This window comes from Mirounga angustirostris, unplaced genomic scaffold (assembly GCF_029215605.1).
Source record: "Mirounga angustirostris isolate CCGP_5_RB_7025 unplaced genomic scaffold, mMirAng1.0.hap1 SCAF_3, whole genome shotgun sequence".
NCBI classification, from domain to species: domain Eukaryota; kingdom Metazoa; phylum Chordata; class Mammalia; order Carnivora; family Phocidae; genus Mirounga; species Mirounga angustirostris.
The window spans coordinates 143,858,700-143,977,212 of NW_026991711.1; the positions used below are offsets into that span (position 1 = coordinate 143,858,700).

At 36.9% G+C, this 118,513-nt stretch overlaps 1 protein-coding gene across 4 annotated transcripts; it reads left to right on the forward strand.

The window, feature by feature from the left end:
• Positions 1 to 22,914: 22,914 nt before the first annotated feature.
• UBE2E3 (ubiquitin conjugating enzyme E2 E3) lies at positions 22,915 to 106,073 on the forward strand. 4 transcript variants are annotated; one of them, XM_045868419.3, is made up of 6 exons: positions 22,915 to 23,105; positions 24,564 to 24,782; positions 26,583 to 26,633; positions 100,257 to 100,389; positions 104,107 to 104,254; positions 105,434 to 106,073. In XM_045868419.3, exons 2-6 carry the CDS (start codon positions 24,589 to 24,591, stop codon positions 105,529 to 105,531), a joined length of 624 nt encoding a protein of 207 aa, XP_045724375.1. In that variant the 5' UTR covers positions 22,915 to 23,105; positions 24,564 to 24,588; the 3' UTR covers positions 105,532 to 106,073. The 4 variants fall into 4 exon arrangements, with proteins under 4 accessions (XP_045724375.1, XP_045724373.1, XP_045724372.1 ...); XM_045868417.3 differs by lacking the exon at positions 22,915 to 23,105 and adding an exon at positions 23,129 to 23,530; XM_045868416.3 differs by lacking the exon at positions 22,915 to 23,105 and adding an exon at positions 23,692 to 23,929.
• The last annotated feature ends 12,440 nt before the right edge of the window (positions 106,074 to 118,513 follow it).

The window sequence follows — 118,513 nt, forward strand, 5'->3', positions numbered from 1 at the left end:
GACCTTTCTCGATGTTTTTGAATCCCCCAAAATAGTTCACCAAACCCTACTTTATTGCCTAAAATAAGCATCCCTGACTGACCTCTTATAAAGGGTGGCTAACTAGTTAGCCACCATGATGCTAACTGACTCTGAGTCAGGGGTTCCAATCCTCACTCTCAGTATCCACCTTCAACATCCTCTGGGACCATCACAGCACCTCTTTTCCAAGGGTCTTAGGGCTTTGGAGAACTAAAATACCTATCAAAACGGATAAGAAAATTTAGGCCTGAGATGTACATATATTAAAGTGTATTCAATTTAGAAACCATAATATAAGAAAGAATACAACAAACAATGGATATGTGCTTTTCCTATTCTAAGGCTAGTTCTATTAAATATGAATGAAGAGCATGGAGCCAATAACATAAAATTGCTTTTAATCATGACTGGAAATTTTTGCTGTGATTCAGACATGGGTTTAGTTTACTTTTTGCTGCTTTTTCAAGGCATATGAAGTTCAAAATCTTGTGTTCCTATTTATTTGTTAAAGCACATCAGAAATAGGAGGTGGTTAATACTTCATGGTAATATTACCTTAACTGCTAGCTTATTTTAAGGAATTACACTGAACCACCTAGAGACATATGTTAGTGTGTAAGAAGAATATGGTTAACCTGATAATTAAAAGAACATTATTTCCCCTTCAGTTAAGAGAAAAAGTCAAATGATGCTAATGGTAATAGTTAAATACAATATCCATAGCAAATGATTGTTTTCATTTGCTCTATTTTGGTGGTAAGGAACCTTTTGGAGTATGTTTGTAACTAAAGCACTAACCTGACTCTAATTCCAAAATAGGCAAAATTGTAACAATTTTAATGACTATTAGGTAGGTTGTGCCCACAATATATTGTCTCACAAGCCACCTCTATATAACATACATCCATTTTAAACATTGAGTTTAGAAAGACAAATACTATCTTCCTTCTATGTGGAATCTAAAAAAACAAAACAAAACAAAACAAAACAAAACATAAAAAACAGAGATCAGATTTGTGGTTGCCAGAGATGGGGGTGGCAGGTGGGGGAATTAGGTGAAGGTGGTCAAAAGGTACAAGTTTCCAGTTATAAGGTAAATGAGTTCTGGGGATGTAATGTACATCGTGATGACTATAGTGAAAATATTGTATTGTATATTTGAAAATTGCAAAAAGAGTCGATCTCATCACAAGGGAAAAGAAACGTAACTATATGAGGCGATGGTTGTTAACTAATCTTATTGTGGTGATCATTTTGCATGTATACATATATCAAATCATTATGTTGTACACTTTAAACTTACACAATGTTATTTGTCACTTATATCACAATAAAACTGGAAGAAACAGTTTAAACATTATTTTAAGGACTTTCCTCTTTGCTATTTATTTTCACCACTTAAATTTTTGCACGTTTTAACCTGTGATGCTGCTATTTTGTTCTGCTTAAAATATATCTGAAATATAGAGAATATGTATTGGTTGGCAGCCTGTAAGATGGCCGCCAGTGATCCCCACCTCCTGATATTCATACCCTGTATATCACCTCCCTTTGAATGTGCACTGGACTTGGTGACTCACTTCTAACAAACACAGTATAACAAAAGTTATACCCCTTTTGATATTAGATTATAAAAAGACTGTGGCTCCTGTCTTGGGTATTCTTGCTCACTCTCTCATTCTCTCTTGAGTCTTGTTCTCTCTTGAATCACCTTGGGGATGCCAACTGCCATAATGTGAGACTGTCCTGTGAAAAGGTACATGGGAGTGACCTTGGAACTGGATCTTCAGAGGCCTACCAAGAGCCACATGAATGAGCTTCGAAGTGGATACTCCTTCAGATGAGACTACTGCCCTGGCTGACAACTGGATTGCAACCTTAGGAGTGAACTTGAGCCAGAACCATTCAGCTAAGCTACTTCCCGATTCCTGATCCACAGAAACTGCTTGAAGTGGTAAATGTTTGCTATTTCCAGCCACTGGGTTTGGGGTTATTTGTTACATAGCAATAATAACTAATACAGCATAACATTGTACACTATGTAGTAATCAGTTTTCTTTCTGTCTTGAAATTTGCCCAGTCAAGTTTTGGGTATTGGGAATGGGGCTGCTGACTATATTAAATTTGGTCTTCTGTGGATAAATACATCATTATGTAGTCTAATTTTCAGTGATTTCCATAATTAACCTTAGTAGATTACAATGCCCTGTTGTGTTATGTGGATAAATTTATTTCAAAGATCTTGGTGAAATCTTAAAATGTCAAAAACCTCCGTATGTTTGGAATATATGACTTGTTCACTCCTGCATTCATTCCATTTATCATTAATTTAGTTAGAAAGCATCTGTTGAATCCCTGTTATAATACTAGGCATTATACTAGGCATTATACTAGGCATACCAAGTGAAATATTATTAATCTTGCCCTCTAGAAACTTAAGGTTTAATAGGATAGCAAACCAATGGCAATCATAATGCAGAGTGATGATCGACAGAAATAGCAGTTGGTCCTGGATGCTATTAGCACCGAGGGAGGGGCATTAGGGGGATGAGAGAAAGCTTCCTTTAAGAAGTCATGACTGGGGCACCTAGGTGGCTCAGTTGGTTTATCGTCCAACTCTTGGTTTGGCTCAGGTCATGCTCTCATGGGTCATGATCTCATATGTCGTGAGATCGAGCCCTGCATTGGGCTCCACACTCAGCAGGGAGATTGCTTGAAAATTCTCTCCCACTGCCCTTCCCCTAACATGTGCATGCACATGCTCGATCTCTCTCTCTAAAAAAAATAAATCTTAAAAAAAAGTCGTAATTGATTTTGAATGATAAATAGGATTTAGTCAATTAAAAGAAAGCATGAAGGAAGTATTTCAAGCAGAAGAAAGATGTGTGTCACAGCACAGAGTAGAAACAGAGTTTACAACCTTAAGGGCACTTCAGGTTGTTTACTGTAGCTATAAGGAAAAAGGTGTGTGGTGATGGTGAGACAAGAAGCTAGAGGGGTTGGCAGGAGCAGATATTAAAAGGATTTGTGAAACAATCTAAGAATTAAGGTAAACCAATTTGTTCCCAGCAGACTAGCTACATTAGAATCACCTGGAACACTCATGAAAGTTATAGATTCTCACATTCCCCCTGAGACCCATTTAATCAGATTCTGGAAACTGAGAATTAAACATTCTAGTAAGCTCTCCTGGTCAATGTTTCTAAAATTAATGTAACATAGGGGCAGTTTTTATAGGAAAAACAAACTGGAACTGACCACCAGTATTTCCAAATGAAATATAAACAAAAAACTGTGAGACCAATAAAATTTAAATCTAATAACCCATTTCCATTGTGGGATGGAGTTGTTTGTTGAGCTAAATTGGTGCTTCATCAGTGACTATGACTCTTCCTCCTGTTGCAGCACTAGATCCTTCAAGTTTAGCACGTCAATATGATTATGCATCATGTAATGATGCTGTTCCTCCCACACTTTTTCCTATTTGAACTACTATGAATTCTAATTTATACAGCCCACTTTGACGTCATTTGACCTTTGCTTAAGAATGTTTTGAGTATTGAATCTATGTACTCATGAGGATAAGTTCACTTACGAGTGACCAAAACCCAAACACTTAATTTAAACAGGATAGGTGTTTATTATGGTCTTGTTATTTATTACTCTCTTATATATGTCTGGGAAGGCACCACATGTTGGTATAGTCTCCACGGTGTCAGAGACCTGGGCTTCTTTTGCACTATCATGTTACTTGGCCCTATATGGCCCCAAATAACTCATCAACTAAGAAAGGTACTCCAGCTTCAGGCATGGGCATATATTCTACACAGAAGAATATAGAAAAGTGAAGGAAAAGGACATGCTTTCTCTCTTTAAGGACACTCCCCAGAGGTTGTACATACCACCTTCGATTATAGCCTGTGGTCACACCTAGCTGCAAGAGATGCTAGAAAACATAGACTTTCTTAGAGGCTGCTTTGTGATTCTGTCACTGAGGAAATGGGAACAACTGATTATTGACAGTTTGGTAGACAATTTGTAATCTCTGATACACATCTTTATTTTTTTCATCATTAGCCCACAACACAATTAGTTACACTATTTTTCATACATTTTATCGTAAACATAAAAATAGACAAGGACATTGCACAAGGGAGTCATTGAGATCCTCCAGAGTACACTTGTTTAAATTGTCTTAGATCTGGGGCGCCTGGGTGGCTCAGATGGTTAAGCGTCTGCCTTCAGCTCAGGTCGTGATCCCAGGGTCCTGGGATCGAGTCCCGCATCAGGTTCCCTGCCCTTTGGGGAGCCTGCTTCTCCCTCTGCCTCCCTCTCTTTCTCTCTCTCTCTCTCTCTCTCTTGTCTGTCTGTCTCTCATGAATAAATAAATAAAATCTTTAAAAAAAATTGTCTTAGATCATCATGAAAGTGAAAATACAAATGTAAAAATAGTCATGAAATCCATGACAAAATGGGTCCCAGCTTAAGTAAAACTACCAATGTTACGAAAATCATGAATTTAAAAATCAATGCTAGATGATGTAGAACCATTAAAGAATTTCAAGTAAGTTTATGTTAACAATATTAGTTCTCAAAATGTGAGGGGCTATGGAGAGCCAAGCCCAAATCTTGGGGGATTTGGGAGAGAGAGAGAAAGAGAGAGAGAGAGTGCACACACACACACACACACATGTGCTCGAGTGGGGAAGGGAGGGGCAGAGGGAGAGGGAGACAGAATCTTAGAATCTTAAGCAGGCTCCATGCCCAGCACTGGGCTTGATCTCAGGACCCTGAGATCATGATCCGAACCTAAATCAAGAGTCAGTCGCTTAACTGACTGAACTACTTAGGTGCCCCAGGGGATTTGCTTTTTAAAAGCATATGAATATGTATCTCCTGTTTTTGTGATATGAACAGCAGAAAGTAAAGTTTGATAATATCTCTGTGGGACTGCACTGAAGGTAAAGGGAGAAACATTTTAGAAGGCATAGGTTGGAGAAGTTGACAAATATTGCTTTAGAAAGACCACTCTGATACGAGTGTGAAAAACCATTTGAAAATAAAAGCAGTAGAAAGGAGTCCAATAAAGAGGCAATCACAGTTATTCGAAGAAAAAAAATAAAAGACATGAACTGTCGCTGGAGTGGAAATGAAGAAGAGCAAGTCTGTGTTAACTTTACATTTTCTGGCTTGGACCGTGTGAATGTGGATGGTCTTGTTATTTACCAAGTCACTGAACACAGGAGATACAGGTATCATTTACTCGTACCAAATGATTTTTGTTTGTTTCAACTATAAATCACACACTGTTCTACATACTGGGAATATGGTGTGAACAAAATGAACTTCCTGCCTCTTGGAACTAGCACTTTAGTGATGGAGAAAAATGTATGAGCAAACAAATTATTGAATTACAAATTGTGGTAAAAGGAATAGAAGGGAAAACTAGTGTGCTAAGAGACAGGGAGGTGATTTATATAGAAGAGTGTTACTGGGGAAAATAGTTTTTAGACATTTATTTTTTAGATGATTATGGAATATCTTCTTAGAAAAGTCCCAATACAATGTATACAGAGAATGGAACTAGGAAGAGAAGCTGGTCTTAGGGTTAAAGACTTGGGTTTCACCAGTAGATTGACATTAGTTAAAACCGTGGATCTCAATTATGACTCAAGAGAAAATGTGTAGGGTTATCAAACTGTCAAATATTTAAGGAAAGTGCTTTTTGAGGTAGATTTTCAAAGTATCTGATTAATTTTAATCTGAGAATGTTACTTTTTTACATCAGATCAGTACAGGGTTTAAAAACAATTTCAAAGACTTTTCAGTAAGTTATAGTATTAGCAACCACAAAAATGGTTACCAATGCAATGTGCATTCAGAAGTTCCATTTGGTAAGTTCGTAAGACTAAGAGGCAGTTAAGTTTAATGCTTAAAAAGTGCGGAATGTTGTGAGGGCTGCCTGGTTTCAAGTGTAGGCTTGGGCACTTACTGTGTGACTGCAGGTTAGTTACTTAAAATCTTTTCATCTCGGTTTGTCTCTCTGTGAAATGGTGATAAGCCTTGTACATTTATATTGAGAAAAAAATGAGAAAATACAGGTCAAGTCTCTAGCACACTGTATGTGCTCAATTTAAAAATAGTAGCAACTCCAAATATTATTTTTTTAAAGATTTATTTATTTTAGAGAGAGAGAGAACACAGGTGGGAGGGGCAGGGAGAGGGAGAGAGAATCCCAAGCAGACTCTGCGCTGAGTACGGAGACCGATGCAGGGCTAGATCTCACTACCCTGAGATCACGACTGAAGCCGAAACCAAGGATCTCGATGCTTAACCAACGGCACCACCTAGGCACCCCCAAATATTATTCTTAATGCTATGAGTATTATTACTTGTGTCTCAATGCTTATTCTTAATGCTATGAGTATTATTACTTGTGTCAGTAGTAGTAGTAACAGTAGTAGTAAAAATTGTTCTGTGACAACTTTCTGAAAATTTGTGGGATATTTTGGGCTATAGAATTATCAATATTCTGATATTTTCTCATGGTTATTGCTTTAGTTTTTCATATGACCACAAAGGAGAGATGTGGGTTTTTATCTGTTTGAGATAGGGACAGGGGAAAAAGAAAGAGGATTGTGAAAACACTAAAAAAACAAGGTCAAGGAACCAAACACATGCCTTCTGCCATGGGATCTAAAAATCTTAGGATTTCTCAAGATCCCCATTTGCTCCTGGGACCTCAGATGCTTGGTATTGCTAAGAAATGTGCAGATTTCTCACTCTGAATAAATGTGGAGATTATTTCTTTATTGCATATTGCATTATTTTAAATATGAAAGTGTTATTAGATTTTCTCAATTGTTGACACTGTGAGAGAGCTGAAGATGTGGTAGACACCTTTAATTTACGTTTATCTTTACCCCTTTATTCTCTTTGAGATCCAGATTTCATTTCTTTTGGATATATACCGTGAAGTGGGTTTGCTGGAACGTATGGTACATAGTTCTGTTTTTAATTTTTTGAGGAACCTCCATATTGTTTTCCACAATGGCCGTACTAATTTATATTCCCACCAACATATACAAAGTTTCTCTTGTCTTCACAACCTCACACACTTATCCTTTGTCTTTTGGTAATTGCCATTCTAACAGGTGTGAGGTGATATCTCATTGTGGTTTTGACTGGCATTTCCCTGATGAGGAGGAATGTTGGGCATCTTTTCATGTACCTGTTGGCCATTTGCATGTCTTCTTTTAAGACATGTCTATTCACATCCTTTCTCCATTTTTTAATTGGGTTATTTTCATACATATTTTATAATTCATATATTGAAATCCTGATCCCTAGTATGATGTTACCAGGAGGTAGGATCTTTGAGAGGTGATTAGGTCATGAGGGTGGAGCCCTCATGAATAGGATTTTGTTGTTTGTTGTGATGCCAATCTCCCCCTTTTTAGAGGACTCTAAAATCCTCACACTAAAATCAACAAAATGCAGCTAATACAGTTTCCCAAATGTTTGATCATAGAGTAGCACTGATATAGGAATATTTTTATTGGTTCTTGGATGAAGTGAGGAAAATAATGTTTTTTCTAAATTAAATTTATTTAAATATTTGCTCCTATATGTTTTATTTATCTTATTATTTCTTTTTAAAGCTGTGTTATAATATGCTGATGTTATGATATAATTCTAAACAGTAAGTTTAGAATAAGGCAGGAAAATTAAAAACTGGCAATTGGCCCTAACATTTTTTGGAGCTTTTACTGGCCTATTAAATTTACAAGTCTAGGAACTATTTACCTAATGCAGATAATCAATCATAAAAATTTTTCTACCTTATCAATGTTATTAGTTACTTACTGCTGATGTAATAAATTGCCACAAACTTAGTGGCTCTCACCAACAAACATTTATTATCTTGCTGTTCTGTAGGTTAGAAGTCTGATCTGGCTCTCGCTGGGCATCAACATCAAGGTGTTGTGAGGGGAGCATCCTCCTCTAGAGGCTCTAGGAGAGAAAGCATCCCCTCGCCTTTGCTTTTGCCTGACTTCCAGAGGTCTCCTGCATTCCTTGGTTTGTAGCTCTTTCCTCCATCCTCAAAGTCACTAACAGTGGATCGAGTCTCATACCACGTCATGTCACTACAAGCTCCTCCTTCTTTACATTTCCTTGTCAGAGCCTTTTCTTCTGCCTTGCTCTTTCACTTCTAATGATCCTTGTAATTACATTGGGCCCACCTAGATAATCCAGGATAATTTCCCTACTTTAAGATCCACTGATTAGCTACCTTAATTCACCTGCAACCTTAATTTTCCTTTGCCATGTGACCTTACATATTCATAGGTTCCAAAGATTAGGGTATGGACTTCTATTTTTTTTTTTTTTTTGTGGGGGTTGGGGACATTATTTTGTCTATCACATTAACAAACTTAGTCTAAACAGCAATGGAGAGAGAAGTATTAATGTGATTTAATTTTGATTATTTCCTTAGAATGAATTATAAGCTTTGGCATTGCTGGATATATGCATATTGTAAAGGTTTTGAAGCATATTTGGCAAATTGTTTTGCAAAAACCATTGCAAAGTATTACACAAAATATATCAAATTAAAGTTTAGATTCTAAGAAGCATTATTATTTTATGTGCCATTAAGGAAGAAAAAGCACTGCCAGTTAAACTGTGACACTATTTTTTATCACTTAGAATTTTTATTTTATAATTATTTAAAGAATTTTCTTAAACTTACTTGGCCTTGGGTATTTATTACGCATTGCAACAACATAAAGAGCTATGGCCCAGCTCACGCAGTCACGGGCAATGCCAACCCCGTCAGAAGTGCTTCCTGGCTGAGAGTGATTTAAGACATCATTGATTGGACGGTACATTTTGATTTCAGAGATGTTCAAATGTGCACGTTGGAATCAATGAAATGCAATATTTATAGAATCAGGAGGTCCTTATAACATGATGATTTAACATTCTTGATTCCCACTCTTCAGTAGTCCCTGAGATAGTCGGTGATGGGAGGTGATTTCACCTTCACTGAGACATATGTTGCACGTTTCCTGTTTGGTCACAGACCCAGGACCTCAGTTTGTGAATGAGCGTGGTGAGTTATGCACTCGATTCACATAGCCCTGAATGCACCCATGCAGCAACTCACATTTTCCCTGCCACTCTGCACCTAAATTTAAGAATATGCAAAGATTTCCTGTAACCTTCAGAATGTCAAGTGTGTGGTGGGCAGTTACAAAAAATAGTATATATATTACTCAGGGGAAAAATAGGCCTTCAAAAACCCTGCTTGAGTAATTAAAAAATAACTACTATTTCTTTAGGGCTTATTATGTGCCAGGTACTATGCTAAGGGCTCTGTCAATATTTCCCCATTTAATCTCTCACAACTAACAACCTTGCACAGAAGATACAAATATACCCCTTTTATAGCTGAAAAACAGTGAGTCTTGGACTAGGTAAATGATATGTTCCAGGAAACATGGCCAGGACGGCAGAGCTGGGTTTTGAACCCTGGCTTATTTGAATCCAATCACTGTACTATTCTGTCTTTGATATTAATTATATTGATTGTTTCTAAACAAATAAATCACTGCTTCCAACTTACTGAAATTACATTAAAGTTGGGAGAATTTTTCTGTCTCTACAGTAATTCATCTTTCTTACAGGATAATGCTTTTAAGATAACTCAGGAAAACATACTTTAGGAAAATGAGCAAGATTCAAGGAGTAACATAACAAAATACAGATTTATTGTTTTTTCCCTAAACCGAAAATGGCTAAAATCCACTTCCCAGGGACATCCCTGCTACCTCCAAGTACCGTTTGGAAAATATTCATTCTATTTTATGACTTACACAATAGTATGTATATTGTAAAGGTTTTTTAATTGATAGAATATTTTTGCTAAGCACCTATTCAAAACCACTTCTTTGAAAAAGAACTCCACAAATTAGAAATAATTACTAGATATTGAAATATAGGGAAAACTGATATCAGTGCTGTACTTCAATCTTAATAAATAGGTGAATACTTCTAATCTCTAGAAATTTACCCTTTCATGTAATAAACAGAACTGAAGTTATGATTTTCAAAGAAATCTGAAAAAAAAAATAGCCTGATAATCTCTTTCTACATATCATTGGCGTACAGCTATTTGAACAATCACTGACATTTACTCTCTAATTTAGCAGGTAGACCTTTTCTTATTGTTTCTCCACCTCACCAATTCTCAGCATCCTTACCACGAAGGAGTTCTCCACCTTGACCGTATATTGGAATCACCTGGGGGAACTTTAAAAAACTACTAATGTCTGGGTCTCACCCCTGGAGCTTATGATTTCAGTAATTGGGAGTGTGACCTGTGCATCAGGATTTTTAACAGCTTCCCAACCACCAAAGATGATTCTAATGTGCAGCCTAAGTTAAGAACCACTAATAAAAGGGTTAGATAATAGAAGACACATCTGTGAGTGTACGAAAAAAGGCTGATTCTAATGGCTTAATAGTGATGCTTTTGAATTAGTTACAGATTTTGACATATATATTACATCTGTTCCTAACACCATAGACAATTGAGATTTAGTTATGTTGCTAAATACTGTAGGCAGGTCATGGACCAAGAAATATAACCAGATCATTATCTCATTGTAACTCTGCTCCTAAAATTATCTTATTTGCTCCTGGAATTTTGTAACAAATTTGTGTTTGGATTATAGCACCAAGAAATTCAATGGTACTACTGTCTTGGGGGAGAGGAGCGGGAGTGTATAGTAATAAGATTTAAAATTATAACGTACCATCTTGGGCAGAAATCACAGCCAATTTCCTTAAAAGGCAATTTGACACACTAATAAAACTTCTGCCAAAATAATCTTTTGCAGGGCCAAAGTAACTTTAGGTATGATAAATTGGCCCCAATGCATGAATTTATGAAACAAACAATTGTAATAGGCTATCTGTCCTTCTGATATTGCTGTTTTCTCTAAAAACACACATAGGGGAAGGCAAGATTTTGTATAGCAAGTGGTAGTGATTTGGGGTAGGCCCCAAATAATAATAATTCCCACTGATACAGAATTTTATAATTTTTTTAAAGCTTCTTCACAATAAAGTTCTTTATTTGGTTTCTATGGTGATTTAAAGTCACCTCACTTCATGGTAATGTTCTTTCTTAAATAAATGTTTTTAGAACTCAAGCAGTGTACTAATGAGGTAATTTAAAAGAAAATTCATGATTGGTTGATTAGAAGCTATCATGATGTTGTCGAGAAGGATAAGGTAAGTCACTATGATGTTTATATCTGGTGTTATCGCTGTTTCTAATTAGCATATTTACCTTTGGTTCAGACTCTACATCATTATACATCAATACGCCACTTTACATAGCTCCTTAGTGTTATGTCTTCTAAATAGACAATTGGCAACCGCAATGGCAAACACTCCGTAAGAGGAAAATATGACCTCTTAAGAGGAAAGTGTCATCTACTGGGATTTGATGTCAGCGAATGAATATTCATTCAAATAAACATCTGTTACTTCCACAAGCCACTGCAGTAAATCAGTTTTAAGAAGCTGTACAGAGATAAATATCACATCACCTTCCCTCACCCCAAATCAATCTCTTTAAAATGGGATCTCTTTTGTTTGGATATTATATCGCACATACCACACTAAAACACATTGTAGCTACTTAGCTTAGGCAATATAGAGCCTGGGCATATACTCCTGATGTCGGTCCCTGATATCGGTGTTTACTTATTCCATATCTGCAGCACCTAAGTTATGTGGTTATCAAGTTATGTGGTTGTGAATGCTGCAATGTTGATCCTTATGTTTAGTCTTTAACAAACAAGTGCTTGCTCTTGTGGCAAATTGACTATCTGTGTGCACATGCACAATACATATGTGTATGTATATTTGCACTGTTTTGCTAATTAGACTAAGTATGTTCAGGTTAAATCATTAATCCAGACACTGTTTGTACCAAATTGCCTGGTAATGGTGAGAATTTTCTCTAGACAACTCCTGTTAATGACTCACTATTATTTTTATACATGCACATGATTAAATGCACAAATGTAATTTATCAGTTTTAGTGTTTTTTTTTCAGAAACTGAAAAACTTCAGTGTTCTAAAAGCAATCCCTTTGCTGACATTAGGCACAAGTGAACTCTCTTATTTTAAATGAAGAGTCTAATTAATGTTAAAATGTTCTTAAATCTAAATTTGGAAATATTTTTTAATTTAAAAGAAAATGTTAAATTTCAACATGAAATGCTTTGTATTTAAGATTTGGCAATCTCTTCTAAAATTGAATTGATGGAGTGCCCAAGATTTATTTTCATAATCTCTTACTTTTTAAGAATTAGTCCATTTTGGGAGACTTTTCTTCTATTAAGAGTCATTGATCTGCATTTACCACACTAAAAAAGAACAATCTTGAAATAACTTCAGTTGTTTTCCTTTCATGGAAGTGCAGAGAGAGAGTGGGATGATATATACATTTGATTTAATAGATACAATAATTTATTTTTTTAAAGATTTTTATTTATTTGAGAAAGAGCGAGAGAGAATGCGAGCGGGGTGAGGGGCAGAGGGAGAAGCAGACTCCCCACTGAGCAGGGAGTCCAATGCAGGGCTTGATCCTAGGACCCTGGGATCATGACCTGAGCCACCCAGGCACTCCTAAATACAATAATTTAAAATTTAGGTCAGCATTAAAACAGGCTAAAAGGGATAGTAGAAAAAAGGACAAAGGAAGAGAATGGCATGAAGAAGGAGGATGAACTAAGGAGAGATTGGCTGAAGAAAAATTGCCCAGAAGGACACAAATAATTTCTGATTGTTATAGGAGCTTCGTAAGTGTCTCTTTCTCACTGGGCAGTCTCTGTCAACCCCACTATCCAAAGATTGTCCAAAAGCCACCCCCTTGGGATGCCAAAAATCACAGCACTTCCCCATTCTTCACTGACTATCAACATCTCCAGCCTGTCCTGGGGGTCCCAATTCTTACCCTTCTGACTGTGGGGACAGTGATGTTTATTGGTTCCTTCTCTCCTCCCTCCCATCTGATCACTGGGAAGGACAGTTATTTAGAAGTCGCATAGGGGCGCCTGGGTGGCTCAGTCAGTTGGGCGTCTGCCTTCGGCTCAGGTCATGATCTCAGGGTCCTGGGATCGAGTCCCACATTGGGCTTTCTGCTCTGCGGAGAGCCTGTTTCTCCCTCTCCCCCTGCCCTTCTCTCTCTCTCTGTCAAATAAATAAAATCTTAAAAAAAAAAAAAGAAGTAGCATAGCATAGTGGTCAGAAGCATGGGTTTCCTAGCCAGGGTCCATCGTTTACTAGTCAGATGACCTTGGGCAAGTTACTTTAATCTCTCTGTGCCTCAGTTTCCTCATCTGTAACATTAATATATAATCATAGTGCCTGCCTCATTGAGGCTATTGAGAATATTAAATGAGTCAATGTATATAAAATACAGCATAAAAAAGATTAAGTATTACAGAGTGCTTATTATTCACCAGATATTTATTGAGCTTCAAAACAGTGCTAGGCACTGAGGATACAGTTGTAATGTCAGGAAGTAAGTGAAAGAAACCAATATCTTAGCTGGAAGGTTGAACTCTGAACTCTGTTCACCTAAAATAAATAAGTAAATAAATAGATAAATAAATAAGAATAACTTGCTGCAATGCAAAAAATAATTCAACTGCTGTTTTTTAACCATGTAATTTAACTCATTTTCCATCTATTCAAGTAATGCCTACTTCTTCAGCACCTGCTTCGTGTGTGTGTATGTATGTGTGTTGAAGGACATCCTATCCACATTCAAAAATACAGTTTTCTTATTTGTTGAATAGGTACTTAGTGTTTGTTTGTTGAGTAAGCCTATAAATCCCTCTCTTACGTCCTCTAGCTTCTCCTCGAACGTATTTGAAGGCAATTCTAAGGCATTGCTTATTACATGAAGAATAGGTGAATGAAATTCTGCCATTGTTTTGTTTTGTTTTGTTTTTAAGATTTTATTTATTTGAGAGAGAGAATGAGAGAGAGCACATGAGAGGGGGGAGGGTCAGAGGGAGAAGCAGACTCCCTGCCGAGCAGGGAGCCCGATGCGGGACTCGATCCCTGGACTCCAGGATCATGACCTGAGCCGAAGGCAGTCACTTAACCAACTGAGCCACCCAGGCGCCCCCCTGCCATTGTTTTTTAGACGGGAAACTCCTGTTCTTGTACTGTGAAAGCCTCCCTCTTAAACCATCCTGCTAGATTATAAACCTGACAGCAGAGATGGTATCATATCTTGTTTGGCACATAATCTTCTAACACTGTGCTTTGTCCTTTAAAAGGCCTTTGTTACATTTGTTAAATGAGGAAATAAAGTCTCAGCTATGCAAATAATTGTATTTCCGAAGTTCCATTTTGTGAGGGTTTTTGTGTGTGTGTGGCACAAATAGGGGCAAGGAAAAATTAAGTTTAGAATTAATCTGACCAGGAAGTGGGCATCTCACCTGGTGTAAACAACCTTATTAAAAATAACATTGATTATTTTCTTTACAAAACTTCAAACAACTAGAATTTCTAGCATATATTTTCCCACTTAACTTAGTAGCTGGTTTGAATGCATAGATATTCTTTTAGCCAAAATAACGGGGTGGGGGGGTGGGTATGGAGCAGAGTGGCTGGTTATGGTAGCCTTTATTTAAGAAAGACGTTCAAATTTTTAAAAGCCAGATTGCATTTTAGCAGTTAATCAACTTGTGTGGATACATATGGCCTTAAATCATTGTTGGCATAAGTCTTGACATGAAGCACTGTTAGTGTTTTAAAAAGCACTACCAGCCTTGTTAGTTTATTCAGTTTGTTCAACAGCACTTACTTACACAATAGCATAAACCATACAGATTCCAGAATTGGAAAGAATCTCTGGACTCTCTCATTTTGCTGATGAGGAAACTGGCATCCAGAAGGCTGAAGCAATGTAATCAGAACTAAAACCCCAGGATGCCAGATTTCTGGGTCACAGACCACGATGTTCTCATTAAGAGCTAGAGAAAGTTGAACCAAATATTTAACAGTTTTATTTTTCCATCAGTCCTTTTAAATATCTCTGCCAGTGGGTCTGAAATTGACTGAGGTTGATTGATTTTACTCTTCATTGCTACCATTTAGCTTTATGGAGCACATAACTTGATCTCCTCTATGTAGACATTGTATAAACAGGGAAAACAATTTTTGCTGCCCTACTGTATTTTTAGAAAAAAATATAAGCCAATATTCATTCTCTGACCATGGTTCTATTAGAAGTTTGGTGAGAAAATGTGGTCATTTTTCTCCTGACATCTATTTCAGAGGTTAGGGTCATATGCCAAACACCCTTGATTCATTTGAATGTATGGTCATATTGTTCTTTGATTTATCTAAATACTTTTGGACTCCTGTATTGTCGGCCTATACTATTTTTTATAAAAATCAGGTTAGGCAGTGTAAAAAGATTGTTTCTTGTTGTTGTTGTTGTTGTTTTTCTATAATATTTCCTTCAATTGACTTTAAAAGTGTGAAGGGAACTTGGCCATTCATTCATTCAGGAATTATTTACTGAATATTTTATGCTAGGCACTATTTTGGACATAAAAACCAGATATAGTCCCTGCTCTCATTCTAGTAGGGAGAGAAAAATATTAAAGAAATAATCACACAAATAAGTATTTATTTAGAAACTGTGGTATTTTAGAATATATATAGGGTACTAGGAGTGATTCTAATAGGATTACCAAATTTATGTCAATGTATCAGAGAAGATCATTCTCATGCTCTCAAGGGTGAGCAAACATTGTTAGAACTTTCTGATGACTTCCTTTTAACATCTCTACAAGAGCTGGTGATTTGGGAAACTGGACTATATGCCTTGGTGGATATGACAGTATTGTAGAATGGGGACAAAATTCCAATGTTCTGTATACAGTTCTGTCAAGAGCTACCTTTAAGACTTTAGGGAAATTATTTAGTATCTCTGAGTCCAAATTGGTCATGCTATTTACCTCCACCACACACTGAGTATATATTCTTACTGAAAATTATTTGTCACTTTTTCAAATCCACTTATATCACTCTGTGATATTTACTTTACCTGAGTTATTCTGGGACATTATAATACAGAGAAGTTAAAATGTGCACTCTGACATTTTACTACGCATACCTTCGAGATCTTTTATAAACTATGACAAACTTCTAGAATTTGGACCTGAAAAAACGGAAGTATAACTCTCAACACATTTAGATAATATCCCCATTTTAAATATATTGTTTTACTTCTTTAGTTATAAAGACATTCAACTAAAATGTAAACTTGTTTATTCTGTCAAATTAAACCACTTTCTTTGCAGCCCCACATTAAAGCATATTGTTTCCTATTAGATCTCTTTCAAGTAGATAACCACTTGTATAATATAAAAAGGTAGCCAGAATCACAAGTAAACAGGCCCTTAACCCGAAATGATTGTTTGCATATTTTTTCCAAATCTCTTTTATACATTTTCAAGATAATCATATTGTGCATTTTGTTTTCTGAAGCATAAAGCATAAACTTAACCTGATTTTACACTTGAGATACTGTAAAGCATCTCAGAAAAGTTTAAGTGACACAATGTTAAGTAAAAACATCAGTCAAAAAGATGATGCCCAACATCTTTTGTTAGTCTTATTAACTAAGCAGGACATGAGTTGATCTCATAGAAAAGGATTACCGTGAGAAGGAAATGATGTCCAAAATGATAGTTATAATACTCACTATTTTATATTCATGTATATTCCATTGAGTGAATGGACCATAATTTACTAAAGCATAGCCTTATGTTGGACAGTTTGAGTGGTTTCCATTTTTATATAGTATAAATTACACTGGGATAAACATTGTCAGGCATATGGCATTTTTTAATATTTTCGATTATTTCCTTAGGATAGATTCCCAGAAGTAGAATTACTAGGTTAAAGGGTATGAACATTTTTACGACTCTTGAAATACATTGCCAAATTGCTTTCCCAAAAAAGGTTGTATCAATTTACAATGCCACCAGCAATATAGGAAAGTGCTCTTCTCATAATATTCTCACAGGTATTTGGCATCATAGAATTTCTAGATTTGCAAATTTTGTGGACAAGAATGTAGTACCTCACTTTAATACATTTCTTAGTGGGGTTTTTTGTTGTTTGCTTTTTGTTTTTTTTAAGGCAACATACTGTTGAATAACTTCGAATTTCTGACATGTTCTTTAACTGTCTATGCTGATTTGATAATTTTATAAGCTTATACAGAATTATATGTGATTATATTAAACCTTATTCATAGTACAAACTTCTGTTTTGTTGTTTCTTTTTTTTTTTTAAGATTTTATTTATTTATTTGACAGAGAGAGAGACAGCGAGAGAGCAAACACAAGCAGGGGGAGTGGGGGAGGGAGAAGCAGGCCTCCTGCCTACCAGGGAGCCCGATGAGGGTCTCCATCCCAGGACTCTGGGATCACGACCAGAGTGAAGCCGAAGGCCTAATGACTGAGCCACCGAGGTGCCCCTATTTTGTTGTTTCGGTTTGGTGCATGTAGGTGTATGTATGTCAGGAAGCATATTGAGGATTTAGTTTTTGTACCTGGTCAAATACTTGTTTTCTTCTGTGATTTTTTTTTTTCCTGTTGGTTTTTAGCATAACATAACTCCTCTTTATCTACATTAAGTATGTAAGTTATCTAATTTTTCTAAGGAGTGACTTTTAAAAAACATAACTCTTGAATTCATCTGTAATTTATATTGATGTATGGTATAAAGCATGGATTCCAACTGATCTTTTCTCCATATCAGTTACTAGTTATGGCAATATCATTAGTTGAGTAAGTCTTCATTTTTCTGTGTTTTAGGTGAAGTTTCACTTGTTACATATTAATTCATCTAATTCTTTTTTTTTTTTTTTAGATTTATTTATTTGACAGAGACACAGTGAGAGAGGGAACACAAGCAGGGGGAGTGGGAGAGGGAGAAGCAGGCTTCCTGCAGGGCTCGATGCGGGGCTCGATCCCAGGACCCTGGGATCATGACCTGAGCCGAAGACAGACGCTTAACGACTGAGCCACCCAGGCGCTCCTTAATTCATCTAATTCTTATTTACTTCTTCTGTTCCAGTGATCTATACTTGAACCAGTGCTTATTTTTTTATTTAATGTAGAGTTCCCCCAAATGGCTTTCTAAGGATTTAAAAAATGGTCTTGCCTTTTTTAAAAATATCAACCTGAAAATCTTGACAAATTCTAAAGCAGTCTGCTTGAATTTTCATTTAATTTATAAATAACAATTTAAAAAAATCTGTTCATAAAAATTTTTTAAAATTAAAAAAAACTGTTCTCTCAGAATTTTCACCAAATGTATGCCTTTGCAATTATTCACATCTTTTTGTTCATTATAAAAGTAGTGCCTATTTAAAAATGATTAGAAAAATACTGACTATAGAATGAAAAAGGTTATTCATAGTTGCTTTAAAATATAAGCATAGTCAACCTTTTGTAATATGTTCCTTTCAGATAGTTTTGTTTGTAAAGATGTGCGTATTAGGCAGATATTTACTGAGCACTTACTTTGTCCCAGATACCTTACCAGGCATTGAGTCAGGCTCTGACCTCATAAAATAGACAACCCCTGCCCTCATTAATATTTTATCATAATCCATTCTTATATTTTGCATACTCCTCATATATCTTCTTTTAATAACTGCAAATTTCATTGTGTCATATGAATCACTTTGAGTAATAATTTTCCTAGAATTGGACATTTCCAATTTTTCAATGTTATTTTTTCTATATTTAGAATGTTTCCTTAAGATACATTTCTTGGAATGGAGAAAGCTGGTTAAGGGCATGAACACATTTAAGGTTCTTGACACAAACTTCCAAATTGCTTTTTTAAAGGTACTAACTTTCACTGCCACTGGAAATGGACAAAGGGAAATTTTTTTACCAATTTGCACTCAGTGACTATAATCACTAAAAATTGTTTTTGTTGTTTTGACTAGTTTTAATTTTCCTTTTTTGATACCTAGCAAGGTTTGAGGTTTTTTTAATAAGGTTAAACAAACGTAGTTCTTTGAAAATTTTTCTGATCATGCTTTTGCTCTATTTAAGATGCTTATGTTTTATTTTCATGCATATGAGCTCCTTATGGAATAAAGACATGAGCCTTTTTGGTATTTACCCTCCTTCAGAGTTATCGCAAAGGGGAAGAGCAAAATGATCACTGAGTTTGGGGCCCTGAAGTACCTGAAGTCAAACGGAGGTTTATACACCTTTCCATTTCCAGGGCCCAACTTAGGGTTGGGCCGGAAAACAGCAGGCCCAGTGGAGGAGCACACAGATGTCAAGCAGTGCATTGGATTCTGGGGGTCCAGAGACACCGAGACTGACAATGGCAAACATGGCTTCTTAAACTAAGCCTGGGCCAAGAAATGACTTCCTAGTAAACCAATCCATTTTTATTGCTAGAAAGAAAAAATTTTATAGCCAGAGGGCAAAAGGATACAAGTAACTGGGTAGCATCTAAAACAGCCTGAAAAAAAGAAAGGGGTGGGGCGCCTGCTGGGTGGCTCAGTTGGTTAGGCGACTGCCTTCGGCTCAGGTCATGATCCTGGGGTCCCAGGATCTAGTCCCGCATCGGGCTCCCTGCTCAGCGGGGGGTCTGCTTCTCCCTCTGACCCTCCCCCATCTCATGCTCTCTCTCTCTCTCTCATTCTCTCTAAAAAAAAAAAAAAAAGGGGTAAAATGAAGGGATAGTGAGTGGAAAGAAACAAACAAAAGCATTTGGAAATCAACAAAACAAATTAAGTGTTGATTCTATATCCATTATGTTGTGGGGTATGTTGCTGTGGTGGGTTATTAAAAAAGAGCCTCACCAAAGTTTATATAATTTGTCAATTCAGAAACTTCGTAGGCAACTCAAATGATATAGTCCTGTAAAATTCCTGGTTAAACACACAAAAACTTAGGTACACATATAACACTAAGACTCACTGGAAGGTTCAGGAGAAAGCATCTCCCAAACTAAAGAATTCTGGGGCCTGCCTTCTTTGCCCTTATAGTGACAGGTCCCTTTTAGTCACAAAATCTGAGGGAAAAGGGGAGAGAAGGTAATTATGGCACTATCTGTTGCCATTGGATTTAGAATCTTTCTTCTTACCCCTGCCTCTCTCAGGGTTGTGAGTGAGAAGCTGACAGGACACCATACCAACAAGAAAAAAACAGGAGACTGAGAGGGGACAACCTTCTTGGGGTAGCTGGTGTCTGCTTTGTGGTACTATTTTGATGGGTCATATGGGAAAATTTTTATTACATACTTTATGGAATAATTTACATTAGGTCAAATTTATATGCCCTCAGGAGTGCCTATAAAACATGATCCCTAATTTCAAGAGTAGACCTGGCAAAAACAAGAAAGAGATAAAATAATTACAAAAAAGGGTGTCTTGTGAGGAAGAACTTCATGTTAGAAACAATTCATAATTTACAAGTTGCTTCCGATCAAGATGGTGATGTGATCTTACCTTGGAGATATGTGGGCTAGAAAGAATCACTTGAATGATACCTTTAGTCAGGTGAATAAAGGCAGCTGGGTACCTAATATTTTGGGGGCAGGCCACTACTCTCCCTAACCTTAAGGAGCCACTCATTCTCTTTATGGTGACTTTAACAATACGGTAAGTACTATTTATTGAACATCTATTATGTCAGGTACTTTGCCAAGAGCATCATCTGTATTATCACCTATTCATTCCTCCAGGCCCAGTTCACTGTTCTTTTAACGCACCCGTGACTTATACCCCAAGCTGAATTAATAATGCCATTACTGATTAATTGATGATTAATAATGTTCTTCTCATCCTGTTCACTCCTTTAATGCAGCACTTCTTTTCATAGCCTACATTTCTAACTGTTCCACTACCTGAGCTTGATAAGACCAGCATCCGTGTTTTATTCCAACTGCCCAGCATCTGGCAGTTCCTAAGTACCATATTCTGTTGAGTGAATGTTGAGTGGGACTTCATGACTTCAAACTCATTGAAGAATCATGGAATTGTTGAGCAGGAGAGCCTCTGGGACCTTTGCTAGCTACAAGCTTCTTTTACATATGAGAAAAATTAAGTTAGAACAAGTAACTTGCCTGAGGTCACATAAACCTGGTGGAATGAGATTAGAATCCAGTTCCCTTGCTCTTCAGCCGAGTATAGATGCTACCGAAACACAACTAAGTATCTTTATTTCCCAATCTCCTGGCCCCACCCAAATCCTATCATCAGTTGGCCTTTGGACCTTCAGGCTATTTCTGTGATGTATATTTTCTAAAGGAACCCACTTCTATATACAGGTTTTCTTTCATAGCTCCCCATTCCAAACAAAGCCCAAACTCCAAATTAGCTGGCTTGCACTGTAGCATCACTGTAGAAGTTGGGGGGGGGGGGACTGTCTGTCTATATTTTTACTAACAAGCTCTTTCCACAAGCGCCCTTTGATCCACGCAAATCAAAATGCTTGTCAACACGCACACCACACCATGCTCTTTCTTCACCATCCCTTGAGACATGATGGTCATTCTGACTAGAGTATCCTTCCTCCTTATCAAGCTGGTGAACTTTAATGATCTGTTCCCCCTCTGGACTGGGAGCTTCTGGCACAGAACAGAGAGAACTGGCTTTAGTCTCAAACAGCATTTGAATGAGTGGATTTTGTGTCCCGCACCTAGCAGCATGGCCCTCAGTAAGGTTCACTACATGACTCTGTTTGGAAAATTACAGAAATGTAACTTACTCTTCAGGGTTGTAAGCAGCCCTCAACCAAAACTTTTCTGTTTGGAGGAAAAATAAGTAAATATGTTGGCTCATTCAGTCTTTTTCTCCTTCTTTTTCCTTTTCGTCTGCTTCATCTGTTATGGCTGCCATTCTCACTCCCTCTGTGAACTGTACATTCTCCCAGCACCCCTGCCCCTGGACACTTGTGGGAGAGGAATCTACAAATTCCTCTGGGGCTCCATCAGTGGAGCAAGTTCTCAGTAGCTGGAGGAGATCTGGGCTGCAAACAGGAAGTTTTTGAACTTCTGGCTACTTTGTGCCTGGGGCAAAAACTGCAGAGTCCACCTGGACACCGTAAAAGAGAATGATAGAACAAAACTAACCTTCATTATCCCCATCTGAAGTTTTTTCTGTGTGGACATTCTGACCCAGTATCACTCAGGGCTTCTTTTACCAGAACTGTTGTCTAGCATGCACATCAAAATAGCCCCGCAGGAAAGTCAGGTTTGAGCCCCCCTAACTCCCTTCCTTCACTTTAAAAAATCTTGAGCAGGACATTTAAAATAATGTTTCGGATTTTTAAGTTTTTAAAGCATCTGAAGGACTGTTCCCTTTGGAAGCCTGAGGGCCAAAGAAAAGCAGAGATTGGTCCCCCGGTCTCTAAATCCCCTTTTCCTCCTTCTATGCCCTACACCTCATCTTGCCCCTTTGACTCCAAGGGGGCAAGAGGCAGCTTTCCTCCGCGGGCGTGCCTGGCCTCGTCCACGACACCCATTAGTTTCCAGCCTTCCAGGGCAGAAGGGGACTCCCGACCACGCGTCCAGGGCCCTTCCCAAGCTTAGGGGCCTCGGGGTCCACGCCGGCCCCAGCGCAGACAGAAATGAATGTGCCCAACCCTAGGGATGACCTCGGCGCGCCCGCCCCGAAAGCACCCCGGCCCCAGCCTGCGGGGCGGGTAGCCCAATGGGCAGCCTCGCTCCGGAGGCGGGCTCAGGCCGGAAGCCACCCCGCGGCACAGCGGCCCCACGAGACGGCGCCCGCGCCCCCGCCCTCTCCGGCACGGGCTCTACGGCCAAGGGCGGCAGGGGCCAGCCCGCTGGGTCCCCGCCGCGCTCTTTGTCCTGGCCGCGCGCGGGCGGACGCGTGCGCCCCCCGGGTGAAAGGAGGCGCGGAGAGCGCGCGCGGGAACGCGCAGGAAGAGCTCGCGCCCGCCGGGCGCCGGGGGCGCGCGCCCCTCCGCCAGGCAAGCAGCGAGCACGCGCGCTGCCGCCGCGCCCGCCCCTCCCCCCGCGCTCGCCTCGGAACTTGCTGACTGCGCGGCCGGGAGGAGCCGAGCCGGGCGGCGGCGGCGGGAGGCCACAGCGCGCGGGGGTCTCCCGCGTCCCCTCCGCCTCGCCGGGAGCTCGCGCCCTCGCCCAGCCGAGCTCCTACCCCCCCTTTTTTCCGAAGGCGCTGGGCGGCGCCACCCTCCGGCCGGAGCCCGGCACTGCACAACCCCCTCCGACTTTCAATGTTCCACACTCCCCGGCCAGAGCCTCCTCGGCTTCTTTTTTTCCCTCCCCCCCCTTTCCCCCCCCCAGCTGCCTCCATTTCCTTAAGGAAGGGTTTTTTTCTCTCTCCCTCCCCCACACCGTAGCGGCGCGCGAGCGGGCCGGGCGGGCGGCCGAGGTAAGGCGGAGGGGCCGGGGGGCCGCGTGGGGGGCGGCCGGGGCGGCGGCGGTGGGGGAGGGGGCGGGGGCGGGCAGCTTTGTTCGCGCCGGGCGCCCGCGCCGCCGGTGTCCGCGAGCCGCGGCGGGGCCGGCCGGGCTGCTCGCATCACTTGGCGCCCGGCGCGGCGAGCGCTGCCCGCGGCCCCCGCGCGGCCCTCCCCACAAAGGGCCGCGGAGCTGCGTGGCCGCCGCCGCCGGCCGCGGCTCGCCTCCGCGGGCGCGGAAATTTGTTGCACTTCTTGGGGCTTTGTTTGTTTGTTTTGCCTGATTTTTTTTTTTCGTTATTTTGGACAAAATGTCGGTCCGTGATGTAAAAATTGAGCGAGGAACCTTGATGGCATTGGGAGCTTTGCAGAAGGTGCAGTTTGGATTCTGCTTTTCCCAGGGTGGCAGCTCGGTCTTGGCCGGATGAATCTTCGCTGCTGGCCGTGGAAACGGCTAGAGCAGCTTGTTAGTTGATTTTTAAATTCCCAAGTGTTGTATTTAAAGGCTTACGTGCACAGAGGAGGAATCGCCACCTTAAATAAGCATATGGGCGATTAACAGGGTATGTTTTCCTCTCGGAAAGGGAATTTGGTAGCTTTGACCAATGTCAGTGTGTAAATATTTAGACGTTATTAGTGACTTTTTAACATTTTTCAGCGAGATCTGTTATTTACAGTGTGTCATATGTTATTAATGCTCGTTGCCTAAGTTCCCTGGCAAATCTGTTTCATGCCTTCTGAGAAAGTAGACAATTGATAGATTGTCCAAGGGATGGAAAAAAATGTGAGTGGGTTTTCTAACTTGAGTTCGGTAAATCCTTGAACGCTGGTGTTTTGAGACACATCACCTCCCCTGTAACCTTGCTATGTGATGAGATAAGTGTGAACACTTTGAAGTGTTTTGCATTAAAATACGATTTTAGGTGAATATTGAGAGAAGAAAATGCCATTGGTTTATTTCTTAGACTTAACATTTCCTTTCTCCCCCCACCCTTTTCTCTTTAAAAGTTTTCCAAGAAATAACTTCACCAAGATGTCCAGTGATAGGCAAAGGTCCGATGATGAGAGCCCCAGCACCAGCAGTGGTAGTTCAGATGCGGACCAGCGAGACCCAGCCGCTCCAGAGCCTGAAGAACAGGAAGAAAGAAAACCTTCTGCCACCCAGCAGAAGAAAAACACCAAACTCTCTAGCAAAACCACTGCTAAGTTATCCACTAGTGCTAAAAGGTAATGTGTAAAAGGATTAAGACATTATCAGGTTGTCTTCCAAATGGTTGGACACTTTTGTTGGTTTTACATCAGTGGCATTGGTTCAAAAATATTTACTTCGTGATCACTTTTATTTGCACTTGAATGGGTTGTCATTCTTTAGGTGGTATATAAGCCACCTCCCTGGAATTGTACTTTTAAGCGAACTTACTCTGTACTTTGGTAACTTCAGTAAGAGTGTCCTTGAGTAGAGAGCTTGGACTAACATTCTGACAGATTGTTTTAGGAGTTGGCAAGGAAAATTTGGTGAGCCCAAATTAGCTGGTACATTGAGGATGTTCCTTTTTATGAGTCATACTCTTCTTCTTTGAAATTGACACTTCTAGAGATCAGCAGCGCTTCTCCATGAAACTTAATGATTAGAAATGATTGTTTGCTAGAAAATTTGTAAATTCAAGGCCTTGGCTATATTTGAAAGCAGATTTAAAATTTTGCTCCAAATTTGCTTTCAATTTTACAAACATGACTTTAAGCCATGCATCTCAGGTACTACTTTTTTGTAGCTAACTTATGGTTATGCCTTATATTCTTGTGAATGCAAATAAAACCAAAAAGTAGCCATTTACAATTTTGGGTGGCACGTGGCTATTGAAAACTTTCATTGTGCTTGTGACTCTTCACTCTGAAACTTGTGGATATGCTTGACATGTTAGTACTCAACAGCAGAAGAAACATATTTTGTTGGGTATATATGAAAGGTCATTTGTTTCCTGTTGATTTATATTATCTTTGATGGCAAAAAAAAAAAAAAAGATTCTGTCAAGGGGACTCCATTGGTAGTAGTAGGGGAATATCCATGAATTCTATTAATTATACATCAGATATGTCTATAGCATTAGCCAATATTGACATTTTGTTCATTTTTATTGATCACAACTAAAGGAAAAAGAAAATATAAAAACTGTTCAAATATTGTGTTCTGTCGTGATTTAGAAGTAATCTTATTTTTCTATGGACTTTCACTTCTATCAATAACCAAGTATTAATAATTTGAGAATATTTTATTAAATAACAGCAGTCTTTTAAATAATTTAGAGTCCTCCTCAATTTGCTGTAATCCTGTTGAGGAGCATGTTAAACACATCTTAAGTTTTGAAAGCATTTTAAATTTGAATAAAATCAGAGAACTGCTTTTTTCCCTCTTAACTAGGCTATATATCTTATTATTTCTTTCCTTCCAAATTTATTCAATTTTAGTGCTGTACTTAAGGTTAAGGAAAACAATTGGTTAAATAAGAATGTCAGAGTCCTTTAGAAGTTTTTCCCTGGTAAAGATGTTTGTAAATTTTAAACTTTTTTTCACATAAAATATTGTCAGAAGCGTTAATGTACTCATGTAATAGCTTGTTAATACTTACCTCTGTAAAAGTGACTTGAAGTCATTGTCAAATATTCTAGTGCTTTCCCTCCTCCCTTCTTGTCTCATTTGCATATAAGCTTGAAAAGAGAATTTCTTTGGTAAAAAGTGTTTTAAAATAGATTTTACAGCCATTATTGAGTACTAGTAGAGGACTATTTCTCAAATCAGGTGTGAATGTCATACTTATTTACAGTAGCAAGTGAGAAAAAGAGCTGCAAAGTTTCTGTTAAGGGATTTGGGTTATGCCTCTGAGAACAAAGAGGAAGCAGCCATGTTAGCATTACTGAAGGCAAAGCCAGCCTTGCATTTAACTGCATGGTGGTAGAGGGCAGTGTAATTCCCCGGTTATTCTGTAGACTATCTCAAATCCTTTTTGTCTGTTCTCATTTCACTAACAGAATTCAGAAGGAGCTAGCTGAAATAACTCTTGATCCTCCTCCTAACTGCAGGTAAGAAAGAAATTTTGTTGTTTTGATTACAAAATGTGGAAAAATATCAAGAGATTAATGCATCGGCTTTGGATATGTGTGCTGCGGAAGAAGCTACATTTGCTTCTCTTCAGCTTTGCAAGTGGATTAAATAAAAATTGTCTAAGGTGAATTAAACAAGTTTGGGGGAAAAAATACTCTTTAGCATGTATCATACATTTTAGATTTCTGAATATACTGATTTTATGCTCCTTATTGAGATTAGTGTGAATGGTGCTGATTTTTGTTCTGTTGTAACATTTCTGTAGAGTGTTTATTCAGAAGTACATTGCAGAAACTTCTAAAATTTTGCTAAGCTTTAAAGTTACTGTTTGTGTGCAATCTGAACTGACCTTCCAGATTTAGAAATTGCTGAATGTGGTGTTACAAAATGTAAATGCAGTAAGCAAGAGTATAGTTTCTGTTTGATTTATTCGGTAATGTGCCTTAAGGACAAATTTTATGTGCTAAGCTAATGCTTTTAGTTGTTTTCTAGAGAATGTATTGTTGGAATTATTTACATTTTAATCAAATGTCTTAATTACTTTGGAAAATTCTTAGTAATTTTGGTCCTTGAAATATGTGTATGAAAAGGAGTAAATGAACTGGAATTTGTAGGAGGAATTCATTTCAGTGAAACTCATGTAGAATAATTTAAAATTGTTGGTTGATGTAAGGTGCATTAAAAGTAACTGGTTGACAATTTAGTTTGTAAAACGTTTTTTCAGTTTGTCTTACTTAGTGCTCTGTTTTCAACAGTGACTATGTGGCTTCCAAAATTCGTCAAACTTAGGAAAAGCAGTTTTGCAGATAATTTGCATACAGATATGTGCTCAACAGCGAGAGTGGTGGCTAGGAATAAGGCAGAGTTATGGCTTGATATGAAAATGTATTCTCGTCTTACCTGTATTTTTGGTATAAGTTGTGTTCACTTGTGATGATCAGACCTATCTCTGAAGTCTACTTGAGATATAATTGGGTTTAATTCAGTTGCTTCTTGTGTGTATTAACCAGATCCTTAGATAAGGTGATCTGATCCTGATTTGTGTAGTGAATTAACAGTTTGGCTCATATTTATAATCAGCTATTTTCAGTTCAAAAGGCAAACATGAATGTAAACTAATTTTAAGCAGGTAGTGGTATGTCAGATCTCAAAGGATTAAGAGCTGTGCTGCCCAGTAATGCAGCCATGAGCCACCTGTGGCTGTTGACCACTTTAGTTGTCCAAAATGAGATGTGCTCTAAGTATAAGATACACATTGAATTTTGGAAACTTAGTATGAGAGAAAGAATGTAAAATACCTTATTGATTTTTAAAAGTATCTATTACATGTTTGATAATATGTTGGATATGTTGAGTTACATAGAATGTTTTATTTATTTTTTACCATTTTAATGTGGTTATTAGAAAATTTAAAATTATGTATGTGGCTTGTATTACATTTCTGTTGAACAGTGCTGCTTTAGAGAATAAATAAAAGTATTGCTTCCAGCCTTCTCATTGGTATGTCAAATCTGTAGCCATTTAGTGAGGTCAAGTTAAATTTGCTCCCTGGAAGAATCACTTACCTTGCAGAGTGTATTCTGATATTTCCCTTTATAAAAGATATAAAGATCTATCAGTTCAAAACTCTTAAATGTTTTAAAATTGCATGTAAGGTCAAATATTTTTAAAGGTTTCTGTTGATTTCTTACAAGTGGCGCAAACTGGTGTACGTGCGTAAATCTATAGAGCCCAGTAGACGATGTGTTGAATGCCCTTGGAGCAGGAGTTTAGGGTTGCTGTTGCTGAAGATGTATGCTTTGTATGTTTAACCCAGGAATGGTTCTACAAGGGCACTGAGGATTATTGTAGAGGAAGTAGAATGTTTCTAGGAGGCAGAAAGTTTAACTTGTTTATTTTTCTGTTTATATACGATATTTCATTTCAGTTCAGGAAGTAATGCCTCACATTTAGTGATCAGTGAAATAGCGAACCTGTGGGCTTGGGAACAATAACATGGACTACATCATCTGTGCTTTTCCTGGTCACAACTTGTGATGATTGTGAACTATTGCAAGTTACATATTTCAGGTCTTCAGTTCTTTTAATATTTGAATTTCTTTGTGGCTATGTGACTGAAGAAAAAACAAACAAAATATCAGTCTTAACAGGGAACTGGGAGAAGTTGTTGTTTTACTAGTTTGGGGACGGTCTTCTTTATATGCCTGACATGTAAAATAGCCAGATACTTCTGTGTCTTTTATTATAAGTGTTAGAAATTTTTTTGGGTGGAAGATGAACTAGTTCTTGTCCTTGAGCAGGGATTTGGAATATTGACTGTTCAGTGGAGACATTTTAGAATTTTGACAGCTAAGGCTGAATATGTGTTGTATTTTTACCTTCATATCATATACAATTATGGTGTTCTTGTAATTTGGTGCATGGGTGAGGATTTTAGCTTTACAGTGATTGTACAGTTTAAATTTATTAATTTATGTTATACTTTAAAATGGGATTCTATATTAATTCTAAAATGTGTGAATTCATATTGTTTGAAATCTATGAAATCTAATACTTTTTTGACTTTGATGTTTGACTTTCATGCGGAGCTAATTAATCAGAATTCCATTATGGTTTTAAAAATAATTTTTACAAGCTTGTCAAAGTATGTGACAGATATAATTCTTCCTCAGGGAAGAAATGTAAAGTATATCTGTGTACATTCAGGAAAAAGTTGATTGAAATACAAGAAAACGCAGCAAAACCAAAATTACTCAGATGAGACTAAGAATTCTCTTAGATCCCTTCCTCCCTTCCTGTGTTTTATTAATAAAACATCCTTTTTTTATGTTATATATTTCTTTACTGTTATATAGCTGTGTCTAATATGTGTACACTGAGAGTGATCTTAGGATAGACCTAACTGTTGAATTAAGTGTGTGGCTTTAAACAGGTTTGAATATATTTTGATAATAATGATACTTCTTTTCCTCATAGTATGAAAGTTTGATAAAATGTTATTTCCAATGATTTGACAGCATTTCAGTTTTTAGGTATTGGGAGTTCCTTAGGCCAGAGCATTCTAAACATTAGGGATTTAATATTTATGTAGTGATTTTAATTTTTATTGTTTACATACTGTATTCTAAATTATGGAATAAATAGTTCATACATCAATGAGAATGAAGGGAACTTGTGTTATGGGCATTTCCCTATCTGTTTTTGGAGAAAGTGATTGACTAGAATTGTTGAGTAATGTGCAATTAAGACATTTATGTTCCCTCTGTTTCGCAAAGGGTGCCTTTGGCCTCACAGTAACCACTTCTAGAAGTGGCAAACATTTAGGAAGTTGCTGGATTTTTAACTCAACCTCTAATTCTTTCCATATATGAGAAGGCACAAATACACACTCAAACTATTTTTCAGTATGTTGAGATTGAATCTGTGTTAAAGTTAAATTCAGGGGCATTTGTAAATAGTTTTTGGCTGTGGGAAAGGCCTTATTGGAGGGAGATGTAATAGTATTAGGTTACTACAGTATTGATGTGTGTGCTTGCAGAACTTGAAAGGTATTATATTGTAAATTTTGCTAACCTCCTTCTTTTAAAAACAAAATTAATACAAGAAGCAATTAAGTTCTAAACCAGAAGCTGGCAACTCTTGATTTCCTCATAAGGCTTTCATTGTCTAACTGTGCATGAACTTTACCTCCTGCTGGTTACTACCACGTGCCACTATTTTCTAGGGTAGACTAGCTTTGCTGCTCATAGGGTGATCTTCAGATCAGCAGTGTCTGCATCACAGGTAAGATTGTTACATTCCCATACTGCAGAAGTACTGAATCAGAAACTGAATTTCACCAAGATTCCCAGGTGAATTGTATGTATATTAAGTTTCAGAAACATTGGTCTGGGTTCAAATCCCTGGTCTGCCTCTTACTAGTTTTATGTTATTTTAGATCAGTTAGGTTATTATTTCTTTGTTTCACTTTTCTTAAATGTAAAATGGAGATTAAAATAATGCCCCCCAATAGGTTTATTGTGAGGATTAAATGAGTTAGTATGTTTTAAAGTTTTATAATGGTGTAAATTGGGTCAGTAAAGTGACCACAGCATAATTAAAGGGAGAGAGGCAGTTTAGACACATGCCCTCACTCTTGCTGGCATTTTCTCTAGTGGGTCAGCATCGTACTATAGGAGTAATTTTATTTTAAGCAGTTTAGCGCCTATTTATTTGAGAATACATCAAGCAAAATTTTGTGTTTGTATATATATATGTGTTTGTAGACATATATGTGTCTGTTTACATATATATATATGTAAAAGGAGTTCCTTGGAACTTGAGTAAAAAAAATTAATCGAGGGCATTGGGCAAAGATGAAGAAATAGTATACCCCTTTTAAAGGAATATGCATGAGGTTAATGATAACTTAATTCAATAGAGAATGCTCTGACTCTCTGCAGTAAATTATAATGAAAAATTTTAAAATAAGGGTGATAGTTATGTTTTCCCTTTTAAATACCCTGTTATAAAAATTTGCAGTTTTACTGAGAATGAGATTATATCAGTATTTGGAAAACTTAGATTCTGAATTGATATAGTTTGCCAGTTATCTACACATAGCAGTTTTTTTCCTTGTCTGTGATTTTGGAAGCTTTTTGTAATAAACAAAAGGTAATAATCAAAATAACATGTGATATCTGCATAACTTGGTTGCTTATACAGCCCTTTATTTAATTTAATTTTAATTTAATTTGAGGGGACAGAGGGAGAGGGAGAGAGAGAGAATGTTAATAAGCAGGCTCCACGACCAGGACAGAGCCAACTTGGGGCTCAAACTCACAACCTTGAGATCATGACCTGAGACAAAATAAGAAATCGGGATGCTTAACCTACTGAGCCACCCCAGTGCCCCTGCAGTGCTTGATTTTAAAGCCTGCCACATACATACATAGATTGCTTTTTTCTTTTTTACGTACACATGTGATTGCTGTTATTGTTGATATTAGGCAGTGTGTGCTATGTGAAGGAAGATACCCTCTTCTGTAAAATGAAATTATATCTCTTTAATCATCTAGTCCTTTTATTTTCAACTCTTCAAAAAAAATTTTAGCACTCCTTTTTTTTACAAAAATTAAATCTTAATTGGAAGCTCTCTTTCTAAAAGATTAAATATAGAACTACTCTCGTTGAAGGTGTTTTCCATACCACCCCATTGTGGTCATCTACTGATGGATAGTTCTTATTATTTTATTAATTAAATTTTGGCATCTGCACAGACTCTCAAAAATCCTGAGGATTTTTTTGGAGACTTGGCCATTACTGATAATTTTAAATGATGTTTTATGTTTCATTAAGCTAATACGAGCTTCAACACAGCTGAAACACGTAATACAGTATGATGATGCTGTATACTATAAGTATTGTTGTCTACCTTCTCTAGTAGTGTTCCTTTGAAAGGAGGATGGTCTTAATACATTTTTGTAACTCTTGCTTTACGCCGTGTTTTGCTTGTGAAGATTTGTTAAATTAATAGATAAATTGAAGTCTGTCAAATTGACAGGAATAGAAATTCCAGGCAAAGCTGACTTTGGATTGGAGAAGATCTATTAAAAATCCCATATAGGGGCACCTGGGATGCTCAGTCGGTTAAGCGTCTGCCTTTGGCTCAGGTCATGATCCCACATTCCTGGGATCAAGCCCCACTCCCCCCCCCCACCTTGGGTTCCCTGCTCAGCGGGGAGCCTGCTTCTCCCTCTCCCTCTGAGATCTCTCTCTCTGTCTCTCAAATAAATAAATAAAATCTTTTTAAAAAATCCCATATAGTCTTTACTTTTTTTCATAGTTACGATTTTTAGTATGATTATTCAAAGGCATTTAGCTCCTGTTTCTATTATAAAAGGAAATTGATAATTACAATAAGCCTAATTATTTGTCTCATATGTGCCAGCACAGCAGGAGGACCCAGTGCTGTTGTGACTAAAAACTTTTTCCAAAAGAATGACATGATTGAAAACAATATTTTTCCCCCCAAAAGGTCACGTTTTTATTAGGGACCTATTATGTTCAAAGCAGATAATATAGTTAGAAAGTAGGTGAAAACTGTGTGCGTTTACTACCGGTTGTTTGGTCAACTTTCTGTAGTTAACCAACTGGTACCTTATTCCCTCCTTGAAAAGAGTTGCTGTAACAACAGATGGATAGATATGTTTAATTACAAGAAAATCAACAAATCTTTCTTGCTTTGAGTGCAGGGGCATTCGGATTGAGAATGGAGAGCTTGATCTGCCATTCTCATCTTCCCTACAAAGTAGAGATTAAAAACATATGATAAAACCACTTGTAGATTTAGAGAAATGGAAATGATTTTTTTTCTTCCTATACTGCATTTGACAGGGAAGTATATTTGGCATTTTATTAGAATCTAGAAGAAGAAAGTCCCTTTAAACTTTTATTCTTTCTCTTGCCTCTAGATCAGTGGTTCTCAACTGGGGGTGATTTTTGCCACCCTACTCTTGCCTTCCAGCTCCACCCCCCTCAAAAAAAAAAAAAAAACAGCTTAAGGAACAGTTGTCAATGCCTGGAGACTTTTTTGCTTTCTCAACTTGGGGGGAAGAGGGGTTGCTACTGATATTTAGTGAGTAGAGGTCAGGGATGCTGCTAAATGCCCTGCAGTGTGTAGGACAACCCCTCTACAACAAAGAATCATCTGGACTAAAATGTCAGTAGTGCTCAGGTTGAGAAATCCTGCTGTAGATATTTACTCTGATACCTTGCTGCCTGAATTGTTGCATAGTTTTCTTTTTACCATTTTCCTGTCTTATTAGTGATGACTGCTTAGTATATTCTCGTACACGTTCCTCAGAGCTGATGGCTCTATCTCCCACTAATCCCATGCTATGGCTTACATTTCTTGTATATTTTTTGACATGTGTGTATGTTGTTTTTTATGTGAAACCACAGGAATGGCTACCTTGAATACCTGTTAAATTATGGTCTGTTGAGGCCAGAAATGCTTTCGGCAGTATTTTCATTTCTCTTCTGTCTTCTACCAGTTAATTATACCCCTGCATGATCTAGCTTTAGGCTGTTGTATCTGTGTTCTACCAGAAATACTGAGGTACAATGCATCAAGGAGAAATACCATTGGAAAATCATCAAAATTCAGCTGTACATTGAATTGCAAACAGGTTAGAAAGCCATGCTCTTGATTTGCTTTTTAGTTTCATCATTAAGACAGTACAGATCTGGATTATTCACTTCTGTTATTGTTCTAAGTCCACAATCTTTTATTTCCAACCCTTGGAGCCAGATGTGTTTCAGAGTACAGAAAATTTTAGATTTTAGAAAGGGCATATGATGTGTTTGCTATATCTTATGTAACAACCCCAGTGGGACCTTCAAACACATAATATTTCTCCACCAGAAATGTATGAATATTTATACTAAATGGATAGAGACTACAAGTAGTTTCAGGTTAGCTCATGTTTGGTGTTGCTGCCAAATTATTTTTCTCCAAACTTATTTTAAAAACCTTTGATTTTTAGAGCTTTTGGGGTTCCAGAATTGTGGATAAGCAGTTGTGGTCCTGTTCTGCCTGTGTTACAATGACAATTGACTGCAGCCACTTCATGAAAGTGTTTTAAAGTTGGTCTGCTTTCCTTTCTTTTAACCTGTTTCCTAATAGCAGTTTCCACTTTCTCACTTTTTATTTTTGGATAACTGCTTTTGTTGTTGTTGTTATATGACTTGTATGTCTGATTAGAAAAAAACTTAAGACTCTTGATTTTAGAAATCTTTATGCTTAAGGTGAAGCTATGTAAATATCAATTTTTTTTTAAGTTGTGTATATTGGATTACTTTTCCACTTGGTTACTAAGTATTGTCTTTTAATCATTCCATTTTTTCTAAATATACAGAATTACACCGAAAGCAAGACATCCTTTAATACTTAAACATAGGATTTGCCATTTGTATTTATGCGTTTTGTCCTGCAGCATTTGAGTACAATTGGGCAGTAAAAGGATACATTTAATCTTGCTGTGTTGAGTTAACAAACCAACCTAGAAGGCTCATAACCATAAACATACAAAGGTTTATTTCTCTTTCTCATATGAAGTCCACTGTAGGTCCAGGAGCTCTCCTGGGTAGCTCTTTCACATGTGGACTCAGATCTTTGCTTCTTGCATCTTGTGTAGCTCTGCCATTTGAAACATGTGTCCAAGCAAGAGAGTTAGAGGGTCATGTGCCAGCTTTTAAGCGCTTTGATCTGGAAGTAAGACCTGAATTAATAACATGGCCTCAACTAACTGCAAGGTGGCTGGAAAATGTGGGGGAGCATATGGATATTCGGTGCGAAATCAGTTTTTCTGCCACAAAGGATATATACTTCCATGAATAGATGACTTTTACTCTTACTTCAAAAGAGGAAATAATTGAGCATCCAGCCTGACACTGTACTGGATTCCATAGTATAGTATATTAATACACTACATAGTATATTACATACATAGTATATTAATACACTAACGTGTTTAATTCCCCAAAGAACCCTCTGAAGAATCATTCTTTTTAAGATTTCAAAACTGAATCTTAGAGTAGTTGAGAAAATTGCCAAATGTCACATATGTAGTGCATATACATAACAGATGCGGGGCAAAAATCTAGGTTTACTTTTTGACATAAAAGTAAGCACTTCTGCTTTTGTACAGTGCCGCTTGAGAGATCTGGTAAAAACATTCACAGTTGATTATGGGTCTGTAGGTGCATGCTAAGTGTAAGTTTATCTCCCATTTGTTTGTTTATAGTTTCTCAAAGGATCCAAAAATACTGTTTGTTGTAGGGTTTTAGGACCTGGCATGTAAGGTCCATATGGTGAGTTGGAGAAAGAAAAGAGTTTCCTTCTTTGGCTTGGGGGGTGCTAGGCTTTCTTACCTTTTTTTTTTTTTTTTTTTTGAATTTAATTATTATTTTTTATTTTCATTTAAGCTTTTTTTTTTTTTTTTTCCCCCAGAGAACGTTCCCCAGTTGTCCGCTCTCTTGTGTTATTCTCTTTCCCTGTAAGAAAGAAGGTCAGGGACTGAGTATGATCACAACAGAAAAGGCAAATCTTTGTTCTCTGCCTTGTAGTTCTTTGTGTATGGCTTTCCTGTGGGCAGAGGAATATCTTTAAATCTACCTCTCCTTTTTTCTGTGGGGTATTGTGAAGCAGCCCATGTTTATGAATTGCTTTGAAGTTGGAAAAAATCCCTCTGCAGATAAGAATTCCTAGTTTTATGGAGAAAAGCCCCAATCACATAGGATTTTAGGAGAATTTGAATGCTGATTTCTCAGCAGCATGTGCACTTACTATTTTTTGATACTGGCACTAGATCTCACTTTTTAACAAATTTGGCTTCATGTTAGAGTCCTCTTAATTTTGTCTTGTTTTTTATAGTTTCATAGTTCATTTAATCACTGTTTTTCCTAAATTTGTGAATTTATACAGAAATTATTCCCAGATAGTAGTATGGGGATTTGCTTTTTTCTTACGAGTCTCTTTGGGAAAGGAGCTGGTCCACTTAGCAAAACAGACCTACTAATGTTCTCAGAGTGACCTGCTTGGTTTATATAGTTTGTTTTAGATTAATGAAACTAATGAGTTTTATGAATCAGTCTGTGCCTTGCATTTTGTCTAAAGGCAGTCTTAAAGTTAGATTCTAAAGCTTTGACGTTTTTCTCTTTGTTCACATTTCATTGGTTTTATAAGGGTGTGTAGATAAATAGCATAAGCTTATTTATAGCACCTGTTTTGGATGTGATGGTCAGTAAGAAGCGATTAACCTCAAGAATAACAGCAATAGGGCCAAATTTCCAAGATCATTACATTTAAAAAAATTTCAGTCCCTTCTTGGTCCTGAGCATGTGTTATAATTATTTTAACTTAATGGTTATTTGTAGCAAACAAAACTGAAAAAATTGTGGTAATTCCATCTTCATTCATTGTCTGTAGTTCATTCTGCCTCTTTTGGAGGGATTTGAACCAGTTAGGCCCTTCCAAAGTTCCTTTGCTGCTTCACTGTCCCAGAGCAAATACACTTTGTCATTCTGTTTAACTTCTAGCTTGTCTGGGGAAAAATAGACATCTCTTGTCTGAAATTGCTTTTGGGAGTATAGCTCCACATGTTTTGGTCTGAATGAAAGGCCTAGGGAAGCATGAATTTTGTTACCTTTTTATTTTATTTTCCTTTACTTATAAATCATCATGATGATCACCCCCTTTACATCCACGCCTCTCACTTTTTATAAACAACATTCATTCCCTTTCTGAGGGTGGTTATTTGTAGCTCGTTTTGCCATTTACAATCTTATAGGTCCTTTACAAATGGATCATTTTTTCACATTAAATTTTAGTAGGTCAAGAATCCATTTATTCAGGGTCCCCAAGAGAATCGATCTCAGAAGATTGTGGCTACATGTTTTTTATGGCTTCCTATTGCTTTCCTTAATCTTCTCAATTTAAACAGTAGTAACAACAAAATATAGAGGACACCATAAGGCCTTGGCTTTATGGTTTTATTTTTGTTTCACACTTGTTTCTAAGGGTATTGGTAATATTTGTTGGGTTTGCGATATATATGCTTGTGATAAATTTATGTGCTCTCACAATGAGAAAAAATCTGGCATTTGATGGGTTTGAACATGAGTTTAGGTGCATGTGTTCCATGTGGAATTCAATGGCAGTTTTAACTAGTATCCCTTTAGATTTTCTTTATTTTATTTACACCAGTGTCTGTTTAAAATTTTAAAAGACATTTCTGTTATATCTTCCCAGATGCTTAATATCTCCATATCCATTAGAGGACTGTGCCAAGCATTCATTTTGTTCTTTTTTAAAACCCTAAAATAAACATGTTGCAAATGATTGCTTTCCCCTCCTGCTGAGGTTTCTTAGTTTTTTAAAATTAACTTTTTATTATGGACAATTTGAAACATACACGAAAGTAAATAGACTATTAGGAAGAATCCCCATGTAGCCTTCACCCAGTTTCAATAGTTACCAACCGTTGACCAGTCTTGTTTCATCTGTCATTCCATCCATTTCACCCTCCCATTATTACACTGAAGCAAATCTCAGACATCATTTCATCTGCATTTTTAAAGAACAGATATTTTGCTGTGTATTTTCAAAAAATAGGGACTCCTTTTAACTACAATGTCATTAACACACCTACATATTTTAAATCTAAGTTCCTTAATTGTTCAAATTTACAAATGTCTCATGGATGTCCTAGACAACTGTCCTCCCAACCCCCACTCCCCAAACTATCTGAATCAGTATCCAAAAAAGTAGACGCACTGAGATTGGTTGGTATGTCTTTTATATCTCTTCTAATCTGTAAATTCTCTCTCTCTCCTTTTTTTTTTTTTTTCCCATTTTTGCAATTTAATGAAAGAACTGGGTGGTGTTTCTGAGAGTCTGGATTTTGCTTACTGCATTCCTATGGTGTAATTTAATATCTTTCTTTGCGTTCAGTGTTTCCTTTAAATTTGGAAGTTAGATTAAGAGACTTGATCAGATTCAGGTTTGATTTCCTCCCTTCCTTCCTTCCTTCCTTCCTTCCTTCCTTCCTTCCTTCCTTCCTTCCGACACAACTGCCTCATAGGTAGTATGCTTTTCTTTCAGTAGACTTGTAAGATCTGATTCTCTTTTTGTGATGTTAGTAACCATTGGAATAGATCTCTAAAGAGAAACTTACCCCATCTTCCATTTGTTTACCCAGTTGAGTAAGTTACCTAGTGAAGGCAGATTAAGTGTTTAATTCTTTTTCCAGTTTATCAGTTTTATTTTTAGTGCTTTTTCAAAATAAGAGTTGGTTTCCTAGTATCCTTTTTAGAATCATTGTGAACTTGTATCTGTTGTGTTTTAGTCCATTGCAGTTCTTCTGTATATTGCCATTATAATCCTTACAGACCTTCTTAATTTTAAATAAACTTCAGCTTAAATTGCTTTACCTTAGGGAACTTTAGATGTATAAAAATTGCATGGACATATTTCGGGGTAAAAAATAATGCAAACACATATATTCAACTTAACCATTGCCCTAGATATTATTTCAAAAACTGAATACTTATTTAAGTATTGTTTTAAACATGTGACATTCTCCTAGCTACCTCATCATTTGTCAAGGGATAATTAGTAAGTCTTAGCATCAGGATGACTGAGATACCTTTATTGGAACTACAGGTCTGTTTTTAAGTTCTGAATTAAAATCAAGGTGGAATGCAAAGACCTTTATCAGAATCAAAATAATTTATCACAAGAAATGAATTTAAAAATCAACCCTATTGTAATGTAAATATACAATATAAGCAGCCTTCCTTATCTACTTACAGTGTTTCTCATTAGGGCCCCCCTTTGCATTTGGTGCTAGATTGTACTTTTCCTTGGAAGACATTGAGCATCCTTGGATTCTGCTGCCTAAATGCTAACAGGGCCTGTCCCAGTATTATGGGCACCAGAAACCACCTTCTCCTCCCATTTCCAAATGTCTTAAGGAAGGAAAAGGGGTTAATCACTTCCAGTTACAGATTACTGGTCTAGATTCCACATTGTAATGATAGTAAATCATAATGTAATAAAAAAATGTATAGCATTGCTTCAAATTATAATAATTTTTAGTAAATTTCTAATGTAAAATCTGTCATGACCAAATGTGTGATTTTACTGCCTATGTAATTATCTTCCACGCAAAAAAAAATAGATATATTCTTCCTCTAGCGTTTTACTTTTTACACCTCCCCCAAATTCTGAACTATCATGCTAAATTTGAACTTTGTGCATGAGCTTAACATATGTATATACACACTTGCAAATATGTATCTTCGAATATTCTTTTGATCTTTTTATTATTTAGTGAATTTTATCTTATTTAGAGGGAAACCTGTGTACCTGGTGGGATTTTTATGCTGGCCCATTGCCTCAAACTGAATTGTTTCATTTTCTTTTATTTTTTAATCTCTATTAACCTTTCCTGTTTTTCGGAGATTATTTAAAAGCTCTTTTAATTCTGTCATCTTTTCTCTCATTATCTCCTGGCTTCTCATTTATCTTTACTGAGCAGTGTACACAGTTACTTCTCCATTTTTCTCTCTTGTATGTATTTCTTTCATCTTTTTGTAATCTGGCTTTTTGTCTTCCATTTTATTTAAAAAATGTCATTTGGCAATCTTAGCTGTCAGTGTTTTCTTCCTGTGACTTATTTGTAATTTCTTTTTTTTTAAGTGCTCACCTTGTTATGTCTCTTTACTTTTCAACTTCTTTTCTGTTGTTCATGAAGTGTTTCTTTTTTCTCCTAATTACTCTTCTTTAGTATTTAGTATTTCTTCCTATACGTGATACCTGTTCGTTCTTCACCCATGTATCTTTTTTTTTTTTTTTTAAGATTTATTTATTTGAGAGAGAGAGAGCACGGGCGGAGGGGAGGGGCAGAGGGAGAGGGAGAAGCAGGCTCCTCCCCACTGAGCAGCGAGCTGGACGTCGGGCTTGATCCCAGGATTCCAGGATCATGACCTGAGCCCAAGGCAGATGCTTAACCCACTGAGCCACCCAGGCGCCCTATGTGCGTCTTTTGTCTCTTCTTATCTCCCTTAGGCACTCAATGCCACACTGTGTCAGAGGGGCCTTTGGTTACAGAATTTCCTCAGAAATCTCAGTGATTGTAGGGCACCTGGGTGGCTCAGTAGGTTAAGCATTGGACTTTTGGTTTCATCTTAGGTCATGATCCTCAGGGTTCTCAGATCGAACCCCCCGTGGGTTTCCACACTCGGGAGTTTGCTTTAAATTCTCTCTCCTCCCTCTGCCCCTCCCCTCCCCCTGCTCGCATGTTTGCATGCTCATTCTCTCTCTCTCTCTCTCTCAAATAAATAAATAAAATCTTAGCAATCTCAGTGATCAAACTTTTCTGCATTTGGCTCCTGACTTTTTTTTTTTTTTTACCTGTTAATATATAAAAGCCCTGTGCTCTAGTGAAAATGGGTCTGTTTCCCACCTTTTGGGCATAACATGGGTTTTTTAGGCTCTGCATCTTTGTTTACTTCCTCTCATTGCCCAGATTGGCTTTCATCTAGGCAGTAGTGATCTTTTATTTATTTTTTTAAAAAAGATTTTATTTATTTATTTGACAGAGAGAGACACAGCGAGAGAGGGAACACAAATAGGCGGAGTGGGAGAGGGAGAAGCAGGCTTCCCCCTGAGCAGATAGCCTGATGTGGGGCTGGATCTCAGGACCCTGGGATCATGACCTGAGCCAAAGGCAGACACTTAACGACTGAGCCACCCAGGCACCCCAGTAGTGATCTTTTAAGGCCCATTTCAAATCCTACATCTTGTGAAGCCTTTCCTGTACATCTCTTGAGAGACTTATATATTATTTATTCTCTGCTATTTATTGCGTCTTGTCATTTGCCCTTTCTTCCCAACTAGACTTGGGTATGGGTCTCATGTTTCCTTATATTTTCATCTCTTAGTGTAATGTTCTTGCATTACATTTTAGAATAATTTTAATAAACTTGTTAATATATTAAACAAATACTTTGTTAAAGTAACTTTCCAAAACATGGAGTTAAGATTACTTATTGTGTGAAATTGGAATAAACAAATAGTGTTTTTAAAAAATTGTTAGTTACAACTTTTATAATATAAGCTCCCGATGGATGAAAATCTTAAGTATTTTTTTTTTTAAAGATTTGATTTATTTATTTGAGAGAGAGAGTGAGAGAGAGCACATGAGAGGGGGGAGGGCCAGAGGGAGAAGCAGACTCCCTGCCGAGCAGGGAGCCCGATGCGGGACTCGATCCCGTGACTCCAGGATCATGACCTGAGCCGAAGGCAGTCGCTTAACCAACTGAGCCACCCAGGCGCCCGAAAATCTTAAGTATATTGTAAAAAGTCAAACTGTTAGAAAACTTTGGGGAATGGGCATATGTATTGTTGGTTGTTCTGGAACATCCACATTGTGGGTGTCGTTTATACTGTACTCTGTTGAGCATAGCACAGCACAGAGTATAGTAGACGTGGCACCCTGGAGCTGTATAGTATGGTGGCCGTGATCAGACCCCGAAGATTAATTTTTAATCCATAAGCAAAATCATAAAGGAGATGATTGAGATAAAGTAAGAGCTCTTGTGCTATGAAAGGAACAAAATTTTAAACACAGGAAAAATATTCGCAGCAGCATTGCAAAGAATATGTATTATAAGGAGCTTATATTAATAATAAAAATGTCAAGATTCACAATGACTAGATGAAGGATATGAATTCACACAAGCTCTTAAAGAGACACAAACTGGAAACAACATGAGAGGGGTAGTACTACTAGGACTGCTTCAAAAACCTATTGAAAGCTATGAACCAACTCTTCAGAGAAATACTTACGCATAACATTTCAGGAAGTTTAGGGGACCACAAAGTTTTTTCTAACTTCTGGAGTTTTATAAATGAACATTTAATGTCAGTGGTGCAAAGAAACAAAGTAAAATAGTCTGTCACTTATTCAAGAAAGATAGGTGGGAGAGAAATAACTAGATAGCCTCCAGAAAATTGAGAGCTTGCATGTAGAAAGTAGAATTTAAAGAGCTTCCTAAATAGCTGGGGAAAAAAAAAATAAAATTATGGTTTGCCTTGAGTTCTGGAAGTCCACCTGCCAGCTATGAATGTGTAAAGGAATAAGACGTGGAAATAGAACAAAGAGATGATTTCGAGATGGAGGGGTTGAGAGAACACCTCAAGCACAATGGAAGGAATAGGCAGAGAAGTAGAAAAAAGGCCAGAAGTGGCCCAATGAACCTCTCACAACTGAAGGTAAGTAAGCATCTTGACATGAAGGGCAGTAGGAAGCCTTTGCCAGGGTATTGAAAGAGGAGATGGGATTTATAAGTAACGGATTAGCCTGCAACCTGAGTTGTGTAACTAATTGACAAATGAGTGATTCTGGGGGGAAAATGGTCCAGATGCAGTTCAATTTGAAATCTGTTAAAAAACACTGTTTTCAAATAGGGATAAGGAGATTTTATAATTTTATTTTTTTAATCCTCCAGTAAGACAGTGCTCTCCTGACTATGAAATATTTAGTGACTAAAGAAAAAAATGTGATGTGTGTCCATGTCTGTGTTTTAATAATGGAAGTTTACAAGGAAGTTTTGCTTTTCTAGTTGTTACACATGGAGATTCAAAGGCCTGAATATCACAAGCAACAGGCGATTCAGTAGAAGCCCAGTTGGCATTAGCTGGAAGTGTATGTGGCCTTCCACACCTTGCTGGCAGATGGAATTCTAGGAATTAGGTTGACTTTATGGTTGGCCTACTACCTACCTCTTGGAATGGATTCGTTTTCATGGATTTGTTTTAATGAAAATGTGTAAAAGTTACTGGCTGCATGATAAAAACACTAGTTCATTAGTGACAGCATAATGTTTTCTGATCTATTTTCAGGTGTAATCTATATCATATTAATATGTTTATTTCATATTCACTGCTGTTAGCAAGGCATGCTGAGAGGTTGTATGAAAATGTGTGAAAGGGTACAGGAAATGCAGATTGTGTAAAGCGGAAGATATGTATCTCTTTTTCTTTTGTTATAAACAAACTTAGGAAGAATTACAAATGAAGAAAATTTGCTAAACTCTTTTAAGTTCAGGTGGCTTGATTTAAAATAGTGCTATTTAATAAAAATATAATGCAAGCCACCTATGTAATTTTTTATTTTCTAGTAGCCACATTAAAAATTAAGAACTATGTGAAATTGATTTTAATATATTTTTATTAACTCAAATATCCAAAATTATTATTTCAACATGTAATCAACATGAAATTATTGATGAGCTATTTTAACTTTTTTTTTTTTGGGCACAATATTTTTGAACTCTGGTGGATATTTTACATTTACAACATATTTCAGTTCACACCATCTACTCTAAGTGCTTAATAGCCACAGGTAACTAGGGGCTGCTGTATTGGACAGCATGGATTTAGAATATTTGCCCTGTGTCCTTCCACATACTGTGGATTAATTTGTTTTTACTCCCTTTTACCTCTTTTTATTGTGCATAGGTATCAAGAACTGGGGCACACCCCTGTTTGTAAAAGGAAGACTAATAACCCTTTTTGGCTAGAGGTAATTAGATGTGAAAGGTCCAAAAGTTCAACAGTCAGTACAGAAATGCAGGCTGTTTTTTAAAGGATTTTGTTTTGAAACACAGGTCTCTCTGCCCATGGTTTTCATTATTGGTATCTTATGGTAGTATATGCATAATTGAGAGGGAGTCTCTGTTCTTTTTTTTATTGGTTTCATTGGTTTTATAAGCTGAAATGTCATTTGTAATGAGTTTGACTTTTTTATAGTAACACTTTCTCAGCAAGCATGAGCTAAAATATTTTAAATGTTTTATCTTGTTATAGATAATCTTGCCATTAGCAATACTATTTCAGATAACCTTTAATGGACATTTATAGAAGTACTTTGTAAATAATTTTAATTGAAATTATTTATGTCTTTCTGAGAACTTCTAGGAGGGGTACATTGTCTCAGGATTTAATTGACTTAATCTAACTATAGTTTGTTGGACTTTATTTGATATAACTTCAAATAAGATAGAGTTAGTTCCATTTTTTGGACTGTGATTTCTATTCACTACCCTCATGTCATAAGGCAATCTGCTGTTTTTGAACACTAAATTTTAATATTAAAAACTTTCGAAAACACAGTTTATTTGTTTGCACATAGTATATCATAGAACCAGACTGTATTTTCCAAGATGTCTAGCCTTGTGCATTTTTATTGCCATTTACTTTTTTCGTCTGTGTTGAATTATGACAAGTATCAGTTAATTGCAGCTGTGCATGCCCATTTGAAACAATAGCTATTACTTATTGATTATGCTAGGTACTTTGTTACATAACTTACGTATATTATTTTTCAGTTCTGTCAGGGAGATATTACCATCTTTTTAGAAATAAGAATAAATCTGTCTGCAAGAGACTCATTTTAGACCCAAAGACACCCCCAGATTGAAAGTGAGGGGGTGGAAAACCATTTACCATGCTAATTGACACCAAAAGAAAGCTGGGGGTGGCAATCCTTGTATCAGACAAAATAGATTTTAAACCAAAGACTGTAATAAGAGATGAGGAAGGACACTATATCCTACTTAAAGGGTCTAACAAGAAGATCTAACAATTGTAAATATCTATGCCCCTAACATGGGAGCAGCCAATTATATAAGCCAGTTAATAACAAAAGCAAAGAAACACATCAACAACAATACAGTAATAGTGGGGGACTTTAACACCCCCCTTACTGAAATGGACAGATCATCTAAGCAAAAGATCAACAAGGAAATAAAGACTTTTAAATGACACACTGGACTAAATGGACTTCACAGGTATATTCAGAACATTCCATCCCAAAGCAACAGAATACACATTCTTCTCTAGTGCCCATGGAACATTCTCCAGAGTAGATCACATCATAGGTCACAAATCAGGTCTCAACCAGTACCAAGAGATTGGGATCATTCCCTGCCTATTTCCAGACCACAATGCTTTGAAACTAGAACTCAGTCACAAGAGGAAAGTTGGAAAGAACTCAAATACATGGAGACTAAAGAGCATCCTACTAAAGAATGAATGGGTCAACCAGGAAATTAAAGAATTAAAAAAATTTCATGGAAACCAATGAAAATGAAAACACAATGGTTCGAAATCTTTGGGCTGCAGCAAAGGCAGTCCTAAGAGGAAAGTATATAGAATACAAGCCTTTCTCAAGAAACAAGAAAGGTCTCAAGTACACAACCTAACCCTACACCTAAAAGAGCTGGAGAAAGAACAGTAAATAAAGCCTAAACCCAGCAGGAGAAGAGAAATAATAGAGATCAGAGCAGAAGTCAATGAAATAGAAACCAAAAGAATAGTAGAACAGATCAACAAAATGAGGAGCTGGTTCTTTGAAAGAATTAACAAGATTGATAAACCCCTGGCCAGACTTATCAAAAAGAAAAGAGAAATGACCCAAATAAACAAAATCATGAATGAAAGAGGAGCGATCACAACCAACACCAAAGAAATACAAACAATTATAAGAACATACTATGAGCAACTATATGCAGCAAATTAGATAACCTGGAAGAAATGGATGCATTCCTAGAGATGTATCGACTACCAAAACTGAACCAGGAAGAAATAGAAAACCTGAACAGACCTATAACCACTAAGGAAATTAAAGCAGTCATCAGAAATCTCCCAAGGAAAGCCCAGGGCCAGATGGCTTCCCAGGGGAATTCTACCAAATATTTAAAGAAGAATTAATACCTATTTTTCTGAAACTGTTCCAAAAAATAGAAATGGAAGGAAAACTTCCAAACTCGTTTTATGAGGCCACCATTACCTTGATCCCCAAACCAGACAAAGACTCCATCAAAAAGGAGAATTACAGACCAATATCCTTGATGAACATGGATGCAAAAATTCTCACCAAAATACTAGCCAATAAGATCCAACAGTACATTAAAAGGATTATTCACCATGACCAAGTGGGATTTATCCCTGGGTTCCAAGGTTGGTTCAACATCCGCAAATCAGTCAGAGTGATACAATACATTAATAAAAGAAAGAACAAGAACCATATGATCCTCTCAGTAGATGCAGAAAAAGCATTTGACAAAGTACAGCATCCTTTCTTGATCAAAACTCTTCAAAGTATAGGGATAGAGGGTACATACCTCAATATCATAAAAGTCATCTGTGAAAAACCCACAGCAGATATCATTCTCAATGGGGAAAAACTGAGAGCTTTCCCCCTAAGGTCAGGAATGCAGCAGGGATGTCCACTATCACCACTGCTATTCAACATAGTATTAGAAGTCCTAGCTGCAGCAGACAACAAAAAGAAATAAAAGGCATCCGAATTGGCAAAGAAGAAGTCAAACTCTCACTCTTTGCAGATAATATGATACTTTATGTGGAAAACCCAAAGGACTCCACACCAAAACTGCTAGAACTCATACAGGAATTCAGTAAAGTGGCAGGATATAAAATCAATGCACAGAAATCAGTGGCATTCCTATACACCAACAACAAGACAGAAGAAAGAGAAATTAAGGAGTCAATCCCATTTACAATTGCACCCCAATCATAAGATACCTAGGAATAAATCTAACCAAAGAGGGAAAGAATCTGTACTCAGAAAACTACAAAGTACTCATGAAAGAAATTGAGGAAGACACAAAGAAATGGAAAAACATTCCATGTTCATGGATTGGAAGAACAAATATTGTGAAGATGTCAATGCTATCTAGAGCAATCTACACATTCAGTGCAATCCCCATCAAAATACCATCCACTTTTTTCAAAGAAATGGAACAAATAATCCTAAAATTTGTATGGAACCAGAAAAGACCCCGAATTGCCAGAGGAATGTTGAAAAAGAAAAGCAAAGCTGGTGGCATCACAATTCTGGACTTCAAGCTCTATTACAAAGCTGTCATCATCAAGACCGTATGGTACTGGCACAAAAACAGACACATAGATCAGTGGAACAGAAGAGAGCCCAGAAATGGACCTTCAACTCTATGGTCAACTAATCTTCAACAAAGCAGGAAGGATGTCCAGTGGAAAAAAGTCTCTTCAACAAATGGTGTTGGGAAAATTGGACAGCCACATGCAGAAGAATGAAATTGGACCATTTCTTTCCACCACACACAAAAGTAGACTCAAAATGGTTGAAAGACCTAAATGTGAGACAGGAGTCCATCAAAATCCTAGAGGAGAACACAGGCAACAATGTCTTCGACCTCAGCTGCAGCAACTTCTTCCTAGAAACATCGGCAAAGGCAAGGGAAGCAAGGGCAAAAATGAACTATTGGGACTTCATCAAGATAAAAAGCCATTGCACAGCAAAAGAAACAGTCAACAAAACCAAAAGACAGCTGACAGAATGGGAGAAGATATTTGCAAATGACATATCAGATAAAGGGCTAGTATCCAAAATCTATAAAGAACTTATTAAACTCAACACCCAAAGAACAAATGATCCAATCAAGAAATAGGCAGAAGACATGAACAGACATTTTTCTAAAGAAGACATCTAAATGGCCAACAGACACATGAAAAAGTGTTCAACGTTGCTCAGCATCGGGGAAATCCAAATCAAAACCTCACTGAGATACATCACCTCATACCAGTCAGAATGGCTAAAATTAACAAGTCAGGAAACAACAGATATTGGCGGGGATGTGGAGAAAGGGAACCCTCCTACACTGTTGGTGGAAATGCAAGGTGGTGCAGCCACTCTGGAAAACAGTATGGAGGTTCCTCAAAAAGTTGAAAGTAGAGCTACCATATGATCCATCAATTGCACTACGCTGGGTATTTACCCCAAAGATACAAATGTAGGGATCCGAAGGGTACGTGTATGCCGATGTTTATAGCATCAATGTCCACAATAGCCAAACTGTGGAAAGAGCCAAGATGTCCATCAACAGATGAATGGATAAAGAAGATGTGGTACACACACACACACACACACACACACACACACAGACAATGGAATATTACGCAGCCATCAAAAGGAATGAAATCTTGCCATTTGCAACAACATGGATGAAACTGGAGGGTGTTATGCTGAGCGAGATAAATGAATCAGAGAAAGACATGTATCATATGACCTCACTGATATGAGGAATTCTTAATCTCAGGAAACAAAATGAGGGTAGCTGGAGTGGTGGGCGGTGGGAGGGATGGGGTGGCTGTGTGATAGACATTGGGGAGGGTATGTGCTATGGTGAGTGCTATGAATTGTTCAAGACTGTTGAATCACAAATCTGTACCTCTGAAACAATACAGTATATGTTAAAAAAAAAAAAAGAAGATAGCAGGAGGGGAAGAATGAAGGGGGGGAAATTGGAGGGGGAGAGGAACCATGAGAGACTATGGACTCTGAAAAACAAACTTAAGGTTCTAGAGGGGAGGGGGGTGGGAGGATGGGTTAGCCTGGTGGTTGGTATTAAAGAGGGCATGTTCTGCATGGAGCACTGGGTGTTATACGCAAACAATGAATCATGGAACACTACATCAAAAACTAATGATGTAATGTATGATGATTAACATAATAAAAAAGTGCATTATTAAAAAAATAAGAATAAATCTTTGAGGGATTATGTAACTTGTCTAAAGACATACAAATTAATGATGGAAACAAGACTCAAACTCAAAGTCTGTCTGATCCCAGAGGTCGTGCTGTTCATCACACTGCCTTGATGTTGTCATGGTATCAGGTATGTGTGGGCAGGGCAGGAGGTGAAGAGTAAGGATAATCAGTTTGGACAGTACTCTGACAAGGAATACTTGTTCAGTTTATGTTTATGTTGTGTGCACATGCATAGGGCTTGTTTCTTTTTAAAGAGGTGAAGGCGTTATAGTCTACTGTGAAAAAAAGTAATGTATATTATATAGTAAGTAATAATGAGGACCACTGTTGCTTCTTGGCCTTTTGCCAAATGTAGTTTTAAAGGCTAATGGTTGTATGTTAAACCTTAAGGTAGACTCTATCTTATATAGAAAATGTTTTGAAAGAATTTTAAGTAAAACCCAAGGGCTTATATTTGCATATACTTACTGGTATTTTGGCAGCCTATAAGCCAAACTCAGCACTGTTTATGTGAGAGTTATTTTTAAAAATTGACTTTGAATGCCTGTATCAAGACTCATTTGGTTGCATTAGTAGAAAACTAAAACCAAACTGGCTTAAGAAGAACATGTTTGTTGGCATAACTGAATAATGGCACAACTAAATAAGTTGTTTGACATAACTGAAAAGTTAGGGTAGAGTTGGCCGTTATGCATGTCATCTTACCTCTCCCATCTGCTAGCTTGCTTCCATTTAGTTGACTCCATTATGAGATGGGTTTTCTTGTTTAGGTCACAAGATAACTGCTGGTATCACCCAGCTACATCCTTCAGGCTCAGATGCAGTGTGAAATAGTGTGAGAGTCCTGGCTCTAGTATTTTCATCAGAAGTGTAGTTGCATCTCATTAACACTAATTGGATTCATCATTGAATCAGTCACTATGGGGTGAATGGAGTGGGGTGAAATACTCTGTACGTATGGTTCATGCCTAGGTGACTGCTCTGTCCCTGAGACTGGGGTAGCATGAACTCTACTGGAGACATGTATAGGTGCTGAGAAGGGCTGCAAATGTGAAATGAGTCACCACAAGTCAAGCGCATAGAGCTGAATAGCAAATGCAATATGCATCTTTTTTGGGGTGGCAGCCATTTTCTATTTCACCATAGTCCTCACTCTTCCCAGTATGCTGGCTTACATAACTAATTTGCATTATTTATTTGGCACTTAAGAGCATTTGAGTTTGATTCCCCTGGCTTATAGCTTCCCGTTACAAGGACTATTGAAGAACTTGTGGTTATATAAATGTATATTTTTCTCAGTTTAACAGATATAGTTTTAATCTTTGGATATCTGTGTCTTAGATGTTCTTATAAGTATATTTGAGTTGTGGAGCAGCAAAGATGTTTGTAGGCATACCTCTGAGATTTGGGGGGGTTCAGTTCCAGACTCTTGGAATAAAGTGAATATTGCAATAAAGTGGGCCAAATGAGTTTTTTGGTTTCCCAGAGCATATAAAAGTTCTTTTTGCACTATGCTGCAGTCTATTAAGTGTGCAATATCATACTAAAAATGTCATACCTTAATTTAAAAATGCTTTTATTGCATAAAAACCCTAATCGTCATCTACGCTTTCAGCAAGTCCTAATCTTTTTGCTGGTGGTGGGTCTTGACTTGATGTTGATGAGTACTGACTGATCAGAGTGATGGTTGATGAGGTTAGGGGTAGCCATGGTAGTTTCTTAAAGAAGACAACAATGAAGTTTGCCGCATCGATTGACTCTTTCACAAGCGATTTCTGTGTAGCATATGATGCTGTTTGATAGCATTGTAACCAGAGAAGAACTTCTTTCAAGGTTTAGAGTCAGTTTTCTCAAACCTTGCCTCTGCTTTATCAACTGAGTTTATGTAATACTCTAAATCTCTTGTTTTTTCAACAATCTTCACAGCATCTTCACCAGGAGTAGATTCCATCTCAAGAAACCACTTTCTTTGCTCATCCATAAGAAGCAACTCCTAATCCACTCAAGTTTTATCATGAGATTACTGCAATTCAGTCACATCTTCAGGCTCCATTTCTAATTCTTTTGCTGTTTTTACCACATCTGCAGTTACTTCCTCCATTGAAATCTTAGAGCCTTCAGAGTCATCAGTGATGACTGGAATCAACGTCCAAACTCCTGTTAATGTTGATATTTTGACCCTGCCCATGAGTCACGAGTGTTCTTAATGGCATCTAGAATGGTGAATCCTCTCTAGGAGGTTTTGATCCATCAGAGGAATCACTATCTATGGCAGCTATAGCCTTATGAAAGGTATTTCTTAAATAATAAGACCTGAAAGTTGAAATGACTCCTTGACCCATGGGCTGCAGAATGGATGTTGAGTTAGCAGGCATGGAAACAACATTAATCTCATTGTACATCTCCATCAGGGCTCTTGGGTGACCAGGTGTATTATCAATAAGCAGTAGTATTTTGAAAGGAATCTTTTTTTCTGAGTAGTAGGTCTCAACTGTGGCCTTAAAATATTTAGTAAACCATGTTGTAAACAGATGTGCTGTTATCTAGGCTTCGTTATTTCATTTACAGAGCACAGACACAGTATATCTAGCAAAATTCTTAAGAGCTCTAGGATTTTCTGAATGATAAATGAGCACTGGCTTTCACTTAAGGTCACCAGCTGCATTAGCCCTTCACAAGAGAGTCAGCCTTTGAAGTTTTGAAACTAGGCATTGACTTCTCCTCTCTACCTATGAAAGTCCTAGATGGCATCATTTTCCAATAGAAGGCCATTTCATCTACACTGAAAATCTGTTCTTTACTGTAGTCACTTTCATTAATTATTTTAGCTGCTTGTTCTCATTTTCTTAATTTTCCAACTGCATCTTCTCAATAACAGGCTGCAGCTTCTACATCAGCACTTGGTGACTCGCTTTCTACTTTTATGTTAGAGGGTTGGCTTCTTTCCTTAAGCCTCATGAACCAACTGTGCTAGCTTCAGACTTTTCTTCTGCAGCTTCCTCACCTCTCTCAGACTTCCTAGAATTGAAGAGAGTTAGGGCCTTGCTCAGGATTAGGCTTTGACTTAAGGGAATGTTGTAGCTGGTTTGGTTTTCTGTCCAGATCACTCAGACTCTGTCCATATCAGCAATAAGACTGTTTCACTTTCTTATCATTCGTGTGTTTACTGGAGTAGTGAGAGACCTGCGACTCTTCCTTTCACTTGAACACTTAGAGCCATTATAGGGTTATTAATTGGCCTTATTTCAATATTGTTGTGTCTCAGGGTATAGGGAGGCCCGAGGAGAGGGAGAGAGAATGGGGAATGGCTGGTCAGTAGAGCAGTCAGAACACACAACATTTATTAAGTTCCTCATATTATGGACGCTGTTTGTGGTGTCCCCAAACAATTACAATAGTAACATCAAAGATCTCTGATTACAGACCACTATAATAAATATAAGAATAATGAAAAAGGTTGAAATATTGCGAGAATTACCAGAATGTGGCACAAAAACACGGAGTAAGCAGATGCTGTTGGAAAAATGGTCCTAATAGACCTCTGTGTTTGTAAAAACACAGCACCTGTGAAGTGCAATAAAGCAAAGCACAGTAAAATGAGGTATGCCTGTACAGAGGATTTGAATTAATTAGTTTTTTTAGAATGACTTTACCAAAACAAGTTTACTTGTTGGTAAAACCTCAGCTGGATGTCTTGAACTGCTTCACTGCTTCTGGCAGGTTTTTAGAAGAGCCTTTAGCCAGATTTGGGTTTGTATGAATAGTTACTTCTAACCCAGGAGCTACTGATCTAAACACCCAGTGGATGGGCTGAGGGTCAGATGGCTACCATAGCTGGAATGGAGAGGGTCCAAGCCTAGTTCTTCTTTCTGTAGGAACAAAATCAGGAGACATTTCCAGAGTCCTTCACTCTGAGTACATGCCTGAACTGAAGCGGGTACAGAGGCACAAGTCTCTGGCACTATTTGGGCTTTGTGTCAACAGGATGAAATTAACAGAGTGGGAACTAGAATTGAGCACAACTAATGTAGAAAAAATTTCTCCAACAAGATTCTCATGAACTGGCATTAGATTCAAAGGCTCATATGCATGTCTTTACTTGTTTTAAAAGCACACCTCAGTGTAGTATCTGTATTTACTCTACCATATTAATTGTGGTTTCACATTTTGTCAACTTCCACTCTTCGCCTTTCCAGATTCTATGAAGGCTAATATTTTTGGGTCTAGAGAGGCCAGATAAAATATAGTACACCTCATTTAAGTGAATTTCAAGTAAATAACAAGTAACTTGTTAGCATGAGTATATCCCAAATATACACGGGATATACTTATATTAAATGTTTATCTTTGTTTATCTTAGATTTGTTTATCTTTGTCTTAAATTTTATCTTAAATTTCAAATTTACCTGGTTATTCTGTTTTTCTTTAATTAAACTTTTTATCTTGAGATAATTGTAGATTTGTGTGCAGTTGTAAGAAGTAATTTGGAGAGATCATCTTGTATTTTTTATTTGCTAAATTGAGCATGGGTCTTTTCATCGTAAGGTAGTCCAGCCTCAAAACGATTGTGTTTTGCAAAAAATAAATACTAGTTAGAAACCCTTTGGGGGCCCTCTAACACTTCAGAGGAGACTGGTATTTGAAAGAATAATTTTTGAGGAAAGATACTACTAAAAGTACTTAAACATTTATAAATTTCAGAATAAAATTACTTTAAAAGCCATGCAGGGTTTAGGATGTTCTGTAATTCGATCTCCTTTCTAGCAAGATAGTACTGCATTGGAAATATTATGAAACCATGAACTAACTTAGCTGGTGGCATCCCTGAGCATGTAATATTTTGAGCCAGATGGTCTCAGGTCTCTTTCATCCCTCAGTCTTTCAAAGTTGTTCCAACTCTCTTGACCCAGATTTGGCAAGAGGGTTATAAGGCTGGAATTACAATTTGAATAAATCAGATCCTCTGTGCCCACACTCCTTTGAATAAGATGAGAAAAAGAAAAGAAGTGATTCTTCAGGTTTTCAGAGTTCTTGAGTCAAAGTGGAGCAGCTTGCTTCCTTATCCTTTTCCTCATCTGGACAGTGTGTGGTAGGGCCTAGCGAGAAGCATGGCCAGCTTATTTCCCACACAACTACTTAGTCAATTCCAGCTGTTACTCTCCATTGGTAAATAGACCTGATTAGTACTTTTTTTGTTTTCTTAAGCAAATAGACTGAACTGGGAAAAGAAGAGCAAGTGGAACTAAGTAAAACTGAACTAAGTAAAAACTGATTATCTCTTTTTTCCTTTGTGCTTGGAAATAACCTGGGTGAATAGCTGTAAAACATTGTTCTCTAACGGGGAGATGGAAATTGGAGCTGCGATTAGTTACGCCATCGGACCTTGCATTGGATCAGTTTTGGTCTCCAGCTTTACTTCCTCTGGAGGAGCACCGCATCAAGATGTTCTTTCTGCCACTGCTCGGTGGGTGGCAAGACAGTGAATGGAGGCCAGGAGAGCAGATGGTTAGTGCTGGAGGGCTTTGTCTACACCAGTGTTATCCAAAAGAACTTTCTACAATGGTAGCAAAGTTTGATACCTGCCATATATGGGAACTGAGCACTTCAAATGTGGCTAGTACCATTAAATAACTGAGTTTGTAATTTCATTTTACTTATTTAAACATGTAATAGCTGCATGTGGCTAGTGGCTACCATATTGTGAATGGAGTCTTGAACCTTTATCCAAACTTACACAGGAACAAAAAAGTCATTTTGTGCTTATACCCCAAGCATACACTGAAAATAAAAATCATACAAATACAATATTTTGTATTCTGAATAGTCTGTAGCCTGGCTTTTTGAAGTAGGACTTGACAAATATCAAGATACTCCATTTAAGCTTTGGCCTTAGTGATGAAATAACCAGTTGTGACATCGTGGGGTCTCTACAGTATAAACAAATATGATTACCATGCCAGCCAGGCAGTTATTTTGCCTAAGGGTTTTACTTTCCTACCTGAGGTTTGGCTGGACACTTTGCAACTAATTCTACTAATATTTATTGAATAATTACTATATGCCAGGCATTGTTGCAAGTCTATAGCAGTCTTATGAATATTATTTTCACTTTGAGATGAGAAGACTGAGGCACAGGGAATTTAAAGTAATTGCCTAATATCATATAGTTAGTAAAAGGGGGAACCAGGATTTGAACTCAGACAGGTTCCTGAGTTCATGCTCTTAACTGCTACACTGCATTGGTCTAGCAAGTTGTTAAAGTGGCCTTGGACATTGTGTTTGTATGCACAGAAGTTGACTCCTGGTGGAAGAGGCATTCTTTGTTCCAGCTGAGGTCCAGGGATATATATTACAGCCTGATTGTGTCAGGAAGGGCTTCCCAGTTCCAAGCCATTGAGGGCAGTTTTACAGGCAGCTCTGGGTTGTAGCCATGAGAGGTTGGACCTGGCTCCAACACAGTGTATAGTGATAAAGGGAGGGTAATGGAGGTAAGGGAATTCCTCAGTGGCTTTAGGCTGGGAAAAGGTCATACTTTAAGTGGGTCAAAGAGCACTGGGCATGCTTAAGGCAGGTCAGCTTCTTAAAAGCAAACATTAAACAGTTACTGAGAGGTAGGTGATGGTTTAATTTCTTGAGGTCTAAGTTTGAAATAATTGATAGATTATGACCATGATTGTCCCTACTAATCTTTGACAAAGTCGGTCAGTCTCATATTGTTTCCTCATCAGACTAGGCTATAATTTGTTTTTAAAGAATAACATTGGGTCTTGATGCATTAAATACTATGGGCATGCTAAAGGTGGTTATTCTAAAACAGCATATTTTATACTATTTGCATAAAATGGTAAAAAGGCAAAGGATGTAGTTATTTTTGTAAGCCAACTGACATTTTGTCACCTGCCTGCTCCTTATGAAAGAATATCCTGACTTAATCCCTGATTGTCTTCAGTAATGGTTAATTTAATGCTAGTGTGATGTTTTTCCTGGCCATGTAATATTTTTGATATTGAGAGATTGGGCACATTACAAAAGTAAGTGATTTTTTTTCATTATCTATGAATTATTAAATTGACATACTGTATTTGTTGTAGTGTAGAGACCTGCTTGGAGTCAATGAATATAATTTTCTTCCTTTCAGTATTTATTTCCTTCTTGAAGTGCCAGTTGTGAAAATTTCTTTTGCCTCCTGTAAAGTACATGCTAATACTAATTCCTCCAAGAAATGTACAAAGCACTGTTTTAAGATTTTGTTGATATTTGGATTTCACGGTGGTATTTAAAAGCACATTGGCACTTAGCTACTGTATACGTTTTCTTATAAAGGTACAATCTATTATTATTTTTCTTGATAAACCATTCCAGTTTAATATATTTGTTTATTCTTCGTTAATTGCCCTCTAAGGTATGTATATTTTGATACTGTAAATGCTATTACTATTTCCTATTCTAGCCAGATGTGGTTGTAGTAAGATTCCAGTCACATCCTTTTAAAAGCAAAACCCTTCCTGGACCACAGTAATGTTTTACAGACTAGAAACAGAGTAAGATGAAAGTCACCCAAAGTTATTACTTCTGCTATAGTACTGATGTAATAATTAGAAGATACACATTTGTGGTAGGTAGACTGTATTCTTTTGTATTATTAATTGTGCCTCTCTGTGTATTTCCTGTGTTCATTCAAAGAAATCAGTAAGTAGTAGGTGCAATTTCAGGTGTGTTAGAACTGGTTGCTAACATGTTATGGAACTACTGTTTCTTGTTTGTTCTGTCCTTTATAATATTGGAGGGTTATTATTTTTTTTTTTAAAGATTTTATTTATTTATTTGAGAGAGAGAGAATGAGAGAGAACACATGAGAGGGGATAGGTCTGGAGGGCAAAGCAGACTCCCCCCCGAGCAGGGAGCCCAATGCGGGACTCGATCCAGGGACTCCAGGATCATGACCTGAGCCAAAGGCAGTCGCTTAACCAACTGAGCCACCCAGGCGCCCCTGGAGGGTTATTTTTTTGAGGTGATTGCTTTTAGCTGATTCCTTTTTAAAATAAGAATAGTGGTCGGTTTTCTTAGCTGTAGAAGAAGTCAAAGGGGTATTCATGTATTACAGTTTTGCCTATCTTCCTTAATCTTTTTGTGTGCTCTTTGGTAGAAAGAGATTTTTTTTTTTTGCAGATACTACACGGGTTTTTAATATTTCTATAAGATTGAAAATTCTCCTTGCTATGGTGTAGAAATTCTAGTAGGATTGGCACTGTTTTAGTTAGATTTTGGCAATTGTTTTGTAGCTGCCAAAAATGGATTCAGAAGTTACATGTGAAGTTGGTTTTACAGTTAGATATAAAAGGAAAACAGTAGCGAGTAGAATTTTTCTCAATATCATATTATACTTTTCCTTTTTTATGTTTGGATAAACAATGTTTTCTAGTGGGACTTCAGAATAACTAAAACAGCCTTTGACATTAGGGGAAAAAATTCTTTTTGATAAAAAAATGATGTTTTAGGGTATTGAAAATACATAACCTCCTGATGGCAGTTTGTGTTACATCCTTTTTTTTTTTTTAATCTTTTTTGCCTTTTATTCTTACATGGATGTGCTTAGTGGCAATATTCAATTATGTCTCAGACTTCTGTGTGTGTTTTGAGTACCTCTGCAAAAATGAACTTACTCATTTCCTTATTAGTGAGTGTTGAGTTAAAATTTCCTATTGAAGACTTACTAGCTTTAGCTGCACATCATAGGACAGGCAGGGCCATTATGCACTTAACCCACTATAAGCCCCTCACTTTGTTAGTAAAATCAAGGAGAGACTTAGTGACTTGGCCACAAGATCTTGACTCATTTTTGATCAGAGCCAGAACGAAAGTCCAGATCTCTGGGCTCCATTCCAGGGTTATTTCTAGTGCTGCTCAAACAGAATTTTCTTTTAGAAAGATAACCCAGAGACAGCAAAGGAGCCATGATATAGAAGTGTCATTTCTAACTATATTAGCTGCCAGGTAATGTTCTTCCATTTTTCAACTTCCATCTTAATGTCAGCATTGTGTGAGCTATAACAGTTTAATCACTGAGATCCTCTGGCAAGTAGTGTTATAAAAATTGGATCATACCATTATTTATTGTTCTTATTTTAGCTTTTGAAACAAACAAACCATATGTCCTGCTTTTAACTGCTTTTAGGAAGAACAAATGATAAAGATTAACTAACATTTTTTCTGATTATTTAATTTCACTTTATGGACAGTAATTTTTGTTTATTTGCTTTTAGATTCCCTGAGTAAGGTTTGTTAGGCAAAGCGGACTCCATAGAATACATCATGTTTTCCTGTGGCTTTAGTGTTTCAGAATTAAACAATCATTTTATGTGGAAAGGCAGCTCTGTTTTGCTTCACTGCAAGGTAGAGGACTCAGTCACTAGTTGGGAGGTGGAAAAATTATTATTTTCTTTTGAGAGAAAGCATTGTGATTGGTCGCTAGCTACAAATTTGTTTTGCCCCCTGCCAAGTACGACATTTTTGAATAGTATGCGTATTCCTTTTTTATGCAGCAGTGTGTTAGCAACACCAATTAGATTAGTTTTAACAAATCTATTATATATAAGTGTATGCTGTCAATTTGCATCTTAGCTCAAATTTTGTTTTATTCAGTTGATAAAAAGTCAAGATGGTTTATCAGTTACAGTTGTCATTTGAAATCAGTATTGTCTTATGATTTACATTATTTCCCAGGTAGTTTGCTGTATATTTTAGGTTATCTTGCTAGCCCTTAAAAAACAAACATGGTCAGGGGGTGTGTGTCTGTCTGTGTGTATGTATATACACGCACATGCATAGGTACATGCATTTTCATGGATTCATGTCTGTGTGTAATTGATTTTAAGTTATTTATATGACAACCAAACGCTGTCAGGTAAGCACACAGAGATTTAAGATTTAATGCCGCACATAATCTCTGTTATGCCTGAAGCCAGTTTGGAAGATCTAACTAGTTAAATGAGTGCAGTATATTTTATGTGTGCTAATACTTTGATAAACACACATACAAACACTCACCCCTATTTCTATTTGTCGTATATTTATTTATTTGTAAGTCTCTGTTTTAAATTGAGGTATTAAGCCATTTGATGACATAACACATTGAACTAAAGTTTTATCATTATAACACATTTATAGTTATGAATTTAGAGGTAAGGTATTGGTAAACACATTTTTCATTGAATATTTCTGGAGTACCTACTATGCATTAGACATTACTTGGTGTCAAGCATGTAACCGTGGACAAGTGAGGCTTTGTCTCTGTGCATATTCTCTTTTTTTATTTAGGAATCCACATACGTTATTTTTTTTTTAAATTGCAAATATGTTAAATGTAACAACAACAACAAAATACTAAGTGTTAGGATAGTGTACCAGAAGGGTTGTGTTAGTTATATATTGCTACTTAATAAATTGCCCCCAACTTAATAGGCCAAAATAGAAAACCTTATTATCTTATACTTTTGATGAGTCAGGAATTTGGGAGAGGGTTAACTGAGTGGTTCTTGTTCAAGATCTTCCACCAAGTTGCCGTCATGGTATCAACACGCTAGTTATCTGCAGACTTGCTTAGATTAGAGGATCCATTTTCTCGATGGCTCGAGAAAATGGCAGGAGGTTCAGTTCCTCACTGTCTGTTGGCAGGAAGCCTTAGTTTTTTGCCACATAGGCCGCTTTATAGGCTGCATAAATGTCCTCATAATATAGAGCTAACTGCCTCCGGAGTAAGCATTGGGGCAAGCATTCTGAGACAAAGACTGAGAGAGAGAGAGAGAAAACTAGGTGGAAGCCTCCTTCCCTTTTTTGATCTAGCCTTGGACGTCATACAGCATCACTTCTGTATTCTGTTCATCAAGTTAGTTCCAGAGTCCCACCCAAATTCAAAAAGAGGAGAGATAGACCATGCCTCTTAATGGGGAATGGCAAGGTTCTAGAAAAGCATTTGCACCAAAAGTATTGATGTGGTCCTTTTTAGAAAATATAATCTGCTGTGGAAGGGAGAACAAGAGATGTTAGTAGATCCGTTAACATGCTTCTAGTGGTTCAGGAGAGGTGATGGTGGTGGCAGTGGAGGTGGAAAGAAGTGGATACCTGTAAGAGATATGCCAGAAGATGGAAAGAATCTTGTGATTGGAAAGATGTGGATGGTGAAGGAGATGGGATGTGAGGTATGACTTTCTGACAGCAGCAATCACATGAAGGTGGTGCTATATCTGCGATAGGGAAGCCTGGATAAAGGCCAAAGTGGGTATGGAGTTTTGGTTTGGTTTTTGTTTTCAGTGGTTGTGGTTGTGGTGGGCTAAGTTAGTGGGAAGATTCTGAGTTCATTTCTGAATGAACTGAGTTTGAGTTACATGAGAGACAGTCAGTGGAAATGGGAAGTTACCAGTCTAGCACAGAGAAGCAGTCTGGGCTGGACATAATTATGTGAGAATTTCAGGTATATAAATGGCAATTTTAGGTGTGTAGGTATTGATAAAGTTCACTTAGGTGAATGTAGACTGAGAAGATAAATTTTAAAAAGAACTCTGAGGAATACTGTCTTTTAATGGTTGATTAGAGGAGGCTAATCGGCAAGTAAGGCTGAGAAAGAGGCCTGAGAAGGAGGAAAACTAGGAAGATGCATGTCAAGGAAACCTAAGGAACATCGTATTTCAAGGGTGTATCAAAGTCAAGTAAATTGAGGATTGAATAATGTGCAGTGGATTTGGCTCTTGGAGGTGACTTTAGCAAAATTGTTTTTGAAGAATGTTGTGGTGAAGATAAATTGGAGTAGCGTGAAAAGCGAGTGGGAAAGAAGGCGATAGAGGTACCCGGTGAGGCAACTCTTAAATTGAGTCATTGTGGTGAGGAGAGGGACTGAGGCCAGTAGCTGCAGAGGAAAACGAAGTAAAGAGATTTTTTTTTATATGAAAATTTCCCCTTTTTAAAATGGAAGGGGCGGGCTTGATACCTTCAAATGTTTAAGGATCACGAGAGAGAAAAATGCAGGCAGAACTATTTGTATGTTGTCAGCTTAGTTTAAAGGGGCATACAAAAGGATACTTAAAAATTGAAATAAGGTATTTATGGCCCAGTATATAAAGCCACTCCTACCTGGGCCACATTTAGCCATTTTCAAAATCAGATTTTTACTTAGCTTTATTTTATCATGTAGCTTGTATGTATTTTTCACAAACTAAATTGGGTTTTTTTTGGTTCTAGTAAATCTGGAACATTTCTCAGTAACTTCAGTATTTATTGAAATAAATCAGGAATATATGGTACTTGGTGGGCTTTTGCAATGAAGATGAATAAAGGTAAAGGATTTTATTTTTTACAAAACCAAATGAAGTAAATGATAAAGTATAATCTTGTGGAAACAGACTAGTGACAGTGTTAAAAGACAATGTCTGCATTCTTGGAAAAATGAACAATTTCCATTAAATGATAAAGGCAAGACTACTTTTTACTTTTAATTTATCATTTCAACAGATAAGAACTGATAAAAACAAGCCAGTTGGCTTAGGAAGTCCCCAAGAAATAATAGACATTTAAAAAGCAGATGGTACAAATTCCATCAACAGTGAATGGTAACAAAAAATTGGCAAGTACTTAAAAGAATGCAAAGTAGCCTGAAATGGGTAAAATCACTAAGCAATCACTTGGTCCTTGCCCCATGTACTAGAGATGAGACTTAGAGAAATTACAGCTAACTGTACTGTAAGAGCCAAGTAGAAATTGGGTCCTCCTCTCACCCTTTTGAGAATGTTGTGTAATACCATAGAGCATGTTGGAGTAATGAAAATGGGATTGGAGTAATTGCCAGTGAAGATGAAAATGTGTCCAATTAGCCTAGTTTTATCAAGTTACAGGAATTATTAGGAAGGTAAAAAGTATCTGCATGCTGCCTCTGGCATTCATATGCAGGCTTTGAAATAAATGGTAGTGAACAGTATAATGGGTTCAGTGTTACAGGAACTGAATTTTAATCCTAAATTTGCTACCAGTTTAGCTGCACAAACCTGGGTAAGACCTATAGCTTTTCGGATCATCAGTAAAATGGTGGAGTTGGAGACAGGGCTATAAAAAACTCAAATTATTAAGCAGCAACTATGTGACAGGCATAGTGTCATTTTCTTAAAACTTTTCTCATTTAATCCTTACAACCATCCCATGAGGCTGCCCATGTTAGCTCCATTTTACAGATGAGGCTAGGTAACTTGACAAGTGATAAAGGTAGAATACCTACCCAAGTCTGTTGACCCCCAAAGTGATGCTTTTTACACAGCATCAGTGTGTCACAAACTTCATTTATTTTTGTACCTTTTTTTTTTTAAGAGGGAGAGAGAGAATCGTAGGCATGCTCGATGCCCAGCATAGAGCCGGATGCGGGGCTCCATCTCACGACACTGAGGTCATGACCTCTCTGCTCTCTGCTGAGCAGAGAGCCCAAGGCGGGACTCGATCCCAGGACTCTGGGATCATGACCTGAGCAGAAGGCAGTTGCTTAACTGACTGAGCCACCCAGGCGCCCCTGTATTCACATATTTTACTCAAATTTATTTCAGAAGGAAACTGCTTGATAAATAAAAACAACACTAAACAAACATATGAAAGACTGAAAAGACAAGGAGCTCTCCCTCCTTCCCTAGGGGAGAAATGAAAGAAAGAAAGAGAGAAAAGATAAGTGAAAAATAGGAAAAACCAAGGGTCCAGAGAGAAAGAAATCTCTTTGGGTTAGAGGCCAGGGCCTGGAAATGCCAGAACATTTCAGAAAAGTGGGTTTGGGACTGGCAATTTGGATCCCATTTGAGGACTGTATCACAGACAAGAAGATGGGAATACTGTTAGGAGCACCTGCATTTGATTTAAAAGAGCTGGAGGTTAGGAGACAGAGTTGGGCCAGTAATGGGACCTGGATTATCAGAGGGTCTGGAACCAAGAGTTTGGAACACTTCCTGGAAGAGGGGAGAAGGACAGAGCCTGAAGAAGGGGCACAAGGACTGGGGGCTCAGATTAAAGCAGGACAGTGGCCAGAGCTCTCCAGAGATTGAAGGAATGCTCAGGTGAAGGTTGAGGCCCTAGTGGGAGGCTCAGCAATGAAGGCTTAAAGGTGGGTACATCTGAGATTGGGACCCCAGAGACTGAATCATGAGTGCTATAGTTCTGGGAGATTTTCTCCACGAGACTGTTTGTATACGGTAGTATGTACACCACCCTTTTGGTACCTCTGGTTACTTCTAGGTTTGATTCATCTGTCCCTTCAAGCTCTGGGTTCTCCCTTGACCTATTTTGTCAAGTACTTACTCTCTTTTATTGTATGTTTATTTAAAAATAGTGCTAAATAAAAGGTTTAAACATTTTTTTTTTTTTAAAGATTTTATTTATTTTTCAACAGAGAGAGAGACAGCGAGAGAGGGAACACAAGCAGGGGGAGTGGGAGAGGGAGAAGTAGGCTTCCCGCTGAGCAGGGAGCCCGATGCGGGGCTCAATCCCAGGACCCTGGGATCATGACCTGAGCTGAAGGCAGACGCTTAACGACTGAGACACCCAGGCGCCCTTAAACATTTTTTTAATTTAAATAATACTTAGATCTAGAATATTCCTATAGTTTGCTTTGTCTTTCAGCTCCCAACTAAAAAGGGGACTTTCATAAGCAGGGGGTAGGAGGGGAATTAGTCTGCTTTTCTAAAGAGAGGGACTGACCTGAGAGAATGAGCGTCCTACTTTGGGTTTTCTGGGTCACAGGAATCCCATCTCTCCTGTTGTCAGCCATCATCTTCCAGTTCCCTCTGAGTTTGGTTTACTTTTTTCTCCATTTTCTTTCAACAGTATTTTTACTTTCTGCTTTCTCTTTCTACATATATGTTCACCTTAGTGATTTTGTTGTTGTTCTTACAGTTTTTACCTAGTTCTACATAATGAGACCACCATGTTAACTGTGCTTTGGGTTCATTCATGCCTGTTGGACTTTCATTTTCTTTGCTCTTGGTATTTTGTCTGCCATCTTTTCTAATACAACTAATAAAAAAAGTTGTAGTAGTACCTTATGGCACTAAAATCTAAAGAATACTATTTATATTTAAAGATTCTGCCTCTCACCAGAATGTATTCTGGTGATGTTTGTGTATACGTAACTGCACACATATCACATAAAAGCACCCATATTTATACATGTGGTTAGTATTTTCAGCTGTATACATAAAATATTTGACCTGTAGGAAGACGGTGTGTGTACTATATATCTACAAGGGTGTTGTGTGTGTATATATACATCTACATAAGCACATACTTCAGTGAAGAGGATTCATTCATTATTAGCTTTTGGACCCAGGGGAGTGTAGATAGTTAAAGCTGTGTGCCTTTCTCACTGCTGACACCTCTGCATTTTGTTTCAATTTCTAATGTCTGTTCTTTTATTAGACCTTTTAATAAGCAGGTCTGAAAAGCTTGAAGAAGGAAGTAATTTAATTGCAGGAGTTAGTTTGGTCTTTCTCGTTCTTGTTTTTCATTCTGCCAGGATTCTTTATCTTTGATTTGATACAATGGTAATATCTCAATAAATGGCTGAAGTGTAGTAGTACAACATTTATAAATTTTCTTTTCAGTGTCTGGAGGACCTAGAAAAGCTCATGCCTTTTATATAGGAGAGAATTATTATCCTGATAAATAGTAGGCTAGGAGCAGAAGAGATCTAAATTCCCTGGTCTCAGATTTTTCATTGTAAAATGAGGAAGTTGGAAACTAAAATTCTGAAGTTCTCTTGCTGCTCTAAAATTGATGAGAGTTTGGATCTGTGAAAGTCTTGGTTGAGAGACATTAAATCATGGAGCATGTTCAGCCAGTGCTCAAAATTTTCTGCCCATAAATGTCACTCAGAAGCATATTAACTTTGCATTAATCTCTTTCCCTCCTACCAATATAAACTTTCAGACTTTGAAAATACAGTGCACAGTGGCATTTTTAACTTGCTGTTTCAGGTTACTTCTGAAATCACAGCATAGATTTTGTTCAGTTTGCATTTTGAAGGAATAATAGCAACTACAGAACTCTCAGGAGTTGGGAGCTTCATTTGTAATTATAGCACAATTTATTTTCAGTGTAGGGCATAATGTACCAGAATTTTTTTAAAGTCTTTTTACTATTAGTTGTTTTGTTTTGTTTAGTTTTGAAGGTTGATGTATTAGTTTTTTTGGGCTCCAGTAACAACATAGCCCAAACTGGATGGCTTTAAACATAAATTTATTGTCTCACAGTTCTGGGGGCCAGAAGTTCTCAAAGGCAAGGTATGGGCAGGGTTATGCTCCCTCTGAAACCTGTAGGGAAGAATCTTTCCTTGCCTCTTCTAACTTCTGGTCTTTACTGGCATTCGTTGGCTTATATATACATCATTCCAGTCTTTGCCTCCTTTGTCACATGGCCATCTTCTTGAGGGTAACTGTCTCTTCTCTTCTTATAAAGATAGAAGCCATGTTAGATTAAGGGCCAACCTTATTTATGATCTCAACTTACTTTAGCAGTGATTCTGTTTCTAAACATGGTCACATTTTGAGGTACTGTAAGTTAGGACTTCAACACAACTTTGGCGGGGGGTGGGGCCTGGGGCGGGACACATTTCAACCCACAACAACTGTTAAGGTTGTGATCCTAAATAATAATGTACTAAACCCAAATTTTTGTCCTTTTACTCTTCATTTCCTAATTCTTTCAACACGGCTGCTACTGACTTTCCATCTGCTGGGCAAGTGTTACTGAACTGTTTTTTGTTTCTGACATCTAAGATCAAATAAAAGCGCTAGTATAGATTCAGAGGAAATGTTCAAACTAGTTTTCATATAAAGCTGAGAGAAAGAAGGTGAACAGTTAAAAGTGGGTTTCATATGTAATACATAAGAAAAAAATACTGGGTAGTCATAGGAACTAGAAAATTTTAAATTCACCTTAACATATCCAGGAATTCCTAGATGTGAGTGTAAAATCTAGTGACATGGTTGTAGCTGACTGGTAGATTTAAGTTTTCATTAAGTTTTTAGAGTTAGAGAATGATAGAAGTCAGAAAAAGAAAGGGGGATTTTATTTTTCCTGTTTCATAGTATTTTATTTGGAAATGTTTCAGTATTTTAACGCATTTGAAATTAATGAAAGGGTTATTGCGTACTTTGTCAACAATTTTATAGACTACTGTGCATAAAAACCAGTAATTATGTTGAGAAAGGTGGCTTAACGGGTACAAAAATATGGAGTAGATAATTGCTACAGCAATATACCAGTCTTTGTGGACTTGCATATATAATAACATAGTTAAAACTAAAAAACCTGAGCTTAGTCAGGATGGTGGTGCTTTTACTGGCAAACAAAATATTAATCCCAGTGGAATGTTGTTTTTTCTCTTATGATATTATATATTCATTTAAATTCTACTTTTCTGTTCTTATCCAAGTTTTAGAAATTATTCAAATAATTGTAAATGGTTTTTACAGATTTTCTTTTGGATATGTAATGGATTAATATCTGTGGTCATGGAACCAAGTAAAGTGATTTGTGGTATTTGAACTGATAGATTTCTTAATATTCTTTTAGATTAATTATTTCTTTTGGGTTATACTTCATCTTTTTCAAGAACCATATGTACATTGGAAAATGTTTCTGGGTTTTGTTTTCTTAACTTAAATGATTTCCAAGTACATCTTCAGGTTCAGAGTAACAGTCCTGAGAATACATGACTTTAGACTTGCCTATATGTGAAACCACCAATTTTTCTCTTTTGATCAGTTGTTTTGTTAAGAGTAAAAGCTACCGGGCGCCTGGGTGGCTCAGTTGGTTAAGCGACTGCCTTCGGCTCAGGTCATGATCCTGGAGTCCCTGGATCGAGTCCCACATCGGGCTCCCTGCTCGGCAGGGAGTCTGCTTCTTCCTCTGCCCCTCCCCCCTCTCATGTGCTCTCTCTCATTCTCTCCCTCTCAAATAAATAAATAAAATCTTTAAAAAAAAAAAAAAAGTAAAAGCTACCTGCCTCACTCACAACTTTTCTGAAGATAAAATAACAATGTGTATATCATTTTGGAAATCATAAAATGCAGTACAGACGGAGTAATACAGCATTAAAAATAATATTAGAATCTAGGTGGGAATCTGTATTGGTATCTTCCAGTTAATGTTTGTTATGGTAAATGTACTCTAAGTCTAGGAGTCATGGACCACTTTTTTAAAATGAATGTTTAAAGTTATCTGATAGGAAATACTACATTTTCGGTAAGACTCTTGAAAATAGGATTAATTTTGCTAGCTCCGTTCATTTCAGGAAGATTTATCAGATGGTTAGGAAAGGAAATTCATTTGATTTTAATTATTTGCGGTGGTTATGTTGCCATGAACACTGAATTAGTGAACACTGAACCATTGCTCCTAGGACAAATACAGGGTTAGGTTCCTGTGAGCCTCTGGTTACATTTCATCAACAAGTCAGTACATGACTTATGTTTCTGTTTAAAGATATCTTATTTAATAAATATTGTTAATTCATTAATATTGAATCCATGGCCATTAACACTGTATAACTCATGGCCTGAATGAAGCTTATTTATATAACACATGTATTTTCTCATAAGGTACACCAGAGCTTTCTTCCACTTTTAGGGATACTACATAGCACTTCAGCGCTAAGCTTGGGGGCCATTTCAAACAGTGAAAAGCACAAAAATGCAAAAAATGTGGTACTAAATAGATCATGAAAGGAGCACTTGTTTACAGTATGAGAACTGAAACAAGAAGGCAGAGTATTGCCTCATTCTGCCTCAGCCAGGACTCAGATTTTCTTCCACTCTGCAATATGCCTCGAATGACTGCAAAAGCACTGCTAGTATTCATGTGGGTTATGGTAAATACATTTGGGGGTAGGTGAATTCACAATTTCAAAATCCAGGAATGAATGACGATACTGTATAGGGAACAGTGAAAGAATGAGTTAAGTCATTACAGTTGGATTCAGATACTTCTTTTCTTAATTTCCTAAATTTGTTTGCAGTTAACATCCTCTATCTTTTGTCTTCTGATTTCTCAGTGTAGCCACAAAATCTCCATTATCAATGATATTTGTAACAAATAATTTAATGCCTTGCCCTTTTATTTGATGATAAGGAATCTGCGACTTAAAAGAATCATGAATTGGGGCGCCTGGGTGGCTCAGTCATGAAGCGTCTGCCTTCGGCTCGGGTCATGGTCCCAGGGTCCTGGGATCGAGCCCCGCATCGGGCTCCCTGCTCAGCGGGAAGCCTGCTTCTCCCTCTCCCATTCCCCCTGCTTGTGTTCCCTCTCTTACTGTGTCTCTCTCTGTCAAATAAATAAATAAAATCTTTAAAAAAAAAAAAAAAAGAATCATGAATTGCTGTTTGGTATCAGAAGGAAGACAGAGGACTTTGATCTCTGTAATGAGGGTGTAACATCCCCTTAACGCTACCTGACTGAGCAATAACCCTGCTCTCTTTAAGTAACTCCACTCTCTCACCCTCCAGGTATTTCTGGGCATAAAAATCAGGGACATTCAGTATAACAAAGGGATTAAGAGCATGGGCTCTATCTTGTTATCATCACTTACTTGATGTGTGAATTTAGGTCTGTTAAGTTCTTTTTGCCACAGGTTCTTACATACTGTGAGGGTTATAGTAGTATCTACTTGATGATTTTGGTGGGAGAATTCAGTGAACTGATACATAGAACATACTTAAACTAATGCCCACCACTTAAGTTAGTGCTCAGTAAATGTTAGCTATCACCATTATTACTACTATTGTTCTCCTGAATTTAAGTAGACCCTTTTTATTCCTCTGTACCCCTTACTGTCAGGGGTGGTAGAACAATTGAAAAGGCTGTGTTTTATGATGTTTCTCGTATTTGCAGCCTCTCCCAGCACTCATGTTTATCATTGATCTGATTAATTATGCTCCTCCTCCCCATTTTTACTATCAGTGCAAGAGGTCATGTAGGAGAAGAGATAAACATGTATGTTTAGTCCTCTGTTATGAGCCAAAAGTTGATACAGGACTTCAGCAGTGAGTCACCAAAGGATTTTTTTAAATACTTAATACCTTCTGTCTTCTTCCAAGATTCGTCTTTTGACTGACTTGTTCTCAGAAAATGGTTGACAGTGTATATGTAAGATTGATTCTTAAAGTGAATTGTGGATTATGTTAAGACTTCATTAGGAAAAAGTGAGACTATCCTTCCATCCTGCCATCCTATCCACTTACCTTGTATGAAAAATAATCTGGAGAAGTGTTCAAAATGGAAGGAAGATTTAATAATGTATTTTAGAAACTGAGTTTCAGTCATCAATGAAATTAATAAGGAGTAACAGGTTAGGTAAAGCTTCAATAAAATAGAATTATAAAGCTATAAATTACACTGCGAATTTTTTTAAATTTATTTTCAGACTTCAGATTTTGTATATAATGATTTTGTAAAGATAGTAATTGCAGTGTGCTGCTATGTAGATAGGAGTCAGTGTAATCTGTTTTTCTCTCAGCATTTTATTGTGAAAATGTTTAAACATACAGCAGAGCTAAAAATTTTACAGTGACTGCCTGTATGCCCACCACCTAGATTCTTTCATTGAGTAATTTATTTTCATAAAGGTAATTTGGTATAGCAGTATTATAAATGAAAAACTGTGCCCTCTAAAGAACAAATATGTGAGGGGCGCCTGGGTGGCACAGTCAGTTGAGCTTCTGACTCTTAGTTCTGGCTCAGGTTGTGATCTCAGGGTCTGAGATTGAGTCCCAGGTCGGACTCCATGCTCAGTGCAGAGTTGGCTTGGGTTTCCCTCTTCCTCTCCCTGTGCACCCCCCCCCCCCCGGGCACGTGTGCACACGTTCTCTCTCAAATAATAAATCTATTTACTTATATAAATTAAATACTGACTGAGCCACCCAATAAATAAATCTCTAAAAGAGAAAGAAAAAAATACATGATTACCAAAATCTTTAATAGAAATGAAATAAAGGTCGTTTGATTTTTTACTTATGTAATTTGCTTGAATTGTATTAATTCAAATATGGTAATTTCAAAAATAGGTTTTTCTGATATATATTACAATATTGTTTCATGTTAACTCCATTAAAAGAAGTCAAATAATAGAATAATTGTCATGTTCCCATTGGCAAGATAGCCAATTAAAAAAAATTTTGTTGGGGTACCTGGGTGGCTCAGTTGTTTAAGCCTCTGACTCTTGATCTCAGTTCAGGTCTTAATCTCAGGATCATGAGTTCAAGGCGTGTGTTGGGCTCCATGCTGGGTGTGGAGCTTACTTAAAAAAAAAATTGTTAAGAGGCTCCTGGGTGGCTCAGTAGGTTAAGCAACTGCCTTCGGCTCAGGTCATGATCCCAGAGTCCTGGGATCAGGTCCCACATCAGGCTCCTGGCTCAGTGGGGAGCCTGCTTCTCCCTCTGACGCTCTCCCCTCTCATGCTGTTTCTCGCTCACTCTCTCAAATAAAATCTTTAAGAAAAAATTGTTAAAGAGTTTTAGAATCCTGCATAACCATTTCTTGAGGCTTTAGTCACACATGGGTGGGTTCTGGGACCAAAGTTGGAAGTATTCTTGGAGAATTAAAAATAGCAAATAACTTTTAGGGACAACAGTGTTTAGAGGTGCAGTTTTGGATTTAGGTTGGGTCTGGGCATTTGTCAGAAACCAGACCACTTTGTCCAATGTACTTGACTTTCTGTTTTCACTAGCCTAGGCACTCCTAAATAGAGCAGAAATCCTGCTCTGAATAACATAAAGACAGTGAAGTGAGTTTGTTTTCTGAACGTGTTTCCATTTTCATTACCAGCATTTTATTTACAAATGAATACACTTTTGCAGTGTCATTTTGTTGATTTTCTCAATAAAAATGTTATATGTTTTTTCCCCCTGATATTTGATCTGTTGAGATTGTTAGGCAAGATAACTTTAATATTTTTCTCAAGTATTTATTGTGAAAACAGGTACAATTGCTTGGAATATATGTGTTTAAAGGTATTCTTTAGAACAGTTATATAAGAGATACTTTTAATCATAGTTGTTAAATACTACATGTCACTTTCTGGATTTAAGCAACTACCATGCTGTGTTATTGGAACTTGTCTCGGAAATGATGGAAATACATGGTCATTATATTAAATTAATTCTGGATTTGAATTATGTTATTGGCTATTAATAATCTTCCAGAATCACATCTGCATATATTAGCAGGAAAGAATCATTTTAGTGACAATCTGTTAGACTTAATAAAAAAGAAAAATTTGAGTTTACACCTTGTCTTCTGTAAGAGCAAGTCTGATGTCAGTGTACAGCCCTTTTTTGTTTTTAAAACACTCTAAAATAGTTCAGTTTTATATGGGAACAATTTTCAAAAGAGCAGGAAATGGATTTATGGAAATTGGCACATAAAGTTGCATTCAGATTTTATTTAAAATGTGTACAGGTTATTTTTAGTGTTCAAAAAATGTTAAAATTTGAATAATACCAAGAAGCAATTTTATTTCATTTAGGGGATCCATGGAATAGTTAATAAAATGGTGATAGAGCTGAAGAGACATTCATCATAGGATCAGGTGTGTTGGGATAATGAATACTTAAATAGTTTTAATTAAAATAGATAAAACTGAAAAAAGCAAACTCAAACCCATTGGAAGATTTAGTAAAAAATTTGAAATATAATGATTTGAGGTTAATATTAGATATTTTCATTGAAACAGAAAAACAGGTTTTTGAATATTGCAGATACAGAGTACATATTCTATAGATTGTTTATTGGCATTTTCTTGTAATCTGATTTTTTTTTTTAATTTAAGAAGACATTGAATAAGCCTTAGGTAACTCCTTCAGTTAAATTCCTTGAAAAGGCAGCTTTAATCTCTCATGGAGCATTTGGATTCCTTTGGTTTCTGTATCTTTTTTATCCGAAGATAGGGAAGAGGTTTTTTGTTTGTGTGTGTGTGTGTGTGTGTGTGTGTTTTCCGTCAGCCATTTATTAGATCTTTCAGCCATTTTTTGATAATCCTGGGGAAATGTCCTCCAAAAGTTGAGAAAAAAAGAGGGGGAAAAGCTGCATGTAATGGGCATTAGATAGAATAGTGTTCTTCAAGTTGCAATAATGCCATTAATTGAAATGTTTGGCTCTGGCCTTTTAGTAGATGAGATACATTATGTCTTTTATGTCAAGCACTATAGTTGTGTTTAATTAAACCTGTAGCAATGACAATACTGGGTGTATTATACATATACTGTCAGTAATCTTATATTAGTTTGATACTGATTGAAATTCATGTCTAACTTGAGTCTGTGGACCATATGACATTTTGTATATTTCTATGGTTACTGTAAAGATAAGGTTGATAACCAGTTACCCAGGCAATTGATATTGTAAATGTTTCAATTTGAATTTCACTAATCAAATATCTCTGTCCATGAAGCTAATTATTTATTAGTGAGATTTGTGAACGGTTTTATTTTCTGTCTCCCACTTTAATATCGCTGTAGCTCTACTTTCCTAGTCATTTCATTCTGCAGAAAAAGTATACTCTTTTATTTTGTATGTAAGTATACTTCTAAGTATTCACGCAGCACATAATGCATAGAAAAGAATAAGTCGGGGCACCTGGGTGGCTCAGTCGTTAAGCGTCTGCCTTCGGCTCAGGTCCTGGGATCGAGCCCCGCATCGGGCTCTCTGCCCCGCAGGAAGCCTGCTTCTCCCTCTCCCACTCCCCCTGCTTGTGTTCCCTCTCTCGCTGTGCCTCTCTCTGTCAAATAAATAAATAAAATCTTTAAAAAAAAAAAAAAAGAATAAGTGTAACATGCTATGAACATACTAATAAAATAAACATTAATCACGGCATCCCACTTAAGAAATGGAACAAATCATTGCATCTGTCTATAATGTTCATCCTTATCCAGTCTTCTGCTTCCCCTCACCCAGGTGAGGTTTTTAAAAGTTATTTCCTTACTATTTAAAAATACAGGTTGTATGTATATTCCTAAACAGTGTATCTTTTGCTTATTTTTAAGCATTATATACTTGATATCATAATATAACTAGATTTCTACAATCTTCCTTTTGTCTATCATTTTTTTAAAAAATTTCTAATGAGATATAATTGATGTGTAACATTATATTAGTTTCAAGTTTATAACATAGTGATTCAATATATGTATATATTGCAAAATGAACACCACAGCAGGTCTGGTTAACATTGATAACCACAGATAATTAAAAATTTTATTTTTTTCTGATGAGAACCTTTAAGATATTCTTTCTTAACAGCTTTCAAATATGAAATATAATATTGTTAACTATTGTCACCATGCTGTATATTACATGCCCAGGGCTTATCTATCCTACAGATGGACGTTTGTACCTGTTGACCACCTCACCAGTTTAACCCACTCCCCATTCCACTTGCCTCTGGCAACCACCAGTGTTCTCTATATCTATGAGTTCAGTGTTCTGTTTTTAAGATTCCACATTTAAGTGAAATCATATGGTATTTGTCTTTCCGTGTCTGACTTACTTTACTTGGCAAAATGGCCATCCATGTTGTTGCACATGGCAAGATTTCATTCTTTTTTACTAGTGAATAATATTCCATTGCATATATAAACCACATTTTCTTTATCCATCAGTGGACAGTTAGTTCGCATACATGTTTTGGCACTTGTAAATAAAGCTGTAATGAACATGAGGTTGGATATATTTACTCGAGTTAGTGTTTTCATTTCCTGCAGGTAAATACCTAGAAGTGAAATTGCTGGATCGTATGGTTATTTGTATTTTTCATTTTTTGAGAAACCTCTGCACTGTTTTTTGTAGTGGCTCTGGTAATTTACATTCCCACCAATGGTGCACAAGGGTTTCCTTTTCTCCACATCCCCAACACTTGTTATTTTTTTTTTGTCTTTTTAATAATAGTCATTCTAATAGGTGTGAGGAGATACCTCACCATTGTTTCCATTTGCATTTCCCTGATTAGTATACAGGGCATGTTTTCATGTACCTGTTGGCCATTTGTCTGTCTTTGAGAAACTGTGTATTCAGATCCTCTGTCCATTTTTACTTTATTTATCTATTTATTTTTAAGGACTTATGTACTTATTTTAGAGAGAGAGAGCATGAGTGGGAGGAGGGGCAAAGGGAGAGGGAAAGAAAGAGACTCCTGCTGAGCGCAGAGCCAGATGTGTGGCTTGATGTCAAGACCCTGAGACAGTGACCTGAGCTGAAATCAAGAGTCCGACACTTAACTGACTGAGCCACCCAGGCACCCCTGCCCATTTTTAATTTAAAGAAAAAAAAATTTTGGGGGGGGGCTTTTGAGTTCTATGAGTTCTTTATATATTTTGGATATTAACCACTTAATCAGATGGGTGATTTGCAAATATTTTCTCCCATTCAATAGCTTGCCTTTTCATTTTGTTTATGGTTTCCTTTGCTATCTAGAAGCTTTTAAATTTGATTTAGTCCTACTTGTTTATTTTTCCTTTGGTTGCCTTTGCTATTTGTGCCTGATGTGAAGGAGTTTACTGTGTGTGTTTTCTTTTAGGAGTTTAATAGTTTCTGGTCTTATTTTCAAGTCTTTAATCCATTTTGAGTTGATTTTTGTGTATGGTGTAAGATAATGGTATGATTTCATTTTTTTGCACGTGTTTGTCCAGTTTTCCCAACACCATTTATTAAAGAGACTGTCCTTTCTCCTATGTATATGCTTGGCTCCTTTGTTGTAAATTAATTGAGTAAATATGTATGGGTTTATTTCTGGACTCTTTCTTTTCCAGTCATTTCATGTGTCTTACATCAGTACGGTACTGTTTTGATTACTGTAGCTTTCTAGTAAAGCTCAAAATCAGAAAGTGTGATGCCTCCAACTTTGTTCATTTTGTTCAAATAGCCAAAGATTGCTTTGGTATTTGGAATCTTTTGTAATTAACTCCATACAAATTTTAGGATTGTTTGTTCTATTTCTGTGAAAAATGTCATTGGAATTTTGATTGTGGTTTCATTGAATCTATAGATTGCTTTGGGCAGTATGGACATTTTAACAGTTTTGAGTCTCCTGCTCCATGAGCATGTATTATCTTTCTATTTATTTGTTTCTTCTATTTCTTTCATCATGTCTTAAAGTTTTTATTGTACAGGTCTTTCACCTTCTTGGTTAAATTTATTCCTAGGTATTTTATTCTTTTTGATGCAATTATAAATGGAATTGTTTTCTTAATTTCTTTCTGCTACTTCATTATTGGTGTATAGAAACTCAACTGATTTTTGTATATTGATTTTGTTTTCTGCAACTGAATTTACTTATTAGTTCAAGGTTTTCTGGTGTATGTAGTCTTTAGGGTTGTCTGTATATATCCTGCCATCTGTAAATAGAGGCAATTTAACATCTTCCTTTCTGGTTTGTATCCCTTTTATTTCTTTATCTTGTCTAATTGCTCCAGCTAGGATTTTCAGTACTGTGTTGAATAAAAGTGTGGTGAGGTAGTTATCATTTCTTCATCAAGATCGAGTATGATGTTAGCTGTGAGCTTCTTACTATTGGCTTTATTCGGAGGTACAGTCTCTACCCACTTTGTTGAGAGTTTTTGTCTAAATGGATGTTGAATTTTATCCTTCATTTTGTTAATGTGGTGTATCACATTGATTGATTTGCATATATTGAACCATCCTTGCATTCCTGCAGTAAATCTAACCTGATCATGTTATATGATCCTTTTAATGTATTGTTGAATTTTGTTTGTTCATATCTTGTTGAGGATTTTTACATCTGTATTCATCAGGATTATTGGCTTGTAATTTTCTTTTCTTGTAGTGTCCTTGTCTGGTTTTGATATCAGTAATGCTGGCCTCATAAAATGAGTTTGGAAGTGTTACTTTCTCTTCTATGTTTTGGAAGAATTTGAGAAAGATTGGTACAAATTCTTCTTATAAATGTTTGGTACAAGTCACCCGTGAGGTCATCTGGTCCTGGACTTGTGTTTGTTGGGAGGTTTTTGATTACTATTTCAATCTCCTTGCCAGTAATTGATCTGTTCAGGTTTTTTATTTCTTCATGATTAAATCTTGGGTAGATTGTGTATTTCTAGAAATTTATCTACTTCTTTTCTTTGTCCAGTTTGTTGGTGCGTAATTGTTCATAGTCTCTTATGATCCTTTGTGTTTCTGTGGTATCAGTTATTCTATCTGCTGTTTCATTTCTAATTTTATTTGAGTACTCTCTTGGTGAGCCTGGCTAAAGGTTTGTCTATTTTATCTTTTCAAAAAACCAGCTCTTCATTTCAGTCTTTTCTTTGTCGTCTTAGCCTCTGTGTCATTTATTTTTGCTCTTATCTTTGTTAATTGTTTTCTGGTTATTTGTAATTCTTTTGTTCCTTTCTTCTTCTCTTGCTTTCTTTCTTTGTGATATATTTCCTGTAGTGATATGCTTACATTCTTTTTTTCTTTTGTGTATATACTATACGATTTTGCTTTATGGTGACCATGAGATTTATGTTAAACAGCTTCTAACAGCCCATTTTAAGTTAATAGCAACTTAACTTTGAATGAACTCATTCTGAGTGTCTACATTTTTACTTTCCTTTTCCATGTTTTACGTATATGTTACCACCACTTACATCTTTTTATCTTGTGTATCCATTAACAAAGTATTGTAGTTATAGTTATTTTTAATACTTTTGTGTTTTAACCTTCATACTAGATTCGTAAGTGATTAATCTACCACCTTTGCAACATTGGAATGTTCTGAATTTTACTATGCATTTACTTTACCAGAGAGATTTGTACTTTCGTATGTGTTTCTGTTACTAATTAGCACCCTTTCATTTCAGCTAAAGAAGTACCTTTAACGTTCTTTGTAAGGCCAGTCTGGTGGTGATGAACTTCTTTAGCTTTTGCTTTTCTGGAGAACTCTCATTAAATTCTGAAGGACAACTTTGCTGGTCAAGTATTCTCATTTGGCTTTTTTTTTTTCTTTCAGCACTTTAATATATCTTTCCAATCCCTCTGGCCTACAAAGTGTCTGCTGAAAAATCTGTTTATAGTCTTTGGGGTATGTTACAAGTTGTCTTTCTCATACTGCTTTTAAGATCCTCTCCTTGTCTTTTACTTTTGACATTTTAATTATAATGTGTCTTGATGTGGGTCTCTTTGGAGTCCTCTTATTTGTGTCTCTCTGGGCTTCTGGATCTGGATATCTGTTTCCTTCCCCAGGTTAGTGAAGTTTTCACCCATTATTTCTTCAAAAAATTTGCTGCGCCTTTATTTCTCTCTTCTCTTTCTGGGAACCCTATAATGCAAATGTTAGTCCACTTGATGTTGTCCAGTAAGTCCCTTAAGCTATCTCCACTTTTTTTTTTAAATGTGTGTGGCTGCTCTGATTGGGTGAGTCCCACTGCCTTGTCTTTAAGGTCACTGAGCCTTTCTTTTACTTCATTTAGTCTGTTGTTGAAGCCCTCTGTTGTATTTTTCAGTTATTGTATTCTTCAGCTCCGTGATTTCTCTTTAGTATTTTCTTATATTTTCTATCTTTGTTGAAAGGCTCACTTTTCTTTATGTATTATTCTCTTGACCTCAGTGAGTATCTTTATGACTGCTATTTTGAACTTTTTATTAAATAAATCACTTATTTCTGTTTCATTAAGGTCTCCTTCTGAGGTTTTATCTTCCTTCATTTGAAATAGATTCCTCGGTTTCTTCATTTTCCTTGACTCTCTGTGTTGGTTTTTATACATTAGATAAAATGCCACCTCTCCCAGTTTTAAAGGAGTGGCCTAGTTTAGATGAACTCTCATTGTTAAACCTTGCCCCAGCTCTTAATTGTCTTTCAAACCTTGTGATTGTCTCCTTTATTCTTAGGTACTCCCAGTAATTCAGGGTGTGTTAACATTTGTCAGTGTTCAGATGGGAGGATCTCAGTCAGCACATAGATTCAGGCTGATTAGAAGCTGAGCTTTTAGGTAGTATCTTTTAAAGTATGCTGTTATACCTCTTTTAGAGAACAACTGGGAGATGGGTGTTCTCTCTGCTCTCTCTGTACTGAGCCCTGGGGTGATAGCCAATTAAGAACTGTTTCTTTGTTTGCTGCCATCTGTTAGACCTGTCAACACAAGCCCTGCTGGCTATCAGAGCTGGGCTGTCAAGGGGGTGCCAGACTTGTTCATAAGCTCCTTTCTAGGAGATACCAATGACTTAGAGTGAAGTAAAGGGAGACAGTGAAGATGATGCCTGCTGCCTTTGTGGCTTTTTAGAGGGTATTTCAGTAGGCTCCTAGATACGTGTTAAATTAGATGCCTACCCCTTAGGTAGAAGCTTTTAAAATAAGTGCTTAGGCCTCTTGAATGGAGGGACTGGGTATTTCAATCAGTTGCTTCTGCTCTGGGTCCTGTAGTATAACTTCCATGAATATGGGTGAGCCCGTTAAGACCTGGTTCTCAGTTTGTGGTAGCCTTGTGGATATTGTGGACATATGCCCTGTTGGCTTTCAAAGCTGATGTTTTGTGGGCCCGTCTCTTAGGTGCAGGTCTTAAATGTTGTGGTGCCAGATATAGGGTCAAACCTTTGCTCTTTAGAGAGAAGCAACCCTTTGTTTCTCAGGGAGAAACTCCCTCTTGACCTGGGTCCCCACACCAGGGGTGTGGTCAGATCATGTCTCAGGCTCTTCTGCCCATATCAATGTGGGTTTTTTCTTGTTCACATAATGTAAGGAGTAACTCCACTGGTTTTTAGGTTTCTTTCACAGGGAATTGTTCCATATGTAGCTAGCTGTAGATTCAATGTGTCCATGGGAGGAAGTGACTTCAGAATCCTCCTACATTGCCACCTTGGGGTGAAACTTCTTTTTCTCTTAGATCTTATTTCAAGATTTGAATAAGGGCATGTAGCTATAGTTCATTAAATTTTACTGCTGCATACCATTTTATTATGTGAATATACCTTGATATAGTCTACTGCAGTAGGGAATATGGGTCTTCTATGTTTATTTTGTCATGAGCAATTTAACATGTGTTTTGGTATATGTGAGTAAATTTTTTAGTTGTATATCTAGGAATGGAATAGGTGGGGGGGAGGTCACAGGGTATGTACATGTTCATCCATGCAACATAATGCTAAATTGGTGATGCATCATTGTACAGTCCCATTGGCAGTTTGCTCTGTATGCTCAACACTGACCTTTTGATTTTTTTCCTAATCCGTGTATGTAAAAATGGTTATCTTGTCATGGTTTAGTTTTGCATTTTCCTGAATGATAATGAGGTCAGACATCTTTTTATGTTTATCTTCCATTTCAGCTTTTATTTCTGCATTTTGTTGTATCGGTCTCTTGTATAGTTAGCCCTTTTTTTTTTTATGTCATGGTTAAGAACTGTTTAACAGCTATAAGGACTTGAAAATAATATCAATATCTTACTACAGATTTGCTCCTCATATTTATTTTAAGTCTATCAGGAATTGATTCTTTGGACAGTGTAAGTTAGGGGTCCAATTGCATTTTCCTCATATAAATGACTGTTTTTGTACGTTTTATTGAATAGCCTTTCCAGTGCCTGGAGTGCCACCTCTGTCATTTCATGGTTGTGTATTTGTGTGTTTCTATGTTGGGTTCTCCTGTTTATCGATCAAGTTGTCTGTCCTGCACAAATATTACATTATACTGTTTTAATTACCATAATTCTAATGAGTCTTGATGTCTGGTAGGACAAGAATCCACATTTCCCATCAAGCTGCTTGACTCATCCATATAATTTGAGATTCAGCTTATCAAATCCTTGAAAATTTCTTTTTGTAGTTTTGATTAAAATTTTGTTAAATTTGCTTATCAAATTAGGGAGAAGTAAAATTCTTAAAAATGTTGACTCTCATTGTACATGAACATAGTACATCACCCCATTAATTTAGGATTTCTTTGAATACAGTTAAAAATTGTTTAAGCATCGCATATGTTTTGTTAATTTATTCCTAGGTGTTTAATATTTTTGATGGTATTATAAATTACATCAGCTAAAAATTTCAGTTTCCATTATGCTGTATAGAAATTGATTTTTTTTTCTGTTGTCATTGTATCCATATCTAGCACTCTTACCTAAACTCTTACTGATCTAATAATTTGCTTATATATATATTTGAGCTTTCTAACAATCATGTTACCTGTCTGTGAATGACAGTTTTATTTTTTTGAAGCCCTCCCTTTTCATTTCATTCTTTTTCTTACTGTAATGTTCAGGTCTACAAGGTCATAAGTGTGCTTCCTGTCTTGTTCCAGTTTTTAAACAAGAATGAAACACATTTTCATCTTTGAATGTGCTGTTTCTTATGGGTCTTTATTGGTTAATGAAAGTCCCCCTCCCCACCTTTTTTTCCCTAATTTTCTAAGAAAATATTTTGGTTGTTTTTGTTAGTGATGTTCTTATGTAAAATATTTATTGGTTATTAAATTTTATCAAATGTTTATCTGCTGTCAAGGAGTAGTAAGCATGGTTTTCCTTTGTTAATGTGAGAAATAATGTTTACATATTTTTCTTTTCTTTTTTGTTTGTATATTTTTCTAATGTCAAACTAACTTGCATCACAATTTGGTTATGGTATACTATCCTTTTTTAAATTTATGTTATTATTTATGTATTAGAGAGAGAGAGAGAACATGAGCAGGGGGAGGGGCAGAGAGAGAAGCAGACTCCCCACTGAGCAGGGAGCCCAATGCGGGACTTGATCCCAGGACCCCAAGATCATGACCTGTGCTGAAGGCAGATGCTTAACCGACTGAGCCACCCAGGCACCCTGTATATTATCCTTTTTAATAAAAACACTCTTGGATATGGTTTGTTATTAAGAGTTTGCATCTGTGTTCATTAATGAGATTAGTTTTTAACTCTTTTTGAATTGTACTTTTAAAGCCTTCTTTTAATACCAAGTTTATATTGGTCTCAGAAGAAATTTTCTGGGAATTAGAATGATCTATTGCTTAAAATTTGTTAGAACTCTTCTGTAAAATAATACTTGGACCTGGAAGGTTTGCATTTGAGGTGGTTTGATTTAGGGAAAACATAAAGAATAACTACCAATCCATTACTTTTTTGATTATAGCAGTATTCTCATAGTCCTTTCCTTTTGATAACTTACATTTTTCTAAGAATAGGATCATTTGTCTAAGATTTATTCATGTCTGTTTGTGCCTTCTCTCATTCAGTCTTGTCAGAGGTTTATATATTTTACAAAAAAAGGAAAAAAACCTTAATCTTTCTTGATTCTGTATTCTGTGTTTGTGTTCTGTTTCACTAATTTATACTCTTACCTCTGTAACTTCCTTTCTTATTTATTGTAACTTTATACTGTTCTTTTTGTAGTTTTTTAGGTTGGGCGTTTAGCTTGGTGATCTTCAGCTTTTTTTACTCTAAGCCTCTAAGCTATAACTTTATCTGTAATTACTGCTTTTGTGGTGATTTTAAATATTTGATGAAATTTTCTTTTTGCCTTAATACATGTTTGGATTTTATAAGTATTGTTAGTATGTTTGAGAAAAATGTGTCTTCTCTAATTGTTAGGTGTATAAGGTTCTATATGTCTCTGTTACATAAAGCTCTGTATGTCTCCATTGTATTAACTGTGTGGTTCAAATATTTTATATTTTCATTTTTTTCCCCTACTTGACTTACCAAAAACAAAACAGGAAGTGTGGGATTATATTGTCTAATCTTTCCTGTATCTTGAGGTTATTTTATTAGGTAAAGCAAGTTAAAAATGATACGCCTCAGTATTAAACATGGCTTTTGATTTTTGTCTTTTAAAAATACTTATTACTGTGTGTATATGCATGTGTGTGTCTGTGCATTCAGTTTGACAAGTCTCTGAAAAGTGATCTATTTTATATTTATTGTGGTTGGGGCTTGTTTCTGCCATCTACTTAGTACTTTATCTTTTCTGTCTCTGTCTTACTACCTCGTCCCCCTTTCTTGTACTTTTTCTTCCTCCCTTTATAAATTTGAAGACTTTTTACTTGTTTATTAGTTGTTTTTTTTATTTCATATTTTTTCTACATCCATTTTGGAAGATAAACACTATTTCAGTTTTCTTATGATTGTTTTGAAATTTTACCATGCCTACTTAAATCCTAATAGTATCTTAATGCCTTCTCATGTAACACAGGGGCTGTGGAACAGTTTAACTCTGGTCAGCTTCTTCCCTGATTTAAATGGTTCCAGACTAATGACTTTTTAAATACTGTTGTTTCAGTCTAACTCAAAGTTAGCCAGGCCCACAAATGCCAATTTGGAAGTGCCATGTAACCTGTTCTTATCATCCAGAAGTTATTTTCTGCAATGGGCAACCTTTGTCAGGGAGGTACTCCATTAGCCAAACCTGGAAACCAAAACTGCCAATAATCACTCTTCTAAGGTTTTTATTCTCTGAAGAAACAGAAACCTCCATTGCTACTTTGAGCAGATTCTATGCCCAGCTTTTGTTGGGAGACGTCTCTGACAAAATGAAGCTTTATGTTGAAGTAATATCTTATGAAAGTAATATTATTTCAAAGGAAAAGAAAAATAGAACTTGGCCTTACTTATTCATCTAGTAGCAATTGTATGAAATAATACATATTCAACATTAATATTTAAGTGGTGGCATTTATTTTTCTGGAGAGTCAGCTTCTGCTGTCTGATAAAAATGTGTATTATTCTTGCATATATAGAGACTACAGAAAAACCATTTGGCTAATTTATTCATATGGCCTCTATCAAAGGGAATCTCTGTAGTGTAGATAATGTGGATGAAATAATGAAGTTTCAAAAAATATTAGAGCGAATCATTCTGTGTTTTTGAATATGTTCTTTGTATTTTAGCACTTTCTCGTTTGTACATTTTTTTTGTTAACTCTAAAGGTGTTTTTTTAAGCTGGTAAAGGTGTTTTTTTAAGCTGGTATTTTTCTAAATAAGAAAAAATTAAGTTTGAAAAATAAAAGAAAATTTAAGTGTATCATCAAACTTTGGACACACAAAGAAAATGAGACTTTTTTAAACCTGCTTCCTTATTCCCAGCTATGATTCAGAATCACTGAAATTTATGAGCAGACATTTGAAGTAATTTTAGGTTTATCAACCACTGTCCGAAATTTGCTCCAACTATTTTTGTTGCAGTATTATTTTATGCCCCACTCAATTATAGTATGTATATCAGTTGCACTTCATTTTTATTTATATTGATGTTTCAAAACAGGTATTGAAAAGAACAAAATGGCTTTCAGTAGGTAAAATGGCTTGAGTATTAGAAAAAATGAGATTTGCATTTAAACACAACTTTATCATTGTCATGTAAATTTTTCTAATGTTAACATTTTTAAAGGATATGTGATAACATAGGGAAGAAATTTTGACACTTGTAATTTAAGAAAGGTAAAGCACTAGTATTTAGATTATTTTGGTAGATAAATTCTGCTTAGGTAAATGGCAAAATCTCATTTAGAAAAGCTACATAATATCTATAATATAAAAATCATAAACTATTCAAGTTACTTAAGTACTTTAGAGTTAGTATTCATAATTACTAATTTGTGTGTATTATAGGAAAACAACTGTTTTGTTTCAGTGTTTGTATGCATTCTCTTTAAGGAGTAGCATTTTCAGTAGTGAAAAGTGAAATCTTTAAAAAATTTCTGAGGTACCTGTTATTCTGTGATTTGTATAAGGCAGGGATATATATGGAAATAATATGCAGATAGGTAGGTATGTAGATAGATATATATGAGTATATAAAGATGGATATATAGTGATACAGATATATATAATATCCCTTTTTCTGAGGTATTTTGGGCATTGTGTCAGTCTGTATAATGACTTTTCTTTTTCATATACAAGAATTATTTTATTGAGTTTTTTAAATATGTTTTTAAAGAGTATGAATTAGTTTTTAAATAATGATTAATCCTAATACAAATCTTACTCCATACATTCTCAGGGTTCTTGCCATGGAGGCGGGAAGAGGGTTACATAATAGGCCATATAAGTTTGTAATGCATTCTTTTGCTCTTTCAGTAGTCTGCTGTCTTGGGTTCAAGATTGATTTTATGTGAAATTGAGCTCTTGGTATATGTTAAAGGAAGCCTCCAGTGTGGCAGGTGAAGTCAATACAGTACATTCTTTAAACAGCAGAGATATATTTCTCATCTTCTTGAGTGGCATTTTTGAAATAGCAGAATTTTTTTAGATTTATTTATTTATTTTAGAGAGGGGCAGAGGGAGAGGGAGAGAGAAACCCCCAAGCCGACTCCCTGAAAAGCTCAGAGCCTGACATGGGGCTCGATCCCAGGACCCTGAGATCATGACCTGAGCCGAAATTAAGAGTCTGATGCTTAACTGACTGAGCCATTCAGGTACCCCTAAAATAACAATTTTTTAATTGAAATGGACAGGATGGAGGGGCTGGATCGTGTCTGGCACCATTTTGGACATTCTAATTTTTGAAAATATAAAAATAGGAGGACTCGGACTACTTGATTTTAAGACATACCATATAAAGCTACAGTAATCAAGATAGTGTGGTATTGGCAGGAGGATAGACATATAGATCAGTGGAACAAAATAGAGAGCCCCAAAATAGATCTACACATAAATAGTCAGTTGACTTTCTACAGAATTGCCAAAGTAATTCAGTAGGAAAAGGATTTCAACAGTTGGTGCTAGAATAACTGAAATCTATTTGTAGAATTATGAGCTTTGACCTTTGCCTCTCATCATACACAGAAATTAACTCAGTGGGTCATAGATCTACATGTAGAAGCTAACGTGATAAAACTTCAAGAATAAAACATATGAGAAAGTTTCATGACCTTAGAGCAAAGATTTCTTAGGATACCAAAAAAAAAAAAAAAGAAGAAGAAAAGGAAAGGAAAAAAAAATGGGTAAATTGATCTCATGAAAATAGAAGACTCTGTTGAGAAAATGAAAGTCAAGTTACAGACAGGGAGAAAATATTGCAAAACCTGTATCAGATAAAAGACTTGTATCCAGAACGTTCACAGAATTCTTACATCTTAATTGTGAGAAAAATAAATCCAAAATGGGCAAAAGATAGAATAGACATGTCACCTACAAAGCTTTATAAATCATTAGTCATGAAGGAAATGCAAATTAAAACCACAGTGAGTATATACAACTACACTACACTACATGGACTTTAACATTTTAAAAAGAAAACCAAGAACAGATCATACCAAGGGTTTGGGAGGATGTGAAGTTGCCACACACAGCTTTTGAAAAGGCAAAATGGTATCCCTTTGAATAATAGGTTGGCATTTTGTTGTTATAAATACGCACTTACCATATGACCCAGTACAGGTGGTTGAGTTGTGTCGCCCCAAAAGGGTATATTTAAGGTCTACCCCTCAGTACCTCAGAATATGACCTTTTTTGGAAATAGGGTCATTGCAGCTTATAAAATAAGGTCATATTGGAGTAGGGAGTTCTTAATCCAGTATGACTTGTATTCTTAAGAAGACACAGAAAGGAGAGATGGCCACATACAGACGGAGACATAAAAGGAGAGTGCCATATGAGGATGGAAGCAGAGGTTGGAGTTACGCAGTTTAAAACCAAGGGCTGCCAGTACCAGACAGTACTGTATGAGAAGCTGAGAAAAAGACATAGAACAGATTCATGCCCAGAGGCTTCAAGAGAGCTTGGCTCTCTACCTTACATCTTGATCTCACACTTCTAGCCTACCCACTTGTAAAGGAATACATTTCATTGGTTTTAAGCCACCGATACTGTGATACTTTGTTGTAGTAGCCTTAGGAAGCTAATACACTCAGTAATATCACTTAGAGGTATTTACTTAAGAGAAATGAAAGCAATACTTTCACAAATATGTGCTTCAATATTCGTAGCGGTTGTATAGTCCTAATAGCCAAAAGTTGAAAGCAGTCTACCAGTGTCTACTAATTGGGTGGATGAATAAACAAATTGTGACATACCTGTGTGATCGAATGAACTGATACACACCACAACATGGACGAGTGTAAAGGGATTATGCTAAATGAATGAACTCAGTTACAAAATTCTACATACTATACGCTGCTAGTGATAGGACATTCTAGAACAGACAAAACTATAGTGGCAGAAGTAGATCAGTAGTTCCCAGGAGCCAAGGGTGGAGAGAGGAGATTAATTTCAAAGGAACACCAGGGAGCTCTTCAGATTGTAGAAATGTTCTATATGGTGATTGTGGCAATGCTGTAAAATCGTATATATTTGTCAAAACCCATCAAATTATTTACTTCAAAATGGTGAATTTTATTATAAATAAATTATACCTCAACAAAGCTGATTAAAACATTTAAAAGAATATAATAAATGGTTATATTAAGTATATAATGACTGTATTTCTATGTTGAATGGAAAAAAACATTGATCTTAACATTGTACAAATGATACTTCTGGCTGATAAAATTTTTGATAACGACATCAATTACACAGTCAAAAAGTGCTGCATCTCAATAACCTAGAAGTGAAGATAATGTACTCTGAAAAAGGATTCAAGTGATGATAATGACACTAATCTCAAGGAGTTGAATAAAATTTTAAACAGTGGAGGAAAGCATTATTTGCAAGTTAATTTATTATTATATTGGGTGATTTTAAATATCTGTAGCTGAACTAGTTATTTTAAGTGTTTCCTTGGCATTCCAAAAATCATACACTTAAATGGGGGTTGGGATTTTTTTTTTTTTTTTTTTACGGGGAAAATGGAGGATTGCCATGTATTCCGGCATGCATAGAGCTTCCTCTTATACCCAGTTAAACAGAGTTGATACGTCCTCCTTCGTTCTTCCATGTGTCATTGAACTATGTCTAGTTCTGCACCTGTTATACAGTATTGCATTTAACATTTTCATATCTGTAAATTTAGTTAGGTGGCATCTTCTTTATCCCTACCATAGTCTACAGTACCTGGTTGCTGGTATACATAAAGTAAAAAATTGGTGGGTAAGACAGAACAATTTTTATTAAGAATCAATCTTGTGCCATCATCATGCCTTTTATAATGTTTGACATTTATTTAGTCAGCAAGCACTTATTGAGTGTTATGTGGAAATAATTATACTAGCTGCTTTGGGACATATAAAAATGCTGTAACATCTAAACTTTTAAGGTTAGAATAAAATGTAATCTCTATTTAGTGAAAGGTGTAACAAAGGATGAGGGTAGGTAATCACTAGAGCTTTTAGGTAGATCATAGGTTAAAAATATTGGAAAAACTGTTTAGTCTGATGACAGAGGAAATCACTGCAGCAGCCATAATATTCAAAATAATCATGGTTTAAATGTCATTTAACAAAATACTTCCTGGGATTTTTGTAAAACCATTTTCCTTACTGTCATATTGTTAAGTTGATCAAAAGAGTTGGACTGTGCAGTAAAAGAAATACTCTTCACCTTACAAGAGCGGAAGACTTGAATTTTCATAAGTAGACTCTTAACAGTTTCCTTCTGATGCTTCAGCATATTTTCTTTTCTCTAAAGAAGTGCAAGAAAGAATAGTGCCTCTAACATTCACCGTTGTTTGTTTTTTACCCTTTTAAGTAGATCTCGGTCTTCATATAGGGTGTCAAATAGCTATGAGACAAAACCTTTACCTCTCCTCATAGGGGCATTGAACAGGAAATAGAAGCTTAGCATGAAGTATTTTAATATAAATGATCGGTATAGCTCCAAACTAATTGTTAAAATGGATGTCAGAGTTTTCTGTGAATGTTGTGAAACATAAAGATTCTTAATACTGCAAATTGTGATAAGGTGTTGTCAAATAGAATTATTCATGGCTGATGCGTTCACTCAGTGAACTGAATGAAAACCAGGCCTTGGACATGAGGCGTGGGGTCCAGAAGACTGGAATGTGAGAAGAATTCCTCCCTACCATCACAAAGTGGAGGGTCATCTCAGTATTCCTTAGTACTGTTGACTTAGTACTCTACGGATGCCTATCCCTTAGGCAATAGACAGCAATTGTAAATGAAAAAGCCTTTTTGAAGCCTTCTGTTACATTTGTCAAAACTAATATTAGATGATTAGAAATTAATATTGATAAGTTACTATTAGCTTAACTCTAAGCTTTATTCATATATTACCAGTTTTTCACTAATACCCGTTTTTGATTCCAGGATCTCTTCAAGGATACCACATTGAATTTGGTTGTCATGTCTCCTTGGTCTAACACATTGATTTTCAAGCGCTTTTGAAGTTTTACAGATGTTTGAAAATTAATGTTTGCCTGTATTAGGAAACAGAATATGTGCTGAACATCACTCAATCTTTTCTTGTTAACTCAAGGCTGTTATTTTGAAACATGTTACTATTCTGTGCCTTCAGGGGTTGTTTACATGTTTCATGTTTTTTGCCTTGACCTCACACCACCTTGCTCTTCTTCTAGTTGGCCTTCAGTCAGTGTGTCCTAACCAAAAAGCCAAACAGCTGTGTGTACTAGAGAAGTTGAAAAAGAGGGAAGAGTCTTGCAGCGTTATGGAAGGCCTTCTGTTTGTTAATGAATTCAGATAAAGAGTATTGAAAAAAGTAGGAGTGATCGGGGAGATAGAAGAAATGACATGAACAGAAACTTGAGGAATTTTTGCAAGGATTCTGAAGGACTTCCATGCCTTTCCAGTACAGTTGTTTGCTACTGCCATTCTTAGGATATAAGAAAGATGGCACAAAAGGACTTCCTGAATGATTGGATACAGGGCCTGGTGAGGAAGGAGGCTTAAAACTAAAGTTTTGTGTCTGCACAACTGGAATGATAAATGAAAGTGCCATTTAAAAAAAATACTTTTATTTTCTGATTATAAAAGTATAATTATCGTAAACATTTGGTAAGACACAAAGGCAAAAAAATACATAAAAAAATCAACTGAGTTTACTGTAGATATAACCACTGTTGATGTTTTTATCCGTATACATATTTTACACATTTAGATTACTACTGGTATACAGTTTTGTGACCTTTCTCACCTTAATCCATCATATTTTTTCCACACCATTAAATAGCCTTCAAAAACTTGAGTTTTCGTGGCTACATCATAGTTTGTTGAAAATCAGAAATGATTTAACTATTACCTTTTTGTTGGACATTGAAGTTATTTTGAGTCTCGTTACTGGTTATATTGCTTTCAGTCTCCTTATAGAAAAATCTTTATCCACGTCTGTATTTATTCTCTTAGGACAGTTTCCTAGGGGGTGGGATTACTTATCAAATGGGTTTTACACATGTGGCTAAGGAACCTTTAAAATGTTATGCTCCTTTCTCCTCCCACCGGTAGTGTATAAGCATGATTGTCCCTCTCACACTTTTGCCATCACGAACTGTAATTGTTGGACTTTAGAAGGGCCAGGAGGGCCAGGTTTGTTTTGACTTTGTGGAGTTTCAGGTGACAATTGAACAGTCAAGTACAATGTTTAGTAAGTAGTACTAGAAGAAGCCGAGTGAGAAATGGAAATATATAATGCTACAACTGAAGATTTAGAAACTCTATGTGTAGTTTATATGAAATAGGATATTTCTAAGCAATAAAGATATATAGTATGGGTAATGATATCTGTGGCATTACATACAGCAAAAAGTGGGGAGCTAAAGACTGAACTTCAGGGAAAGCCCAGGTAATACGGGATGGAAGTGGACAAAAGGATCTTTCAAGGTGTAATACAATGCTGGAGATGATAGAGAATTGGGTTTATATTAGTAGCAGGTTATGTTTTCTCTAAGGCCTGTCCTAAGGAGTATTTGGTTTTAGCTTAATGTATAGCGACTGCTTTTGTAATTTCAGATTTCTGACCCAGTCTCAATATACCACTGTCATACCAATAAAACTGTTTTATGTCACATAGACTAATATATTCTTGATCTTCTTAGTGAATCTTTGCTTTTTTATATTCTTTTAGATGTGGTAAGGTATTACTTAAGTCCTTGAATGGCAGTTATAGGCCTCAAACTGTTCAATTCTGCATAATGGTCATATAGTAACTGGTCATGTTACTGGTGCGTATTCTAGACTTAATAATTATATATTATATATAATATATTTTCCCATTATGCAGAATTTTCTAAATGTTGAATAGAAAGTGAGAATTAATTTGTGTTTATGCTTTTAAGTCTGTTTCTGTTTTGTAGCAGAAAGGGAGGGAAATGGAAAGAAAGCATAGAGCAGAAAGAGCAAGGATCTTCAACTGTGATAACAGCATTTTACTTTCTAATGACAAACATTACACACAAAATTACTTGTGATTATGTGAGTAAGAATATTTTTGAGACCTTTCCTCATTTGACCAGTGTTTTGAAAAAAGTTGTATTCTGCTCGTTGTATCATCGCAGCTTTTTGAGATGGTGATAGGGAAGTTGCCCAGGAAGGCTGGCATGCACCTGGCTGAGTGCAACAGAGCAGCATTACCTTAGTACATTCACTATAATCTAAAGATGATAATGAGTTTTAGCATAAAGTTATTACAGTCTCTTACATCTGTCTACCCAGTAGGAGTAACAGTTACAGAGCCCAGGTAGTTATGTCATATCTGAGAATTGGAATATTTTCTCATGTTTCCATTCTGTCATTCCCCATTCTTCTTGCATGTCAGATCTCTTCTTTCCCCCCAGTTGTTTTGAATCTCGACTGTACCCGAGAGTTTTTAAACCTCAAACCTCTCTAAGCTTGGATCACACCTCTGCTGAGTAAATCAGAATCTTCTAGGTAGGGCTTAGGAATCAGTAATTTTTAAAGCTCTGTGGGCAGCCAGGGTTGTGATCTGTGGTTTTAGATGTAGTAATGCCATCAGTGAAATTAGTAGTTCTTAAGGGGGATGCGTATTAAAATCACCTGAAGTTTTCTCCACAGTATTCCTTCCCTCCCTTTCCCCTTACTACTTGAGTGAACCAGTGTTAACTGATGGGAGTATATAGCCCATGCCTTCGATGAGTTAGGACCAAAAACCAAAGGATCAATATGTTAAGTAAGTACTGTTTTCCTGTACTCTTTTTGGTAGGTATTCTGCTTATGTAAGTGACTTTGCGTTTATCCAGTGTTATTTCATATTAATAATTTTGTGTTGTTTGTTCACTATTTGCATATTCTCTGTGAGGGCAGACATCATATCTGTTCTGTTCATCACTCTATTTTCAGTGCCCAACACATAGTGGGTACTCAGTAAATGTTACAAGAGTGAATCATTAACACTGAGTCTTGGGAGTACCTCACTATTTTATGTCTATATGCACTACCTTAAGCTTTATAATTACATTATCCACTGAGGAAAAAGATCTTCTGTAAAGCAGAACATAAGCAGGAAATAGATGTATTGAATTTTGAAACTCCTTTTCATGTCAGGGATTCTGTGTGGACATTATTAAGGTTTGAACAGAATTGCAGCTCACAATACAAACATTTCCTGGTAGAAGTACGTGTTTGCATACTTGGCCCTCATATCAAGTGTCAAACCAAAACGTATAGAAAAACTAGTGAACAAACAGGTACTTTTAGAGTCTAGTTTAAACTTCACAATAAGCTAGAGTCTAGGCTTATATATCAGCTTGTTAGTTGTATTTTACCCATAGTCTGTCTTAAAGTATAAGGTGGAAACTAAAAATGAGGTGATCCTGTCAAATGTGCTTGATTTATGATACAGATTTACAGTATATTGGCAAAATGGCTTGAATTTTGGATGAGCCCTTAATTTTACAGTGTGTAAAGAATGAAGTAGAGGAAGGTACCTAAGAAAGTCTAAGTAGTTCTAGCCAAAATATCTAAAAGCTCTTCTTAAATCTATGTTATTTCAGAATTAAGGAATCTCTGGTGCCAGAATTCTCCAGTTCTAGCATTGGGGATAACAAAATATATAAATTCACTCTGCATATTTAAAATCCTTTATGGTTTACATTTTCTTCTGTAATTTTTTTTTTTAAGATTTTTATTTATTTATTTGACAGCGACAGAGATAGTGAGAGCAGGAACACAAGCAGGGGGAGTGGGAGAGGGAGAAGCAGGCTTCCGGCCGAGCAGGGAGCCCGATGTGGGACTCGATCCCAGGACCCTGGGATCATGACCTGAGCCGAAGGCAGACACTTAACGACTGAGCCACCCAGGCGCCCCTGTGAGCTATTCTTGATAACCCCTTCTCATGTCCCATATTGCAAAAACATAACTTTAGTTGATTTTTACCTCCTCAGTCCCTCTCAAATCCATCCTCTTCTGTTTGTCTCTAATATGGCCTTAGTCTAGCCTACCATCTTCACCTGGATTACCACAGAAGTCCACCCACAGCCCCTCTCGTCCTCTTCCAGACCATTCTCCACATAGCACTCTGAGGAAGCTTTCAAAATGTAAATATTGTATGACCCCCCCCCATGCTTAAATTATTTACTTACTTTCTGTTGCTTTTAGGATGAAGCCAGGTATCTGTATAGCCTGACAAGGTCCTGCATGGACATTCATTACTACTTCCCTCTTTTGTTATCTCTTACTGCACTCTCCCTTTGTTCTCTTTGTTCCTGCCACATTGGCCTTATTTCTAGTCCCTGCTACTCCACCTTGCTCCTTACTGCCTCAGGGCATTTGCATATGCTATTCAGTCTTGTCCCGCTCTTCCTTTTACCTTCTCTTAGTTAACTCCCATTGGGTGTTTTCTCAAGCATTGCTTCCTTTGTGAAACTTCCCTGATCTTCCTAACTAGGTCACATTCCCCTGGCACTGAGTAAGGTATAACCCTCCTTTGTAGCAAATTTTCTATTTCACTTTTTGTGTGTGTGCATTTATATTTGATTAATATTTATACCCCCAACTAGATGGTAATCTCCCTGAAGGCAATGGCCGTTACATCTTTAGTTTCCAGCATAGGTGCCCAGCACAAAATAGTAGACACTTAAATCTTTAGTGAATGAATATTATTTATTTCTATTTTTTCCATTGAATCTACTGTACTTTTCATATTATAAAAGCTCAAATACATTTTTCAGATTCAGAGTGAATTCATATGCCCCACGAGGTACAGTATGAATTAATAAGCAATAAATACCATCATTTTTTTTTTTTTTAAGAGTTATTTATTTGTTTGACAGAGAGACACACAGTGAGAGAGGGAACACAAGCAGGGGGAGTGAGAGAGGGAGAAGCAGGCTTCCCACTGAGCAGGGAGCCCGATGTGGGGCTCGATCCCAGGACCCTGGGATCATGACCTGAGCTGAGGGCAGACGCTTAATGACTGAGCCACCCAGGCGCCCCAATAAATACCATCATTTTTCACCAGACTTCACAGGTCTTGTATTTACTGGAAAGAGGTCATTCTGGGGGGAGGGGAATAGGAAGGTAAGATCATTGTGATCTGCTAGCAGATAGCTAGATATCTCTTTTTAGTTAGTAGAATTATTCCTTGTATTGTTTCCTAAGCCATCTCCCCTCTCCTATTGTCTTGTATCTCTCCCTAATAAGTTGTGAACTTCTAATTCCTCCAAACTAGAGAAATATGACTGTTTCCAAAGCACTCAGGAATAGCACCTGTTTACTTAAAACAAATTGCCTAAAGTTTGGAAAGAAATAGAGATGTGGTTAAGTTTATATTCTCTCTAGATAGACTCACTGTGACTGCCTTCCTACTACAAGCCAGAAGACTTTAGCGGGGGAAGCTGCTTAGCTGCTGTGAGCCTGGGTTTTCTCATCTGTGAAGCTGGGATAGTTACAGTGACTTCTCTTTCATTCTCTTGACATTGTCTTTTACAGAGCAGAAGATTTTAATTTTAATGTAGTCCAGCTTACCAATTTTTTTCATGGGTTGTGTCTTTGCTGTTTTATCTAAAAAGTTACTGCCATACCCAAAATCACGTAGGTTTTTTCCTGTGTTCTCTTCTAGGAGTTTTATAGTTTTGCATTCTATAGTAGTTCTGTGACCCATTTTGAGTTAATGTTTGTGAAAGGTATAAGGTCTGTGTCTAAGTTTTATTTTTTTACGTGAGGATGTCCAGTTGTTCAGCACCATTTTTTGAGAAGACTGTCTTTATCTTTGCTCCATCCTGTTTCCTTTGCTCTTTTGTCAAAGGTCACTTGACTTTATGTGGGTCTATTTCTGGGCTCTCTGTTCTGTTCCATTGATCTGTTTTTCTCTTTTGTCAATACCACACTGACTTGATTACTGTTGCTTTTGTACTAAGTCTTGAAGTTGGGTAGTGTCTGACTTGGTTCTCCTTCAGTATTGTGTCAGCTGTTCTTTTTTTGCCTCTCCATATAAACTTTATAATCAGTTTGCTGATATCCACAGAACAACTTGGTGGGATTTTGACTAGGATTGTATTGAGCCTATAGATGAAGTTGGGAAGAATTGACATCTTGACACTTGAGTCGTCTTACCCATGAACATAAGAGTATCTCTCCCTGTATTTAGTTCTTTTTTTGGTTTTATTTGTATTTTTAATAGGTTTTGTATTACTACATAGTGCATTAAAATTCAGGGAGGGGTGGATAAGTCCTATCAAAGTTAAATTAATACGGCATCTTAATTCAAGCTCTTCCATTATGTAATCCATGCTTCAATAAGAACTTTGTGGTTTTTTTTTTTCATTTCAAATGCATCCTACACTGTATATATACAATATACATAGGAATATTCATTTTCACACTGTAATGATTTAAAATGGGACACCTAACCATTATACCACCATTTTCACAGTTGACATGTCAAAGTCTTAAGTCGTTATGTCCTTTTCTCTTCAAACTAGTTCAGCTTATTTTAAGTTAAGACTTTTTGCCATAGGGTTAAAAAAAGCATAGAATTTTAGTATAAATCTTTGCATTTAGCTTGGTACAGGACTAAAAAGTTGTGTGTATAAAAGCATTGTTTAAGAAAAAATGCTTATTTGTAAAATGAATCCATTATTAAATTGAGCATTTGAAACCTTATATTGGGAATCATTCCAGTGCTGGAAAAGGATAGTGTTAATGACCCTTGCAGTAATTGTTAATTGTTGAATTAATATTCAGGCAATGAGAAAATGGATTTTGCTAAGATATGAGTCCTCATGCTGCTAATGTTTAAAGTTATGTCAGTGGTTAACAATAAGAGCAGCTAGTAACAGAAGATTTTTAGGTTAAGTTTGTCACTATCTAAACTTCCTACCTGCTTTTTACTTTTGTTGTTTTGTGTAGAACATACAATAGCTTATAGGAAACATGGTATTTAGAAGGAGAGATGAATGTTTGTAGGGCAAAAAACAATTGAATAACTATACTTCTCATTTTCTTAATAGCATTTAAACCAAAAATTGCATCCTCAATTATGGAATGTAATAATGGATTTTTTTTTTTTTTTTTTTTTTGCATTTGTGCGTATTGAGGTTTCAGTAAACAAAGCTGCTGTTAATTTTGTCTCTGCTTTTTCATAACTTGACTCAGAACTGGAATAAATTTTACTTTTGCTGTATTGGTGAAGTAAATTAAGTAAATGAACCCTTTATGAAGGTAATATAAGAAAACGTTCCCTTCCCCTTCCATCCCCTTCTGTCCCTTTCCTTTCCCCTGCTATTAAACTGGCTCTGTGAGATCTCCCTTTCTTCTCACCTTGGGCAGGTCCCGCAGCTCTTCAGTCGCTTTGAGTTATTAAAATAGTTCTCACTTTCAGGGCATAAAAAGCACAATCCATTGTAGGTTAAAGAGCCCAGTCTGTATCTTACAACCTCTTGGAGCTTACATTCTAGTGAGACAGACTGACGATAAGATAAATAGGTACACTATATAATACATTAGAGAGTAAAAAATAACATGGAGAAAAAAATAGAAAGGAATACATAAAATGTGTGGAGATCATGTGTGACTTTTTTAGATAGAGTGGCCAGGAAAGGCCTCACTGAAACGGTGACTTTTTAGTCAAGACCTGCAGAAGGTGATGAACCCGAACCACGTTGCCGTCGTGAAGAACGACATTCCAGGCAGAGCTGCATCTGTGCAGAAGCCCAGAGATGGAAGTGTACGTTGTGTGCTGGAGAAACAGGTTGCTATGGCCAGTTGAACAAGAAAGAGGAACAGATAAGGATGATGGTAGTGGTGGTGGCAGCAAACTATACAGTGCATTGTAGGTCTCATAAGGCTTTGACTTGAGCACAGAATAGGAAGGTAAGCCTTTGGAAAGTTTTGACCAGACTTACATGAACTGATTTACTTTCTAACTATCACTTTGCCTAATTTCATTTGCAAATAGACTACCATGGTGGGAGTAGAGCCAAAGGTGGAAGCAGAGAGGCTATTGTAACTAACCAGGAGAGGATTCTGGTGTCTTGAATCAAGGTCAAGATGGTAGGAGTAGGGAGAAGTAGTAGAATTTTGAGTTTGTTTTGGAGATAAAATCAACAGAATTTGTCGAGATACTGGATGTGGGATAGAGTGTTGTCAAAAATGAGGTCTTTGTTTTTGCCCTGATGAACTAGAAGGATGGAGTTGGCATAACTGAAATAGGGAAGATTGTAGGAGTTCAGGAACTTACTTTGGGACATGTTAAATATGAGGCACTTTTCAAAATTATTAGGCTCAAAATATTAGATTTCAAAATAAAGACTGTTTAGTAAGCATTTAGATGTATAGTTCTGGAGCTCAAGATAAAAAATCTGGGCTGGAGATAGAGATTTGGGAATTAAGAGCCTACTGGTGCTGTTGGAAGCTGTAAAACCGCATGAGGTCAGCAAAAGAGTGGATGTGAGTAGAACAGGGAAGAGGTCCAAGCACTGAGTTCTGAAGGACTGGCTGTATTGATAAGTCAGGGAGATAAGGAACAGCACTTAACGGTTGAGAAGGAAGGACCAGAAAAGTTAGGAGGAAAACCAGTAAGTATGTTACTCTATGAACAAAACAGAGGAGTTCTATCAAGGAGGAAGAAGTGATCAACTGTGTCCGATGTTGCTGGGCCGGTCAAAAAAGATGAAGATTGAGAAATAAGCATTGGGTCTACTGGTGAGGTCATTGGTGACCGTTGATGAATGCTGTTTCAGTGTAGTGATGAGGAGTAAAAGCCTGCTAAGAGACCACTGAGATGGGACCTGTAAGGGGGAGAGTAATAGAGGTTTGTTTTTTAATAAAGATTGGGGAAATGTATTGTGATATTCTTTGAACATGATTCACCAGAGAGGGAATAACAAATGATCTAGGATGGCACGTGGAACTGCTTGGGTAAGAGAAAGAGAATGCGAACTAGTGAAAAGGTGTGAATAGCACCTGTCTTGAGATTGTTAGTATTTATCCCTCATTTTCTACTCAGCTGTGAAGCCTCAGTGGCAGGTCAGACGCTAGCCTGGAAAATGCTTTGCTTGAATTTGAATGGAGTCACCTCTTGCATCCAGCATCTCACCCTCCACCCCCACCACCAGGAATGTCTTGATTGGCACATGGCACCTTTGTGAGAAGGAAAAGGGCTCCTTATTCCAAACAAGGCTGCCAAAACAAGGGCTGGATTTTAGCCCTCACTCACCTTAGGCTCAGTATTCTTGGAACAGTAAAGGAATCATACTACCATAAGCTTCAGCCTTGCTCAGTCTCCCCTAAGACAACAAGGAAAGCCACATTTAATATTCTGCTATAATAAACATATCCTTTGTCCTGTGGCAAAACAACATAAGTGAGAAAAAAGCAAACTTAAGAACCAGTACAAATTTGGTGTAGGAATCCCTGTTCTTCTGCCACCTGGCAGAGGGTTTTAAGACGCATCATTTACTTTCTGTGCCTTGGTTTTTTCAAGGTAAAGGCCCGGGGCGGGGTGGGGGGATGGCTTCACCCAGATTCTTTTCAGTCTGAAATTCTGTGATTCATTAAAATTCATTAAAATACAGTAATCTCCAACTTCTGAAGCATAGCACAGTTCTGCTAAGAACTAAAAAATATCACTGAGGAAGTTTGTTTTGGGTTTTTGTTTGTTTGGATAACAGCGCCCCTTGGGTTCTTATACAAATAAGTATTAGCAGAATTTGGAGATTAAATTAGATGTAGCAGCACTGAAATTAATAAGAGGAAATATAGCAAACCATTGAGGACAATACAGACTAGTTCACAGACTTTATCCAAGTTCTGTCTGAGTCATTTTGTGGCTGTGGGACATATGGAAAGTTATTTAACTCTCTGAACCTTTGTTTCCTCATCTAAAGATAGGAATGTACTAATAGTACCTACTTCATAGATTTGTAAGGAGAATTAAATGAGTTATGCACTGTGATGCTTTGAACAATGCCTGACTTGTAATGAGGATGGAATAAACCTTAACTAACGTTGTTATTATTATTACCACCACCACTGTGTGATGTATATAGTTTAGAAACATTTTAGTAAAACCATAGAAGTCTTTGACATTATAATTTAATTGTATAATGATTACCTTAAGTCACAAGGGAAAAATTAACTTGGAAGAGTAAATGCTCTTGAATCAGGTTAAACCTTTTTTGTTTGTTTACAAAATTAGTACTCAATTTTATGTTTTTAGTTAGAATAAAAATTCACTTAGGGAATATACCTGATTCTCAAATGAAGACAGAACAGTGAGCCATTATTGTAATTAGCTGCAGTTGCTGTGTATACTTGAAACATATAAAACAGTATTTATTTTAAAAAATGTTTTTCCCTAAATAGGCCAAAATGTGAAATTTTATTGTTCATGTACCTGCCTTAAAGATAGGTATTTAAAACATCCTGCAAACATTTTGATTATACCATCAAGTTTTCTACACCCTTTCTGTATGAACTATTTTTTTCAGAGCACACATTTGATTATTGATAGCATCACTTACCTGATGTTTACAGTTCACAGTTTGTTTTACAGAATTAGTAAGATACAGTTTAATTATTTTAACTATACTTTAAAGTCCTGTTGTGATTAATATGGGTGATTTATCAATGCTGGTTTACCCTTATTTTAAATCAAACATTCAGATCATTTCTAAACTAGTGGTCACTTTTAAAGAAGAAATGCTGTACATGTATTATACACTAGTTCAGAAAGTCAAGATAATTTATGATGGCAAAGGTTAGGGAAAAATGGAAGTCTGTAGGTAAATTGGAAGGGAATTTAAGGAGTATTGGATGTGCAGCAAATAATTGTGCAGCTAGATTATATTTGAATTATCTCTCTTGTTTCAGATTTTATAAATGAAATATATATTGTTGAGCACAGTGCAATGTACCTGGGACTTAATAGCACCTAGCATTCAGACTTTGGTTTCTAACATTCCCTAAATGTGAGATTAAAAGGAACCAGAGCTTGAGGAAGTGGCTGATTGCAAAGCTGGAATCCTGGGACATCTAGTTAAATAATACACAAATTCATACAAACGGGAAAAGAGAGGGATCAAGGGCTAGCTGGTAAATGTGGAGGAAATGCTGAAGTTGGAAAATCATGATTTTATCACCATCACAGTCAGTATAGTTTATTAGTTCAGCCAAGAATCACAATTGGATGTTAAATCTAGGGGTGAAATTTTGATGAAGAGCAGGATATTTGTATGGTCTTAAGGTGTATATCCAAAGGTTATTTATTGGTTGCAGGGAAAAGATAATAAGTAAGCAGTAGGAAAATCAGACAGTTTTTAGTGATGAAAATTAATATTACCAGTTAGGGATAGGTGAATGAATATCTTGGTACCCTGAGAACACATCACTTATGTACTATTTTGGCCAGGAATGCACTGTCTGCATCTAATGAGGAAAAATCTGATAACTCCAAAAAGATGAGCATTCTATTAAAAGAAGGAGATGATGGGGAAGAAGATAACTGTATTGTTCAGAAATTCGTTATAAAAGTCAAAGGCGGAAAGATTCCACATTAAAGGAAACAGAAGACATGGAACATAGATGATCACAAGAGTAGATTCTGCATTTGGATGAAAATTAAAATTTTAAAAAGGCATTACTGCGTCAGTTAACATTATTTTGCAGATTATAGGTTAAAGTGTTTTATTGATATATTCACTGAAATTGTAGCTGTATTTTGATTCTTTTGGAGGTTAATTTAGGAAATGTGCACACTTAAGTATTTATGGGGAAAGGGCCAGATGTATTCAGCTTAATCGCACATGGCTCAGAAAAAAGCACTGTGGGTGTTGGTGTGTGTGTGTGTATATACACACAGACAGAGAGAGAAAGCAGGGGAGGGAAGGAGAAGATGAAAAAGTTAATGGGTCAAAATGCTAACAGGGAGAGTCTGGGTAAGATTATACTGGTGTTCTTTGTTCTTGGAGTTTTTCTGTAAATTTGAAATATTTGCAAATAATTTTATACATACATGTATGCACACATTGGGGCTTCTTTTATATTTATCTCATTGCTCTAGGTTGCTAATTTACCCTTAATACTTAATTGGTTTAAGATGTTAACATTCGTTGCTTACAGATACACACATTGATTTTTAATTTCTTTTAAATAGTGCTGGGCCTAAAGGAGATAACATTTATGAATGGAGATCGACTATACTTGGTCCACCAGGTTCTGTATATGAAGGTGGTGTGTTTTTTCTGGATATCACTTTTTCATCTGATTATCCATTTAAGCCACCAAAGGTAAGAACCTAGAAGTCCATTCTTTAATATTTATCCTTCTCCAAAATTCTAGAGGTTAAATGTGTATTGATGTAATCATTTTTATTTCATTGTTTTTCGTGAATTGATATGGAAACTCTCATGTAACCAAGAATTTTAAAACTGAAAGAAATTGATTTCTGCCTTATACAAGTAACTTTATGATTAGCAGAAAGAGGGTTTGTTAATTGTAAATGAAAGTATGCCACTTTGCATACCAATAAAGGAGATAAATTTTTTAAAAATATTTATTTATTTGACAGAGAGAGAGAGTACAAGCAGGGGGAGCGGCAGGCAGAGGGAGAGGGAGAAGCAGGCTCCCTGCTGAGCAGGGAGCCCAACGTGGGGCTTGATTCCAGGACCCTGGGATCATGACCTGAGCCGAAGATAGATGTTTAATGACTGAGCCCCCCAGGTGCCCCAAAACAGAGACATTTTAGATTTATGTTGTAAGGGAAAATATCCTATGAACCTTCCTTGAGAAACATATTGGGGTAAAAAGTAAACCTGTTTGACAACTTGGAGAAATAAGAATTAAATAACTTGAATTTTGTGCTCAATTCCTTACCTTTACTGATCAGCAAAAACTAGAAAACCATAGCAAAGAGGAGGGAAACTACTATTATTTAATCAGCTTACTTTGTGCCTTCTGTAGATAATGATGTAGTAATGGGAATGATGGTGGCTAGGTGGCTTATGCCTCAGTTGGCTCTCTATAGGAACTGGATGGGTAACAAAAGGGTTGAGTTGTACCTTGTAATAATTGGCGATTATTTTTCAAGTCTTAAACATAACAATTACCTGGATAGTTTTCTCCTCTCACTTCTCATTATAAAGTGGTCCAGCCAACAGGTAAAAACCACCAATATTAAGCCTGAACATAATTATGGTCTAGTTACAGAGACTTCTGACATGTCAGGGGAAAAGTATGTTGTTATCAAGCCTTTAACCATGATGAAATGTTTTCCTTTCAACATAGTTCCTTATGTTCCCTACACTATTTAAAATACATGTAGCAATTTGATGCCTGCGTGGCAGTTTAATGCCTGGGCTCACTTGCATGCTTGGGGTGGGGCGGGGGGGCAGGGAAAGTAAAAATTAAGAGTTTGTTTTTGTTTTTAGACCTAGGATTTTTCTCCCATTATCTAATGAGATAACAGTTCCACCTAGTGGTATCTACCTCAAAGTACATACACCAAGGTTCCCTATCATCTAGAGGTATTTTGCCGTCAGCTAGAGTTGTCAGTGTTTTTAGTACTATACTAAGTGATCCTATCAGAATTTAAGATCTTTAAATGATTGTCTTATTGAATGCTTTCACGTATGTAGAGTATATATCCTGCTAGTTCAAATAAAGGAACAAAGCCCTCATGTTAATAATACTACATACTGTATTCGCATTCAAAATGACACATGTTAACAGTGCTGGTCTATCACTAACTGCTCAATTTGCATTCACTGGTGAAGTTTCCTTTATTGCAGAAAACAAAATCATAGCAAAATAGTTCATGGCTGTCTTTGATAAATAGTGATACTTATTTCTAGATGCCTCATTTTTCTTGAAATTGGTTTTAATGTGGTAGCAAAATTAGAAAAAAGTTTGCAACATTTATTTTTTTTACAAAATTATTTTGTGAGGGAAGATTTGTTAAGACTTTTCTGTTTTCCTTGGCATCTTTTAATGTAAAATAGAAATTGACTAACATAAATCTTTCAAACTATAGTTCTGTATATGACTTACTAGTTGTTTTGGTTAGTACAGTGGTTATGTTTTAATTTAGGATTTAATTTTTTTGCCGAAGTCTCAGTATTTTAATTTTCTAATCATTCCATGTTGAATCATTCCTCTTGCCTAAGATATCTGACACAGTATTATGAAGCACTATCTAGATCTGTGGTTGAACAAGTGAAAAAGAAAGAATACTTCTGCTCTTATCTTGGTGTTAGGTACAATTATTTCTATACAATTCTGCTTATTTTTGAAGTTTGGAAAAGGTGTTGAACTTCTTGAGGAATAATAAAAATTTAATTCTCTTCTGTTCACCAATTATTAATAGCTGAAAGGATTTAAAGTATTTTTTCAAGATTTTTAAAAATTTATTTATTAGAGAGCGCACGCACGTGCCAAGAGTGAGCGAGGGAGAGGGAGAAGCAGACTCCCAGTGGAGCAGGGAGCCCCATGCGGGGCTCGATCCCAGGACCCTGGGATCATGACCTGAGCTGAAGGAGATGCTTAACCTACTGAGCCACCCAGGCGCCCCAAAAGGATTCAAATTATTAATTGTGTTTATAAACCATGCATGTCTGTTGAGTAGTCAGCTGTCAGTGATCTAAACATACATTATTCCCATATTCTAGAGCAGAAGTGTCTGACAGAAATCTAATGCAAGCTACATGTGTAATTTTAAATTTTCTATGAGCTACATTAAAAAGGGTAGAAAAAGACAGTGAAATTACTTTTAATAACATCCAGTACCTCCAAAATATTGTCATTTGAACATGAAATCAATGTAGGAGTATTATTAATGTGATGTTTTACATTCTCTTTTTGGTACTGTGTCTTTGAAATGCGTCTGTATTGTACATTTTTAGCTGATCTCACTACGACTAACCGTATTTTAAGAGCTGTAAAGCTAGTATGTCTACTGTATTACACAGAAGTTCTGGAGGTACAGTATCTTCCTTTTTCCTCCGCTACTAGACCACTGGTTTCTTTCTTGTTTTTAATTATGCATCCTTAATCAGAAATATGCGTTTGAGGGCTTTTAATATTTTCTTTTTAGACTCCACCTGGGAGATCATATAGTACAATGCTAGTTCCAGGAGATTGGGAACTGTTTTTTTCTTTTTTTCTCTGCTATTCCAAATTAAGAATTAGCCACCCAGTTTATTTGTGATTGTTTTGGAATTTGCCAGTATTTGTTCCTATGATTTATCAGAGATATATTAGTTTCCTTTATTCATTACCTTAAGACCTTGCTTATTTCATTTTACTGTGTTAGTCTAACAAGATACTGAACCAGTTACAGAAATAAAAGGCTGAAAAATAGACTGGTGATTTCATCAACCTTCCTCTAAATCCTTGCCAATATTTTCTGATACATGACAGGACATTAGCTGAGTTGATACTAATCTTTTCTACTAAGAAACCAATATAACTTTTGTTTTTTATGGTAAGAAAAATTCTTCACAAGTTTCTTCTTACCTTTGGCACTAAAACACTTCTGTTCTCTCTCACATGCTTTATACAGAGCTGTATGTGCACATGTGTGTATGTATATATGGTATATATGGTCATGCATACATAGAATTATTGTATCATTCATTTAGAGTAAGCCAGCCAAATCAGCTGCTCACTTTGGTGTAAAATTGATATAGTTCCTAATCTGCAGGGTAAAAAAATTTCAACTGAATTGAATAAAACCATTTACTTTTTTTTTTTTTTTTCAAGTAGGCTCCATGCTCAGTGTGGGGCTTGAACTCACTACCCTGAGCTGAGATCGAGTCGGATGCTTAACCCAGGCACCCCAGTTAAAATCATTTACTTTTGATATTACTTAAACCTGGTATTTAATTAGCTCTTCAGTAAATTATTTTCTATTTAGTATCTATGATATATTACCCTTTACTTTTGCTGGTGAGAGTTTTAGTGGGTAATAAAGCATTCATTTTCTTTGTTTTTAATGGAACTGCCCTTAGGTTACTTTCCGCACCAGAATCTATCACTGCAACATCAACAGTCAGGGAGTCATCTGTCTGGACATCCTTAAAGACAACTGGAGTCCTGCTTTGACTATTTCAAAGGTTTTGCTGTCGATTTGTTCTCTTTTGACAGATTGCAACCCTGGTAAGCAAACCTTTATTAACACACACAGTGGGGCTACAGAAATCGGTGTGTTTTGGCTGCCTTAACTATGGATTTGAGAAAGTAAATGCTGTTGGTGGAAAGATGAGCATAAATCATTTTGCAAGGAAATTATCAAAGCCATTTCATTTAGAATAGACCAGAAGTTTCACAGTAACTTTCTTTAGTTTATTAATGGCATGCTACCTATAATTACTTTCTTTCTGTCATTGATGGACTTTCTTCTAAATTCTGTAGCTGTACAAACCATGTTTGACAGGAAGAAAGCCCTGACTGGCCCCAGTGCCTCCTTTTCTTACTCCTTCCATGCTGCCTTGTGCTCTACAGCAACCACTTAGTAACTAAGGGCTTCTAATTCTCCCTTCTTTCTTGGATTATAGTTAGGTATTTTAGAAGTAGTGGTAGTGGATATTAAAGTGATAGTTTATGAGTTGGACTAGATTATATTAACTCAGAGATAAAGCCATTAATAACATAGTTCCTAACATTTGTAAGAAGTGCTTATTTGCTACATATTAACATGTGTAGTTGACTTGAAAAAGTGACATTTAGACCTGGGATTTTGCATATGTTATCTTACAAGTGGTCATTTTTTAAAGAAGTTGAATTACTTTTTCTATATATTGGACTAATCACCAAAGGCTTTTACTTTTATCATAAACCCAGCAGTTATACCTATGCCCAAGAGAATTAAAAAGGGTGAGGCAGCTCTAAATGAACTGATAGGGAAAGCTCTCCAAGATACATTAAGTGAAAGAGCAAGGCACTGAAGGAAAGTACATATGTATAATAATATTTTAAATGCTTATGAATGTGCATAATATCTACACCGAAATGCTGTAAACTGTATTGTAAGATTTGAGTTTTTATTTTAAAAATCACATTTTTAAACAGAAGAAGGTAGAACTATAATCACCAAGCACACTTTCATTGCTGAATAAAATGCCAAGAGTAGTATTAAAAAATCAAATTTATTAAGTCAACTTGTATTTTTTAGTTTAAAGGGCTTTTCTAATTTCAGTATTAAAATACACAGATGATTATGTTATTTGAAGCATTTTAATCTTGAAAATTTAGCCATTATATACCAAGGTGCTGCTGAAAAACTAATGTTTCAATTTAATAGACTAATATCTCTTAATGTTCTTTCTACTTTTCCAGCGGATCCTCTGGTTGGAAGCATAGCCACTCAGTATTTGACCAACAGAGCAGAACATGACAGGATAGCCAGACAGTGGACCAAGAGATACGCCACATAATTCACAGAATTTGTATGCGGTGTGAAGGAGCAGAAGGCCCCTTCCCACTCTGCTGCAAATCTTTATAGCCTTTACAATACGGACTTCTGTGTATATGTTATACTGATTCTACTCTCTGCTTTTATCCTTTGGAGACTGGGAGACTCCCCAAAAAAGGTAAATGCTATCAAGAGTAGAACTTTGTAGCTGTAGATTAGTTATGTTTAAAACGCCTCCTTGCAAGTCTTGCTTCTTTGGGATATCAAAATGTATTTTGTGATGTACTAAGGATACTGGTCCTGAAGTCTACCAAATATTATAGTGCATTTTAGCCTAATTCATTATCTGTATGAAGTTATAAAAGTAGCCGTAGATGACTAGGAATTATGTCATTTGTATTAAACCCAGATCTATTTCTGAGTATGTGGTTCATGCTGTTGTGAAAAATGTTTTACCTTTTACCTTTGTCAGTTTGTAATGAGAGGATTTCCTTTTACCCTTTGTAGCTCAGAGAGCACCTGATGTATCATCTCAAACACAATAAACATGCTCCTGAAGGCATAGTTTCCTGTCGTAATATTTTAAGTCAATCTTGTTAGAAGGTGTATCTGAGATGATTGTTGATGAAATAAAAATGCGGATATGAAGATTGACTACTAAGGACCAGTACAAATAAATGAATTGTTAAATTGAAAACATTTGAAATCTTGTTAAATGTGTAGAGGTTTTTTTTTTTTTTTCCTGGAAGTACTGAGAGAATATAATGAGCTTAAACATGTAAAACTGGATTTAAAATCATTGATCTCAAAACACATAAAGCTCTACTTCAATAAGATGATATTTGAGCAAAAGATAATAGGAAATTGTGACTCACTGAGGAATCTGGTATTAACTTATGGAATATTTTGTTTCCCAATTGGTGATTTTCATCCACCATTGGACAGTGTTGTCAAATAACTTTAATCTGATAGTGCTTCTGTGTCATTGGTACATTTTTCACTTCTAGTACTGGTCTTGAATTTTCATGGTGTATGGTGTGTATTACCATTCTTATTATGGCACTTAGCCAGCAGATAATAGCTAGAGGCAGAGTTGAACACAGAAACCATTGTCTGGCCTGAAGGTGGAATAGAGCTCTGGATTAGTGTGCAGATCTGGCATTTATTTCTCATTTGAAAAAATAACTAAATTTTAAGCGTTTTACAGGTTATATAAATTCCTTCTTTTTGGTTACAATTATCAAATACTAGATTTCTTACAGGAGTTAGAATTACTTTGCAGTATTCAGGTTTGGTAAACAGTATAAATGTGCTTAATATTTTTCTATGGCTACGATAATTATTGAGGTAATTCTCCAGTCCTGTAGCCAAGGTTGTGGAATGTGGGGCAAATGTCTTCTCCAGTCCTAAATATGGAGCTTAAAGTACCATCTTAAAAATGTATAGAGTGGAGTTACTAGCATAAAAATACATTGCTTCAAGCTAATAAAGTAAAACATTTATAGTTGCATATACCGTCACTTAGTGGGTGACAAATACTTGAGTATTTGTCAACAGAAGTCTTAAATCAGGGTAAAAATAAAGTTTTATGTATATTTTTCACTAACACCCACCCCCCCGCCCCATCTCTCCATATTACAAAGGGGACACTAAGCAAATAGGTAGTATTTTGAAGAATTCAGGCTTAGGTCTATGAAAACCTTTGAGCCTTGACTATTTTAAGTGGTAATAATAGATAATGGAGTTCAAGTCAGTGTGATGAGAGTGGGGACCTTTTATGTAAACTCTAAGGGTTTCTGTGTAGGTGAGCTGCAAAAGTGGTTTTTTTCCCCCACTTCCAGTATCGTATATTCTGCATCCTAGAGTAATGAACCTTTCTCTTGATGCCAGAAAAGCTTTCATCATAATGAATATTAGGATGTTTGGGGTATTATCGTTAGACTTCCTTTATTTGTTATCCCACTAATTACTACCATCAACCTTTTTGCTACTTTGTAGGCTATAACCCATGCTCACTTGGGACAGAGAAGAGGGAACTGGTTACTTAAAAATGTTCGTGGCTCTTTCACAAACTACCTTTGTGGCCTTGAATATGACACTTTAACTTCTTTGAGTTTTAGTTTATTCATCTATGAAACAAAAGTTGAATTTGATTATCTCCCTATTCTCTATTAGCCCTCAAACTCAGTAGTTCTAATCCTATAACATTTGTTACCCTTGTTCTGCTTTCTCTTTCAGGAAACAGGCTACAATTTCAAATGGACTGAAAAATAACAATTATCATTTGGTTTCTTTCTGTTAGGTTCCCCTTAAAATCCTGAATATTTTTTACCTTGTTTTCTATTTCTGAAAAACTGTAGATCCGCTTTTCAGTTACATAGGTATTCATCTATGTATACTACAAATACGGTGGGTTTTTTCCTCCATGAAACTTTGCTCTGGATGTAAATTGTGCTATTTGAGAACCCGGATTTTTTACATTTTTACTTTTTTTTTTTACAAATTTTACAAGTGAAAGTCCAATGTACTTCGTATGTGTTCAAGAGGAGTCATGGCCTGTGTATTGCATTGAGCCTGCTGTGCTTGAATTCTGGTCACGTGCCCTCAGGGGAGCCCTGCCGGGTGCCGCTGTGTGCCAGCCACAGCTTAGCTACTGAATATCCCCTGCCGAGCTTTAGGAGAGGAGACCCTCTGACCATCTTCGGTTGATAGAGTGAAACTGATGCACAGACCGGTTCAATAACTTGCCCAGATTACACAGCCAGTACGATGGGGAGGTACATCCTCTGTTCTTCACCAGGTTGTGGTTTGTAACATCACAGTTAATCTATGTAACAGCAAATATACATAGATCAATAACTTCTGAAAAGGAGTCTAGGATAAAGTACAATTTGCATTTTAGTAAATTCTTATTTTAAATTTTATTTTAAAGTCTCAAATGTAACCTTACAAAATAAGGCTTTATTAATTGATTCCAATGAATTTGAGATATGTTTATTTATCTTCTACCTTAGATACTTGTCGTAGGAATACTTTTAACATCACTAACTTCCCTTTGTTGATTGAGAAAATGAGATAAATGATGTTATCTTAAATTGTTTTAGTTATACATTGCATAACCACATCAGGAAATTTATATTGATAAATATGTAGCAAGCATTTAATGACTACCTTTTTCAAACTAACAAGATGTATTAGTTATATAGACGTTGCTTTTTTTTTTTTTTTTAAAGCAGGAAATCTTAATCACAGGGATAAAACTGTGTAGGCATTTGCGGTTTGGATTGACCCTAAAAGTTCTAATAAGAACTTTGAGGTGTTGGACTTAGAATCAGCCCACTAATTTGTCCAAATGTATTACAACAACACAAGAATGACTGTATTGTAAAATTTAAGTCAGTTTCAGTCCTGTGACTCCTATATTAACTTGTGTTGAGTTGTGTTAATGCACATTTTCACTTGACATTTATATTGTGGTCTTTGGACAGAATTATGGCATGATATGAAAACATTATTTTTATAAAACCAATGCAGATTATTTTAAGAGGCTGAGATAATGAGTCTACAGTGATTACATTATCCACATTTCAGTTAGTGTTCTTTATTTTAGATGAGTAGAGTATATAAATAGATTAGTTTCATGTCTAAATAAATTAGGTTTTTTCAAGTAATTCCCAAATAAAAAATAACTCATAATTACATTTTGATATATAGGCATTATTTGAAACATCAGTTTTTTGTTACTAATTTGTCAACTTCTGTTTTGGTGTAAAGTTCCTCAGTGATTTTACATAGGCCTTTCAAAAACCGTTATAAAATGAATTTCTAAAAAAAAAGAATTTCTGAGACTGGTTTGTAAACCAGATTGCCAGCAGTGATGGGTAGTGCTAAAGCCTTGTCAGACAGAATCAACCTTGTCAATTAGAAATGAGAAGTTAAGAAGAAATGAGAGACCTTAGAGGTGGATGCATATTGCCACACCTATCTTCACTTTCCTCTTTTTCTCCCTGATGTGCTCCATAAACTCATAAGCACTTCTCTGAAGGGAATATCCTGGATTTTGAGTAGGGTCTCTTGTTTTAGTTTGCCATCTGCTGTGCTCTCAGCTTCTTATGGTTCCAAGTGCTCCTATGACGAGAAGCCCTAGGTGATTTTTAACTGATAGTATCCTATTAGCAAGACCAAGCATTCAGAAGCTAAGTTTGAAAATTAAAAAACAACAACAACAAAATGAGAGATTACTCAGATTCAGGCACACGGACATTGTAAACTCCTTTGACAGTATTTATCATTAATTTAGTTGTATATGAGAAAGAATGATTTAACTCTGATTAGGCATCAGAGCTCTGGGTCCTAGCCCTGGATATATTTCAGAAATAAACAGAACTATGGCATAGCAAAGGAATTGATCAACAAATCTAGATATTACCAATGAGTCTATTTGGAGATACTTAAATTCACTTTAAGTCTTCCACAGCTACAGGTTACCTTGTTGACATCCAGTAAGGCTAAAGCCAATACGCCAGTCTACCCAACACACAACATTAAAAGCAGTTTTTTCCCCTAAATCCTCCAATCCCTAAAGTTTATCTCAAGTCCAGAACCTTCCATGAAACCTTCCCATTTTACTATCATGTACTTTTAGTCTATCTGTTTCTCTGAGACTCCATGTGCACAAACATCAGATAAAATAAAAATAATTTAAGCATGTGCATATTTCCAAGTGCCAGCAACAAGCCAGGTGCCTTCCTCGGCAAGAATCCTTTTTTCTTTTTCTTTTTCTTTTTTTTCTATTGGAGGGGATGGAGGTTGGTTATGCTATAGAACCCCTTAACTGACCTCCAGTTCGTTCTACACATTTTAGGTGCTTGCTAATTGAAGATCCTTTCAGGCACTGTGATGCATACAGAGATGAATACATTGTCACATCCTTAAATAGTTTATCATTTTCCTGTCCAGATAAGATTTTTCCCTCATCTTAGCAGAGGAGAACACATCTTTGCTAATGTGTATCCATTTTCTGTTGAATGAGAAATTGAACAGATGTCCCTGCTGATTTAGTTATGAAAATATTAGTATAATAATTTTACCCAATCTATATGATATTAAACATACTTAATACTATTTGATGCTTCAAAAATAATTGCTGTCTTTTTTTTTAAAGATTTTTATCTGAGAGAGAGAAAGAATGAGAGAGAGAGCATGGGGGGGGGGAGGGCCAGAGGGAGAGGCAGACTCCCCACTGAGCAGGGAGCCTTATGTGGGGCTCCATCCCTGGACTCCAGGATCATGACCTGAGCCAAAGGCAGTCTCTTAACCAACTGAGCCACCCAGGCACCCTAAAATAATTACTGTCTTTCAGATTACTTTTAGGTACCCAGTGTCTATAGCATGCATTTTGGCATTTTATTACATTTAGTTTAATACCTTATACATATTTCTGAATAGTGAGCTCTTGGAGGATAGTATCTATACTCCTTGTCTCTATCTCAGCATAATATCTAATATGATATATGTTTGCTGAATGAATATTATGCCATAGGTATAAGTTTTCCAGAAGGTTATCCGGAGACCATATGAAGCAAATCAGTCATGTCATTTTTAATTCCCTGTCATACTGATTCAGTGCTTAATATGTAGTAGGTGTTGGATATAGTCCTGTTAACTTGAAATATCTGAAGTAGTAGTGGGTTGTTCCCATAACCTACTTGATGTCTACTTGTTTAAAATGGAGAATACCTTCATCTTGTCATTTTTAAGGTCCTTAAATACACCAAAATGCATTTTGTCCTACAGAGTTTACATAATTTTCCCTTGTCATTACTCTCTTCTTGATTTGATATATTTCTCCTGTTCTCTTTTATTGGTAAAATGCCTACTTCAGACACAAAGGAATTACATGTATGTGCTAGCACATGAAAATCCCCTTCCTTATGGTGTTTATTTGCCATTGCAAGGAAACAGACAAAAAAAGTTTTTAAAAAAGTTAAAAAAAAATGTGTGCGTGTGTGTGTGTGTTAGATGGTAAGTGCTGTGGAGAAAACTGAAGCAGGGAAGGAAAGAGGCACGGTGTGCTGAGCAGGAGAAAGGGGAGGTTTCATTGTGGTTATAAAATGGGTAGTCCGAGAAGATCTGACCAAAAAGGTGAGTCAGGAGCTGAAGATGGGGAGAGATGAGCCACATGGAGGAAGAGTATTCTAGGCAAAGGGAATAGCAAATGAAAAACTCGGTGGTGAGAGCATGCCCAGTGCATGCAAAAACCATGCAAAACCCAGCAAGGGCTGGGGAAGGTGGAGTGAGCAACTAGGAAAAGAGTGGATGGCAAGGTCGAGACTATGACAGCTGGACAGACCTCATAGGGTCTTGTAGTCCATTGTGGGGAGTGGGGTAGTATTCTAAGACAGGAAGCCATTGGAAGGTTTTTTAGCCAGAGTGATAGGATATGATGTGTTTGATTAGAATCTCTGATTACTGTTAGGGACGAGAATTGGTGGAGGGGAGGAGAGGGAGGGAGCAGGGTAAAAGATTGTGATGACTTCTACTTGGGTAGCAGTAGTAGGTGCTAGTAATAGTAGGTGGTGAGAAGTGATCAGATGCTGGTTGAAGGTGGGGCTAACAAGATTGGCTGATGATGCATTTAACTGTGGTGGTGTGGAAAAGAAATCCATTTGGCACCAGAGCAGATTAGAAGGCTAGAGTTGCAGTTAACTAAAATGAGGAACCTGGAGGTGGAGCAGGATTGGGCAAAATTGAGAGCTCAGTTTTTGACAGGTGAAGTTTGAAATGCCTATTCAGTACGCAAGTGGAGGTGTCAGAGCAGTAGATATGCAAATCTGGAATTCAGGGGTAGTTCTGGGCCAGGCATGTACATTTGGGACTCCTGCGTGCATAGGTGTTACAGCTATGAGACTGTAGGAGATCATCAAGGAAATAAGGGCTGCTAGAGAAGAAAGAAGTCTGGGCACTCCAGTGTTAAGAAGCCAGGAGATGAGGAATCAGCCAAGGAACCCAGGAGGGAGCAATCAGAGAAGTAAGAGGAAAACCCCAGGAGCCGGTGGGTAGCTGGAAAGGAAGTTTCTCGTGGAGGAGGTAGGAGTGATCTGGATCCAGTGCAACTGATAAGTCAAATAAGATAAAGACTGACGTGTCCATTTTATTCAGCAACTGATGGGTGGTGGACATTAGTGACTTTGATTAGCAGTTTTGTTGGAGTGGTGAGAACAAAAGCTCCACTGGAGTGGGTGCCAAAGATAATGGAAAGACAGAAACAGGAGATGCCTGACAATTTTGCAGTGAAGTTGAGAAATAGGGAATAGTTGGGAGTTTTGTTGGGGGGGGCGGTGGTGGTTTTAGGTAGAAAAAAACTATTGACGGGAAAGATTAAATAGGAAGAAATGAATGAGTGGGGCAGAGAGGCAATGTCCTGGAGAAAATCATCTGCTCCACTGTTTACTGAGGGTGTTTCCAAAGCTCCTTGCACTTGCCTTGGACGTTTCTCTCTTTCTGACTAGACTTAACTATTTGGGAAACAGTATCCCCACGTAAAGCAGTCTAGGCCTTCACCGAATTCTTGAATTCTAGGTAGGCAGGAGGGGATGGGATCTAACACACAAGTGAAGCGGTTGTCCTTTGCTGGGAACTCAGACATCTCATCCCATCCGTAGTCAACAGGAGAACAGGCAGAGGACAAGAGGATAGGTCCAGGCTGGAGGGGCGATGCAGCCGGGAAGCTTTCTTGTTGCTTTTATGCCTCCATGAAATAGGTGGTTATTGACTGAAACTGAGGATGGCAGGACCAGAGCTCATGTGTTTTGTGTGAATCCTCGTGCCCTGGAGAATCAATGTATGATTAAGTGATTTCTTTTTATCTAGATGGGCCTTTAATTTCATAGTTAACATGTTAATAATGAAGTAATTAAAATTCTAGTAGCATTTGGAACAGTTCTTTTAATCCACGTACGGTCAGCAACTGTTAGTTGGTTTCAGTCTTAAGCACCTTAATATTTTCTTTCCTTCAAGTGATTTTCCTTTTGTCATTGAAGAATCTACCTTGACACCATGTTTAACTAGAGGAATTTAAGTTATCACTTAAATTGAAAGCTAATACTGCTATACATGCTGGAAACAGAAGAAACTTAGGTCTCTTAAAGAGCTCATCATAGTGTAGTCAGGAAAAGGAATGTCCTAGGTAAGTAGAGAGCTTTGGAGAGTTGATGTGGCAGAAGACTGCTTTTCTTTTTAAGATTTTATTTATGAGAGAGAGAGAGAGCAAGCGAGCACAAGGCGGGGAAGTGGAAGCGGAAGAGGAAGAAGCAGGCTCCCCACTGAGCAGGGAGCCTGACTTTGGACTTGATCCCAGGACCCTGGGATCATGGCCTGAGCCAAAGGCAGACGCTTAACCAACTGAGCCACCCAGGCATCCCCTCCCCTTTTTTTTTTTTTTTAAGATTTTATTTATTTTACAGAAGACTTTTCTTAATTGGGTACAGCAAAATGGTTTATCAAAGATGCCTTCTTGCTCATTCCGATAATTCTTAGGAAATTGGGCATTCTTTACCCTGGGTCTGCTAGGTGGATGTGATGGTCAGAGAAAGACGTAACACCAACTCCAATTACCCTGACTTCTACCCTAGTCCTGTGGTAAACACTCCTGGTTCCAGCCTGCATCCCTTTGGATGAAGCCTTCCCTTACCCAGGAAGTAGGGAATTGGAAGAGCAGGTTTCGTTGCCAGAGAACTGAAGCGGCAGTGAACTTAGGACCAGGGCTCCCATCTTCCTGCTGCTTTCCTGACTTCCTGCCTCCCAAGGACCCGTACATAAGGGGGCTTAGCTTAGCTTATTTTCTCTGAAAATCTAAGGCCTGATTCATCATTGGTTCAACCATTTAATTTTGCTTAGAGTAAAAAGTTAACAAATTGTTACAAGTTAAATTTTTTTTCCTGATCAAGTCTTGGTGGAGCAGTAGCTTTGCTGTGATTATTGCACATTTAAACCCAGCTATACTTACGATCTGAAATTAAATAGGGCATGACTCTTCTTTCTCAAGTTAGTAATGTCCTTTAGAATATTTCATGTATCCTATACAGGCTAATCGTTGCTGTCTTTTTCCCTTATTTCTGAAGGACGTGTGTTCGTGTTCTGTTCTCCTTTCTAGTTCTAATCTCTTTGTTTAAAGTAGGCTCCACACCCAGTGTGGAGCCCAAGGTGAGGCTTGAATTCACAACCCTGAGAGCAAGACCTGAGCGGAGATCACGAGTCAGATGCCTAACTGACTGCGCCACGGAGGCGCCCATGTTATCTTAATGTATTGTTTAAATTTAGATAGCCACATGTCCCAGTCCTCGTCCTGTTCACACCCTCACAGTTCTCCCTTATCGCGAGGAGCCTTTTAAGTTCCCTTCTTGTCCATACAAAGGAGTCGGCTCTCCTTCACACCCCTATCACCGTAATCTTCCCAGGGCAAGCGCTTCATCAGGACACGCCTTGCTCCTAAGACTTTGAGTGGTTGCCCATTGTTTACAGAGTAAAGTGCAAACTCCTAGAAGCCTCGCTTTCTGTCAGGATGAAGCCGCGTCCATTTCAGTACCAGCTTCGGATGCACGCGTTTCGTAGTGAAATCCCAGAGCCACTCTTGCCAATGGCAGCGGTGCCATCTATCACTTAAGAATATTTTCTCAGAGAAATAGCAATAGTGACTCATTGAGAACTCTTCCTAAATCCTCTTACTCTTCAAGGCTTTCTGCTCATAGGACTACAACTCTTCGATGCGCTGACATTTTTATAATTTCTTTTACAAACAGCAGTTCAAAGTATTGATGCATGTAACCTTGTTGCTGGCCATGTTAAGTTTCAGACCTCAGAAAATGGATTGCTTAGGGTACATTGCTAGGCACACCAGTATTTTAAATCTGAATTGATATACTTGGAGCTTCAAGACAGATGGTGCATTGCTTCTGTGCCTGAGAGCATTTGGCAGTGCTGAAATGGAGCCTTCTGTTCAGTCCAGAATAATTCAGTGATGAGTGGGCAACTCTGTACTTTTTTTTTTTTTTTTTTTTTGGCTGGATTTGAATATCTGGAAGTGTTGTAGCTGATACATTAACTGCAAGTGCCTTCCTAAGATGACGTTACAGGTGTAGGTAAGTGCATAATCAGTGGATACGCACCGTGTTATCAGTTTGGCATTTGGCACCCCTTGTTTTTATTTTCATTGCAGTGATTTGTTTCCAGTAAGGTTAACAAGTATTTGACCACATTTAAACACAGGTATATCAAACTTTGCAGATTTAAAGTTAACTGTTAGCTAGGCTAATGTTAGTTAAGATCAAAAGGGAAGCTTCCCAGATGATACTGATGAGAGTTTAAAGTAGCAGAGGTTTTTAAGTCTTGTGTTGGTCGTTGTCCCCAGTTTCATTTTATTCCCCTGGTTAACACCTCTTCCCAGGCACCTTGCAAAGACAGCATTTCCTTATTTAAGGCCTGGCTGGAAGACTGCAGTGAGAAACCTCTCTAAAGCCCTATATTTTGTTACTTAAAATTAGAAATCGTTTCTTATTCCTTTTGATGTGCAGCTCGTTAGAGCCTTCTTGGTGATTAGCTAGAAATGTACTTTTTCTTCTTCATGTGTTTTCAAAGTAGGATTTATGTAACTCTGTGGTTATCCTTTGGGGAACACTGTGTGTTAAATATAGGATGCCAGAAGCCCACGAGATAACACACCAGTGGGAATCTCTGAAGAAAAAGAGCAAAGCACCCCTATCCTGCACTTGGTTGTGGGTTATGATGTTGATGGAGGACTATGATAGTTGATTTAGGAGAAGGTACTGTACTGTGAAGAAAACATCCAGACCATTTAAGCTTTGGGAAAAGGTATACTCTTTTGAGCTTGGGTTAAAAGTCCTGTGTTGCCTGCTCTCCTAATGCTGGAAGGATAAAGAGATCAATAAAAAGTTTCTTCAGATTCTGTAAATCAGACTTGTCTCTGTTTTCTCTGCATTTCCGGAGAAGCCAAGCCCACAGATTGGTGGCTTCCGGTGGTGGGAATATTAGTATTGGTTCTACAGTGTTCCTGTAAATTCTTTTTCTAACATTAAATGTATTGTGCACACGTACTCTGACCTGACCGCTCCTCGAGATTTGTGTCAGTTACATACCCATGGACTGATCTCTTAGTAAGTTGCCTCTTCTTTAGCAGCTACGACTTTACGCTTGTCTACAAGACTCCGTTCCTGTCTGTGACATAGTGGCATATGCATATTTTGGCAGCATGAAGCCAGAAGCGTGACTTAGGAGGACAACACCCCCCACCATTTCCCGCCCTCGCCCCCCCCCCCCCCCGACTGATGACTTCTCAGAAAATACTGGACTCTGCTTATTCAACACTGTAGGGTTAGTAACAGCTCCAAAGTTGGAGTCCTGCCCAGGAATCTTTAAAATCATTTCCAAAATAAAGCTGTATCATCAAATGAAATCTGTATTATACTATATGAGAACGAATTACCAAGGGTCGGAGCCTGACATACTTGACACTTTCTCTTGAGAAATGAATATGGAGGGGCGCCTGTGTGGCTCAGTTGTTAAGCGTCTGCCTTCGGCTCAGGTCATGATCCCGGGGATCCTGGGATCGAGCCCCGCATCGGGCTCCCTGCTCTGCGGAAAGCCTGCTTCTCCCTCTTCCCGCTCCCCCTGCTTGTGTTCCCTCTCTGGCTGTGTCTCTCTCTGTCAAATAAATAAAATCTTAAAATATATATATATATATATATTTGGGGGGTTCCTTGGTTGGTTCAGTGGTTAAGCATCTGCCTTCGGCTCAGGTCACGATCCCAGGGTCCTGGGATCGAGCCCCGCCTTGGGCTCCCTGCTCCGCAGGAAGCCTGCTTCTCCCTCTCCCACTCCCCCTGCTTGTGTTCCCTCTCTCGCTGTGTCTCTCTGTCAAATACATAAATAAAATCTTTAAAAAATAAAAAAATATGGAGATCACAACTTTCAAATTTTAGTTGTATCATCACTTAGAGTAATTAGAAGTCATTGATTTATCACAATAGTTTGCATGTGAGTAAAACACCCAATAATAATAATTTCAGTTCTGACTTGTGGGTCTTTAGGATACTGAACTCTAGAGCCATAAGTTTAATTAACCACCAGCCTGTTGATTTCAAATTTCTTTCTTACTGTACTGTCTTGTTCTGTAAGGAGAATTTTTTTTTTTTAAACTTCTCTGGGCCTGAATTTTCTCAATTATTGAACAAAAGATAATGAACAACACTGCAGAAATATTTAGTGATGGGAAAAAATTGGTAAAATACTGGGCATTATAAAGAATCTGGAAAGACTTTTTTTAAGCAGTAAAACAAGACAATTGCAAATTGTATGGGTAATTATATGTTTGAGTATAGCATGAAGCTTCACTATTAGAATATTGTTTTTGCTTGTGCTAATAGGTTGTATTGCATCTTTTTTGTTGTTTTTTGTTTGTTTGTTTTTGTCTCTGGGCTCTGAAGATTGAAGTGTACTATTAATTGCCAAGAAGGACATAAGTGAGTATATTTCTTTTAAATTTAACAACACCAATAACAGATACGTATTTACCCAACGGTGTTTGGTTATAATTAAGCAATGTAGCTGCCTTAAGATTCTAGGATTTTACATTTGGGAGCTGGTCTAGTCTAATCATTTCTAGATGATTCGTCTGATTCCCAGACATAAATGAAAGAGTGAAGGAGTTGAATTGAGAAGCATTCTGGGTGCGGCGGGAACAAACTCATGCACATTCTTCTCAAGAGAAAAATCACACATTTCCTAATCCTTGAGGTTTCTTTTAGTTCCATGCTATTTCCTCCAGTCTGAAAGTAAGATGTTTGCACTTTTTTTCCATTCTTTCTTTTTTTCCCAGAAGAGGTGTGGTGGTGGTGGAAAGGTCTGCCAGAACCAGAGGCTAAGCACATAGCAGTTAAAGGAAAAAAAAAAAAAAAATCTTTATTCCAGCTTCCAGAATTCTTCCTCTT

Bases quoted from the DNA above. Each gene is read 5' to 3' on its own strand.
- UBE2E3 (XM_045868419.3), top strand. From the start codon at position 24,589: ATGTCCAGTGATAGGCAAAGGTCCGATGATGAGAGCCCCAGCACCAGC. The intron at 100,390-104,106 runs GTAAGAACCTAG...AACTGCCCTTAG, and splicing joins ATCCATTTAAGCCACCAAAG to GTTACTTTCCGCACCAGAAT. The intron at 104,255-105,433 runs GTAAGCAAACCT...CTACTTTTCCAG, and splicing joins TTTGACAGATTGCAACCCTG to CGGATCCTCTGGTTGGAAGC.